Genomic DNA, 127,153 nt, shown 5'->3' on the forward strand with positions numbered 1-127,153 from the left:
TGATGAGCCACAGGTGAGCATTGTTTAATTTCCATGTGTTTGTGGGCTTTCTGGAATTAGTATTGCTCTTGACTTCTAGTTTTAAGCCATGGTGATCTGATAAGATACATTGGGTTATTCCAATTTTTTGTATTTGTTGAGGTTTGTTTTGTTGCCGAGTATGTGATCAATTTTTGAGGAAGTTCCATGAGGTTCTGAGAAGAAGGTATATTCTTTTCTGTTTGGATGGAATATTCTATAGATGTCTGTTAAGTCCATCTGAGTCATAACATCTATTAGTTCCCTTATTTCTCTGTTCATTTTTGTCTGATTGACCTGTCCAGTGGTGAGGAGGGTGTTGAAATATCCTACTATTAGTGTGTGAGGGTTTAATGTATGATTTAAGCTTTAGAAGTGTTGAGTTTCCTCTTGATGGATTTTTCCTGTGACTAATATGAAATGTCCTTCTTTGTCTCTTTTGATTGATTTTAGCTTGAAGCCTAGTTTGTTAGATATTAGGATAACTACTCCCGCTTGTTTCTTAGGTCCATTTGATTGGAATATTTTTTCCCAACCCTTTACTCTGAGATGATGTCTGTTTTTGAGGTTGAGATGTGTTTCTTGTATGCAGAAGAAGAATGGATTCTGGTTTCATATCCAGTCTGATAGCCTGTGCCTTTTTATAGGTGAGTTGAGTCCATTTATATTAAGGAATACTAATGACCAGTGATTGCTATCTCCTGTTAATTTAGTTTTCATTGTTGGTGATGTTAACTTTGCGTTTTCCCCTTCTTTGGGATTTGCTGCTATGAGACCATCAATTGTCTGTGTTTTTGTTGGTGTAGCCAACTTCTTTGGGTTGGAGTTTTCCTTCTAGTATTTTATGTAGGGCTGGGTTTGTGGCTAGGTGTTGGTTAAATCTGGATTTGTCATGGAATATCTTGTTTTGTCCTTCTATGGTGATTGAAAGCTTTTCTGGGTATAGTAGTCTGGACTGGCATCCGTGGTCTCTTAATGTCTGCATAATGTTTGACCATGCCCTTCTGGCTTTCATTGTCTTCAATGAGAAATCTGGTGTAATTCTGATAGGTCTACCTTTATATGTTACTTGGCCTTTTTCCTTTGCAGCTCTTAATATCCTTTCTTTACTTTGTATGTTTAGTGTTTTGATTATTATGTGGCGAGAGGACTTTTTTTTGGACCCAGTCAATTTGGACTTCTGTAAGCTTCTTGTATTTTCATAAGCATATCTTTTTATAGGTTGGAAAAGTTTTCTTCTATGATTTTGTTAAAAATATTTTCTGTGCTTTTGAGATGACCTTCTTCTCCTTCTTCTATACCTATTCTTCTTAGATTTGGCCTTTTCATGGTGTCCCATAGTTCCTGGATATTTTGGGTTAAGCCTTTGTTAGATTTAAGGTTTTCTTTAACTGATGAGTCTATTTCCTCTATTGTATCTTCAGCACTTGAGATTCTCCTTTCCATCTCTTGTATTCTGCTGTTCATGCTTGCATTTGTGGTTCCTGATTGTTTTCTCATGATTTCTGTTTCTATGATTCTCTCAGCTTGTTTTTTCTTGTCTCTATCTCAGTTTTCAAGTCTTGAATAGTTTCTTTCATACATTTGATTGCTTTTTCTTGGTTTTCGTTAAGGGATTTGCTGATATCTTCCAATTTTTTGTTTGTCTTTTCCTCCATTTCTTTGAGGGAATTTCTCATTTCCTCTTTAAGAGTTTTAAACATTCTCCTGAAGTTATTTTTAGGTCATTTTTTTCTGCTTCATCTATATTTGGTTGTTCAGGTCTTGCTGTTGTATGGTCTTCAGGTTTTACTGGTGTTGTGTTGCTCCTTGTGGTGTAGCGTGTGTTCTTACCTTTTCCAGTCATCTTTTCCTCTAATAGGTGTGGTGGGGCTGTCTGAGATTCTGTTAATCAGTCTTCTAGGTGCCAGTGAATCCAAAGCTCAGATGGTTGTTCCTCGTGGTACAGTCAGTGCCACAGTTCTAGTTACCCTGTTATTTACTCTGTGTTCCTGGAGATAATTCAGCACTCCCGGGTTTTGCTCTGTTCCCTTGGAGTTTGCTATGTCAGACCTGTTTTTGCCTTTGTCCTGTTTTTGTAAATCCTGATCTGGATCCACTTCTGCTGAGGTCCCTGGCTTGGAGTTGGTCCTGCAAAGGTCTCTGGCTCTGGTCGATTGCCTTGGAGTTCCCAGGCTCAGGTACACCCAGAACCGCAAAGGACCTGACTCAGGCCTACTCCCTCTGAGGTCCTAGACTCACTCCTAGACTAGCAGAGATCTCTGGTTCCTGCCTATTCCCTTTGATGTACCAGACCAATGTCTAAACCCACAAATGTCCTGGCTCATGCCTACTCCCTCTGAGGTCCCAGACTCACGCTCGGACCTGCAGAGATCTCTGGTTCCCATATACTCCCTTGGAGGTTCCAGATTCATGCCCAGCCTGGCAGAGGTCTGGCTCAAGGCTAGTTCCTCAGAAGTCCTAGGCCACGCCCAGACCCACAGGGGTCCTGGCTTCGGTCTACTCCCTTGAAGGTCCCAGATTCATGTCCGAACCCTCAGCACCCTCAGGGGTCTCTGGCTCTGGCTCACTCCCTGAGCGGTTACTCCCCTGTACCCATTCAGGTGGAGTTCGCTGTGGCAGTCCTGGTCCACCAGTGTCCCAGAACTCCCGTGTTATTTCTACACCAACTCCCTAGAATAATTTATAGACTACAATCAAAATACAGCAATCTCAGGACTGTGGATGTGGCCTGCTTGGCAAAGTGCTTGCCTGGCTTGTCACAGGAGACCTGAGTTTGGTCCACAGCACCACATAAACCTAGGTGTGGTGGTGCATGCCTGTAAGTCCAGTCTTCTGGAGGTAGAGTCAGGAGAATCAGAAGTTCAAGACCATCTTCAATTACACAGAGAGTTCAAGGCTATCCTGAGTCACATGAAACTCTGTCTCAAAGAAGACAGCAACTGTATAAAACTCTCGTGTTTTTATGAGTTCATTCTCATTTACACTTGGTGTTTAGTAATTCTTTTGTGGTGCTGGAAATTAAATCCACAGCCTTTCACGCACTAGACAAGCCCTCTACCACTGAACTACATCCTCAGGCCTTTGTTTCTCAGTTCGTCAGCTTAGTCTTTGCTCCACTCTGAAAAAAATCACCCTCCAAAGATGATAGCAGTGCCCACACACTGAAGAAGGGAGGATATTCAGGTTATATGGCAATTGCGTGGAAGATCCTGGCTCCCCAAGTTGGTGCCAATGTTGTTTTAACTTCATGAAAATATTTGATGAAAATAACTTCAAACTACCTGGGCAAATGAGCCCTGTCCATTTGGAAGCTGTGCCCCCACCAGAACCAGACTCAGTCCAGATAGTGAGTGAGTTCGCTCGTCTGTTCTTTCAGATCAGTCCTGCCTGCTGAGTTGATTCCTTTTCCTTTGCTTTTCCTTCTTTCTTTTGTTTTTCTTCTGCCTCACATTTACTGGCATTGTAAAACATACCTTGGGTAAGTTCATCGGTTAACTTTAAAAATCAGTGAAAATCAAGGCCTAGTCGGGACTTGTGGCGGAGAGAAGGAAGGGTTGGAAGGAAGATAAAGGAAGAGGGTTGGGGAGCAGGGGCCACCATCACTCAGCTACTTTGTTGTCGCTATGATCAAATGTCCTGAGGAAAGGAATTCAAAGAGTGGGCTGAAGAGGTGACTAAATGGTTAAGACCGCAAAGACTGCTCTTCCAGCTAACCTCAGTTTGGTTCCAGCACCCATATTAGGTGGCTCACAACTACAAGGAACTTCAGCTTCGGGGATCCAACACTTCTTCTGGTTTCTGCGGGCACTTAATACACACCTGGTATCCAATATATACACACATAGATAAAATTTAAAGACAGAAAGGGTTTGTTTTAGCTCGCAGTTCAACAGTACAGTTTATCATTTCGAGGGAGGAAAGTCGTGGGGGCAGGATCTTGAGGCTGCTCTTCCCGTCAGATCCACATTCAGGAAGCAGAGGGGCCGAGTGCTCACTTGTCAGCTCTTCTCCTCGACCCTTCAACCTAAGGCCCCAGCCCTCGGTATGGTCTTTCACACAGTTTAGACAGATCTTCCTGCTTTAACGAACCTACTCTGGACAGGCCCTCTCAGAAGTGCTCAGGGGCTGACCTAATCTAGATAATTCCTCAGGGACATGCCGCTGGCCTTGTGTCGTAGGTGACTGCAGAGCCTGTCAAGCTGACAAGTTACATTAAACAGGACATGGAGGGGGAAAACCCCAGCACATGGAGGAAGTTAACAGAGCTCTTGATACAGGGTCAGCAGAGCTAGGGTTTGCTCCTTTTTCTCTTTTCTAAGTAACAGTTCATTTTTATGCAGGGCTGACCGAGATATTCCACACAAGATGGTGTGTGGCTTTTGCTATGTGTATGTCACAGGGTTGCCATTTAAGTTAGGTGAATTGGTTAAAAAGCACTGTTGTGTGATAGCCCAACCCACCCTACACAAAGCCCTTGAAAGCCAAGTATGATTTGCCTGAATGCAGGACATTCTCCAATTCTTTCAACAGCGGTCCTCGCCCAGCTAAGCCCATCTCCTTTTAGCTCTCCTCCACTACTGGGCCCCTGAAAAGACCTCCCCCCATTCCATCCAAATCTCCATTTCCCTACAAAGTCTGGCTTCAAACTTCCAAGTTCAAAGCACAGAGACGGCTTTTGAGGAGAAAGTTCAGAGTTTGGAGCCGCTAAAACCAAATTAATTCCACATTATTTTTGGCGAGTGTGCTCCAAATGTTGGCGCCAGATGGACTTCTGGTACACCAACATGGTAGACCTGGGTGAAAGCCCTGTCAGTCTCTCCCAGAGGAACTAAGGCTGTTAGCCTCAGCGCAAGACCATGGTTTCGCTCTGTCCATTTCTCTTGGCCGCTCTCAGGTATGTGCTCACTCAACAGATAAGTACTAGATGCCAGCTGAGGCAAGTTACTGCCCAGCATGTGGGAAAGACAGCAACAGTGAAACATATCCTGACCCTCTAGAAGCGTTTTGTCTGCTACGAAAGCCGGTCCAGTAGAGAGTGATCAAATGCTGGGAAAATGGAGGAGTAAGGACACCCAGGAAGGAGAGGCATTGGTGATAGGCCTTGGAGGATGAGAAAATGTGAGGCCCGGGTGTCTCAGCATGAAAGTATCAAGAGGAGGCTGCTGAAGAACGCGCACCGGAGGAGTAGGTCGCATCTGGCTAGGGAGGGCCTGGAGTGTCACATTCCAGAGTGAAGCTTTATGGGTATGGGATTTTTGTGCAAAATTGTTTTCCAGGAAGCACTCAGGACTACTAAAAGAGAGGCAGAAATCAGTCGAAAGCTGTCCAGACAGTCTGAAACAGTCTTTGTAATGAGCCAGTGGCACTCTGGGGGCTGCACTTTAGGGCAAATGTTAAAAGGGAAGAGACAGTCTTTCTTGTCATCCGCTCACCTTCTTCCTTTCTCTTGTGCTGACACCTTCTCTTCTTCTCATTCTTATGCTCGCTCTGGCTGACCTAGCCCTCTGTCTTCCTGGGGGCCCTCGGCAAAAGAAGCTGCTGGGCTCTGGGTTTATCCCCAATGCTTAAAAAAAAAATGTTGATGGAACAGGTTTCAATCTGAAGGGAGGATGGTGCACACCTATAACGCCAGTACATGGGAAGGTGAGGCAGGAAGATCAGGAGTTTAAGGCTAGCCTGGGCTACATGAGAGGTTGTCTAGAAACAGAAACCTTGATTTCCGATCTCACTTTCCTTTCTCATACAAACAGATGGACTTCACTCTGGCCATGGACAGCTGCGGACTCCAACCTCGCTTGCAAGCCCCGTAATTATTAAGAGCTTGAACTGGAGCTCAGTGGCAGAATGCTTGCCTAAGCACAAGGCCCAGTGTCTGGCCCTCAGAACTGCTTTGAAAAAAGAGGGAAAGAAAAAGAAATTATTTTTAGAGACGGGAAGTAAAAGAAATGGCGTACTCCACAGGACCCAGAAACCCTACCAACTAAGTCTTATTTATTTTATTTTATTTTAGACAGGGTTTCATGTAATCCAGGCGGCCTCGACCTGTGCTTCAGCCTCTGGAGTGCTAGGATTACAGGCAAGGGTCACCACACCCTGTCTTCTTATTTTTTTTTTAATGAAAACATCTAATGTTATGGAGACAGAACAGAACTCTGAGTCAATTCTGGAAAAGTCTGTACTATCAGCACAGGGAAATGTTTTTTCCCCTCTTCTACTGCAACGGAGAAAGCCAGGCTTTAAAAAACCCATATCCGCGTGTCCATTTTAAACAGAGATAACATCCTTCGGGAGCCTTCCACTTCCTGGTTCCTCTTCTTCCCTTACTTAGTAAGATAAAATTCACCCCCAGGAGTCTGATCCCTACGGAACCAGACTCAGAAAATGACGTCATTCAGACTTGCCAGAGCACTGCACTTTTAAGGGGATTTCAGGATTTCCAGTCACTGCTTCAGCTTGTTAGTTTGAGGTTGTTGTTGTTGTTTGGGATTCATTTGGGGTTTTTTTTGACATTTTTATATAAATGGAGCAACCAGACAACTGTCCAAATGCGCTTCTGCCTCCCTGAACACATTTGGCAGGGTGATGTTGATAGAGACTAGAGTGTTTCTTCTTCCTTCTCTTGTTCCTAATGAGATGAGATTCCAGGAAAGTGATAGAAAAGTCGAGTTCAAAACTAACTAACTGCCTCTGTTCGCATATACACAGGTTTTCTGTCACCAAGTCCCTCATGGTACACTTTGTCAGTTCAACTGACCAGAGAGCAAATCTCAACCCCTGATAGGGCAGGCACACAGGGACACTAAGGTCACCCTACTTCCCATCACCAGGGGCCTCTTTTGTACGAAGGCTAATCAGGCAGTTCTGTAATCTGAGGCAGTTTTCAATTTAAATGGTCCGAAATCCAGAAATAATTAAGACAATGCAAGTGCACACCTGTTCAAGGCAGCGACTGTGTGCGTCTTTGGGGAGGGACAAGAACTCTTGAGATCCAAAGACAGAAGCATCAGTGACTTACTAAGCCCCTCCTTGGCAGAAAGGAAAAATGTCCTAATTCATTCCTTTCTAGGGTGAGATCATGGTGCTGGGAGAAATGTAGATTTAAAAATTCCCCTCAAGTTCGAAAGTTTTCAAGGAACTGTTTATTTAAATCATTCATAACTGAGTTTATAAAGTAAGATAGAAATTGCCAAAGGACGCTATCATTTTAGTTTAATCTGATAGTTGTGTCGTTACTGTTTCTTTTAGCCTTTGCTTGAACTCTGAGGGTTGGGGGCCTTTATCAATAACACAGTAGAATCCTCCGGATGTTTTCTTTCTGTTAAATCTGTAACTGTATCCTGACTTTCTCTCTCTCAAGACTTCTGAATGTTTACAACCTAAGGAAAGTCCTGTTTCTCTAACTCAAGGCCTTTTTAACACACACACAAACACACACACACACACACGAACCCCACATACCATAAAAAGCATTCCTATTTAAAATTAAAAATCTCAACGTCTAGGGCTGGAGAGACGGCTCAGTGGTTAAGAGCATTGCCTGCTCTTCCAAAGGTCCTGAGTTCAATTCCCGGCAACCACATGGTGGCTCACAACCATCTGTAATGAGGTCTGGGGCCCTCTTCTGGCCTGCAGACATACACACAGACAAAATATTGTATACATAATAAATAAATATTTAAAAAAAATCTCAACGTCTAGAAATTTTCTTTGTAATTAAAAAAAAAATTTCAATTCAACTTGATTCCCTAACATCCAAAGTCAATGAATGTTTCTAAAAATTATGGCCCCCAAATTATTTCAAACGCCTTCACGGTTGTATCTCCAGTTAAATGTTTCAAGTCTAAGGCAGATTTATTTTTCTCAGCTGCACCCAAGACCATTAAAATTTGCTGCTGCCTCCTCTCCCCCCTCACCAGCTACAATTATTTATCAAGGTAATTTCTGACTGTTATTTGGAAAAAAATTGAAAGGAAAAAAAATTACATGCTATTTTCCAAAAAAAAAAACTGCTTAAAAGCAACATTTTGGAAGTGAAGGTGTGGGCTGGGGGCACCCTGTGTGCATTTTCCTTCTGGGTCCTAGCTGCCCCATGAGAAGTGTTTGACTCCCCTATCGGAAGCTCGCTAGCATTCTAGTTGGTGAACTGTGCTCCCCTTCTACGCCCAGAAAGACCTTCGGGCCACTCTTTAAGGTGATTTTTATCACACTCAGTCAGGAAGGGCCTAATAGGTGAGAAGCCATTTTCAGAGCAGAGCTTGCTACAGATGTCCTAAGAAAATCCTTGAGACACCATCTTTGAAAAAATATTTGAAGATTGTTCACTGGAGTAAATACTTAAGCCTGCCCTCCCTGGCTTTCTTGGGCCTGTAGCCATATTACTCAGCCTCAAAGAATTCATCAATATTCAACTGGCTCTCTTAATATGCTGATGTAGCAAAAGGAGTTTAATAAAGAAAGCTGTTGCCATTTTTCTTCAGAGGACCTGTCACAAATTCATCTTTCATCTTCCAGCGCTGGAATCTTCTGGTATTTATGTAGGAAAATTAATGTTTATGTGCAGGAATCCAAACAAACGGACCCACCAAGCCGAACCTTAAAAGCCCTAAGAAAGCCTCTTACCCCGAGGACTCGGGGACTGTATGAATGTTCTTGCCGAGGACTTAGACGAGTGTTCAGTCACGTCTGACAAGCCGGCAAACTTTCAGTCCTGTCCACGAGTTATGAAGATATTAATAGAAAAAATTTGTAGGTCCTACTAGTAATGTTAAGTGCCCACCAAAACTATACACGTTATCCGTCGTGTTGGGAAAAAAAATCCTGAAAAGAAAAGCTTGGTCTTGAAAATCTTTTTGACTAATTTTTCTCGGCAGTTTTGCAGACCCTGGAAGACTCTGCTGTCCTGCCCTCTCGCCCCTCCCCCCAAAAAAACCCCCGAAAATAAGCCCAAATCATCAGAATAAGGCCACGCGATTCTAGCAACGCCTTGAAACTTTGCGATCGTCCTCGCAAAACTCAGTTTTCAGATCAGCCCTGAAGAAATATCGCAGTAAAATACAGAAGTACAGAGAGAGTTAAGCAGCGCAAAGAAGCGGCAGCGCTGAGCACGGCGGAATTCGTGATTTTAGTATCCGTCTGCTGTTTTTGCGCCTGCGAGCGTGTTTACCCGTTTTATGATTGCTTTTTGCCCCCCTCTTTTGACACCTGGTGCGTTTTGTTGCAGTTGCTCCAGCTCCCTCCTGACGTTCCAAACTATCCTTCACTCGTTCTACCCTCAGCAACAAAACAGGCTGTACTCTGGGAGCATGGAGGACCCCGCGGCCCGCACCGCAGCTGCCAGGGTGACACTCAACTGCTGGCGTTTCACGAACGTCCGGATGTTCTCGGTAGTCGATGACGCCCCAGAACCCACTAAGTCCCAGACCAGACAAGAGGTGGATGGAGTGGAGGTTTAGTCAAGAGCTGCCAACCAGGAATAGGGCCTCTCCCTCGGAGTCTCCAAGCAAACGCGCTAAGTAGTTCCTGTGTAGCGCCTTGCACCCAGCACTCAACCTGCCCCTGTGGCCCCTTCTGGTCATCTTCTGGTGCCCCCAGATATGTGGCTGATGCAGGCCAGTGATACCCGTTGCCCTTCCTGTTCAAATCCATCTGAGTTTACATCCCGCTCGCTCAAAGATTTGTCCAAACCGGGAAAGGGGTAAAGAAAGAAGCTGAGTTTATGTTTAGCATCCAGGCGCTATTTTATAAGGGATTTCTCCCAGATTTTTTTGTGAGGCAGTCTCTCACATAGCTCAAACTGTCCTCGAACTTGTTATGTAGCCAAGGACGCTCTTAAACTTCTGTTTCTCCTGCTCCACCTCCCTAGTGCTGGGATCTTAGGCGTGCACCACCATGTTTGGTTTCTCCAGATTTGTGTTGTTATGACATTTTGCAAATATACAAGCAAGTCGCGAATATAGTACAATGAAAGGCTATTTCCTTCCCACCCAGAAGCAACATTGTCTGTTAGTTCGTGGCAATGCATTCCCCACTCTCTGACTCTCTCTCTCTCTCCCTCTCTCTCTCTCTCTCTCTCTCTCTCTCTCTCTCTCTCTGTGTGTGTGTGTGTGTGTGTGTGTGTGTGTGTGTCGGCGACATCATTTGAAAATCGTGGCCATCGTTACACTTCATCTCTCTTGCTTTGGCACAGACCTTGTCAGAATGTGGACACCCTGCTATTAACTTCAATACCATTCTCTCACCTCCCTAAACAGCGTTGTCCCTAAGGAAATCGACCATACAGAAGAAAGACTCCTTTTCTTTCCTCAGTCAAGACTCAAAACTTGTCATGAAGACTTCCCTTCTTGGGCTGGACATACATAAAAAATGTTGTTCCCTGCCTCGGTGTTATGCCCACCCACCACCCCCAAAGTGGACCGCCAGGACCTAAGGGAGTCCTCTACCTGAGGGAGAGTTTGGAAAGAGTAGTCAGAGCACAGAAGACCTACAGATCTGGGACACGAATGCACCCTGAGCACCCCCCTGCAGTCTGAGGGTCCCTTATTTCCCCCATCCCATTTCAGAACGCCCCCCCAAGATAAACAATCCCAAGAGGTTTTGATTAGCCACGCTGTGCCCTGCTGGCAGCCCAGAGGACTAGTGAGAGCAGAGTGGCATTTGTGTTCTGGTTCTTTCAGCTGGAGCTGAGCTACCTTGTGTCCTTGGTTTTGCTCTTTTTTCCCCCTTTCCCCTTTCTCCTTTTTTTTTTCTTCCAGAACCCGGGGCTATGAGGCTCTGGACGTGGCCACTGCAGGCTCCCCACGTCCTTCCCCAGCCCTTCCTGGCTGCAGGCCAAGGCTGTGGCGCTGAGCATCAGCACGGCTTCACCCCCCCCTCCTTCCGCCCCCCCCCCCCCCCCCCGGGCCTCGGAATCGCTGGGAGGGGCGCGGAGCAGAGCCTGGCCACACCCCCCGGGCCGGCTTTTTCTAGGGCTGCGGCGAGCCACTGGGCGCTGGCTGCTCCCGCTCGCCTCTTGGGGTGCGCTCAGCTCCAGCCCGACTCCAGCCCTGCTCCGGCTCTGCTCCAGCCCGGCTCCTGCCCTGCTCCAGCCTGGCTCCCGTTCTCCTCCGCCACGCCTCTCTGTGAGCTCCACACCCCGACTCCCGCCTCCCAACTTTCGGTCCCTCTGGCGCTCAGCGTCCCATACCCCCGTGACCTCGCGCACTCCCAAGACCCTGTGCCCGATCTTCTACCCCCCTCAACCCCGCCACAGTCCTCCGCCCTTTCTCTCTCGCTCTCCGGACGTCAGTCGGTCTGTCTGTCCGCCTCCCCACCCTCCTTTTCCTTCCTCTGTCCCGCGTCTCTGGCTTGTTCGCTAGTTCGACTTGGCGGGGCAACTTCGCAGGAAAATCCCAGAAACCACTGCAAAAAGCTTACAATGAAATTTAAGAAGTTCTACGATTTCGGCGCCATTTTCGAGTGGAGTGAGAGGTGACTTGCGATCTAAAAAAAGGAGGGGGAGGGGACTTTTAGGCTGACCTTTCCCGCCCCCCCCCCCAACTATGAGGCTAGTCACTGCAGACTGTAACAGATGCGGGGATAATTCTGAAAAAAAGTTTTGTGTCGCGCTGAGTGGAGGGTGGGGGTGGAAAGTGTGTTTGGGGGGGTCGGTGTGGGGAGAGGACAGAGTGTGCCCCGAGAACTCAGAAAATAGCCTGAGAAGAGTGAACAGGGAAGAGCAGAGAGAGAAAAGTGAGTGAGGGGCGGTGGCCGGCTGTCAGCCTCGCCAGGGTGGGGAGCGACTGGTTTTGACAACTGTAAACGGACTTTAGGCGACTCTCATTTGTAAGCAGTAAAGACTGTCCTGGAAAGAAACGTAAATTTCAGTTTACATTGTCTCTCCTTAACTAAAACTTTTTAAGGTTGTTTAGCTCTTCCAGTATGAAACTCGACGTTGGAAAAGTTTGGCTCGAAGGTGCGGAGGACGTGTACACCGTGCGTTTTGGGTGTGGGGGCGCAAGGCTTAAAACGTTAAAAGACGAGACGTTCTCAACTGTGAAGAGAGGAAGAGGCGTAGTCTTTGGCTCTTAAATCATTTGGCCAAACACGTCGCAGTCCTGAGGGGGGTGGGACCAGGGCAACTCCAAAGTATTGATTCTTTGTCTTTTCTATTCAGCGAATGACCCTCTCTAGAAGTGACCAGACGCCTCTTTGTGTTCTCCTTTCGTAAGTAAAATTCAGCCCAAAGGGAAATACGTGAGCCAGGGGAGTGAGACGACTTTTAAGGGATATAAGTCGTTGTAGTGTTACTGGAAGAAAAGAAATCTGTGAGGTAAAATATAGATGAATTTGGTTCCGGTGTGTTCGTTAACAAAATGATCTAGAAGGGCGCTGATGTTACTTCTAATGAACTTACTTTTTTACAAAAGTAATCAACTAAGGAAATGTTAAATTGGGATTGGCTTTAATCTATTATGTGATGACTCATATTTGTAGGGGTACATAAAATTAAATTGGGAGAAAGTTATGTATCTTTAAAGTATAATTGTACCTTTACTAAACATGTTTTTTTTTCTCTCCCTCTCTCTTTTTAAGGGCGACCATCAACGGTTTTTTTCTCCATTATTCCGCCGTGTCCGTGTAAAAATGATTTGTAATATAGCCAAGACAAGATGGAATTTAGAGACTCCAACTTAAGGAGTAGAGCTATTATTATTAATGGCTTTATTTATCATGACCTTATGGCTTTATTATTAGTGCATTTGTTAGCACTGGATCACAATCTGTTGTGTTAGGCATTTTGTACTTAGTTTAATTACATACTCTGTATATTTAATTAATCAATTAGTTAATAGGACCCAGCATTCATTGTACTAGTTTTGAATAACGGACATAATTTTAAATGAAAATACAGGAAGTTTGGTGAGGTTGAATCTCTGTTTATGTATACAAAATGTATTTTTACTTTCAAAGGCAGTATAGTTTTATTGTTTTAATTATTAGGCCTGTGGCTAAGGACCGAAGGATTTTTTTTGTGTGTGCTTTCTTGAATGTTTTGTTTAAACAAAAGGAAATGAAATGAATGTAACTTACTGCTCATGTGTCCATTTTGAGAGTCAAGAACGGGAGCGTGCACAGTGCCGGCCATTTCAAGACACGAGTTTCTGTGGAGTTGTTCAAGAAGGAACCATTTGACATCAAGTATTTAAAGCTGATTTGTGGTTTGATAAGTGACATTGACAAATGTAAAGTATTTGTGAATAAGTTTGAATAACCTGCAATGTATGAAAACATCTAGGGGTTTCATCTATAGAACATTCTCATGCTTAAAATCAACTAATGAGAAGGTGTTCACTGTAAGAGTGGAGGAAACTATTAGACATGAGTTAAAACCAAAGGAGCTACCCACAGGTTTTTTTTTTAAATCAAAAGTTCCTTGCATCAATTTCCAATAAATGACCCCAAACTGGGGACAATAAATGAGACTTATACAAGGCAGCAGGAACTTTCACCAAGACTTTGGAGCTGGCAAGAGTGATCCAGATGTTACCAAATTGTCTCGATTTATTTAATCTTACTTTTCATCTCCTTTCTGAGGTAAGAGTTACCCCCCACCCCATTATCCACCAATACACTTTTCCAATATTCATGGTGAGGGTGTGTGAAAGCCTTACCCTTCACCTCTCCAGCAGATCCTGAAGCAAACAAAGTTCTAAGAAGTGCTAGCTTATGAAAAGTCCATCAACCTGGAGTGATAGGTCCTCAGCAGCATACATTGTAGTTAATCCTCACCAGGGAGCAGGGCAAGGAGGGGCTCCTTCTTCTCACAGAGACTTTCTTCATTCACAGGTACCCCAGTGCGACCCCCACCCTCGTTGGCTCCGAAGGGATGCAGCAGCAATTCATGTTTTGGAGTATTGCAAAGGTTCAAAACATGAAGCGCTGCACCACCCCTTCGCGGGAAAAGTAGAAGGTGGGGGCCAGCAAAGCAGACCCCGTGTGGGTTCTCCTAAAAACCCCAAAGCAGGTAGGTGGGAGGGCAGGGGCTTGCGGTCCATCCTTTCCCTGGGCAGGGCCTTAGTCTAGTGAGGGCCACCCTGCACTGTTCAAGGGCCTGGGAGGGGGTGACTGCCAAGCAAGCTGGCCATGCGCATGGAGGAGGGACAAGGTATCCTGCTCTAGCCCACCACACTCAGTCGTGCCCTAGCAGCGGGAACAGTACTGCAGTGAGTGTTTGGTGCCCTGGAGTATTGTTTCCGCTGCCCGGGTAAGTCTGGGACTTACACATGGGCACACCCACCCACCAGGTAAGTTTCCATCTGTCGCCTGCAGCATAGGCCCCAATGGGGGCCAGGCCCCAGAACAGCTCCAGACCAGAGCTTTTGTGTTTGTTGTCCGCGAAGCACTTGGCCCTCTGTGATTATGTGACTGGGTGTGACAGAAACTGTTGTTAGCACCTCATTCCCTGCCCAGGTAAAACTGAACCGACTGGAAAGCAAGAACTTCCCGACAACCTAGTAGAATACCACCCCCAGGACAGCAATGAAGAAAGTCTGCCTTCAGTCCTCAACAAACAAAACAGGGAAGGGCTTTCCCTAAAAGGAATAAGAAGGGGTGCAAAGATGGTCAGGAAGGGTGACTTGAAGCAATCCCTATTTCTCTCTGCAGTTTCTACCCATAGAGCTTAGCCCCCTGTAGAAAGGACGTTAGAGGTCAGGAAAGATTAAGGGTCCCACAGCTGTGCTGGAGGGGGGGAGGGGCAGCATCCGTGGATCTCTGGCATCAAAAAAATAAAACCATACCTAGAGGCACATGGCCTTGCTGGTGATGAACCTCAGGTGGCACAGTGAGGAGCAGAGGCCAACAGGAAGCCTCGGAGTGTTTCTAGACCGCTTTTGTCCCCATTTCCCAAAGTCACCACACAAACCTACCCTGACCGCAGGGACTCAAGGACACCCTCGCTCTTAGAAGCTCTGAGAAAATAGCAAGCAGCATCAGAGCTGTATATTCCAAGTCCCTTTGTGACCCCCCAAACTCTGTGCTGTGACTAATGATCATGGCACCTCTGTAGCCCACCCTCATGCCACCTCCACTCCCTTGAGGAGCCCTCTGAGCCCTCAATGAGAAAGGGGGTTCAGAGTCACCTGGGAACTGGAGAAGAGTGTGAATTACCTGAGCACGGCCTTACTTTTCCTGTGAACATCACTTTATATGACCTAGAGCACCGGCATATTGGAAAATGTAGTGGGAATGGAATCTCTCTGCTTTGTCATCTTAAAAAAATATAATAAAAATACGCATACACACACCCTTCTGGTCTCTATGAGCTACCTTGTAGTGGTCTTCCCCAGGGACTGGGTACAGGGCCCCATAAAATTTACAGTTAGAGGAGGCCTTGTGCGCCTGGGAGTCTAGCTCTAGCCACCGAATGCCTTTCTCCCAGACTCCCTTGCGCTTGAGCAATGTGTGGGAGGTGGTTTAGGTTCCTTTGGGCCCCCAAGGACCCCCAGGCTCCCAGGAGCACCAATAGCTCTTGGGACTTCAGCCAATCCCGGTCCCCATAACCCCCTCCATTTGTTGAAGCCACGCCCCCAGCTCCTACCCCACCCCGCCCCGTGGCAGGGCCCCTTTGTCCCAGAATCCCCGGGGCAAATGGCTAACAGGTTCAGACTCCCGCGTTCCGCGTTCCGCCACATTGGGTTGGAGGAGGGGCACTTTGAGACTCCTTACTCTTCCCTCACCAGCTTCCCTTCTCCATTTCTGCTGTCCAACAGGCTTTTCCCTTTCACCACAGGAAGAGCACCGGGGTGCACTGAAGGTGCTCCATCCGAAAGGATCTGGCCCGCGTCATCCGGCTCCTTCCAGCGGGTGCCCGCAGGACTCAGGTGAGATTCAGGCGGATTAGGGGTTTAAAATGGCCGAGAGCAGGGGAGCAAATGATCCGATTTAGGGCCATTGCCTTCCAAAATCTAAGATGTCCTTTGCCCAAGGATGCCAAAACAGCTCATCTGCGTAGCGCGCCTGGCTGCGTGGTGCCCTTTTCTGGTTTGCAATGTTCTTCACACCTTTATTTGCTCAGTTGTGGAGAGCCTAGATTTTCTTCCAAGGGCAAAAATGTGAATAAAGCAATGTTTTAGCCAAACACTTCCATGTCAATTAAGAAGATGGCAATTCGTTCCGGACTATAAATTCTCTTTAACCACTCCCGAAGGTATTCTTTTCAATTGTTTTTTTTCAAGCATTGCTAAATGCGCATCATAATGCGGGAGACTTGTCTAAAGTGATTCAATTTGCAGTCGGCTGATTAATTGATCCTCCATCACCACATTCAAAGAGACACCTCTCCATTGTTTTCTCTCTCTCTCTCTCTCTCTTTTTTTTTTTTTACCCAACACACGTTATTTGTTAGTGAGGAAGCTGTGTGCACGTGGCATTGTATAAAGTTTATTAGGCAGACATGGCTCTTAAAACTATAAAAGGCTGAGCCTGACTCTAACTCTAAACTTCGACATTTCTGTAAGCAGTAGGACATGGCATTCAGGTTATTATGATATACTGGAATGGAACATAATTTTGCAACAATTTTCATAACAGGAATAATTCCAAAGGCATCTTCAGTTAGCAGCACTGGTTTGTTTTTTTTTTTTTTTTCCAACAAGGGAACACTACATCAACAGTCTTGGGGATGTGGACCCAGAAGACTTCTGTTTCAAGAAAGTACAATCATCTTTCAGATGCTGTAATTTATATGCATTTTACTACACTAGCTATTGAAAACTCCCCAACTAGGGGGTTAAAATATAATCAATCACTAGTGTAATAGTATACGTATTTTAAAAATGTTCCTGGAAAGTGTTTTATGATCTGTAAGTCAAAGGATCCGGTCCCACCATTTCATTCTTCCTGCTTTTACTCCCAACCTAGGCTCCCCCCAAATTTGTTCCAGTTGGCATGTAAACTTGTTTTCCCACCAAATGAGTCAGTCATGATGGGAGCGTCAATTGATTTGAATAGATGTGCGTCAGTGTTACTTGGAAAAACTAGATGTCAATAACCAGGGCTACAGCAAAAGGCAGTAGGTGTAACTCTGTAAAGCATTTATGCTTGCACACAGACAAGGACAAAAGTAGAATCCTAAACAGGAAAACATTTGGATATACTCCAGTGCTGGGAGACTAAATAATTGTATGTTGCTTTTGATTTCCATTAACTTGGGCAACTATCCAATTAAACAAAAGCCCAAGAAGGACTTGGCGGTGCACATTATTTTTACCGAGTATTCTAAAACACCATAATCTGTCAGTCCATCGAGGAAGCAAGAACAACAAGGAACTGAGTTTGCTCCTCGAATCTTGGAGAAAACATGATTCTTCAGGAAGTGAATTGACAGGCAGCTTTCCCTTGAGACCATGTAGCATGAAAAATACAAATAGATTCCAAAAGTATAGTTGAGGAAGATCAATGAATGTGTATTGATGGAGACTGAAGGACCTGAGCTGGGGACTATATCAAGCTGACATTCATTTCTAGAGATCTATTTTCCCATTGGCGAGAAGCACATCTCGTGATCCCAGAAGTTTATATGTTCATCTTTATTTAGACTTATTGCATAACTCTTAAACAAAACACAGTATGTATACACCAATCATATCAAATATGTATCTCCCTGGCTCAGTACGGCCTGGCCTGACTATGCCCACCCGTTAGTATCTGTTAACCTAGCTAGGATCCCCTCGCTCCGTCCTAATATTTTACCCATCTGCTTTCCTTCCTGGCTTCACAATTGATCTCCTTAAGTTCAAAAGGCCTTAGAGCCCAGTGGGGACCTTAAGCTTAGGGAGGAGCTTCTACAGACTTCCACTTCCTGTAGTCCCTCAGCCTTAGATCACTCCCCTTAAGCGTCTTCTGAGCAATTGATGGAAACTGAAGAGGGGGCCCTGGTCCCAAGTCAGGGGGCTGGGAATACTGCTTGCTTTGCAGCCTGAATTTCCTGAGGCATTGCCCTGGCTGGGCGTTTGCTGCCCCGCCCCCACCTCCTCTCTGTAGCGAGAAAGCCCTAGCTTTTTGAGCCCTAGAAACAAAATCTTTGCAATCCTCATCTCAGCACTTGCCCTTTTTTCCTTTGCTCACCTACTTTCCCACCTGCTCTCCTAGATGCATTGTTTGCATCAACTTTGAGATAAGACACCCCGGGGATTCTGAAGATTAGGGATATATGGGAGCCTAGGTACCGAGGTCTCAGCATCCAGACTTCCTGCTGTGCCAGGTAAACGGCCCTACCTGATCATCAGAAACCTACACCACAGTGACTACAACAGAAAAAGGAGGGAACTTGTGTGTTCTAGTGGAAGCGGCCTAGTGCCAAGGCGAGTAAGAGCCTAACTGCTAGACACTTCCCAACTGAGGCCCAAGACTGACCTCAGAATTAAGTAATGACTATAAGTTACATCCCCACGCATAAGTCAATGCGCACAGCCTTAAACACTGTGAAGTGAATTCATTTTAAATCTTTGCTCCTGTCTATAGATTCAACCAAATTAAGAGGACAAATAGGAGCTAACCGCAGGGAATCATTTAGCGCCAGCCTCAATAGACCCTTTTTAGCCATTACAAATGCAGATTGTAAAAACTACCTAGAAACTTAGAAAAATGCCTGAGATAACAAGTTTTTAAAAACCAAGGCCACCGAATTCCACAGTTTATAGTGGCTGATAGTAGGAGCAGAAACTGGAGGGCATCGCCAAACAGAAAGACTTGTTTAATGGTAGTACACCCAAAGCTCCGCTTGTTTGTTTTTCCTTCTTTGCAGCTTAGTTGCTGCTTTGTTTTGGGTGTGCTCTTGTTGTTGCTGCTGCATTGTGAAATGTAACTCTCTAAAAGTTTTTAGGGGTCTCGGGAAAGACAGAAATTTGAGGTTCCCCACGCAAGGATCTCAGGCATCTCGGGGATCATCGTGTCACGAGATACACTGTGCCCTTGTGACAGATTGCTAACTGAAAGGTCTGGGAACCACTCGTCTTCCTAGAACAGGCAGGGTGAGTATGACTGGAGCTGAGAGGTTGGGAGGGAAGTGGGCCCCAAGCGAGGAGGGGAGGGCTTGCCACGGAGTGGGGGAGGGGAGGAGTTGGCTCTGCCTAGGAGTTTTAATTTGTGTTTCTATTCAGTCCACTGAAGCCAAGGCAGGGTATATGATTTTATATATAGGCTGGAATATTAAAACAACAAGTGTTTGCTTAAGCAAACAAGAAAAACACCAGCTGCCAGCATTAGAAACACAAGACCAACTGTAATATGTGGAGTCATGGATACCATGGCCACGAAGAAATATGCAAGCCAAAGGAACCAGAAGGTTGCAGAGACTTTGAAAAATGCTCTTTCCATTGTGTCTATTACTATTTATTTGTTTAATTGTCTTTGAGACAAGGTCTCATGTAGCCCAGGTTGGACTCAAGCTTGTATAGCCAAGGTTCACCTTGAACTCCTTGTCCTCTTGATTTCCACTTCCCAAGTGCTAGAATTATAGGTTATTATATATCTTTCTTTTTGAGATGAGGTCTCATTGATTTGCTCTCACAAATGCTTTAACTCACTCTGTAGGCCAGGCAGAATTCGAATCTGTAGTTCATTTGCCTCAGCCTCCTACATCACTGTGATTATAGACCTCCCTTCCCTTCAGTAATTTTGAGAATAAAATTAGGACTCTCCTGGATGACTGACTGACTAATAGTAAAGGGTTGCATAAATAAAAATGTTTTTCTAAGACATCGGGATGGCTTGCCTTAACTGAAATTGATATTTCTGAAAATATTTTTCGTGTCATGAGGATATGCCACAAACCCTGATAAAATGTTTAGTGATAAACATGCAAAATATTTTTCTGTATTTTCATTTTACATGCATAGGATCAATGTGCAGATATAAGGCTAAGAGGAAAGACATCAAAATATTATGGTCATCTCTGAGCTGTGCTTTAACATTGAACAAAGATACTGGGGGCTGGGGTTGTGGTTGAGCAATAGAGGAAGGAGACAGGGCAGCCATGGTGCTGAGCTGTTTTTGCGATGTGTTCCTAATATGTACTATGAGTATATTGGGGACATTTTGCATTCATGGTTCTGCATCAATCGTATGGGCTAAAGAGACAGTTACCTCCAAGATGTGGCACCACCAGTGATGGATACTGAACTGTTTTTGCGATGTGTTCCTAATATGTACTGCAATTATATTGGGAACATTTTGCATAAATAGTTTTGTATCAATTCATAGACACAGGCTGGAAGAAAGAAGCAGCGCATCGTAGGAATAAGATACAGAATTATTTTTGCAGTATATTCCTGAATACATAATATAAGTGTATTGGGAACATGTTGCATACGTAATTTTGTATCACTACATGGGGGAAAGAAACATGACAAACTTTATGAAGAAACACGACAAAACTTTAACAGCACATATATCACAGGTGATGTTTGTTTTTCTCTTTATATTTTTAATGATTTTCCAAAATTTATATAAACAGACTGTTTCTCTTTTATAGATATAATAAAACTTATTTTATATTAGTAGTAGAGTCTACATTGATTTTTTTTCTGGGGGAGGGTAGTTGAAACAGGGTCTCCCTGTGTAGCCCTGGCTGTCCTGGAACTCACTACATAGACCAGGCTGGACTTGAACTCACAGAGATCCGCCTGCCTCTGCCTCCCAGAGTGCTGGGATTAAAGGCCTATGCCACTATGCCTGGCTTTACATTAACTTTTCTTTTGGTCAGCATGAACCCCTGACCTGTGTGGTGGGAAAGGTTTCTATGTGGGCAGCGGTGGGCTTAGAACACAATTTCCAGCCAGTCTACGGGAAAACTGCAGGACCTCCGTATTCTCTGAACTGCATACATGTGTTTTGATTTATTCTGGGCCGAGGTGAAACATAGCCTACTTAAAAAAAAATACAGAGGTTGGAGGATAGCTCCTCACTAAAGAGGGTGGCCCTGCATTCCAGTCCTCAGAGCTCCTGTTCGGTTGCTGTTGAAAGATGGGCTGGGGAGATGAGCCAGTGGTTAAGAACACTTGCTGCCCTTGCTGGGGATTCATACAGTAGCTCACAATCACCTGTAGCTCCAGCTCCAGGGGATCCGAAGCCCTTTAATATCTTCAAGAGTATGTAGTGTGCATGCATACATGTGGACAAAAGACTCAAATAGACATTTGTTAAATATAACTTGTATTTGAGTTCTGGGGAGGTGGGCACAGGTAGATCCTTGGGGGCTCTAGCTGATTTTGTGAGCCCTAAGTCCCAGTGATGGTCCTTGTCTAAAAACACAAGGTGAAGAATGATAGCCAAGGTTGCCCCCTGGCCTCCGTGCACTCACACGCATGTACATATATACTCCCACTTACACAAACATGCACACACTAAATGGAAAAAGAAAACCAATAAGCATGATGACTGGGTGTGGTAGCTCAAGCCTGGAATCCCAGCACTCAGGAGGCTGAGGGTGGCGGTTTGGTGGGAAGTTGGAGCCAAGCCTGGACTATGGGTGAGACCCTCTCTCAAAACACTGTATATACCCAGAGTAACCTAGTGCCTCCTGGCCAGCGTGTTGGCTCTTATGGAGTCAAGCAGTAGAGAGAGTTGAAAGGCACCGTTTTCCTTCAGGAGCAGTTCAGGAAGGTGGCACTTGGATGATTGCCCGTGGCCTCACGACACGCTGGCTAGTTTGGGAAATGCCTGAGCCAGGGAAAACCCCTTCCAGAAAGCCCACTTTCGTGGAAGTGCAGATGCCAGCAGCTGGCTACATTCCTCCGCCTATTGCCCACATCTGTCTGAACGCTGGGATATAGACTCCACGCGACCTTCCCGTTCAGCCTTTCCTCTTCTTTCCTCCTAAGAGAGATGGAGCCATCTGATCACTTAGCAGACCCATCACTGACGAGGTTCCTCTCAGGGGTGTTTTTGGTTTTCTTGGGATTTGGTTGCTGTTTTACATTTTTACTTATGTCTGTGGGTGTGTGTAATGGAGGATGTCTGTGTGCTGTGACCCCCTTGTAGAAATCAGAGGACAGTGTGTGGGAGTCAGGTCTCTCCTCCCACCTTGTGGAGTCCTGGGACTGAACTCGGGTCCTCAGCCTTGCCGGCAAGCTCCCTTACCCTCCCAGAGGTTTTTTTAATGGTCCTCAAATGTGACACTTTAGAAGAGGAGCGGGAGTCCCGCTCTGAGCCATTTATGGGCATTCTGGGAAAACTCTTCCCCAAGAGATAAAGCCCTCTAGCAGAGGCCATATTGTCCATAAAGCAGGGTTGCTGCTGGGGGAGATGCATTCCTTGCAGCGCCTCACGTCCTTCTCTTCTGCTTTACAGCAACCACAGGGGCAGACAGACCCTTACAGTGAGTTTTTCGTAAATATTTTACTCAGTCACATTTAGTTAAGAGCATCTTTACTGGGCCCCTCACACTGTACCTGGAAAGGAAGATAGGAGATAACCAAGAGTTGGGGTGAAGCTGAACCAGAGAGACCTCGGATGCTCAAATCCTCTCCTCCATGTGGCATGAAAGCAGCGGCCAGCAGATCTTGTGAGCTTCTTCCAAGCCAGACTCAATCCCCCTGAGAACTTCCTTACTATCCTGAATAATCAAGGCAACCTCCATCCCCCTAGGCCTTATTCTGATCATTGCTAGGCAAGGATTATAGAAAGGAAGCCAGGGGAGGGAGAGACCTTCCGAAAATGGAAGGACTCGCTTCTAGGCCCAAAGAAGCAGAGAGAACTCCACCAACTGAAGCCCCGGGCTTCCAGCCTTCTCATTTAGCAGGGGACGAAAGAGGAGAGTTCCATTTCTGAATCACAGAATCTCCTAAAATGTGGCAGACAGTATGCCTCCTACTTGGGAGGAAGCCAAGAGGCTCTGGGTGGGGGTGGTGCTGAAGGGGTGGGGGCTTCCCTTTCTAACAAACCAGTCCTCCCTCGTCGCCCAGAAGAGGAAACGCAGTTGCAGAGGGAGGAAATAACTCCCGGCGAGGTCATACAAAGAATTGGTGGCGAGCTTGAGCTTTGGTCTTCAGGCCTCTTTCTACTGTTATACACTGGGCCTAAAGGGCAGAGGGAGTGACTTTAGAAGACACAGGGAAGCACGAGGGACTTGAGGAGCACTTTCAAAGGTGGGTAGGGTTGGAAGGGGCTGAGAGAATAAGGGAGTGGATTCCAAGCAGGGGGAAATGACAGGGGCACAGACAGAGGCAGGAACAGATGGCTTCTGTCACAGGAACAGTCAAGAGCACCTGGAGGAACCTGTCAAGGACAAACCTAGCATCCAAAGACAAGCCGGGCTAGACCCTGAGGGTTGAACCGTGTCTTGAACAGAAACCCAATGCCGTGACTTCCCGGAGTGCAGACTTGATTCAGCGGTGAGAAATTTACAGCAGTTTCTCTGTTCGAAGGAGGGCAATTTTCAAAAACCAAGCTAGGATCTCAAGCATTTCCAACTTTTCTGTTTGTCTTGGGATCCTCCAGACTGTCCGGGGACTCCCAGGCCAACCTCATCCTGAGGGGAGAATTCATGCACCGGACTCCAGACATTTGGTTTCCCATCAGCTACTGCTGCCAAGACTCTAGCCTCTGGGTCTTCTAATGGTTCAGGGGCTCTTTGCTTTGGTGAACTGCCCCACCACCACCACCACAATCACAAGACTCTGGGGGAGCTGTCAATCATTGTAAACCCCCACGCCTCCCCTGGGAGTCTTCTAACACCTTTTCCTATTGATTGGCCTCAAACTAGCTCATGTGATCTTAGCCTAGCCAATCAGAGTACTTGCTAGGGATTTGTGGTGGAGGGGTTGTTGTTAGGGGGTTTTTGAAGCAGGGTTTCACAATGTTACTCTGGGTGATCTGGAACTCTGTAGATCTGGTTGGCCTCTAACTCACTGAGGTCCTCCTGCCTCTGCCTCCCAGTGTGGGGACTGAAAGCCCAAATCCCCATGCCTGTCCTTGGGTTTGTATTTGTTGGTTAAGTACTGAACCAGAGAGTCTCTCTTTGGCAGGTTTTAAGTGTAGAACTGTACGTAGCAGAGCCCTGTTTCACATCCCTGTGGAGTCTTTCCTCAGTTTCCTCTTTTGTAGAGTGAAGATTGGACAAAGTGTTCGATCTCACTCACCACCAATAAGCACCCAGAAAGAGAATGACACAGAGGGCAGGGGGCATGAGAGAAGGTAGCGATGGGGAGGAAGGGGAGAGGAGAGGTAAGGAAAGGAAGAGAAAGGTGGGGGAAAAAAAGAGAGATTAGGTCCCCAGACAGAAGTTGTTCTGTGGTCAACTTCACTTGTCTGTCGTTTGCCACAATGTATATTAGACTTCTTTTTAAAACTACCCTACCGTATTTATTCATCCAACAAATACAGTCACCATGCTTTCCTACACATGAACTAAGCAGGATGGTCTTGTTTAGTTTCTGAGGTCAAGAAAGTTCAGCTGGAGTGTAGACCATTGAGCACTTTCTGAGTGGCAGGACCCGATAGAGAAGGGAACTGAGGGGTGCCTTGCAGACCAGCTTTCCTGCTACTTAGGGGTTTAGATGGAGCAGGGTTGCCTGTAAAACATGGAGGATTTCACACACTGCCAGAAAAACTACTAGAAACAATCTCTGCCTGAAGATGGTTCAGAAATGCCCTGAGAATTGTCCGGATTTGAACCCATCTTGGTTTGCAAGCAGTAATAATCAAAAAGACTGCAGAGTTTTGTTTGGGGGATTTGGAACTTTTTTTTTAAAGAACTATTTTCTTTTAGGACTGTTTTTGCTCACGTGTAAGTGCTTGCTTGGTTCCTGCTGAGGTTAGAAGGCAGCACTGGATCCTGTGGAACTGGAGTTACAGATGGTCTGGAACCACGTGTAGGAGGTGGGAGCAGAACCCTGGTCCTGTGTAAGAGCAACAAGTGCTCTTGACTGTTGAGCCATCTCTCCAATCCCTTGGGGTTCTTTTCTTGTTGTTGTTTGCTTGTGTGTTTGCTTGCTTGGTTTTTTTGGTTTTTCAAGACAGGGTTTCTCTGTGTAGCCCTGGATTCCTGGAACTAGCTCTATAGACCAGGCTGGCCTCAAACTCACAGAGATCTCCCTGTCTCTGCCTCCAGAGTGCTGGGATTAGAGGCTTGAGCCACCACCGACCAGCTTTTTTTTGTTGTTGTTGTTTATTTGGTTGGTTGGTTGGTTTGGTTTTTTTGTTTGGTTTGGTTTTTGTTTTAAATTACACTTTTTATTACATTTTATTTATTTTGTGTGCACCCCTGGTGAGGGAGTGTGAGTACATGAGTTTGCATATGGCACTTGTAGAGGTCAGAGGACAAATTCTGGAGCTCCAGGAGACAGAACTCAGCTCCTCAGACTTGGTAGAAAGTACCTTTTACCCCTGACCTTAAAAGACTGGAGTTGACCCTAAAAATCCAGAGTTTGAGATACTTTGATTTGCTCCATATTTTGTTGTTGTTTTCTGATTTTTTTTGTTTTAATTTTTTGGTTGTTTGTTTGTTTTTCGATACAGGGTTTCTCTGTAATTTTGGAGCCTGTCCTGGAACTAGCTCTTGTAGACCAGGCTGGTCTTAAACTCATGGAGATCCACCTGCCTCTGCCTCCCAAGTGCTGGGATAAAGGCATGCACCACCACCGCCCGGCTTATTTTTATTTTTTTAACTTTGTATATGTGTATGTCTCTGTGTGGGTGTGTGCATATGAATGCAAGAGTCTGGAGAGGCCCGAGGCATCAGAATTCCCAGGAGCTAGACTTTACAGGCAGTCGGGAGCCTGTCTGCTCGGTGCTGGGAACTGATGTCAAGTCCTCTGATGGGGAAGCCTTGTTAACCAATTATCTTTAAGAGGTGGGACCAAGTTAGGGTGTGGCTTTCTGGGATTCTGAGAAAAAACTAGGCGGGGCGGGCCCAAGGCCCAGGTGCACTCCCTCTTTGATTCCCTGCTGCACAGCTGAGCTTGGACTTCTCATTATGGTTTTGTGAATTTTCCCTTTATAATAAATAAAAATATAGTTGTTTATCTTTAAGCTAGCCTGGTTAGTTCCCAAATCGAGTTAGCTTCTACAGTTGGTGCCTGATTCATGGGGCCTCTTGGTTTTGTTTTTGTTTTAAAGACAGGGTCTTGATTTGTAATTCAGCCTGGCTTTGAACTCATTATGTAGCCCAGGCTTCCATCCAACGCAACCTCTGCCTCAGATTCCCCAGTGCTGGAATGACACACATACTGTGCCAAATCTTGGGTTTTATTTTCTGGATTTTTGCTGGCTTTTGCCCCTTTTCTTGGCTTTTGTTCTGAAATGAACTATCACTGAGTAACCTAGTCAGCCTTAAATTTGTGACCCTCCCACCTCAGCACCCTGAATGCTGGGGTTACAGTTTTGTGTTCCCCATTCCTGGCCCTGATTGGTTGAGCTTTTACAATACCTCTTGGGAGGATGGCATAGATGATTCCAGGTCCCTTCGGTAAAAACCAGTTATGAATGAAAATAGGATCCTCCCAGGAAACAGTTTATACCCAGCCTCTTTGCCCTCTCCTGCCGCCTGCTCATTGCATCCTTTAGTCCAGTCTTTCCCAGCCCGCTCCATCTTCTTGCCTTTGGCCTGAGTGGTGCCATGATCAACTGGTCACACTGGACACCTCCACCCTTGCCTGTCTGCACATGAAGTCCATACGCCACTAGCCATAAAACAATAGCTGAAGGAAACTTGTCCAGTCCTTGCCCCCATCCGCTCACTGTCTAGGACCCAGTCAAGTACTGCCTTCCACTGAGCACTGTTTTGTCCATCTGTGCCCACCGGGACCTCCTCTGAATGCTTGCCACTTGCCATGTCCAATCACGTGCTACGAGGATGCAAAAGTTTTCATGTGTGCCCCCTGTCTTCAGTAGAACTATTCACAAGCCTAAGGGCCCGTTGATGGGTGAAGAAACGAAGCAGCCTCACAATGGAATATTATTATGCCTTCAAAATTGCTAAGAGGGCTCCCCAGCTACTGATGGCGCAGTAGGTAAAGTGCTTGCTGCGCAAGCATAAGGAATTGTTAAGATCCCCAAGGCCCAGCCAGGCGATGGTGGTGCACGCCTTTAATCCCAGCACTTGGGAGGCAAAGGCACGTGGATCTCTCTGAGTTCCGAGGCCAGCCTGGTCTACAAGAGCTAGTTCCAGGACAGGCTCCAAAGCTACAAAGAAACCTTGTCTTGAAAAGCAAAACCAAACAAAAAGATCCACTGGGCCCGTGTAAAAAGCAGGGCGCTGCTGTGTATGTCTGCAATTCCAGCACCAGGGAGATGAGACAAAGACAGGAAGAGCCCTGGGCTGGCTGGCCAAGCAATCTAGCTGAATAGCTGAGCTCCAGGTTCAGTGAGAGAACTCGTTCCAAATACTGAGTTGAGAGTGAGCGAGGAAGACATTTTATGTTGGCCTCTGCCCTCACACACATACGCACTCACATAAACACACACACACACACACACACACACACACATTTATCAACCCCTTCCCATACCAGACTGCTATGATTTAAGCCAGAACTCATGATGCATGCATTTGGGGAGTCAAGCAGGAAGACTGAGTTCAAGGCCAATTTAAACTATGCAATGAGTCTCTGTCAAAATAAAAGGAAACACACAAATACATGCACGCGTGTGTGTGCGCGTGTGCTCACACACACACACACAATGGTGCTAGCAAGTTGAGCAATAGAAAGAAGAGAATTAATGACTAATGAGTATAGAATTTAGTTGGGGATTAACCTTCATCAGGCGATGAAAGGAGACAGAGACCCACATTGGAGCACCAGACAGAAATCTCAAGGTCCAAATCAGGAGCAGAAGGAGAGAGAGCACGAGCAAGGAACTCAGGACCACGAGGGGTGCGCCCACACACTGAGACAATGAGGATGTTCTATAGGGAACTCACCAAGGCCAGCTGGCCTGGGTCTGAAAAAGCATGGGATAAAACCGGACTTGCTGAACATAGCGGACAATGAGGACTACTGAGAACTCAAGAACAATGGCAATGGGTTTTTGATCCTACTGTGCGTACTGGCTTTTTGGGAGCCTAGGCAGTTTGGATGCTCACCTTACTAGACCTGGATGGAGGTGGGTGGTCCTTGGACTTCCCACAGGGCAGGGAACCCTGATTGCTCTTTGGGCTGATGAGGGAGGGAGACTTGATTGGGGGAGGGAAATGGGAGGCGGTGGCGGGAAGGAGGCAGAAATCTTTAATAAATAAATAAATAACAAAAAAAAGAATTTAGGTGGGGAGGATAAAACCTGTATAGTGATGTTGTGAGACTGTATAGTGGATGTCGGTAGCACAGCAATCAAAACATGTTAAACTGTATATTTTAAATAGAATCGTGAATATCATGCTATGTGTCTACTGCTATAATTTTTAATTCAAAATCTTCCAGAGATAATGATCATCAAAATTTAGGGACGCAGCTCTGTGGAAGCTCACACCTGTAATCCCAGAATCTGTGAGACTGAGACAGAGGGATTTCCACAAGTTCCAGAAATGCCTGGGCTACATAGTGAGTTCCAGACCTTCTTAGTCTGCATAGCAAGATTCTATCTCAAAGAACAGTTTGGAGGGCTGGTGAAATGGCCCAGCGGGTAGAGGAATTCATGGCCAAGCCTGTTGACCTGAATTTGATTGCCCTGGGACCCACATGATGACAAGAGAAAACTGACCCCTCCAAGTTGTCCTCGCTCTTCTATATTCTTTCCACGGCACATGCACATCTGTACACTCACACACATACACACACACAGCTGTGTATGCGTACACACATCTGTACACACATGCATACACACCTGTGTATATACACACACCACCACCAACAACAACAACAACTATTATTATTATTATTTGTCCAAAAAGTTTTTAGTGTACAGAAATTGCATAGCATGCATGAATCCCTGGATTAGGTACCTTTTATTATCTAAAACTCCAGAACCTTGGACATGACAAGCAAACGCCCTACCACTCAGTCACCTCTCCCCCCAATCCAATCTATCTTTCTTCCTCTCTTTGTTTTTTCTTTCTTTTGGTCAGGCTTTTGCTCCTTAGCCTGGCTGGCCTCAAGTTCACAGTCCTCGTGCTTCAACGTCCTCATTCTGAAATTATAGGCCTATACCACGAAGCCAAGCTGTAAATTGCTTTTCTACCCTCCAACAATGACTAATGAGCAGCATGTTGTTTTTAGTTTCTCCTTCTAGTGTAGCAAAATGTTCCAGGTTCTTCTTGCATGCTTCTTGACCCTGACCTTGAATTAGCCATTTGTCCAAAGAGCCCTGATGCTAGCAGCAGGAAGAATGTTTCAGGGTCACACTCCAGACCTTGCAGATCGTATTTCAAGCTCCAAGCTTGCTTTGCTTTCTGCTTCGAAGTCTCCTCTCTGCTTCCCCTCTTCTGCTGTACTGGTTAAATGCACATTCTGTTTGTTGTGCACTACAAGCACCCGAAGAGTGAGGAACTAATGTGGTTTGGCTGCTGTCTCTGCTCACGGTCTCCACCACCGAGAACGGTGACTGGTTCAGAGCCGGTGTTCAGTGACTGAATCCGCAAGATCTATACATTTAAGCTCACAGCTGTCAAAGACAAATGAGGTTTTCTGTGGAAGTGTGAGGGCAGACTTTGGAGTGTTCTTATCTCCTGGTCCGTCTCCCCAGAATCCCTTTACCTTTTAATAGTGGAGCTGTCTTTTTTGTTTTACTTCATTTTTTTCACTTTTAAACTCCAATAGAAAAGCTCAAACTTCGTAGAAAAGTTACAAAATCGGTACAAGGAATTTTTTTTATCCACTGTTCACTGAGTAAACATATTAGTTATGTCATAACCGCTTCTGGATGAGTGTCCTTACTCTGCAAACCCCAAGTGCAAAATACAATAAAATCTGAACGTCTCTGAGCCCTGCCATGATGTCACAAGTGAGAAATAACATGTCTTATGTCATGTAACATGTCATAGTCAAAATCGAGGCGAACTAAAGATAGTGCTTAAAGTTATCTGGATATCATGTATTTACAGCATGTGTGGAGCTTAGCAGTCACAGAGCCCCAAGTTCTACCCACAGTGCAATTCGGTGTAGTCCTACACTCCAGGAATCCAAATGCTTGTGAAGTGGAGGCAGGAAGTCCCAGAGTTCAAGGCCATCCTCCACTACGTAGCAATTTTGAGGCCAGCCTGGGGTGCTTGACATCCTGTCTTAAAAATGAAAAAGACAGATGGCTGTGGTGGCCTGCATCTTTAATCCCAGCACTTGAGAAGCAGAGGCAGGTGGCTCTCTGTGAATCTGAGGCTAGCCTGGTCTACATAGAGAGTTCCAGGACAGTCAGGGATACATGATAGAGAGACCCTGTCTCAATAGCAACAACAAAACAAAAGACAGACAGACAGAAGGAAAGGAGAAAGGAGGAAGAGAAGGAGAGAGAGTGAAAGAAAAAGGAAGAGAGAGAAAGAAAGAGAGAAAAAGGAAGAAAGAGAGAGGGCCAGGCATTCATGGTGGGTCTTTAGTCCCAGTGTTCAGGAGGCAGACACAGGCAAAGGCTTGCGAGTTTGAAGATAGCCTGGTCGAGAAATCAATTTTCTAGATGGCAGGAGAATTACTGGAAGCGCTCAGACCAGGTAGCCTGGAAGATGTAAATGAGAGACCCTGCCTTAAACAAAGCAGAAGGACTGACACCTGAGTGTGTCCTCTGGCTTCCTTAGGTGTCCATCCAAACACACACCAGCACGTTCACATAGCTAAAACATCGAAAGGAAGCCAGGAGGTGGTGGCGCATGCCTTTAATCCTAGCACTCGGGAGGCAGAGGCAGGTGGATCTCTGTGAGTTCCAGGACAGCCAGAGCTGTTACACAGAGAAACCATGTCTAGAAAAAACAAAACAAAACAGACAAATGAAACACCGAAAAGGATGTGCAGGTATAAAAGTAAGACTCTCTGTTTAAATCCAGCCAGTGAGATACTGTGAGTTAGGAGGCCAACACAGGAAGCTGAGGCAACTTATTTCACGATAAAAGTGAATCCGCAGATTTACCTAGCTTGAGAGTCGTTCATTTGAATAACTAAGATGTATTAAGGCAGGGGGAAGGCACGTGCTAGCAGACTGGGAGGAATCTAGCCCAGGCTTCCACTGTCCTTCGTGTGAGGTGAAAGCCCACACAACATGTTTTCTGTATAGCAGCAAACTGCAGGCTTGGGCTCAATGCCTCTGTACACGGAAGCTTGCTTGGTATTGTAATGTCTGAAGCCCATATGGCTGCCGGTCACATAAACTCATGCGCTAGTGGCTGTCTATGGCCACTGAAACTCGGGGTCCCAACAATGAAAGCAAGCATACATATATGAACATATAGATGTTCAGTCGTGTGTGTGTGTGTGTGTGTGTGTGTGTGTGTGTGTGTTCAGTCTTTGTGCAGAGCAACAATACCAAGATGACAAAGCGTGCTCTTGTATTACAAGTGTGCACGGTGAAATCATCAATCCAGCAATGGAGTGAGTGTTCTTGTGGTCAAGTTCCTGAGTATTCAGAGTTCTTTGGAAGCCGGGTGGTGGCGCACGCCTTTAATCCCAGCACTCAGGAGACAGAGGCAGGCGGATCTCTGTGAGTTCGAGGCCAGCCTGGTCTACAGAGTGAGTTCCAGGACAGGTTCCGAAGCTACAGAGAAACCCTGTCTCCAAAAACCAAAAAAAACAAAAGGGGGGGGGAGTTACTTGATTAATGGGAATCGTTCTTTTCATGACACTCACATAAGGGACACTTCTTCATGTAGACTGTCTGGATTCTTACATCAGCCTTCTCATATCTTAGAACGTTTTTCTCTCTTTTCGCCTTCTTCATTTTCATTTCGCATATGTGGGTGTTCCGCCTACACATTTGTCTGTGAAGCATGCGCACGCAGTTGCCCAAGGCCAGAAGAGCGCTGGGTCCTGTGGAAGAGCAGCCAATGCTCGTAAGCACTGAGCCATCTCTCTCCAGCTCCTAAAGATTTTTATTTATTGTTTTGAGACAATGCTGGCTTCAAATTTGCTATGAACAGCCTTGAATTTCCAAGGCTCCTGCTTCTATTTGCCAAGTTCTGGGGTTCTAGGCAGCATCACCACACTCCACTTATGAGGTGCTGCGTGGGGGTGGAGCCCAGGCCTTCATGTGTGCTAGGCAAGCGGTCCAACTCAGCTGCTGCGTTCCTAGGCTCACCACCACTTAGAATGAAACGCAACGTCTTTTCAGTGTTCAGAGCTCTACTTTCCTTCCTCTTACCCCTCTCGCCCCATCGCCTGCCATTTTCCTCTGTCCCCCATCACACCAGAGCCATACTTGCTTCGGACTCTTTGCTGAAGTGTGGCAGCCAGCACCTCTCTCTTAGGTGTTCTCTGTAATTGCACATAGCCTGCTCCCAAACCTCCCCGACTCTGTCTATACCCCAAATATTGTCTCAGACATCTTCCTGACCATGTTACTCAAAACAGCAGCTGCTACCATTCCATGAACTTCCCGTGTTTCATTTCTTCAAACCTGACAATATATGCTTAACATGAATCTTGACTTCCTTTTTTGCTTGTCCCCCTACTGATCCCCAACCTCAATGCTTGCTTCATGGTGGGCGTGAAGAACGATCTCCTTTTCCTTGCTGGATCCTCAGGCCTAGCTTACTGCCTGTACACAGTAGGGGCTCACTACTTGCAGAAGGAATGGATGACTGAGCTAGATATATAGAAGAGTATGAATCTTTTATTTTAACAGTTGGCCTTGGTGACGGCTTAATCCCAGCGTTCCCTGGTACTCATAGGGTGAAGCCTGGGAAACATAGCCAAAAGATTCTGCCTGGGGATATGGCCTGATTGGCAGAGTGGTTTTACCTATCACAATAAATTTCTGTATACATTCCCGGTGCCATATGAATTGGGCATGGTAGTACATACCTATAATTCCAGTACTTGGGAGATAGAGGCAGGAGATCAAAGACAAGAGTTCAAAGTCACCCACAGCTCCATAGCGATTTTGAGGCCAGCCTTGGCTACAAGAGATCCTGTCTCCAAAAAACATTTTAAGAGGTGATTGTAGTGCCCTCTTAAGGCTTCCTTTCCAATGCTATGGCAAAATACCCTGTCAAAAAGCAATTTAGTAAGCCGATGGTGGTGGCACATACCTTTAATCCCAGCACTCTGAAGGCAGAAGCAGGTGGATCTCTGTGAGTTCGAGGCCAGTCTGGTCTACAGAGCGAGTTCCAGGAAAGACTCCAAAGTTACACAGAGAAACCCTGTCTTGAAAAACAAACAAAAAAAGCAACTTAATGGATAAGGGCACTGTTTTGCCTACAGTCCCTCATAGCAGTGACGTCATACAGCATCAAGAGCTTGAGCAACGTTCTCACATCACATCCTTAGCCAAGAGGAGAGCTAAATGAACACACAGATGACCAGTGCTCAGACAACTTTCTTTACTCTTCTTCTTATGTGGTTTGACTTTCGATGTTCTAGAGGGTCTTGCTCTGTTCTCCTGCTGCTTCAGAACTCCATATATAACCTAGGCAGACCTCCAGCTCATAGCTGTCCCCCTGCCACTGCCTCCTGACTTCTCAGATTAAAGGCATGGGCCACCATTGTTCTTGTCTCATTTTAAGGACTTTTATTATCTTGAATTATGTGTAGGTGTGGGTGTCTTCCTGTGGACATGAGTGTAGGCACCCGCAGATGCCAGAGACATTGAATTCCCTGAAGCTAGGGTTCTGGGTGGTTGCGAACCACCTGATGTGGGTGCTAGGAACTGAACTTGGAGCCTTCAGAAGGGCAGCAAGTGCTCTTAACCTCTCAGTCATCCTTCCAGTCCTGTGGCTTTCTCTACTCTTCCATACATCAGACAACAAATGAGGGGATGGTGTCAGATACTTTCAGACTGGGACTTCCGGTGTGAATCAAGGCAATCAAGACACTCTCCCACAGATGTGCCCACAGGCCAAGCACTCATTGACACTCTCATAGTGGATGATTCTAGATTTCACTAAGTGGATTGGCCATCAGAAGAGGCTGTTTTGTAGGATTTTTTCTCTTTGTTCCTGATCAAAAGTAAGATATATTTACAAAGGGCCACTAAAAAAATGAGAAAAGAATACTGTGTGCTAGAAAGCCCAGATCACGTGGACTAGAGCTTAGGAAGAGAGAGCCAGGAACTACGTGTTTTCTGCAGGGCTACTGGCCCACAGTGGCTGTAGGTAGTACCTGGGTCAAAAGGGCTCTGTCCCCATGGATAACTTGGCCACATCCAAATGACTTACTTTACTATTTATGTTCTTTGCCTATTTTTCTAGGAAAATTCTTTTTGCATATTTTCAATTTTTGTATATTAAAAAAATCTTGTCTATAAAAATATTTCATTTTTCTCTCTATTTATTTTCATCTTCAAATGAGTTTCTTTCTTTTTTTAGTTGTATTTGCACTTGTAGAAATATTCCTCTTAACTGATCCAACATTTTTGTTTTTGGTTTTGGTTTCTTGAGACAGGGTTTTTCTGTAACTTTGGAGCCTGTCCTGAAACTAGCTCTGTAGACCAGGCTGGCCTTGAACTCACAGAGATCTGCCTGCCTCTGCCTCCCAAGATTAAAGGCGCTGGGATTAAAGGAGCGCACACCACCGCCCGGTGACTGCCCCCACATTTAAGACTTATTTATTTTATGTTGGCCTACATGTGTACCACATGTCTGCCAGCTGCCCATGAAGGCAAAAAAACGGGTATCAGATTCTCTAGAACTGGAATTGCAGACAGTTGTGAGCCACCATGTGGGTGATTGGAATTCAAACCAGGTCCTCTACAAGAGCAGTCAGTGCTCTTAACTGCTGAACCATCTCTCCAGCTCTAGTTTTGTGTTTTCTATCATTGAGAAGCAGTTTTTAATGTATACTCAACTCTTTCTGTGCTTTGCATTTGGTTCTGGCCATGGATATCAATCTTAGAAAGGTCAAAAATGTAGCTAAGTTGGTGTAGTGCTGGTCTAGCATACACGAAGTCCTGGGTTCAAGCCCCAGCCCTACATGAAGTAGGTATAGTAAGTAGCACACGTCTCTAATCCCAGCCCTTGGGAGATAGTCAAGAGGACTAGAAAGCCAGGGTCATCTACTAAATACCAATTTTGAGGCCACCCTGTAAGACATAAGACCATATCTCAAAATAACAAGAGAAAGTCTTACACCTAGGCTGGAGAGATGGTTCAGTGCTTTAAGAGCGCTGGCTGCTCTTTCAGAGGACCCAGGTTCAATTCCCAGCACCACATGGCAGCTCACAGCTGCCTGTAATTCCAGTTTCGGGAGATCTGACACCCTCACACACAGGTATATATGCAGGCAAAACATGAATGCATATGAAATAAAAATAAATAAATAATCTTTTGAAGTCTTACCTAATCCAGAGTGATAAAAATTGTTCTCCAGCGTTTTCTCTGGGTACTGGCATGAGTTGATCTTTATCCTTGTGAAACTATCAGCACACCTGTCTGGTGACACCAGACATTTACTATGCACTTATACCAGGTCCTGTGCCCATGGAAAGGTGAGCCCCTGGGAGATAAGTGCTAGTGGGAGTCTTGTTCTCGCGAGTGGGATGCATAGAGACAAGGAAGCTGGTTGCTCCTCTAGGGCTGTACAGCTAAGGAAGCCCAGCTCCTCTGATGTCCCAGTTGCTCCTCTAGGGCTGTACAGCTAAGGAAGCCCAGCTCCCCTGATGTCCCAGCCTACACAGGACTAGTGTCAGGATTCAGCTTGGTGCACATGAAGTCTTTGCAGGACGAGGCAGTCAGTGGGCTACAAAGGGGTTATAAAACTATTACCGATGACCTTAGGAAACATTATTTGTTTTGTGTGTGTCTCCATGTCACACGTAGAGGTAAGGGAATAAATTACCGGAGTCAATTCTCTATTTTCTGTGTGTTCCAGACAGGCAGGCTTAGTGGCAAACTGAACGGTCTTTCCAGCCCCATGAATATGATTTCTTTTTTTTTTCTGTTCTTTGAAGACAGGGTTTCTTTGTGTAGCATCGGTCCTGGAACTAGTGCTATAGACCAGGCTGGCCCCAAACATACAGAGATCCCCCCTGCTTCTGGGATTGAAGGTGTGAGCCACCAGTGTGCGGCTATCAGAATGATTTCTGATGACTATTTTATTTCGAAAACTTGATATTCCTGTTTAAGTAAACTACTAAACCTTTCTTCCAAAAACACTCTAGCCCCAAACTGTGATCCCTCTATATCAAACTAACTGACTTCCTCCTGCTTTCTCTCTGTACCAGGGAAGAACAAGAAACAGACAGGAAAGTGGAAACCCAGAGGGGCGAGGGGGGCTCTCAGGAGCAGGAAGACTGTGGGGAACAGAGCAGGGTGAGTCGGGAGGCAGCGGTGAGACAAAGCCTCACGTCGTACACGTAAACTGCACAGAGCGCAGAAAATGCCGCTGCTTGGACTTTCTCTTTAGTCTGCATTTTTCTAATTCAAAAAGTTCTCTTATTTCTCCAGATCCCCTGTCTGAAGCTGCATAGCTTGTTTTCCTTTGTTTTTTAGAGACCATCTTTCTCTGTGGCCCAAGGTGGACTCAAACTCAACATGTCCAGTTCAAAAATGCGAACTATTTCACATCAGGGAAAATGTTATCTGGTGCAGAAAGCAAACGATAAGGGCTGCTTTCAAGGAGCAGATGGCCATGGCCAGAGGCTGCCGGTTCTGGGGCAGAAGCCACCCTGGAAAGCAGGTGACAGGAACACACCTGTCAGTTTCCAGGGCTCTGACTCAGCAGTTTTTCCTAATGCAAGTTAAACTGTTACCTTTTCACCTAGGATTCAAGTATATGGAAACTATTATATTGAAAACAATATCCGTACATCTATTTACTGTGTAGTGGGCAGTGCACACTTAATAGTGAGCACACGGAAGTTAAAGGACAACTTGCAGCTGCCTGTTTTCTCCTTCCGCCGTGTGGGGCCTGGCGACGGAACCCAGGGCCTTGTGCATGCAAGCACTCTTCCAGCTGAGCTACACAAAGCCTGGCTTCTTTCTGTGGGTTCTGGGAACTGGACTTAAGGAAACAGTTTACTGGTTGAACTGTAACTTCCCCAGTCCTCCCAGAGGGGCTGGATTTCAAGGCCGCAGTCAGCTATGTAAAGAGTTTGAGAAGATCCCAGGCCACACTAGCCTCTCGAATACAGAAAGCCCAAAGTCCCCGCTAAAACTGTTTCCATGAATCCCTTCACCTCAACAAGCCCCAAACTCTCCTTTGTCAATACTGGAGACTCCACCAGTCGTTCTAGTTGTTTCTCCCCCAGAGTTCTCCCCTTCCGCCATCCCTTATCAAATCCTGACAAAGTCCAGTTGTATTTTTGCTCCATTTGTATTTTGCTCATTTTGTAAACGAGCGTTCGTGGGCACTCAATTGCCGGTGACTGCTTCAAAAACAGATATGAGGATTAGAAGGGTGGGTTTGTTAGGAGCAAGATGGGTCTCATTCATTCATTCATTCGTTCATTCAGTGTTTGTAGTGTGTCTACGTGTATGAGTGTGAATGTGCTACACAGTACCCGTGTAGAGGTCCAAGAACAACTTTTCAAAATCAATCATTTCCTTCCACCATGTTAGGGTCGGGGCTAGAACTCGGGTCATTAGGCTTGGCAGCAAGTGCCTCTACCAGCTGCGCCGTCTCATCAGACCCACAGGAAGTCTTTCAGGAAAAGGAAGGGAGGTAGAAATAGAGCACTACGGGGCGAAAAGTGCTAAAATTAATTACATACGTGGAGGAAGCTGTCCCACAATTAAAAAAATCAATTTTAAGACTGGGTGTGTCAGTGCACACCTTTAATCCCAGGACTCAAGAGGCCAAGGAAGGTGGATCTCTAGGTGTCTGAGGCCAGCGTAGCCTACACAGCCAGTTCTAATCTACAAGATCCAGGCTAGCCAGGACTACATGGTGAGACTGTCAAAATAACTAAACACCATGGTATATATTTTAAAACTACAGGCACGAGCTTCCGTTCTGGCAGTTGACACAGAAGTCCATTTTGAGGAAGCTTGCACTCGGATTTCTACCAGCAGCCCTTGTGTGACCATAAAGACAGACGACTACTGATGTTCTTTTTCACTTTTCCCTTCTCCCTCCTTCCCACTTTCCTTTCCCCTTTCTCTCCCTTCTGTTCCCTTGTCTCCTCTTTCTTAGGACTTGGAACTAGCACACACTACTGAGCTACACTCTCAGGCCAGGGACAGCCTCTGAGCAGCAGTGACAACGGAAACCACGTGGGTACTTGGCATCACAGTGGAGCAGTGGATGAAACATCTCTGGACTTTGCCCTCAGGTAGCCGATTAGCTCCTGTTCTGAAAGCAGCTTGGCAGTCTGACTGGTCTGGAGGTTGTTACGTTGACCTGACCCACCTGTCATCCGGAGCGTCCTTTTTATTCCTTTTCGCTCTCCTCTATGTCACCTCCAAAATTAGGGAAATCAACATTTTCTCATACCACCCTGGGATTTATTTTTTTGTAACCTAACATTTTGCTAAGGCAGATCCTATGGCAAAAACTTGCCCTCTGTTTCTCTCCTGTCTTCCTGGCCAGATCTTTCTCCAAGGCTCCTTCTTAATGTAGCTTCTTCCTGATGGCTTAATTCCCCCCAACTCTAGCTGTGTCTTCCTTTGAATAGCATCCTTCTTCTTTGAGACTGGTTCTTACTTTGTAGCTCTGGCTAGTCTGGACCTCACTATATAGACTAAACTAGCCTCAAAATCAAAGATACCTACCTCTGCCTCTAGACTGCTGGGATCAAAGGTGTATGTCACTGTGGATACTTGACCTTAAGTCTCTCAAGGACAGGGAGAGTATGCTCTTTTCAAGCCCCAAGATAACTAGTGCCAAGTTCAAGACACAGGAAGCCCTAAAATTATTATCTACTGAATTTGGTGGCTCTTTTGCTTATGTGGCCTTTAACAAGTGCTTTCTGTGAAGGATTAGCAACTCCACAGTTAAAAGAAATGGAGGCAGGAACCAATTGAAGAGAATATTTATTCCCAAGTACCAACCAAAGACTACCCGAGTAGCCACATAAGCCTTCAATACATATATGAATGCTTGCAGAAAGGTGACTTTCGAAGTGCCAAGGTTTAGAAAGACCCAGAAAATGTGAGGAAAAAAATATGTAATTAGAGGTGTGATCCTGTGGTAAGGTGAATTTAGCCAGTGTGAGGACCTGGGCTCCATCACCAGCAAATGAAAGAAAGAGGAAAGAAGGAAGGGGATGGACAGCCGGGAGGAAGGGAGGAATGTAAAAGAGAAGGAAAGGGAAGGATGGAAGAGAAGGGAAGAAAAAGAAGAAGGGAGGGAGGGAGGGAGAGAGGGAAGGAGGAAGAGAGAAAGAAGGAGAGAAGGAAGTTGGGAGGGAGGGAGAGAGGGAAGGAGGAAAAAGAAAGGAAGGGAGGGAGGGAGGAAGGAAGGAAATCTGGTAGCATGGTGGCCCAAATGCAGTCCCATCTCTCGTCCTGAAGGTGAAACATGTTTCAAGTGCAGGCTGGGTAGCTAGACTAGCCTAACCAGCAAGCTCCAGATTCAGTAAGACACTCGAGTAAATAAAGTGAAGGCTTGGAGAAATCTCCCAATGACAACTTCTGGCCTCCACATGCACACACATGCATATACCTGCAAACATTAAGCACACCACGTACAGATACAAAGTAAACTTTCTAGGTAGAGGAAGCCATGTGTGCTACAACTGAACCTTTGAATGGGGAGGGGAAAAGAAGTCAGGAATGGAAGTTTTGCTGAACGACTACCAAGTTTGAAAGTCACTTTGGCCATGAATTAGAATGAGGAAGCCTGTTACAAACTGCACTCATGTGGTATGAAGCAAAAACTTGAAATTTAATTTGACAGTTTATCAGTAACACTTGCGGTTACAAATAATCATAAAAAACCATTTTAAACGCATTACTCTTTCAAGTGGCTGGGAGTGTCTATAAAATTCACATTTACAAATGGCAAAGAGCACCCATAATACTTCATGCTAGAAGTTATTTTGTCTGAAGCTGCCCACAAGATCGTAAAATAGGCCAGAAGAAAAAATCTGAAGAGTACATTGGCGAGAAGGTCTGCAGGCCTTTAAAACTGCTGCCTAGTGCCCCAGGAAGTCAAGAGGCATGCTTTAAGTTCAGCTGGGGCCTCCAAATGCCATGTAAGATGGTCAAGTCATTCCTGATTATTCCCTGAACCCTGCAATCAGCTTCATGCATTTGCTTCGTTGTTAGTGTATTTCTTTCTACAGAAAAGCTGCCTTAAGTGGCCGTGAATTACTCAGGAAGATTCTGGAATAAAATTGCCTCTGTTTAAGTTCCTTATCTGCTACTTACGAGCTACGTGACCTGGGAAAATCGTGCAACCCTCTCTGGACCCGCATTTCTTTATCTCTAAGGTTGGGACGATACAAAAAAAGCAAACCCGACTTTCTTATCAGAAGATTTTGAAAGTTCTTAGAGCCCTTCTGTTGCCTAACATACACATAATAATGTTAAAAATGTTAGCTATTCTTCATAACCAACAATTAAGGTTTCTTATCCCTCAACCCCCTCAAGTGTTTTCCCTCTGTACATGCTGGTTCCGCATATTTGGGTTCAAACAGACTCAAATGATAAATTTTTGAAAAACAAAATCATTCCCACATTGAACTGTGTTTTGTGTCTCATTCCCTCAGCAATACAGGGTAACAGCTATTTCTCCAGCTTCACACTGTACTATGTATTGCTGGTAATCTAAAGATGATTTAAAGTATACAAGAGGTGTATCACAGCAGACTTACTGAGAAAGTCAATGCAGCCTGCCCCGTCTTGAAGAAACGCCCGCAGATCCTTCCCTGAACTTAGTTTTGGAAGCTGCCTCCCAGGTTCTGGAATGGCATGGGACTTTTGACCTCGCCACCCCAATAAGGGTACATCTGCAGCCATAAAATCATTAGGCTGGGGTCTGGAACTGACCCATGACAGAGCAACCCACTGTGGGAGCAGGGGTGTAGGGAACAGACCCCACGACAGAAAAACCCACTGTGGGAGCAGGGGTGTAGGGAACAGACCCCACGACAGAAAAACCCACTGTGAGACCAGGGGTGTAGGGAGCAGACCCCACAACAGAAAAACCCACTGTGGGAGCAGGGGTGTAGGGAGCAGACCCTACAACAGAAAAACCCACTGTGGGAGCAGGGGTGTAGGGAGCAGACCCCATGACAGAGCAACTCACTGTGAGAGCAGGGGTGTAGGGAGCAGACCCCATGTTGGCTTCCCTGGTCTAAAAAACTATCTATACTGTTTCTTTCTCAGCCAAATCTATGCCAGAGTCCAAGCTGCCCCCTGTTGGTGTTAACTATATAAAAACTGCTTGGCCCCAACAATGCTGAGAACGATGAGGAAAATTACTGAAGTCATTGATGAAAAGGGATATTGAGGTAGTTAAAGAGGGGACAGGGTTCACCAAGGTGACCCTGCTGAGTGGCAGGGAAGAGTGTTAGCGAGAAGGGGCAGGAGTTACGGGGATCCGGAGGCAAGGAGGAGGCAGGCTCAAGGACTGGTAGAACGGTGGCATGGTGGAAGCAAAGGAGTCCTAAGGGTATGATGGGGATGATTTAGAGCCGTGAGTGGGGCTAGTCTATACATGGGTTTGTAGGCCTCGGGGCAGTTGGTTTTCTGAGGTGCTAAGAAGGTGATGTGATCTGATTTATATTTTGAAAAGATCATCTTCCTCTCAAAAGTAAAATAAACAAATTAAATAAAAATTAAAAAATAGTAAAAACAAACAAAACTAGAGCTGGTGAGGTGGCTCAGCGGGCGAAGACGCTTGCCACCACGCCTATCAGCCTGGGTTCCTTTCCAGGCTGGTGGAAGAGTTCCAACTTCCACAGAGCACCCGAGTTGGCCTTCCTCTGTGAAATGTGCTGCACATGAAAATAATGTGTAGAAAGCACTTGCATAGCATCTGACCATAGCAAACAGTAGCTAGCTGCCGTTGCCACTATTTCCCCTGAAGCCCATGTGCTCTTAAAATGCAAACGAAGTCTTCTCATTGCTGGCATTAAAACCCTCAAGGGCCTTCCCATTGTGGAATGCAGAAACTTCATACTTCTTGCCATAGCTTTCAAGGTCATTCATGGCCCAGCTCTGGCCTTCTTTTCTGGCCTTAGTTCCTACCACTCTTCCCCCAAGCAACTCCCCATGGCTTGTCACCATCTCCCTTTCTTCTGCTTTCTTTCCCCTAGATGTTCCCTGTTTTTAGCTCAACCATCACCTTTCCTAATCACCCTAAGGAAGAGGACCTGCCTCTCATGTCCACCACAGGCTGTCTTAGAGCTGAGTAGAGCTCAGTGGTAGAGGACTTGGCTAGGAAAAGGCCAGGTCTAATATTTTTTGTTGTTATTTTGTTTTGTTTTTTTGAAACAGGTTTTTTTCGTGTAGCCCTGGCTGTCCTGGAACTCGCTCTGTAAACCAGGCTGGCTTCAAACTCAGAGATCCACCTGTCTCTGCATCCCAAGGGCTGGGATTAAAGGTGTGCGCCACTATGACCCAACTCTCCCAGCCTCATGTGGCAGTGGGTACATGCCTGTAATATCAGTCTGGCCTACAAGACACCTATTGCAAAAATAAAACAAAATAATACAAATGAAATAAAAAGTCTTGTTTACTGTTTCTCTAACTAGAATGAATTTAGCTTGAGTTCTCCAACACATGGGAGAGAGAAGACTGTAGAACCTCAAATTCAGGGAAGGACACAACTGACTAACCTTACAAGCTAACACAATGGTAGTTCCGATAATATCTATGAATCTTCTGTGTAGGGAATTAAAACAGTGACCTACCAATATACAGAGATGTGATTCTAGCCATCTGTCACGGAGGACTGCAAAAGCTTTTATATAACAAACCACCAACACATTCTTGGTTAGCAATATTCCTGAAACAAGTGATTCGGTGTTTCTGTTAAAACACACTCCTCACTTGGACCCAACCAAGATAACCAAAAACAGTATAAAAGCCTGGCATCTCTGCTTTCACTTTCTGTCTCTTGTATACTTCAGCTGAAAGGGCAGAGTTAAGTCAGCCTTAACCTTTCCTTGCATTACCTAGGAATCATGGGACAGAATCTTGGAGGACAGGTGGAAGCAATTATCCATGAGGGCATACCCCTGCAGTAGAGAGATACTTGTAGGAACAAAGGTAACTCCTGCAAGAGAAGAAAAAATGACAGGGATAAGGGCTTGGGCTCATCTTGCAAAACCAAAACTGAGATAACTATCAACGTGACCATGCCTTTATCAAGACGGCTTAACTACGCCTCTCTTACATTCTTTCCCCAGATTCCTCTGTTGCAACCTAAACCTCATGCTGGTACTCTGGAAGGATTATCTTGGAATCACTGGACACTTTTATTTACCCTTTTCAACATTAAATAAATCTCCTTTTCTGCTTCTCACAAAGACTTGTCTTTTTAATGCATATTGGGGATGGGTGGCTGAGCCTAACTTGTTGGGGTTGCTAGGGCCCAGGCTTCTGTGCCCCCTCAAAAAAACTCCATTATAACTCCTAAAATGGACACATGCTTCCCTATGTCCCTCCACAACTTCAGTGAAATTTTGCTTTCTTCATCAGCATAATTTACAGGACTACGGTGAAAGTGCAGCCCCATAGAATTGGGATAGGACATGTGACCATTTGCTCCTATACTAAACAAACACAGAAAAGTACTGTGATCTTTCAAATTTTACTTTTCCTATATCTTAAACTGTTCCCCTACAAATAGCTGCTGTTCCTCTCAGTAACTCCCCTTTCCTGTCTTACAAACTGTCTATATTTGATCTGTAGAAAGTTGGTTTTTAAAAAATGACATAACGGGGGTGGTGATGTGGGTCAGGAAGTAGACTGTCTAACACGCACAGTGCCCTGGGTTCAACTCGTAGCACTACATAAATAGGGTGTAATTCCAGAACTTGAGCGGTGAAGGCAAGAGGATCAAAAGTGCAAGGTAGCCCTCAGCAATATAGTTCAGTTCAAAGCCAACCTAGGCCACAAGAAACCTCTGACTCAACAAAATTACTAGAATTATATACCCTCAAAATTAGGTTTAGCAAATGCAAAGAGGCATTTCTTTCCCAGATGTTAGCTATGGTTCTGGATGAGTTGGGCAATGAGCTAAAACATTATACCAAAAACTGAAACTACTTCATGATGAAATGCAGCAGGTTCAGGCAGGTCTGCTTTAAATCTGGGCTGTCACAGTTTAACAAAACTTCTTTACATTCATTGCTTTCCAGTAACAATTAATGCTGCTGAAGCATTTGCTATGTGTCCAGTCACTGTTCTGTCTCACCTCCACTTGTAGCTTATTAATCCTTCAAATAAGCCCAGCAAAATAGCTCAGCAGGTTCTTGCTGCCAAGCTTGATGATCTGAGTTCGAGTCCTGACATCCACACAGTGGAAGATAACCTATTCCCAGAAGTTGTCCTCTGGCCTCCATATACCTTCTATGGCATGAGTATAACCCCCTCAAAAATGTACAAAGAGAGAAAATACAGCACCAACCCCCACTATCAGGTTCTAAAGCTAAGTAATTTGAAGCCAAGTCACTATTAAGGACTAGACAATCTAGCCCAGCGTAAGGGCCAGAGATCTTAGCTACCTACTTGCTCAACAACCATGTGAGCTCCTCCTATTCTCTAGGCACTGATAAAGTCACCTAATACACACCAGTGAATGACACAGATGGCAGCTCGGCTGTAATCCACATTCTTGGGAGGCAGAGGCAGAAGTGTGGTGAGTTTGAAGCCAGTATGGGATAAGAGAGCCCTGCCTCGGTACAGACAAAAAGCTAGATCAAACTGTTTTGTGAGCTGAGCATGGTGGCACACCCCCCTTAACCCAAGCACTAGGGAAGCAGAGATAGGTGGATCTCTGGGAGTTCTGGTCTAAAAGTGGTTTGCCTCCTATGGAACTTAATTCTAGCAGGGGATTGGACAAACAGTAGAATATGAACACAAACATAAATTATGGGGCATGTTATTCATTTGCATCACTTCAAACTGCCAATAGGGATGTGTTGTTTTACCTACAAAAAAGGGTCATCTCGCATGACTCAACCAACAGAGGTGATAGTGCAACATAAAGGAGAGTAAGAAGGCTCAGCTGAGGGGGGTGGGTGTGGAGTAGCCAGGTGGTCCTCAAGGGGTGACACCTGAGGGAGGAAAGGGCTCAGCAGTTATTCTTGACAGTGCAACTGCAAATGGCAACACCAGGCCATGAAGAACGAATGAGAAAACAGAAATGAAATGCTTTTAATAAACTAGGAAGCTCTAGGACTGTGGCTTTTTTTTTTTACTTAGTTACATTTGTTTTGTCAGCTTAGTAGGTGCATGCAGCCACACTTGTGATGGTGGAAGGACAACCTGCAGGCGCCCTCTCCTTCTACCATGCAGGTGGTCCTGCAAGCCTTTACCTGCTGATCCATCCCACCAGTTTGATCGCAGCAAGTTCTTACTTGGTATTTAAAGCTCCCTACTTCATATCTCACTACAGCAGAAAAGCAAATAGCACTTGGGGCTTAAAATATTTCTCTTACTCCCAAAAATCAAAACAATGTTTTATTGTTATTGTTCTTTGGTTAATAAAGCTTTATCTACACAAAGAAGGTAACAGGACATGTCTGAAAACAAACTTGTAGGTCAAATTGCAGTCTGAACAACCTCTCAGAAATCCAAGAGCCGTATTCTTTTAACAGAGGAAAGTGTAGTAAATAGTACTGAGTGTCTGTAATTTATAATCTCAAGAAGGTAGGAGCTTCCCTAAATCTACCAAACCATTCTACCAGATAATCATTACTTGCAATATTCAGTGAGGATTACAGTTACATTAGCTACTAAAACTTAAGGAAAAGGTAACCAATGGAAAACTGTATCAAGTTAATTTATAGGGAAATGATATGCACGTAGAGCTCTATAAGAGACAGACCTTAGTTTAAGAACTTTTACATTAAAGAACTCAAAAAGCGGTAATTTTTTAGAATTTATTTATTTATTTGCATTTAAAAGAAACTGTTGACAACGATTCACTAAACTAATCCAAGTGGGAAAATACAGTCAACACTTCTGAAACATATGTTTATTCTACTGAGCAAAACTTCTTAGATGGTTACTGACATGAAACTGAGTGCTTCAGACTGTTCTAAACACATGGTGGTATAGTTAACAATATTCAACCACATCTTTCTTTCCTGAATATATAAAAACTAAAATACCAATTAAAAAACTAATATATCTTTCTCTGTAAATGCTTCTTACACATACAATCTGAGTCCTATTTAATAGTGGTAATTTAAGAGATTTATTTTGTTCACAAGGTAAGTGACAATCTACCAAAGAGAACCAATAGTTGGCCTATAGGTTCATAGTGCAAATAAAAACTTCAAGAATGCAGCAACTGAAATTTCTAAAAATAAAAAAATCCATAAAATTCTTATAAGGTTCATGCAAAAAGTTTTCCTAAGCAGATAGCCGCAGAACTAGAATGCTTGCTAAATTTGACTGGCAACATCAATGGGACTCCTATGTTTTGCAGATTTCGACTTGAACTCTTGTCTTAGGCTTTGTATTTCGCTTTTCCAGTTTCACTAATGACACAAACATGCTATAAAATAAAAGAAATTCATATTAGAAAAATGTATTCTGGAGAGGCAAGAACAGCATTAGAGAATACTACTACATTGTCTGGGTTCCTACCAAACAAGGTAATTTGGAACAGTAACTTGAAGAGAACACATTTTGAAAACAAAGCAGAAATATGTTCCATTAGTGTGATTTTTTTCTTTCTTACTATATAACTTTGAAAAACATATAAAGCTGAGCATTGAAGGCATATCAAAATGGGGCCAGTGTAGCCAGGTGGTGGCACATGCCTTTAATCCCAGCACTGGAGAGGCAGAGGCAGGTGGATCTCTGTGAGTTTGAGGCCAGCCTGATCTATAGAAGGAGTTCCAGGACAGTAAGAGCTATACAGAGAAACCCTGTCTCAAAGAACCCCTCCCCAAAAAATAGGGTTCAGGGTAAGTAATTTTAAAAAGATTAAATAAAACCCGCATTTTAGATAATGCTATCCATGTAGTCTTAACTATTCCTGGACCATGTTCATAAACTCACCTAAGGGGCTCTTGCCTCCAGAGTGGGAAGCAGGTATCTAAAGTAGAGTCAATTACAAGATTTAAATAGAATTGTTATTTCTCACTTATGACCATCTTTATCATGTAACAGTGAGACAGTTATTGTATATTAAAGCTGTTCAGCTATTTCAGCCAGCAAGTAGTGTCACCCTAACCTGGCCACGTTCCTGTTCTAAGGACGTCTGCACTTGACTACATACAGCTTTGTGACTAATGGGAACCAGCAGTCTGGTCAAATTACAAGATGCTGGGAGAAAAAAATTCTTCCCTTTCCTAAATTTTTATGTGGGTTTTTGAAAAATGAGAGTGAGTAAAAAAAAAAGAAGCATTACTTACATTCAAATCCCTGAAGTGCTCATTATAGTCAAGGGCATATCCAACAACAAACTTGTCAGGAATTTCAAATCCAACAACTGTAAAGAATCACAGTTACTAATTAGATACGAAAAAATAGCATTTTCAAATCTAATACTTGAAAATATGCCTTTTTTACACATGTTCTCTAAAGTAATTCTAAGACATTTCACAATTTTTCAGTTATAAGATGGAAAAATGACTGACCAAAGAGCATCTACTTACAGTCTGGCCTATACCCAACACTTCGAGAGGTCCTTTTCACCAGCAAGCTGTTAATTACAAATATTACATGTGAGATATGGAAAGACAACAGAGCATTACAAAAGAAAAGTGTTCTTAAATAGTACCGCCTACATTTAGAATATGGTTAGGAAGACAGAAATGGAGAGTTCACATGAAAGACAAGGACCTGACTGATCTCTACCTGGAAACTGGCAAGATGTTTCTAAGAGCAGAATACTAACACTCACTTGTCCGTTGAAACACAGCTACTGAGGAGGATGAATGGGCGGGGGTGCCAATAAGCAAAGATGAAAAGATAAGGGATCCAGATCCAGAATCCTTGAAATACAACCCCTAAACTTTAAAGGGCATGGGTAAGAAATGCTCTTTCATCAAGACTTTTAATAACTGGCTCACAAACGGGAACTTTAGCCTATGAAACAAATGCGTTTAAAAAACCTTTTATCCCCCCCCAGTGGAGACTGAACCCAGAGACTTGATTATCAAATCAAGACACAGACACTGATGAACTAAGTGACTGCGTGCAGATTTCACCAATTTTATATAAATTCATCTCTTTCTGTGTAGTTCAGGCAATTTTAATCACACGTGAATTTATCTAATCACCACCATAATCAAGATACTTTGAATCATGCAAAGCTACCTCCTATATTCCCTTAACCCCTGGCAACCCCTAATCTGTTCTCATCTGTATGACTCTGCCATTTCAAAGTAGGTTATATAAGTAGAATCATACAGTTTTATTACTTTGCTTCTGGGGGGGGGTGTCTTATTATAATACCCTTGAAAAATAGGGGATTTTAGGTATGTTGAAACAGGAGCAAGTAAGCAAGCAGTTTAAACAGAGCAAAATGCCTGCTTTATGTACTGCTTAGAGTGTACAGCTCCAGTAAGAGTCATCTGGACTGTTGTATATCAACAGTTCCTCTTTACTGCTGATTTGATGGTATAGGTGTACTACAGTTTTATTAAAGTTTTGTTGCTTCTAATTCTGGGCTATCACAAAATGATGTTATGAACATTCATATGTACAAATTTGAGTAGGGTAGTACGAGACAGACATGAAAGCTCAGGCTGTGTGTCTCAAATTCAATGTGATCCTCCTGCCTCCGCTTTCCAAATGCTGGGATCACAGGGGTGAAACACCATGCCTGGCTATCAACATGTATTTTCCCTTCTCAGGGATAAGCACTCAGCACAAACTGTAAGGCCTTCTAGTAGTTACATGTGCAGGTTTTTTCTTTCTTTCTTTTCTTTTTCTTCTTCTTCTTTTTTTTTTTTGGTTTTTCGAAACAGGGTTTCTCTGTAGCTTTGGAGACCATCCTAGAGCCAGCTCTTATAGCCTAGGCTGGCCTTGAACTCACTGAGATCCACCTGCCTCTGCCTCCGAGTGCTGGGATTAAAGGCATGCACCACTACCAGCCAGCACGTGTACAGTTTTTAAAGAAACTTTTCTAGAGTGGCCATACTATCTTATATTCATATCACGTAACAACTTTCTAATTTTTATTTTGGGAAAAAAACAAAGACAACTACATTATCCAAAAAAAATTACCTAAGTATTCTATGAGCACATCTCACCTCCAGCAAAACAAAAATTTCCACCATCTATCAGAAAAGTTCATGAACATAAACTCCTTAATAGGCTTTATTAGAATTATAGAGATTCAAAGACTTTACTCAGATAATTTGATCCTTTAAAAAGACTTTGTAAAAGCCAGTTACTTGGTCCCCAGAGATGGCTCAGTGGATAAGACTATTGTTGCCAAGTCTGCCAACTGTATCCCACCACCACCCAGGACTAACAAGGTAGAGAGAATCAACTCCCCAGGCTGTTCTCTGACCTACAGAAGTACATGTGCCACATGCCCACATCTCTGCCACAATAAGTAAGTGTAATTAAAAAATTTTAAGAAACAATCAATCAATCAGGGGAAAAAAGAAAAAAGACATGAACTTTCTTCTACACAAAAACCACAGATTAGTCCAAGATTTTTTAAATCAAAATGAAATTGTAAAAGTAAAAACAAAGCAAAATGTAACAGCAACAAAATAAATATGTTACTTTTAGCAACAACAAAATCTAACTTAAAATAACAGAAGCATCAACTGAGCAGGTTCCCTGTATTCAAATCATCTCCCTACAGCTTATTAGCTCTGTGTCTGTGGGCAATTCCCAATGCTTCAACATTCTCGTCTGTAAAGTGGATATAACAAGTGCTATAGGATCAAATTATAACTAAGGATAAAAACAGAAAGAACTATAAAAGCAAAAATCAAACATCCAGGTATATAGCAAGGAAGATGTGGTACTGCTTCAGAAAAAGAAGTAGGCATTGTAAAATTTCAATGACACAAAACAGGATGCCTTATCCATCACTCGACTCCAGGAGATCCAGATGTTCAGGGCCCACCCCTTGTGGGTATCACCTTTGGTATCACTGGTTTCCATTTCACAAGGTGACTCTAGATCCTCTCATGCTACTGAGCACAAGTTTGACATAAATAACATACTGCAAACCAACTATTACTTGATTCTACATATGTGTGAGAGTTCTGTATCTAAAAACTGTGTATCAAGTTGGTCTGCAAGCCACAGGCACTCAAGTTTGCCTCCGGTATTCACCTGAAAAGCCGGCCATGGCTGTATGTGTTTGTGACCCCAGAGCTGTGAGGTTAGAGATAGATTCAAAAGCTCACCCACCAAACAGCCTGCATTGCTAAAACTTTGAACTTACAGCTCAGCTAGAGACCCTGTCTCAGGCAACAGAAGAAGATATCCAGTCCTGCTCTGGACTTTGTGTATGTGCACGTGTGTACTCACCTATACACTGCACATAACACACACACACACACACACACACACACAAACACACACATTCTAACTATACTAAAAACATAAATATTTCCCTACATGATTCAGCATAATTATTTATATGACATTAACTAACACTGTAACATGTATTAAAGTATATGTGAAAATATGCATAGATTCTGTGCACACACTCTTGACATTCAAAAATTAAATTACATTTATTTATTTGTATGTGGGTTGGGGTCATGTGTCGTGGTATATACATGGATGTCAGAGGAAAATTTTTAGGAGTCAGTTCTCTCCTTTCACCATGTGGGTCCTACGGTTTAAACTCAGGTTATCAGGCTTGGCAGTAGTTGACTTCACCCACTGAGCCATCTCACCAGTCCTTCTGACATATTTCTCATGAAGGACTTGAATATCTAGGGAGTTTAGTGTCTGCGGTGGTTCTGAAACCAAGGCCTTATATCTACTGTATTAGACAAGGAGTTGACTATAATGAAGGGCTTTATTAAAACACAATAAAATTACAAAGGATGCTATCTAAGTTTTAAGATCTCACATTACTTTTTAACGATAAAATGAGAGCTGAAAGCATTTCTCCTTACAAAGAAGCAACTACTCAGTGCTCCAAATGAAGAAAACATTCTACTTTAAAATGTCATACATACCTTGCGACCTTAACCATTTTGGGGTTGTACTGCTTGACCAAGGAAAGCAAAGTCTGCATTGTTTTACCAGTGTCAATTATATCCTTTCAAAAAGAAGAGACAATTAATGATAAATAAAACCAGCACAATTTTAAAATTAGTCATTATACAAACACAAAATATTAGAGCCCCAATGTTCTGTTATTCCATGGCACAATGGCATCATTTTTTCAGCACATACAAAAAAAACCTAACAATTCACACAAAGAGATAGTCTGGAAGTTGTAACCATCTGGCTCGCAGCAAGTAGTGGGAATGTTAGTCCAAGAACTAGATTGCACAGGTGTAGCAAGGTAAAAAACAATGACTTAAAATAGTTACAAGTAAACACAGCACACATACACAAATATTTCTGTTGTTTTTCACACAGGGTCTAGTCTAGCTATATGGCTCATGTTGGTGGCCTTAAACTCAAGATCCTCCTGCTTTAGACTCCTGATAGCAAGGATGACAGGCATAAATCACCATGCACAATTCTGTAAAAGTATATTGATTTTTTTCTTTGTAATTTCAAGATAGGGACTCTTTCATCCAAAATTCTGATACTGGGAGAAAAGGTGTTTTGTATTATGTTTTAAGGCATCCAAATTACTAAATTTTACTATATAAAATGACTTTATCAGGGGTAAAGCATCTGTTTAAGATCTGCAGAGCCACAGATCTTGAGTACTATTTAAAAAACAGTATCAGAAAACAAATAAAATCCATAAAGCAACGTGAACCACAAGAAATATCAGGATTAGAGACTTGCGAAAATGAATATTCTATGGTAAGGCGGGCAGAATATTGATGGGCACCAAAATTACTGGCCCCTGGAGTACACACTGGAAGAACTTTTCCCTCTTGGAGGTGATCGGGATCCATGAATGTAACAAGATATAGAATAATTTCAGCAGGCTAAAAAGAGAATTCTCCTGCTAATTTCGAAGAAGTGAGCTGTCATGCTAGGAGAAGTCTATGTAGTAGGACATGAAACTGTCCCTCATTTGGACATTCACACAAGGAACTTATGGAGTTATATAATCCTGAGTATATTTTTATTTGTGCGGTGTGTGTGTACACACCTGCTATAGTTCAAAACCAGCTTGGTCTACATAGCTAGTTTCAGGACAGCCAGGGCTACAGAGTGAGACCCTACCTTAAAAAATTAAGAAAATAAGTGAAAGAAGCCAGACACAAAGTGCAATTACTATGTAATTTCATTTATATGTTAAGTCCTCAATAGACAAATCTTAGAAAGTGGAGATGGTAAAGGAAGAAATAAGAAATGAAGGCTAAGGGGACTGATTTTCTCTGTAGGGAAATGAAGATGTTTTTATAGTGCTTAAAAAAATAAGTAAGGGCCATTAAGATGGCTTGGTGGGGAAAGTCATTTGCCATGTAAGTCTAGTGATCTAAATTCAACCCCTAGTTTCCACGTAAAAGGTAGAAGGAGAGAACCTATTATACACAGTTGTCTTCTGACCTCCATGAGCATAATGTGGTACCATGCAAACTTTTTTTTCAAGATAAGGGTATTCTGTGTAGGTTTCTCTACCTTGGAACTTAATTTGTAGTCCGGGCTGGCCTTGAACTCATGGAGATCCACCTGCCTGCCTCTGCCTTCCAAGTGCTGGGATTAAAGACTTGTGCCATTACCACTTGGCAACAAACTTTTGCTGTTGTTTTGTTTTTGTTTTCTTGGTTTTTTGGTTTTGGTTTTTCGAGACAGGGTTTCTCTGTGTAACAGCCCCAGCTGTCCTGGAACTAGCTCTAATAGACCAAGCAGGCCTCGAACTCACAGAAATCCATCTGCCTCTGTCTCCCAAGTGCTGGGAATTAAAGGTATGTACCACCACCACCTGGCAACAAACATTTTTCATTAAAGAAAAGACAAAAGTGGTGGATAAGTACAAGGAAACAATGTTTTCTGACACAGTATAGCAGTTAGTTGTACTTATCACAGTTGAGAAAGCATATACCAAACCTGTGCAGGGTCAGGCCAGACAAAATCACAGTGTGGAGAGAGGAGGTGGGCATCATGTCTCGCCTTCAGTGAAAGAACTATTAGCAACTGATAGCTGCTGTGAGAGGAGAGTCAGTTTTCTTTAAGGACATGGCTCCTGGTGGGTTGACCACTCTCTGGTGAAGGCCACACATCCAAGAGCAGCACTCTTAGATTTTTAAAAAAAGACACAAAAAGTTGGGTAGATAGAAAAGGGAGGACATCTGGGAGGAGTGGGAAGAGGGAGTGAACATAATCAAAATGCATTGCTCTAAATTCTCAAAGAACTAAATAAAAAATAAAAAAATAAAAATAAAAAACTAAAGAAAAAATTTAGAAAAGAATTACTAATTGAACAATGGTAGTATACACCTGTAATTCTATCATCTGAGAAGCATGAGTCCAAAGTCAGCACAGGTTGCACAATGGGTTAAAAGCCAGCTTGGAGGCCAAGTATGGTGGCACACAACTGTAATGGTAGCATTCAGAAGGCAGAGGCAAGTCATCCTGGTCCACACTGTGAGACCCAGTCCAGATGAGGCTACACTAAGACCTAGTGTCATAAAAGAACTGTACAACAAGATCCTGCTGAAGGAAAGAAGGAAGGATAGAAGGAAGGATAGAGGGAAGAGGGGAGCAGAGATGGAATAAGGCAAAGAGAGGGAGTGAAGGGATGAGGATGATGGTAGATGCCTATAATCACAGCACTTGACTTGGGAGGTGCAGGCAGGCAGATAGGAGTTAAGAGTCTAGCCTGGGCTATTTAGCTACCTCTTTTTCAAACAAACAAACAAAAAACAAAACAAAGAACTGAGGGTGAAGCCTAGTGGTAGAACATTTGCTTAGCATGCTCTGGGTTTGATTCCTAGCACCACACGTAAAAACAAAGAAATAAAATTTCCTTTGTTAAAAAACAAAATACATGCTGGAGAGGTGGTTCAGTGGTTAAGTATACTAGCTGTGTAATCATGAGGACTGGAGTTTGGATCTCAGTACTCACATAAAAACCAGGCATCTTGCTCCCAGATGCAACCCAGGTCTGAGAAGGCAAGAGGTGGGAGGATTGCTGGAGTTTGCTGGCTTCTAGCAGATGTAAGAAAATGCGAGCCCCAGATTCAGAGAGAGACCCTGTCTCAAATGAATAGACAGTGCAACAGAAAGGGCACACATCCTCTCTGGTCTCTGTATCTGTGCACAGGCATGCATACTTGCACATACATGCATATATACTCAAGACATTCAAAACACATGCACAAAAATAAGTATTACAAAAAGCAGAAAGAAACAAAGAGATTACAAAAATGAATAAGCAACTAGGGGCAGAAAAATGATAGAAAAATGTTCTGGAAAATGTAGAAAGTATAAAGAAAATGAAAAATAATGGAAACAAGGTTAGTTATGTATTCTGAAACCACATGGGAAAACCTATTAAAATGTTTACTGAAGAATTGAGGATTAGCGTCAAGGTAGAAGGATGATCACCAACAGGTATAGAGTTCAGTAAGGCAGACAGATATGAAATAGGAAGGCCACAAAAAATAAAGGGGTATGTGTGTAGGCTGTTAGACAATGGTAAGTAAAAAAGTATTGAAAGGGATAGGAAGCTGACATGGAAATGTAAGATTTTATGTAGGATAGGCAAAGAAGGTCTTAATAAGAAAGTGACTGCTGAGTAAATCGATGGTTCTTAAAGCTTAGTATGCATCAGAATCAGCTCAAGGTTTGCTCAAGAAAAGCTCGCTGGTTTTCATCAGTATGTTTTTGGCTGATCCTTTTGTTTTTTAGGGATCACACTGAAAAGCAATGGGCTTCAGAAAGTGATGGTTTAAGTCTTCACTCACTACCTGGTAACTTGGTAATCTGTTTGCCCTTCCTGTGCTTGTTTCTACATCATTTACAGTAGTTAACTGGCAAAGTGAGCACTGGATAAACTTTACTGATACTATATACAAAATACTCAAGGACATAATAGCAAACAGAAAATAACACATGAACTATAAATATTTTATAAGAATATTTGATACTCATTATTTAAGATGAAATAAGAATCTTATGTTTCATAAAATAAAATGTAGGATAGTAAATCACATATATACACATACCCTTCTATATAGTTATAGCTACTTTTTAAAAAAAAATCAAAACCAATAGAAAGTGTGTAACTTTTCCATGAGCAGCAAATAACATCACTTATCCTTTTTTGTTTGTGCTTTTGTTGTTATTTTGTTGTTTTTAAAAACAAGGACTTGGGGCTGGAGAGATGGCTCAGTGGTTAAGAGCATTGCCTGCTCTTCCAAAGGTCCTGAGTTCAATTCCCAGCAACCACATGGTGGCTCACAACCATCTGTAATGAGATCTGGTGCCCTCTTCTGGCCTTCGGCATACACACAGATAGACTATTGTATACATAATAAATAAATATTAAAAAAAAAACAAGGACTCTCTGGTTTCAAATTTATTATGTAACCCAGGCTAACCTAAGCAGAATTCAAGAGCCTCCTGAGTATGTGCGATTCCAGGCATGTCATACTGTACATGACTTCTCTGTCATTAGAAAACACAAGTCCCAGCCGGGTGGTGGTGGCGCACGCCTTTAATCCCAGCACTCAGGAGGCAGAGACAGGCGGATCTCTGTGAGTTCGAGGCCAGCCTGGTCTACAAGAGCTAGTTCCAGGACAGGAACCAAAAGCTACGGAGAAACCTGTCTCAAAAAATCCAAAAAAAAAAATACCCCACAAGTTCCCCATTAAAACAAAAACATTTTTATCCCTTGCTTAACTTTATTACGATACATGCTAATTTAGAAAATTTTAAACAGTATATTAAAAGTAAATGCAGAACTTACTTCAACAATCAAGACATTCTAGAAGAAAAAGAGAAATGAAAGTTAGTATATGAAGTAAGATATATTTCCAATTATCAGTGAAATCAGATAACAAACTCTAAGAAATTACCCAAACTCTTGCTTATAATTATTTGATTATACTGAATCCTACTTGAAACAAGTGTGCTATTAGAACTTAGATGTCCTTAATATTAAATCATTCATAAAGAATATTTGACCCATATGTTCATTTTTTATAAAAAAAAAAGCTTTTAATCCCTAACACAAGATCTTTGACAACTTGTGAAATTTCTCTGGATCTCAGTGTCCCACATGTAAACTGAAAAACCTGAACCAGCTGGTCTTTTATGTATCTTGACTCTAATATTCCAAGAACTGTAATCTGTACAAATGCCTCCCAAAATCAGGTATTTAACATAACTGAAAATGCAATTAGCATTTTATTTTCACATCAAGCTAAAACTAGAATGGTTGCACACATATCTGAGGGACTACACTAAGGAAAAATACCAACATAAACCCCTAAACCCATTCCAATGGGCCTGGAACTAATTATGTAGTCAACTCTGGCCTCAAACTGTGTTTCTTACACTATGCTAAGATTTATTTGAATAGCTACATTGTTTTAAATCAGTATATTAATGTATTTTCAGTTTACTTAGAATTTATATAGACCTCATAATAAAAACATAGTTATGTTATTCTTTCCTTTTATTCTGTAGCCCAGGCTGGCCTAGAACTCATTATGTAGCCAACTCTGGCCTCAAACTGGCAGCAACATTCCTGTTTTAGTCTACTGAATGTTAGTCTACTGGGTCCTCACTCACGCCACTTTCTGTGTTTATGCTAGTTGAAAGAACAAGGCAGCATTTCACAAGCCTACAATATTCACTGCACAGATTTATTCAATACTGTTCATCTACAGCTCTCAATGCACTCTGTCAAACAACCATAACATTAGAATTTTAATGTCCTCTATATTATTCTAAGCCAGTGGTTATCAAGGTAGAATATATAATATCTACTGGGTTTCATGAAAATTTGACCTTTTCACCTTGTGGTGGTTTGAATGAGAATGCCCCATGTAGGCTCTTACATTTGAATGTTTCGTCCCTAGCTGCTGGAACTGCTTTGGGAAAGATTAGTCAGTGTGGCCTTGTTGGCGGGTGTATGTCACTGGGAGTGGGCCCTGATGTTTCAAAAGTCCACGCCAGCCCCAGTCTTTAGTATTCTCTGCATCCAATTTGCAGATAAAATACAAGCTCTCAGTTAGTGCTCCAGTGCTATGCTGTCAGCATGTCACCACGTTCCCACCCCATGCCTAGGATGCTCATAGACACACCCTCTGAAACTGTAACCATGCTCCCAATTAAATGTTTTCTTTTATAAGTTGCCTTGGTCATGGTGGGTCTTCAAAGCAATAGAAAAGTAACTACAGACATACTTCATCTTATTTAACCTACAGTGTTAAGTACTTTACAACATAAATTACTACCTAAACTCATACATAATTTACAAATACATATGCTGTGGGTAAATCCTTGAAAAACTGTTTTGTGACTGGGTATGAAAATCAAAGTTTGGAGAATCATAGCTTATGCATTAAAAGTAAATTGTAACCAAGAAAAACTTCTAATATGTCCATGTCTCAAAGCAGTTTATCATAGAAGGCAGGATCTCACAGTCCTGCATGAGTGAGTCTAAGAATAGAATCAAGCAAGGTTAGCCCAGAACTTCTGGAAAGCAATTCACAACTGCAACCTATTCTATAAACAACAAAAAGGTCACTTTAAAGTAAAGCTCAGGATATGCATAGAAAATAAAACAGACATTAAAAATTTGGGGTAATCTAGAGGCACAGAGTACAGAGCAAATGAATTACATTGATTTATTCAAATTGTGGTTCTGTCACCTAATAGTGACTAAACATCAACATCCTTCTATATGGAAAGGGTATGATGACTCTCTTACAGGGCAACTATGAGGATTACATGAAATAATAAACATAAGATGCAAATCTTTAGCAAAACTGAATATATAGTTAACTCATGAATTAGAAATTGCTTCCCTAGTTCCCTACCTTGAACATTTGAAAGATACCAGTCCCATCAATAAGTGGTTCACAGCAGCAGTGATAGCTGCTGCAGTATTATAGAATTATAGACTGGTAAACAGCATGGGCTTCTGGGACAGAGACTGAATTACTGAATTCTAATCTTGTGTCTAATACTAAATACCCGTGGTTGAGTCGTAAGTACATATTTTAATTCTTTACATTTATTTTATGCTTCATTAGGGAAGTTGTAACAGCTCGAATGTGGAGGTCAGAGCTATTTAACCCAGGTCATCAGGCTAAGTGGCAAGTGTCTTCCTGCACCAAGACATCTTGCTGGACCCTAACTATAGATTTTAACATAAGAGAGCTTATACAAATCAACAAAGTCCAGAAAGATCAAAAATTTGTCCAATCAATACAATTCTAGATTATTGCGCCATACAGAAACTGAGAATTGCTACCACTGAGAGTTTATTTTATGTCAAGTTGCTACATGTCTACTTAATAATGAAAACAATGATGCTCAGGAGTCAAACAACTTACCTAAAGTAGTCAACAAAGACAAGCATAAGAGGAATGATTAGAATAAAGGTAGATTTTAGATCTAAAGCAAATATCCTCAACTATAAATTAATGTGAAACTATTTACATGTATCTGTACTTGCACACACATAAATTTCTGTAAAAGAAAAAATTTCAAATAAACCCATAATCTCATCACCAAGATTTAACTCCGCTTAATTTTTATTCCTTGATTTTTTTTATACAATAAACAGAATCTACTGTGACTGTCATAAAAAGTTATTTTAGAAGCAAAGATCTGTTTAAGATCATGGAGCTCTGTAGTGGGGCAGAGCCATTAGGTGAAAAAGACAAGGTCAAACTAAATCACACAGGCCTTGAAGGCTAGGCCCCTTCCAGCACTGAAAACTGATTATAGAAGTGCAGGTTTCGAATGGCTTCTAAATATGGACAAAGCACGATGAAACGGGAGGAGGTCTGCAAGTTGTACACCAAATGGACAGGATAGAAAAAGAACCAACAGATTACAATTTCTCCTCTGAAGTTTCCAAACACCACTGATGGCAGAATTAGTTTGGCATGACCCCAATACAGGACAGAACTATAGAATTTCACAAGTGTTTTATGCTAAAGTTCCTCTACAGATTTTCAATGAAGTAAACAGAGAGTACTAAAATCTAAGAGCTAAAGGAAGAGCTTTGGTGTCTGCATTCAAGCTCTTCTACTTCTTTGTTGTGTGACTCTGAGATTGTGAGACAGTTTTCATCTTGTAATCCCAAGTAACTTTTCAAACTGTAACTCTATTGCTTAATTTCCTGATCTGCAGACTGGGAATAACTTCCCTCACCAGATTACTGTGAAATTTACTAAAGTAATACATTTATACATGGAATGGTGTCTAAAAGTAAACAATAACTAGCAGTTTAGAAAACATATTCAATCCAGTATAGCAATTCATGCTTGCAATCCCAGCCCTTGGGAGGCTGAGGCAGAAGGATCACCACGAGTTCAAGACCAGCATGGCTTACATATGAGATGTCAGGATGGTATGGGCTACAAAGTGAGACTGTCTCAATAAAACAAAAGGCACTTGGTGCCGAGTCTGTCTCATAATGTGAACACAATTCCCTGAACCTACATGCTGAAAGCAGAGAACTGACTCCTATAAGTTGTCCTCTGACCTCCACACATTCATGTACCTCTCACACACACATAGAAATAAACCAATGTTAAAATATTTATTTATCAGAAACTGCTGTAATAGCTCTACTAATATTATATTACTTAATCCTTTAAACTCTGAGATAGCTACCACTAACATTTTAGCTCTACCTGCTTCTGAGGTGCATAGGGTTAAACAACCTCCCCAAGGTCACAGAGTTACGAAATGCCAAGGCAGATTTTTGATCAACACTATCAGATTCCACAACTCACACTTTCAGACACCATACAATACTGATTTTATTTCCTTTAAAGATATAAGTAGGGGCTAGAGGAATAGTTCAGTGGTTAAGAATGTGAAGAGTGCTTGACGCACAATCATAAGGACTGGAGCTAAGATCCCAGCACCCATGTAACAAGCAGGGTATCCTGCAAATGCCTGTAATTACAGCTTTGACAAATCTAACACCTTCTTCTGGTTTCTGTGTGGACGTACAAGCTTGCATACTGGCAGACACTACACACACACACCTTAAAAATAAAACTACATGTGAATATTTTTTAATTAATTAATTAATTATTATGTATACAATATTCTGTCTGTGTGTATGCCTGCCGGCCAGCAGAAAACACCAGACCCCATTACAGATGGTTGTGAGCCACCATGTGGTTACTGGGAATTGAACTCAGGACCTTTGGAAGAGCAGGTAATGCTCTTAACCTCTGAGCCATCTCTCCAGCCCCTGTGAATATTTTTTTAAAGACTGCCTTTTGGTCCAGCAATGGTGGTGCAAGCCTTTAATCCCAGCACTCGGGAGGCAGAGGCAGGCAGATCTCTGTGAGTTTGAGGCCAGCCTGGTCTACAAGAGCTAGTTCCAGGACAGGCTCCAAAGCTACAGAGAAACCCTATCTCAAAAAAAAAAACCCAAAGAAGAAGAAGATTGCCTTTCTCTTTCTCCCTATATGTATTTTCTGAAGGATCTGAAATTAGATTTCCAAAGAAGTATTACAGAAAAAATTAGCAATATGGATTTTTGGGATTAATGTAAGATTCTGCAATCATTTGGCTATACAGTCCAGGGGATATTTCCAAGAGTTAAGCAACACTTGCTTATCTTATACTAATAAAGTACCTTTGAGTGTGTGATTGACAGTACAGTTATTAATTTAATTGATTCTTGGTATAAAAAAAGATTCTTCCCTTCCCCCTTCAAGATACATACCTTTCCAGTTAAAGTTGAGAGATCATCTCCACCAATAACTTTTATGTCACCTGTTGACTGGTCATTCTAAATTAAAAAAAAAAATCTGAATCATTTATAGGCATATTCTTGTGTACATATAAACTTCTCAAATTATCTTATGTAAACTACAAGATTTAAGAAGTTAGCTATCTAGTGGCCACAACATTATGGTATTCTAAATTAAATGAATTATAAGAATTAGGTTTCTAGAAATGAATGACTATGTAAATTGCACATATAGATTAGTAAAAATTAAAAATCCTAATTGACCATTACTGATTTTTGATGTTCTGAAGAGTCCTAAAAATAGAGTACATGCATTTCTGAGTGGGATATTATAGCTACTCATCATCAATCAGGCACTTCTCAGGTCACAAAGGACATTTTATTAGCATGGCAGGTGTCTGCTTCTGGTCCTCTAACATTCTTGTGAGTCACATAAGGAGTTGGTCTGGGTCACATCCAACCTTGAGGGTACCCCCTAAAAGTCCAGCCCATATCCAAGTCATCTTCAGAACTGAGAAACCAGGTATAAACTAGTCTGTTGTAACATACTTCTTAGGTTCTCACTTTCTGCTCTCATAGAAATTAGCAGAAACCCTTATAGGGGGTTCAAAGGAGAGCACTTAACACTCACTATAGCTGGTGAGAATAACTATAATTTGGATGTGCTGGAATCAAGACAAAAAACTGAATGAAAACAGATGAATAAAAGAGCCTGGCCTTGTTCTACTGGGACAGTAATGAGTACTATAAAGCTAGAGCGATTACCTTGTGTCAACCAACACAGTGGTTGACAAAAAGTTAAAGGAACCAAGTAAAATCCAGAAACAGACCCAAAAACATATGACAATTTAGTATATGACAAAGATGGTATTTTGAGTCAGTAATTAAAAGATGAATTATTCAACAAATGTTGTTTAATCAATTACTTATTCATTTGAGAAAAAAATAAAGCATGATCCCTACCTCATGCCATACATAAAATAAATTCCAGATGGATTAAAATCTAAATGTAGCCGGGCGGTGGTGGCGCACGCCTTTAATCCCAGCACTCGGGAGGCAGAGGCAGGCGGATCTCTGTGAGTTCGAGACCAGCCTGGTCTACAGAGCTAGTGCCAGGACAGGCTCCAAAGCCACAGAGAAACCCTGTCTCGAAAAACCAAAAAAAAAAAAAATCTAAATGTAAAAAATAAAACTATAAGTGGAATGGAAGAAAATGTAGGAAGGTATTTTTCCTTGCATTCTTAGAAAGAGCAAAAAACTAGTTATGAACTCCAACTGAAAAGTTCTATAAAGAATCTTCCTTATTCATATTACACTTCAAAATAAGAACCCACCAAATGGGACTGAAGAGATTGCTCATCAGTTAAAAACACTTGCTGATCTTGCAATGGACCTGGGTTCAGTTCCCAGACCCCACATGGCAGCTCACAATTGCCTATTACTCCAGTTTCAGGTGATCTGATCCCCACTTCTAGCCTCAAAAGCATCAGGCATGCACATAGGGCACAAATACATACACTGGCATTCACACATACACATAAAGACAAATGCATCCTTTTTTAAAGTTTACGAAGTACTACTAGAGCCCAGAGGTAGTGGTGTACGCCTTTAATCCCAGCACTTGGAAGGCAGAGGCAAGCAGATCTCTATGAGTTTGAGGACAGCCTGGCCTACAGAGCAAGTTGTAGGGTAACCAGGACTGTTACACAGAGAAACCCTATCTCAAACAAACAAAAACCGGGAACTTCTGGAAAAATGTGATTCTAGTGTTCACCCATCTGTCCACATTTACAGAACTTACGCCCGGTAACACATTGAGGGGAAACAAATACTCAAGTTGCTGGTTGGATAACAGAAACCAATACAACATCTTTTGAAAAGAATATAGTAAATGCTTATTAAAATTGTAAACATGCACACCATTTTGGTATAACAAACCCATTTCCAAGAATCAATGTCACAAAAACATTCACAAGCATACAAAGGAACATGCTCACTATATCTGTTACTCATCAAAAAGAATCAACATGTATTTCAACAGGTAATTAACTAAATTAATGAAGTTAATGTATACACAATAATATTATGGAGCTATTAAAAAGAATCATCACAAAATCTAATATATACTTATATGGACCAATACTAACTAATAATACCAAGAAGCAGACCAATATGCTACCTTTGGGGGAGGGGGAGGGAAATGGGAGGCGGTGGCGGGGAAGAGACAGAAATCTTTAATAAATAAATAAATAACTATTTTTAAAGCTGGGTTTAATCCCAGTACTCAGGAGGCAGAGGCAGGTGGATCGCTGTGAGTTCAAGGCCAGCCTGGTCTACAAGAGCTAGTTCCAGGAAAGGCTCTCCAAAACTACAGAGAAACCCTGTCTTGAAAAACAAAACACAAAAACTATATTTATTCTATATTTAAAAGTATGTTGGGGCAGGTACTGATTATATACACGTGTGTGTAATCACAGCTCTACGGAAGCTGAAGCAGGATTGAGTTTGAAATCACTCTGGGATACCTAACAACAGGCTATCTCAAATTAACATTAAAAAAAGATAGTCAGTGGTGCCACTGCATACCTTTAATCCCAGCACTGGAGAGGCAAGTGGATCTCTGTGAGTTCAAGGCCAGCCTGGTCTAGAGTGAGTTCCAGGAAAACTAAGATTCCACAGAGGAAACTCTACCTCAAAAATGATTGCTCCCTTGGTAGAATGTTTGTCTAGCATGTGTAAAGGGACGTGAGAGAGAGAGAGGAATAAAATTAAAAGTGTACTATTAGTACACGCTGTAAACTAAATGTTTCGCTTTTTAATGTAATTTCGCATATTATTTCTCATATTAGTCTAGCCTGAAACCCAGAATTTCAAACACACAGAACTGATTAATGACAATAAGAAAAATAACTGTACAAAACCTGAAACTAATTTAGAGGGAATTATGCTGAGGTCTACATAGTAATAACAAGCTTTGGTAAATACTGACATCTTCTGTAGAAAAGTGGTATTACAGCTCAACACCAATTCCTTGGAGCTGTGATTATAGGGTCCAAGACACAGAATTCAAAGCACACAGAACACTGACATTCTAAGATTGTTCAATTTCCACGTGTTTCAGCTTATGTTTTCTTGAAACTTCTTTTCAAGGAAAAGAGCCCCCTTTTAAATGGGGCTAATAAAAAGGTTCATTTAATAGTTGTTATATGTGAGTGCCTATACTGTTTATAAATGCTATCCATGAATCAATTACCTGAGTTACAAAAACTATAGCAACCTCCCACTGTTTGGAACTCACTGTACTTAGAACTGGAACTTAGAGCCGCTCAGAGAGGCCTCATCTTTAACTATTATAGTAAATTCTATGGAGACATGACTGGAATGAATAAAAAGACAGTCCTCTCCAGATCTGCTCTATCTCCCTTCCCCTTTCGTACCACTTCATTAAACAGAAGTGCTCAAGGTATCCTTTATTCAGGTGTCACTGTTAGTAATCAAAACTTCCCAAAGGGGGCTGAAGAAGTGGCTGAAATCGGCTTCCAGAAGACCCAGCTTCAATTCCCAGCACCCACATGGCAGCTCTCAGATGTCTGTAACTCCAATTGTAGGAAGTCAGACACTCTCTTCTGGCCTCTGTAGACTTCAGGCACACGTGTGGTGCACAGACATGTATGTAGGCAAAACACTCATACACATAGAAGTGTTTTAATTCCCAAAGAATCTAAGGGGTCTAAATACAGCCTTAACATTTGTTTCTACTTTGTCTATCTCTTAATTGGGATGACAGGAAAGAAGTTTTATTCCTAATTTTCCATCCCTATGATTTTTGAAAATCTTTAAGTAGCAACAAGAGCTTTAGAACATATTTGCTTATATACTTGAGGTCTTGGATTCATCCAACTTTCAAAATTACAAATTTAAAACATACTTGTTTACTAACAACCCTTTCTCCCAAAATCTCATTATTTTTTCAACTATTTTAGTAGAATTGTATAAATTGAAATAAAACTCAAAATAGAAGAAACACATTTGTGTACTTATCAAATGTTTCATTTTCCTGAAGGTTACAGAGCACTGGAAACAGAAAATGTCACCAAACATGTAACACTGTATTTCACTGTTTTAAGATGCACATTCATTTTTAATACCTCTGAAAATGTAATTCATGGCATCATACAACTATAACTGGGGGTATTTTATTTTTCAGAAGCACAAAAAATATAGTGGTTTTAATTAGTGGACTTTTTCATTTAATGAAATAGATATTTGGAACCCCCAGGTTCTTTCTCACCTAGGTAGTTAAATAACATCTGGAATGACACTGATTATGTAAACTATAGTATTATGTATATACATGTATATATAGAGAAAACTCTTTAAAATACTCAAAATAAAAAGTGATGACAGGAGCTGGAGAGATGGTTCAACAGTTAAGAGTATGTACTATTCTTGCAGAGGGGCCAGGTTCAGTTCCCAGCACCCACATGGTGACTCACAAACATCTGAAACTCCACTTCCAGGGCATCTGATGTCTTCTGCTGGCCTCTACAGACATGAAGCACTTACACCGTGCACATACATACATTCAGACAAAACACTCATAAAATAGAAATAAACCTTTTTTAAAAGTAGAATTTGGAATGGCTTAGTTCCTCTATAATTTTCTGCAGTTTTGTTTTAAAAATAAATATCTGGTGGGTGGTCCTTGGACTTCCCACAGGTCAGGGAACCATTATTGCTCTTTGGGCTGATGAGGGAGGGGGACTTAATCAGGGGAGGGGGAGGGAAATGGGAGGCGGTGGCAGGGAGGAGGCAGAAATCTTTAATAAATAAATAAATTTAAAATAAATAAATAAAATTACAGATTAATGGACAGTCAAAAAAAATAAATAAAAATAAATATTTATTTTAGCCAGTCAATGGTAGTGCACACCTTTAATCCCAGCACTCAGAAGGTAGAGGAAGTTGGATCTCTGAGTTCAAGGCCAGCCTTGTCTACATACTGAGTTCCAGGACAGCAAGAGCTTCATAGATTCTTGAAAAAAATAAATAAAAACAGAAAAAAATAAACTACACAATCAAAACTGTGAATGATGGAATTTACATGTAAAGATTACATTTATTTTGTTTTATCACACTGTAAATATTCTAAACCATTTCAGACTCTGACAAAGGTAAAGTGGCCCCAGGTCAGAAGTGGTTTCTGTTGTCTGAGAAAAATTGTTAACCTTACTTAATAATCAGACTTTGCTTCAAATAACTTAGGATTCCTCTCAAAGAAATTTAGTTCCAGAAAAATTATTTGCTACCAGCACATACAGTCAGGAAAACACCAAGTCTTCAGAGCAATTCTTTTTTTAAAAAAAAAAATATGTGTATGGGTGTTTCGGCTGTATGCTTGTTTGTGCACCATGTGAGTGCCTAGTGCCCTTGGACACCAAAAAGGGGCCTCAGATCCCTGGGCCTGGAATTACAGACCACTATGAGCCACCATGGGGGTGCTAGGAATTGAACCTAGGTCCTCTGGAAGAAAAGTGCTTTTGACAATGAGCCACTTCACCAGTTCCATAATTCTCTTAAGACTTACTTATTTTTATTTATTTGTTTGTTTTTGTTTTTCAAGACAGGGCTTCTCTGTAGCTTTTGAGCCTGTCCTGGAACTAGCTCTTGTAGACCAGGCTGGCCTCGAACTCATAGAAATCTGCCTGCCTCTGCCTCCCAAGTGCTGGGATTAAAAGTGTGAGCCACCACCACCCGGCAAGACTTATTTTTTATTTTATCTGGAGGCTAGGACATCAGAACCTCTGGAACTGGAGCTACATAGTTGTGAGACATCTTCTGGTTGCTAGTAACTAAACCCCAGATCTCTCCACAAGTGTTTGTGACTTCTGAGTCACCTCTCCAGTTCTACTCAATAGTTATTCTTAAGAGGTTTTTTTTTTTTTTGAAAAATATCAAAACACAGCCAGAGTGGTGATGTATGCTTGGACTCCCAGAACTTAGGAGGCTAAGACAGGACTGTTGAGCCACAGAGTTTGAGACTAGCCTGAGCAGTATTACAAATCAAACCAAAATCCAAGTCAAAATAAGACAGTAGAAAAATTGTCCAAAATAAGTTCATATCCCTCTTGGGTGACTATATAACAGGCAATATTCACCTCGATGTTGGTCATGAACTACAGTTGTTAGTATTCTGTGTTGTGATGTAAAGTATCAATGAATTAATAACAACAACAATAATCATGGCCTGAAGTGGCAGCACCTGATAGTAATCCCAGCTACTTGAGAAGCTGATGCAAGATGACTGAAATTTAAAGACCAGCCTATATAATGAGTTCAAGGACAGTCTAAGCAAGTTAGTGAGAAAGGATCTCAAACTAAAATTCTAAAAAATGACTGGGAGGAGGCTCAATTGTAGTCCTTATTGAGGTCCTGGGTACCATCCCCAGCATAGAAAAATTAACAAACAAATAATAGTAATTCTACAATAACCAAGTGAGATGATTATGTAGTATAGTTTGCAGAACTTCAAAGAAAATACAGACAAAACTAAAATGGCCATATATTTTTAATTAATTATAGATTAAGTATACTTACAAAATAGCTCTTCAGTCTGATAAAGTCTACAGTCATAGGAATGGATCTATCACTATTTCTATTCAGTGCTTTAATGTAATCCAGCAAGTCAGCAAAGAATTTATAGCCCCCCTTCAGCACACAGAGGGCCACAATGTGATGGCCTCCCATCTCTTTCATGACATCTCGAGCCAGTCTTTCAGTCCTGCAAAAATAAAATAAGGAATTGAAAAGAAGATTCCAAATATTTATATTTTATAAAAAATACCTCTTAAGCATGACACATCCTTTGTTCCCATGAAGGGAATTCTTACTTCATAACACATTTTTTTTAAATAAAGTTGGGAACTTTTTCCATATGCCAAAGGTAAAGTGGGGAAGTGTCACAGGATCCCTCTATGTAGCCCAGACTGGACTGTAACTCATAATCCTTGTCTCTACCTCCCTGTGCTGAGATTATAGATATATACCAACGCACACAGCTCAACCAAAATTAAAGCCAGGTACATTCTAGGCATGATGATACATGCCTATAATTCCAGCACTCTGAAGGCTGAGGCAGAAGGATTGCTATAAGTTAAAGAACATTCTGAACTGCAGAATAAGTACTAGGTTACTTAGGGCTACATAATAAGATCCTGTCTCAAAGGAAAGAAAAGAAAAAACAGGTATACTATTATATCTATCATAAAATTAAAAAATACAAATAAAAACAAGATATAATTTTCAAAGCTTACTAGATTGGTAAGTTTTGGTTAAATTGTATAAAATATTAGAAGATATTGTGAGGAAAAATGAACACATATACCTCTAGAAGTATAAAATGATATAACTTTCTAGAGGTTAATTTGACAGTATTAAAACATTCAATAAACATCTTTTCCTTGACCCAAAATTTCTACTTACCTTATGCTGAGCAAGTGCCAAAATGCGTATATAGGATATTTCCTCTAACATACTCTGCTAAGTGCAAAATAATGAAGATCTTAAGTGTTCACCAACAGTACAGAGTCAAACCAGTTATGATACATCCATGAATAGGATAGAGTATTGCCTTTAAAATAAATGTGGGGGAACTGGGAATGTAGCTTAGCTGGTAGAGTCCATGCCTAGTACACACAGGAGGTCCTAAATTCTGTTCTCAGAACTGTACAAACTGGATGGCATATCAGGAGCTGAAGCAGTAGGATCAGAAGTTCAGGTCACCCTCAGCTACACTAAGTGAGTCTGAAGTCAATCTAAGCTATTTGAGACCCTAGAAATAAAACATTTCATATAACATATAGGGCTGGGCATGGTGGCACACACCTTAATCTCCACACATGGGAGGCTGCCAGGGAGAACAGCTGAGTTGAGTCTGGGCTATACAGAAGTTTAAAGCCACACGGAGCTAAAGAGTGAGACCCTATCTCAAAGAGAAAATAGTTTATACACACACACACATGCTGTGAGATAATGCTCTTGTACACTGTAACGATTTATCATTCGTATTAGTTTAATAAAATGCTGATTGGCCAGTAGCCAGGCAGAAAGTATAGGTGGGGCAATCAGACTAGGAGAATTCTGGGAAGAGAAAAGGTAGAAGTGAGTCATAGCCAGATGCAGAAGTAGTAAGACAGAATGCCTTATTGAGAAAAGGTACCAAGCCATGTGCCTAAACTTAGACAAGAATTATGGGTTAATTTAAGTTGCAAGAACTAGTTAATAATAAGCCTGAGCTAATAGGCCAAACAGTTTATAATTAAGATAAAATAAGCCTCTATGTGTTTCTTTGGGACTGAATGGCTGCAGGACTGGGAAGGACAGAAACTCCCATCTACACATACATGAGATTTTAAAATAATTTTTAAAAGATAAAAGCATTTGATAGCTATAGATGTATCAATATCGAAATGTTCAAAAATTCAGTACTATATCATAGTATGTAACTTGTGTATGTATGTATACACTTTACATACAGTGATACAGTATATGTGCATTAGTAGTATCTAGGTAGGAAATGGGTATAGAAAGCTGACAGAACAGAATTATAATCTCATTTACACAGACTAGAGGCTCTTCCCACCTCTCTTCAATGTTTACTGTACTCACTATGGATACCCACTATTTATGTCTCAAACTGGGTAATTAATTAATAAGACTTCCTGATGTTTTTCTTTTTATGAAAAGAACTTTAAAAATAGAAAATATTGGGGCTGAAGAGATAGTTCAGCAGTTAAGTGCACTTGCTGTTTTTGCAGAGGGCCTCAGTTCCCAGCACCCACACAGTGGCTCACAATAGTCTGTAACTCCAGTTCCAGGAGATCCATCACACTTTTCTAGCCTCCTGAAATGCATATCTTGCATATTAATGCATGAAGGCACTCACATATACAAATAAAATAACAACTATACATAGTGGACAATGAGGACTACTGAGAACTCAAGAACAATGGCAATGGGTTTCTGATCCTACTGCACGCACTGGCTTTGTGGGAGCCTAGGCAGTTTGGATGCTCAACTTACTAGACCTGGATGGAGGTAGGGGTTCCTTGGACTTCCCACAGGACAGGGAACCCTGATTGCTTTTCGGGCTGAGGGGGGGGACTTAATTGGGGGAGGGGAGGGAAATGGGAGGCAGTGGCGGGGAAGAGACAGAAATCTTTAATAAATAAATGGATTAAAAAAAATAAAAAAAATAAAAAAAAACCTTTGTTCATCAATAAGTTGGCCTAGCTTACATTCAAGTATCAACTACTTAACAGTTGCTAAGTTAGAATTATTACAAGAAAAAAAAACCCTTCATTTTAGGCTAGGGAGGTGGCTCAGTGAATAAGAGCACTTGTGCAAGCATCAGGACCTAAATTCAGATCGCCAGTACCCATATAAAAACCAGGTTAAGTAGCACCTGCTTGTAACTTCAGCACTAGGGGACAGAGACAGGCAAACAGGCAAAACCCTGAGTCTTGCTAGCAAGGCATGCTACCCAAATCAGCATGTCCCAGGTTCAGTGAGAGGCCAGGCGGTGGTGGCGCACGCCTTTAATCGCAGCACTTGGGAGGCAGAGGCAGGCGGATCTCTGTGAGTTCGAGACCAGCCTGGTCTACAAGAGCTAGTTCCAGGACAGGCTCCAAAACCACAGAGAAACCCTGTCTCAAAAAAAAAAACCCAGGTTCAGTGAGAGAGACTGATTCAAGAGAAGAAGACAGAGAGCAACAGAGTACGACACCCATTGTCCTTCTCTTGCTTTCACATAAATACATACACTGTACATATACATCACATACATAATATACACACAGAGAGACCTAAAAAAACCCACAAAACTTCAATTAAGATCTTACCAACCTGTCCATAATCAGTCCATGAGGAATAAAGACCTTTTCCAAATCCTTGGCATAATGATTAGGTATACAAAATAAATCTAGGTCATAGCCTGGTTCATCATCACTAATCTGAAAAAGAAAGATAGCTGTTTCAAATCAGAGCATTACAAGATACCTACATTAAATTTAGAAAATATGCCTTAGTTCAGAGAACTGTACATGTGAGACGGTATGAAGGGTAGTTAATCTTATATTTTTGTAATAAACTATAATTCTCTAACAAAACAATGATCTTATTGCTAAAGAGGGTCAAGAATGAGAAGCAAAACATGACAGAATTTTCCTTCAGGTCACAGTAGAAAAAGATAAAAATTTAAAGAGGTATGACAAATGTGGTAAAAATATTTCAAACATAAAGACTAGTATATGCAGTTTCCACTCGATACATTTTGAGCATATTTGAACACTCTTTTGTGGGGGCATATTATGCATGTGCATATGTGTGTGGAGTCCAGAGATTGAAACTGGGTCTAAAACTTCGTTTGTTTTGAGACTGGGTGTCTCATTGAACTTGTTTAATCAAATTGGCTAGTCTAGCTGGTCAAGAAGCCCCAAGGACTCCCCCTGTCTCTGCCTCCCTGTTGCTGAAGTTATTAGAATGTGCTACTAATATCCAGGTGCTGGGGTTCCAAACTCAGGTCCTGAAGATGACATGGCAGGCACTTTATAGACTAAGCCACATCCCCAATACCCTAAAACATTTTTCAATTTAACACAGTATGTTCTAATAAGTTTAAATAAAATTTCATACAGAAAATGAAAACTGGTGTTAACCATCCAAATCCTAAGAGTACTTATCTTACAGTGGGCGAGGGGCATCACCCAAACACCAACTGCACCTTTAAATATCCAAACTCCCATAGTATGTGATGGTTACAATTCACTAATAAGGTAATTATACAGAAGATACTCCAAAATAATTTTGAGTGGTATCATATTGGTTCTACTAGTATGCCCAGAACCCAGGACATAAAACATTTAATAACATTAATGATATGGTACCCTTGGTGGAAAAATTATTATAACAGTTTTATAAATATACATGTACCTATATACACAGAAAAAGTACAGCAGAATCATAAAAGCAGGGTAAATCTGTTGAATACACCTGTTCAGCACACCCAATACTTGGGAGCTGAGATAGAAGTTTCTGAGTTTGAGGCCAGCATGGTAAGTTCCAGGCCAGCTAGGGTCTACAAGGCAAAAAAACCCCTGTATCCTAAAAAGTATCCTAAAGCTGGGCAGTGATGGCGTACGCCTTTAATCGCAGCACTCGGGAGGCAGAGGCAGGTGGATCTCTGTGAGTTCGATGTTAGTCTGGTCTACAAAGAGCTAGTTCCTGCACAGGCACAGGCTCAAAAGCTACAGAAAAACCCTCTCTCAAAACACCAAAGAAATAAAATTAAATTTTTTTAAAAAGTACCCTGAAACTCCAAAATCATAAAAGCAACTATCTTTGACAGGGAGTATTACAGCGAGATGGAGGGTCTCATGGATCCCAAGGCTAACCTCAAACTCACTATGCAACCGACCTACATTTTCTTGAACCTTTTGCTTCTCCCGCCGACTACAAGCATATGCTATCACACCCAGTTTATGTATTAGATGTCAAACCCAGGCCTTCATGCATACCAGGCAAGCACTTTATCAACTAAGCTACATTACCAGTCCTCTTTACAGTGAAACCAACACCAAACAAAAAACCACGTCATACCAAAAACTACAGGAAACCTTTAACAAATCATAAATTAATCTAACAAACAAACTTATTCAGAGAAATAAGCTAGGAGGGAAGAATTACAACACTCATTCTTACATGATATTCAAACCCCATCTAAGAAGCTGGTAGTACCGGGAATGGTGTCATAGGAACTAGAGCATTAATCTGCACATGGTGGCACACACTTCTAAAGCCAGCACTCGGGAGACAACGGCAGGAGGATTATCACAAGTTAGAGGCAAAGGTGGCCTACATAGTGAACTCTTGCCACCCACCCAAAAAATCCTCCAAACCAAGAAGACGAAAAGAAAACCTGGTTGTATAAGCTCTGGCAGTTTTCAAGGAATACAGGTCAAATCATAACTAAAGCTCGTATCAGTTAATTCCTAGTTTCTCTTTCAGTTAACATTTTATTGGGTGGTTTGACAAGTGGTTTGACTTTGAAAGGAGTTAAAAATACATAAATTTACATTCTTTGTAAAATTCAGTTGCTATTGTTTTTGAGACAAAATCACAGTGTATAGGCTTATGCTGGTTTCAAACTCATAACCCTTCTCTCTACTTCCCAAGTGCTGGAACTATAAACACCAAGCTCAGAATTTAATTATATTTTGAAGTTTCTCCCAGAGGAAAAAAATTAAAGCTTGGGTAGTGTCTGTCTCTCTCTGTCTCTGTCTCTCTGTTTTCGGTCCCTAAAAATCTATTTTGAGTTCAATCTTTGGTAGAATTTTATTTATTTTCAGGTCTGCAGCATACTGAAGTAAATTTTGAATTATTCCTAAATATAAATGCATTTTTTTCATAAACGGAAAAATGTTTAAAAAAACATAGCAATTTTTAAAAATTTACCTATTATGAATACAGTGTTCTGCCTGTATGTATGCCTGCACACCAGAAGAGGGCACCAGATCTCATTATAGATGATTATGAGCCATGTGGTTGCTAGAAATTGAACTTAAGACCTCTGGAAGAACTGCCAATGTTCTTAACCTCTGAGCCATCTCTCCTGCTCCGGCAATGTCTAAAAGAATAGAAGAAGCTAATGTATCTCCTTAACATTCACTTAATACTTCACTGGAACACACTTACTAACAAAAATGGAAATTGGACATTTGTATTAAAAAGGATCATTCAAACCAGGTGGTAGTGGTGCACGCCTTTAATTCCAGCACTCCGGAGACAGAGGCAGGTGGATCTCGGTGAGTTTGAGGCCAGTCTGGTCTATAGAGTGAGTTCCAGGACAGGCTCCAAAGCTACAGAGAAACCCTGTTTCAAAGGAAAAAAAAATGGATCATTCAAAGAGCATTTTACAAGAAAGCATTTTTGTAAGTTTAATAAAACATAATTTAGTTCATCTTTTGGGAAAGGATGACAGACTACTCAATTTTATCAGCTAATACAACAAACATTCCTTCCAGGCTCATCAGAACGGATGCATTATATAATCTGAAAAAATGAAGTTGGATCATTTCAAAGTACTTTAGAATCAAGATTAGAATATAATTACTTCTTTGAGGCATAATCACCCCATCCACCCACTCACTCTGTTTCTGGCATAAATTTTAACCATATCACACCCAGGATTCGTCAGACTACTGTTACAGGTTCTACAAGTAACCTAAGAACTTCAAGGTGTGTTTGGTTCAAAGACAAATTCAATGTGAACTTTGCCAAGTTCATCCCAGTTTTTTTTTATGTGTTTAAGACAGGGTCTTGTTATATAACTCCAGCTGTCCTGGAACTAGATATATAGATCAGGCTGCCTCAAACTTGCTATAATCCTCCTGCCTCTGCTTCTTGAGTGCTGAGATTACAGGTGTACACCAACACACTCTACTCCTAGTCATGTATTCTAAGTATCCAAACAGATCAGCAGGAATTAGTCCAAAATAGGAATCTTATTTCTGTCAACATACCAAACTGGTTTCTAATCCAAAAGTTATGATGTCCAATAAAAAGATTTATATGTTAGAGAATTTTTATTTTGTTCTTTGAAAAGTAAAAATTTTGTTTTTGAGGATTTCAGATGGTCTCAGCTCTGTAGTAGTCCAGGCTAGTCTGAAGCTCACAGCATAGCACAAGCTACCTGCAAACCTAAGGCAATCTTCCTCAGCTTCTCAAATGATGGGGTTTACAGGTATGAGCCATCATATCCAGTTTATTAAAACCATATTGATACAATTTTTCCCCAAAAGGCAAAATTAAGTCTACGACCCCTATCATTTGAGATACTTTTGCGTGTTTGTATTCATGTGGGTGTATGCATATGTGAACACAGGTGCACGTATGTGGAGGCCACACCTAGTAATTTCTGTCCATTCTAGAAGTTTGGACATGTTGATTACTAGTTATAAAATTAAATGGTGTATCTATTATCTATTATTCTCACCTCCTCCCTTTCCTGTCTCATCACTACATAGCCTAAGTTGGCTTGGAACTCGTGGCAATCTTCCTGCATTTACCTTCCAAATACTAGGATTACAAGTGTGATCCACTACACCTGATTTATTATTATCCAAGTCTTCATTCACAATAGTTTTCTTTTTTGAGACAGTTGCATGAGCTCAGGCTGGCTTTGAACTCATTATGTAGCTGAGGATGACTGAATGCATCTTCCTGCCTTTGCCTCCCAAGTGCTGTTATTACAAGCCTTCACAACCATACTCAGCACACATAGTTCATTTTAGGACTCAAGAACAATGGGTTTTTTTTTAATACAAAGAGACTTAAACAATCCTTGGTGTTCCAAAGGTCATATTAGCTGGGGTTCATTTCCTTTTCATTTTTTTGGTCATGTATCCATGTAACAAGAAATTTCATGTGTAAACCCCAAGAATTTTCATGTGATTGCCATTTTTATAAATGTGTACATAATAGGGATTTTGTGGTGGCCATGGTAGCATTTACCTATATTCAGCATTCAGAAGACTGAATCACAAGTGTCCCAGGTTTGAGGCCAGCCTTGCCTACACAGTGAGACATTAGCTTAATTTAAATATATTAAAATTCTCCAAAAACATTAAAGCAGATATGTTATCCTCTTGAGAAAATTTATATTATCTCTGGCTATGATTAAACCACTATTATAGTATATTGCTAAGATATTCCTAAATGTGAAAACTTAAACTAGTACTATGCTGGTCTTCCAATTTTTTTTTATCAATCCTACAAATACATATGTTGTTTCTTTTCCTTCCAAGGGTTAAAGCTATAAGAAATTTAAAATAAGGAAGTGGACTGACTATTCAGCTCAGTGATATGGGATTCCCCTCTGTATGCTATGAATATGTTTTATTAACATTGGTTAATAAAGAAGTTGCTCTGGCCTATGGTATGGCAGAATAGAGCTAGGCAGGGAAACTAAACTGAACACAGAGAAAAAGAAGTTAGAATCTGGCAGATGCCATGTAGCTGCTGAAGGAGAAAGATGCCTGAACCTTAGGCCACAGTCTCATGGTGATACACAGACTAATAGAAATGGGTTAATTTAAGATGTAAGAGCTAGGTAGAAATACACCTGAGTCAATGGCCAAACAGTGTTGTAATTAATATAGTTTTTGTGTGATTATTTGGGTCTGGGTGGCCAGGAAATAAAAGCGGTCTCCATTTACAGCCCAAGAATATATTATAACCACTCTAGGCAAATAGGTCTTGTAACTACTATATCTGTAAGGACATGAATTAATATCATAATTTTTCATTTTACTAATGTGCATGGTAAAATAATAGGTATGTTCACTCTGGATAAAAAAAAATGAAGGTAGTTTCACATCAATCTGAAAATCTGAATTCATATTAGCAGATTATTAAAAAGTTAATAATTTGGCAGTCGCAACAGGAAAGTAACAATTGAGTCTCAATATTACTATTATTTGGTAGTAATTAACACTTTTACATGCTCTATAAATGTTAGTGAATCCACATATGAACAAATGCATTTTAGTTCCCCTTTTACTATAGGGGAAAAGAATGCCACGGAACATTGACTAATTAATTATGGAAAAATAACTTAAGTGGAAAATTAAAGCCTTGGCAACAAAGCCAGATCCCATCTCTTCAAAAATAGTATTTAAGGGCTGCTGAGATGGCATGGTGGATAAAAGCACTTGCTGCCAAACTTGATCTGAGTTTGATCCTCAGGATTCATATGATGGAGGTAAAGAATCAACAAGTTGTCCTCTGACCTCCAAACACAGTGGCAAAAGCACAAGTGTGTGTGCTTGCACACACACATACAGACGCAAACACACATGTAAATAAAAAAATTAAAATCTTTAAAAACCACAAGTGTGGTAATGCATGCCCTTTAATCCCAGCACTTTGAAGGCAGAGGAAGCTGACTTTCCATTGCGGCTGAAGCCAGCCTTATCTACACAGTTTCTGGATAGCCAGGGCTAAATAATGACATGCTGCCTCAAAAATTAAAAAAATAATAATAATAAAAATAAGAACTATAAGAGCTAGGCATGGCAGTATATATCTATAACCCCAGCACTCAGAAGAGTAAAGCAGGAGGATTCCAAGTTTAAGAAATTTCTCTGGGTGGGGGCTGGAGAGATGGCTCAGAGGTTAAGAGCACTGACTGTTCTTCCAAAGGTCCTGAGTTCAATTCCCAGCAACCATATGGTGGCTCACAACCATCTGTAATGGGGTCTGGTGCCCTCTTCTGGCCTGCAGACATACATGGAAGGAATGCTGTATACATAATAAATAAATAAATACTAAAAAAAAGAAATTTCTCTGGGTATCACCCCTAGACAAAGAACTACAGGCAACTAGTAACTGCTGGGAAAATTGGCTGCTCCCAGAGAAGAGCCCCCTTATTGGTTGTTTATTGCCAAGCAATCAATCTTGTAACCATTTACACACAAACAAGAATATATATGTATGCATATGAATAAATACATATATGCATATAACAATAAAAAAAGAGGCTATCAACTTGAGAGTGGGAGCATTGGAGGGATCCTAGGGAGGGTAATGAGAGGGGCTGGAGGGAGAAAAAGAGGAAAGTGATATAATTCTATTTCAATTTTTGAAAAGTAGAAATTTGCCAAGTGTAGTGACACATAACACACCTTTAATCCCAGCACTTGGGAGGCAGAGGCAGGCAGATCTCTGAGTTCAAGGCCAACCTGGCCTACAGAGTGAGTTCCAGGACAGCAAGGGCTATGTAGAGAGAGACCCTGTCTCAAAAGACAAAATAAAAGTGAAAACTTTAAAAAACAGATGGAAATTAAGAAACCTGTAAAGTGTCTGAATTATCAACTCTGCACAAAAATAAAGAAAATGAAAATTCAATTAATGACAGTCATTATAATAATAAAACAAATTAGCTGATTTTTCCCCTCTTACATCTAAAAAAGTTCAAAATAAAAAAGTAAAATGAAAACAACAAGAGCTGGGCAAGGCAGTACATACCTATAATCCCAACACTTAAAGAGACTAAGCCAGGAGGATTCCAAGTTTGAGATCAGCCTGGCCTATGTAAAGAAAATCTGTCTCAAACTAAAATAAACCAACTGCCCAATAAAGACACCCTGCCCAAAGCAACAATAATAAAACTGTAGACATCTTTTTTTCTGATATAACTAGTTCTTTTCCTGTTATAATAACTGGGATACAAAATAATTAAAATAGATATATAGGTAAACACAGCATAAAATTTACAGAAAGAAACCTCTAAGAGGAACTGTTCCCATTTTTTGGTGATCATAAATAGTTAATTTTGGTCTTACTTATAAATGAATGTTATTTTAAATACTGTTGATAACAATAAAAAGGTGACAGGCAAAAAAAAAAAAAACCCCACAGCACTTTAACCAATTCTGAGGAAAAAAACAGGCTGGAGAGATGGCTCAGTGTTTAAGTGTAATTGTTGCTCTTGCAGAGGACCTGAATTTGGCTCCCAGCACCCACATGAAGGCTCACAATCGTTCTCTAACTCTAATTCTAGGGGGATCAAATGCCCTCTTCTGACCTCCACAGGCATGCTAATCATGCACATTCATACATACAGGCAAAACAGCCATACACATAAAACAGAAATAAATCCTAACAAATGAAAAAAGTAGTGGGTAGATAAAGGTATAGCTCAGTAGTAAAGCATAAGCTTAATACATGTTAGACCCTGAGTAAGATCACCAAGGAGTTAGATATTTCTCTCTTCCTCTCTCAGTAGCATACCAGGCATGGTGGAATATGTCTATCTCAAATCCCCACATTCAGGAGGCTAAGTAGGAAGACTGGGAGTTGGGAGACCAGCCTATAACTGCATACAAAGTCTCTATCTCAAAAAAAAAAACACTTTGCCGGGCAGTGGTGGCGCACGCCTTTAATCCCAACACTCGGGAGGCAGAGGCAGGCAGATCTCTGGGAGTTCGAGGCCAGCCTGGTCTATAAGAGCTAGTTCCAGGATAGGCTCCAAAGCTACAGAGAAACCCTGTCTCGAAAAAACAACAAAAAAACAAAAAAAAAACCCTTTAAGCCAGTGTGGTGGGTCATGACTGTAATTTTAGAACATGGAAGACTATATAGCAGGAGGATTATGTTAGCTTATTTAGCCAGCCTGGGCAACATAGTGAATTCCAGGCCACTTTTTAAGCTACATAGTGAGCCTTTGTCTCAAAAAACATCAATAAAAAATCATTTAGCAAGGTAAAAGTTCAGTTAGTATAGCATACTTTTATCTGAACCATATTGATATTCAAAGATATGATATATGAAATACACCTGATGTTTCATATATTAGTTTGCAAAAGGCCAGACGCTTTTTCTAGCAGATAGTTTCCAAGCCCATCTAGAGGCCAATTGCATGAAGGGCATCTAGCATATGGCCTAGATGCCCTTCGTCGTCTCCCTGTGTCACCACAGTCATGTTAGTCTACACGACAGGTCACATATTACACAACTTTAGGGTATTGACATTAGATAAAATCTGCAAAAACATTTGTCAATGCCTAAGACAGAGAAAGTATTTAATAATATTTATTCAATCTACTACAACTCCTAACTTAAATTTACTGGTTAAGGATAGAATCTGGGGCCAGAAAAAAGGAAATATGAAAGTAAAAAAGAAGTAGCACTGAATGATTTAAGCAAATTGCTTAACTCCTCCGTGTAATACTTTTAAAGATTACATCAGGTACGGTTGGAGGATGGCTCAGCAGATAAGGGCACTTATTGCTCTTCCAGAGGACCCAGGTTCGATTCCCAGCACCCTTATGGCAATTCACAATCATCTTGTAATGCCAGTTCTCGAGGATCTGATGACCTCTCCTGGACTCCACAAGCACAGGACAAGCACATGCTGTACACGCAGGCAAAACAGACATATACAGAAAAAAATTAGAAATTAAGAAAAATCAAGTCTGTTAAAGGGCTTAGAATAGCAACTAGCACATAGTAAGCACGATTTAAATGTTTGTTGTTATTCCTAACATGCAGACAATTTAGGGGAAGGAAACTTAAAAAAAAAGGAACAGGAATTTACAAACTAAAAATATAGTGAATTTCTTGATGTTCAAACAAAACGAAGAATAGTCACTCCTAACAGTAAAAACTAATTAACTCTACACTGAATAAATACCATATCTCAAAACTTAAAAGCATCTGTAGAACTCCTCAGTAAGTGAATAAAAGTAACAGTAAAAACTAATTAACTCTACACTGAATAAATACCATATCTCAAAACTTAAAAGCATCTGTAGAACTCCTCAGTAAGTGAATAAAAGTAAGGGCCATTTGTTGAGCATCTACTAGATCTTATGGTGGTACTTACTTACATAGGCTCCAGAGACAGAGCTAGGTTTGATGCAGAGCTCCACCTTCTAAAATTTATCCTTGCTTTTGGTGCTGACCTGAACCAGGGCTTAGTACTTAATTGGGGGGGCTCTCTTCCCCCTCTTAATAACTGTATGACTTATGTCTGATAATGGGAACATACCGTTGTTACAGGGTTATTACAAAAATTAATTAGGATTATCAATGTAAACACAATGATGGCTATTATTGCTATTCCCACCTAGGGACTGTGAAACCGTTATTTATTTGCATAAATTGTCTTACAGTCCTTGCAACACCACCAGCAGCCAGCACCAGATGATGGCACATGCTTGCCTGTAAACCACACACTGAGGTAGAAGCAAGAAGATGGCTGTAAGTTCAAGGCCTGGTTTACTTAAGGGCATCAAGGGCTACGCAGCAAGAAAAAGGAAAGCTTGAGCCTAGTTGAAGATTCTGAAAGTCACACACAACATATTCCAAACCAGCAGGATTCCGGGTCATTAAGAACACAGTGTTTTTGCCTTAAGTCACAAGGCCTAACACGATTATGAGACAGCATTTTTTAGGGCTCAAATGGTTATTAATTCACTGAACAAACTACTAATGAAAACTTTCCCACAACCCAGGCATTGTGCTATGTGTTAAAGCTACAGTGGTGATTCCTGCCCTTATAAAGGACCAGCAACCCACCTAGCAGGTTCAATTCCTAGCATGGAAAAAAGAAAAGAAAAATCCAGCAGGGCACAGTGGTGCAGTACTTGGGAGGCAAGAGTCAGAACTGTCACAAGTTCAAGCTCAGCCTGGGGGTTTGTACTACCAATTCCAGACCAGCCAGAGCTCCGTAGTAAGACCCTTCCTGAAAACATCAAAATAAACAATTTGTGTAAGTGGGAGAGACAATCAACAAGTAACCAGGTAACGCTAAATCTACAACATTGACATAAAGAAAGCAGGATGTGGCATTTAACTAGTAGCGGGGGCAATACTCACAATAAAAGCAGGCTAAGGTATTTAATCGGAGGCAGTAGCTTTAAGTTACTTTAGCAAACAAGGCAGTGGAGCGGGGTTGGGGGGGCAGCTTGGTGGGTTAAAAAACCGGAACCAATGAGCGATGAGGTAAGATATCAGAGGCTGACTGTGGAAAAAAGCATCTCCTTGAGCCTAACAACTAAATCCATATATTTTTTCAAATTCCACACCGTATCAAGGGCATCAAGTCAGATGTATCTAAATCCAATATGGGTCGTGGGAAAAATGAGCCGCCTTTTCGCCAGTCTCTGCAGGTGGAAAATGAGCGTGATTTTTCACTACCAGGGCCGCAGCGCGGATCCACTGGAGCAATTGCGCATTCCATAAAAATGAATTATGACATACGCAGAATTAGAGGCAAAGCCCAGGCCCGAACATGCCCTCCCATGCTGTTGTCTTGGATGCCGGAGCACCTTCGAGAGGTGCTCCGAAACGCTCCCCGGCCGCCAAGCCCCAAACTTCCAGGTCTCTCCTGAGAAAGCTCCCCCGCCCTCCCCACGCCGGATCATTCTCGAAGTCGCTGTCCGCCTCGTGCCCTCTGGCCACACATGTCAAGCCCAACGCCATTTCCACCTTCCTGGCCCACACGCAGTCAGCCCTCTCGGGGGGCTCACTGGAGGGGCGGCCCACCCCTGAACCCCGCCATTCCGTGCAGCCCACCGCCTTCTAGGGACCTCCGGGAAGATTCCGGGAACCTGTGCCCGCCCCCGCCCCCGGGCTTCCCCTCGGCCCCAACACCCACAGCCGGCCTGGGCGCCTCAGGGCCCCCGAGCAGCCAGCTTCACGAGGCCGCGTGGGCCTGGCTGGGCCGGCTCTGCTGAAGCGTCCCGGGACTCACCACGACGCTGGGACTGCGGGTCGCCATGACGGAATCGGTCATCTCGCCGGAGCAAAAAGCGGTCTGAAGAGGAAGCCAGCGGAGGAGGCGCTACGGCACGGGAAAGCCGTGAGGTAAGCCCAACTCTCTAGCCCGCCAAGGGAACCGCTTAGGAACGCCGCCGCCGAGGCTCCGCCCCCTTCGGCCCGCCCAGGCCCCGCCCCCAGCGGCGCTGCTAGGCGTTTCTCCCACGCTCCTCCACAAGAGGCTACTGGTGGCTGTTTTGGCCAGGTGGCCGTGGGAATTTTCTTCTGGAAAATTCCGAGGCTGGTCATACCGCAGCCTCCAGCCCGCTTCCAGTAGCCCAGAAGACTTCCAAATAATCAAACCTACCTCAGTCCGCATGTTTCCCTCCTCATGACCCTTAAACTGATGGACCCCTCTTCAGGTTCCATTCACCACGTGGTTCCCCTAGCCAGGCGTCCCCTTCCCAAGACCTACGTGGTGACTGGCTTCCATTTTCCTGATTTAGGACCAGTTCTTTCAAAAACTTCTTACTCAGTTTTAAGAACTGAGACCTACAACCCTACAATTGCCAGATCAGGGTACAAATCCAAGAGGAAAAACTGCTTTGTAACCTTGTAAAATGGACCCCAAACTGCTTTTTGCCTTTACATAAAATGAACATTTTTAAGCTGGGTATGATAACAAAGGGTTATATACCCAGCTACCGAGGAGGATCGCATATCCCATCCACCTGGGCAATTTAGTAAGAACTTGTTTCAAAATAAAATTTGATAAGGTGGAATAGGGATTGAGAAAAAAAAAACTCGCCCTTAAACTCTGGCCTCCATACCTGCCCATGACTGCAAAACGCGCCCGTAAAAGGAAAGCATTGCTGAGAGAGGTTCTTGTTACCAAAGAGAGTATTGACGTTGCTTACGCGGCCAATTTTAGGCAGGTGCGGTGAAGTGCGCTTGGAATTCCAGCACTGTGGAGGCAGAGGTAGGAGAATTGCAATTGTGAATTCCAGCCCCGCCTGGCTTACGAGACCCTGACTAAACAGGAACAAGCTAAGGATTGGGGAAAATAAGAGAGCCTGGGATATAGTGCAGGCGCAGTATGTGGGAGGCTCCGGGTTCAATCTTCTATACCGCAAGAAAGAATGAATGAACACAGAATAAGTGAAATGAGCATATTAACAGTACATAATCAGAATCTTTGTGGGAATTAAAGAATTACACATGCATTTGTGTAGGAATATGTATAATCCACAGTGTATGGGAACTGTGGCTGTTACTAACGTTTATATTTCTCTCTACAGTTCTCTACGGGGAATGTGCCTTCTATTTTGTTTATTGGATTGTCTTGAGACAGGCCATCCTATAGCCAAGGCTAGCCACAAACTTACTGTGTAGCTGAGTATGGCCTAGAACCCCTCTTCCTCTTCTTTCCATCTTCCAAGTACCGGAATTACAGGCAGCTGACTTTCCAGTGTGGAACCAGAAAACAACATCTGCCGCTATTTACCTTCCAAAGCAACCAGCAGTTGCTTCCCCTAACACTACTTCTGACGGCCCCATTTTTACATCTCCAGCGCCCATCACTGTGCTCTCGGTCACAGTCAGTGGCCTCCCTGTTAGTAAAGACATTGGTATGAGAGACGCGATGGCAGAGTTTTGAAACTGGGCAAGTCATTGTACTTCTCAGAACCTAAGTCTGTTTCTTCTAAGAGGATGGCTCAGTGGGTATAGAGCTAGCTGTGCAAGCACAAGGGGCACCAACACCCATGGAAAAGCCTGGCATGGTGTTTGTCTATAAGCCCAGCCCTGGTGGGGACAGAGGCAGGCAGACCTACACGCTCGCTGGCCAGCCAATACAGCTGAAATGGCGAACTTTCGATTCAGTGAAATGTTCTTAAAAATAAGGAGTGGGGGTAACAGGAAGATGCCAGCCATCAGCCTCTGGCCTCGACTCATAAATGTACACATCCACCAGGAGGGCACCCCCCATGCATATACATACATACACACAAATGAACATTTATGATATTTAAAATGTAAATAACATGGGCATGCTGACTTGGGCCTATAGTCCCAGCTACTCGGAGGTGGCTATAGGAACATCAGCCCAGGAGTTTTAGGCCAGCCTCGGCGAGAGTGCATCTCAAAGCTAAATGATAAAGCAGTGAAATTAAAATTAGGAATAATAATTTTGGCTCTGAATGCGGCCCTTTCACTACACTGAATTATTAGTATGAGAGTTGTAAAAATTATTTAATAAAGTACGTGCCACAGGACTTCCCACATATTAGGTGCTCAAGAAACACTAGCTGGTAGAATTTCAGTGTGTGTAGATGTGTGAACTCCATACATACCTCCCGAGTTTCCCTGCCTTCCCTGTCTATCATGCGGAGTTGGGAGGCTATGACAGAAAAGACCCATCAGGACTTGGTCTGAGGAAAATCTATGTCGAAGTACTTCATTCATTCCTAATTACCACCGTGACTTTGGGCAATATTTTTATAGCCGTGTGCCTCAGTTTCTTCATAGTCAAATGAGTCTCTGTCACAGGATGTGGTAAAGAGTAAATAAAACAAACTGAGCATGGCGGCACATGTCTATAATGTCAACATTTAGGAGGTCGAGGCAGGAGGGTCAGCAGTTGTGGGACATCCTGAGCGATATGAAACCCTGCCTTAAAACAAAAGATTAAACAAAACAATATATTCAACAATTCCTAGCAGAGTCCTCGGCTCAACATATGGTCATGCTAATGTCATGTGTTCCATAGTTTTGCCTTAAATATTTCTTCCTACAATTTATCCCTTTGGCCTCTAAGACTTCTTCACGCTTCTGTTGATAAACATGTTGGTAGTTTCCAAGTTGTGGACTATTCCAAACAGGGCTACTATGAACGTTTTGATATATATTTTAGAATAGGAAAATTTTTGAATGCCTATCCATTTGGTACAGACATTGAAGTTCATATTAGTACATTTTTATTCTTTTTTTTAAAGAAATAGTATCTATCTGATAGTTACTTCTGGGAACTTGTAGTTATATTTTAGCACACAGCACACATGGACTCAGTTACCCACCTTTCCATCCCTTCCCTACCATGATATTCACTTCCCCTGCCTCCCTCCTTCCCTTCTTCCCCTTCCTTTTCCCCAACCTCTCTTTCTTTCCTTGTTTTGAAGATGCATGGGATAAAAGATAGGACCTCCTGCATACTAAACACACTCTCTACAGTGAAACAAGGGGCCCCAGCCCTCACATTGTTTCTAAATTATATATATTCAACAACTCAGATCTCTCCAGCCTGATTCAGACTTACTGTTTCTTTCCCTAAATCATGTATAAAAATATTCCTATATATAGAGGGAGGATTGAGACGAGTCCCATGTAGCCTAGGCTATCCTCAAACTTATTATGTAGCTGAAGTTGGACTTGAACTTCTGATACTGTTGCTTCCAATATTTGTTCCACTAAGCATGGCTTGCTTTTTTAATATTTTTCTTTTTGTAAATTGATGTAGAGTATCAATATGTAGGTCAGGACTAGCCTTGAACTGTTGTAAATCCTCCTAGTGTCTACAGAAACCAGAAGAGTATGTTGAATTTCCAGAACTGGAGTTATAGATGGTTGTGAGCTTTCTTGTAGGTGCTGGGAGCAGAACTTGGATTCTCTGCAAAACCAGCAATTGCTGTTAACTTCTGAGCCATCTCATAGTGCCCCCTACTCAGCCCCTTTTGAAACAGAGTCTCACTATATAGCTATGGCTGGCGTGGAACTCACTATGTAGAACAGACTTAAGACATCTGCCTGCCCCTGCCTCCTGAGTGCTAGTATTAAAGACAGCTGATTTTTCTTCTAATTTTTTAACAATGTATTATGAGGTTTTGTTGGTTTTGAGTCTCACTATGTAGTCCCTTTTGGCCTGGAATTTGCAACTTTCCTGCCTCTGTGCAGTGGAAAACACCCCACAGACTGCAAGCTGAAAGACAATGCTTTTTTGGAAAGTGAACCATCTGGTTCACATATAAAGTGCTTTTACTGAAATCAGCCATTATCTTTAAAATTGAAATTTTAAGTGTATTATTTCAAGGTTTTGTTTTCCCATTTAATATGAAATCAATGAAGTGATTATTTCTAATTCTCATATGATCTACTGAAAATAATGTTGTCATTTGGAGTCAATGGATACCAAAATTCCGCTGCCTTGGATCTGGAGCTATGCTCAGTAGTAGAGCACTCGTCCAATCGGCACCAGACTTGGGACTGACGCCAAGCACTGCAAAAAAAAAATTACCACGTCTCTTATGCCTTTGTTTGTACACAATTATGAATTATCTGTGCACCATACACATTTCCAAATATATATGTTCCTGCCCCACAAGTTTCTAGATTTATTTTTCTTTTATTCACTTTCTTTGATTTCTTTCTTTCTCTTCTTTTTTTTTGACAAGACCTCTCTCTTAGTTTAAACCTCTCTCTGTTTTGTAACTCCATATGTAGATTAGACTTGAACTTAGGGTCATCTCCTCCTTTTGCACTCTGAAGTGCTAGGATTATAGAAATGGGTCCCTATGTCAAGCAAGAGCCTCGACTTTTTTGGTGAGTGTGTGTGTGTGTGTGTGTGTGTGTGTGTGTGTTGGGAGGAATATGTGCACATGTGTGGATGTGGAGGTCAGAGGTTGATATTGGTGTCTTTCTCGACCACACTCCACCTTATGTACTGAGGCAGGGTCTCTCACTTGAACCCAGAGCTCTCCTATTTGGCTAGTCTAACTAGCTCGCTCCAGGGCCTTCCAGTCTCTCCCTAATGTGATCTGGAATTACAAATGGCTACTACCAACATTTATCTGGGTGCTGGGGATCTAAATGCTGGTCCTCATGCTGGTGTAGCAAGTGTTTAACACGCTAAGCCATGACCTCCAGTTCTCATGAATCTTAATTTTCTTTTTAACCTTAGCGTTATAGTCCTTCAAATTTCTAGAGCTGGCTGTGAGAGCTCACCTGTAATCCCAACATTTGGGAGGGTGAAGAAAGAGGATAAGAAATTCAAGGCTGGTCTTGGCTATAGCACATTTTAGGACAGCCGGAGCTACAGAAGACCTTATTTCAAAAACAAAAAAAAAGATGGATTTATGTACATATATTTCCATAAGAAATATTATACAAAATACTTATCCTTAACATTGTTTTTTTTTATTGATTATTCTGTCATCGGGTGGTGGTGGTGGTGGTACATGCCTTTAATCCCAGCACTCAGGAGGCAGAGACAGAAGCATCTCTGTGAGTTCGAGGCCAGCCTGCTTTACAGAGTGAGTTCCAGGACAGGCTCCAAAGCTACAGCGAACCCTGTCTCAAAAAACCAAAAATAGTTTACTCTGTATGTGTGTGGTGTGTGTGTGTGTGTGTGTATTTAATATGTGTGTCTGTGAGCATGGAGGCTAGAGGAGGCTCTATCACACTCTACCTTATTCTCTTAAAGCAGGATCTCTCACTGATCCTAGAGCTAGACTGACAGCCATACAGCTTCACAATTCTGTCTCCATTCAGTCCTGTCCAGTCCCATGTTTTAACATCCCCCATCCTCCCCTTTTTCCTGGTCCCAGAAGCCCTAGGGTTGCAGACACTCAGGAGAGCACGTGGATCTGAACTCTGGTCCTCTTGCTTGCTCAGCAAGTGCTCTAACCCATGACGTTGAACTATTTAAAATGACCTTCATCAGAATACATCAATACATCTTACATCAGTACAAACATACAACTTTAGCTACATGAATTAGATGCTAAATTGGCATAAAGAAAGTGGCATAAAGTGGCATAAAAGAAAGTGATGATAAATTTTGTGTGTCAGCTCATACAGCCGTTGGTCCCTAGGTAGTTGGTCAGGCATCATTCTGGGTGTTTATGTGAAGGTGCTTCTGCAGGAGATTAACATTTATTTAGCTCAGTGGATTTTTACTAAAGCAGGTTGCCCTGTGTAATGGTCTGTCCTGTCTCTTTAAGAGACAAGCCACGCCCACTCCCTCCTCCATCTGCTGATGCAGGCAGATCTTTCTTCCTGCTTGCAGCCTGAGTCTCCTCCTTTTTCCATCTCAGAGGCAGCTTAGGTCTCCCCCATCTCTGTCTCTCTCTTTCCCTCTGCCTCTCTGCTTTTCTCCCCTTCACCTTTCCCTCTCCATAACCCACTAAATATATCCAACCTCACTCTGCTTGGCATGCCTATTTGTCTATCTCTTGCCTGCTGTGTCCACTTGGCTCCCTGCCCTGGACCAGCCACCTTCGGAGACCTGCCTGGGACTGGCTGCTCTTCGGACCTGCTGCCCCCTCCCTGTCACCACATGGCCCACTGCCTGCCACTGGGTACCTGCAGCATTTTTGTCGCTGCAGCCGCCAGGGATCTGCAGCATATTTTCCCATCACACCCTGCACTGGGTGGATGGGCCTCCTCAGATGATGACTATTAGAGAAGAAAGATTGCTGTTCCTTGAGTGAGAAGGAATCCTCCCAGCAGGCTGCCTTTGAATCAGAAGGTCAGCTGTCTCCAATGTACTGGATTCCCCCTTCTGGGACTCACCAGGCCTTTAGAGTAACGTCAGCCAAATTTAAAACATGCTCTAGGGCTGGAGAGATGGCTCAGAGGGTAAGAGCATTGCCTGTTCTTCCAAAGGTCCTGAGTTCAATTCCCAGTAACCACATGGTTGCTCACAACCATCTGTAATGGGGTCTGGTGCCCTCTTCTGGTGTGCAGGTATACACACAGACAGAATATTGTATACATAAGAAATAAATAAAATAAATATTAAAAAAAAGTTAAAAAAAAACATGCTCTAATCCTGAACCTCCTCTCTCTCCAAATAAATTAATAGAACTGGTTTTCTAGTTGAAATGTCGAAGACCTAGGCCATGAAGTTCAGTGACAAACTTGTGGTACTCGTTGAAAAGTATTGTGCCACCTTTCATTACGTGCCAAGTAAACTTGCTATGGAAATGGAGCAGGACGAAGAGTTATTTGATCTAAGCAAACGTGATTACCAGGGTGGTGTGTAAGAATCCTCTTGGTGGTAGCCCCTTTGGAAATCATTGTCTTTGGGTATACCCATCTGCAAATAACCACAGGCCCTCAGGCGCGAACAGTTTCAGGTCTTGAGGCGTTTGCTAATATATCCCCTTTCCTCTTAAGATATGTTCTTTCTGGTGTTTATGTGGTCAGCAAAAGGTAGATGATAAATGTTAATGTTTATGAGCTTCTCATTGTTGAAATACGGAGCGGCGGGCTGTGTCCCGCCACCCAGCTAGCTTTACCCCAAATAATTACACGGAAACTGTATTCTTTTAAACACTGCCTGACCCATTAGTTTCAGTTTCTTATTGGCTAGCTTTTACATATTGATCTAACCCATTTCTATTAATCTGTGTAGCCCAAGAGCTGGCTTACCAGGAATGATCTTAACCTGCGTCTGTTTGGAGTGGGAGAATCATGGCGACTCCCTGACTCAGCTTCTTTCTCCCAGCATTCCGTTCTGTTTACTCCGCCTACCTAAGGGTTGGCCTATCAAATGGGTCTAGGCAGTTTCTTTATTAATAAGAAATCACTCCCACATCATTTCCCCTTTTTCTGTTTAAACAAAAAAGAAAGGCTTTAACTTTAACATAGTAAAATTACATATAGCAAAACAGTTATCAAGCAAGAATTACGGTTACTATATTTATATCTATTTTATCTTTTATCATAACTAAGGAAAACTATAACTATCTATTCATTCTTCAACTCCATCAAAGACTCCAGAAGGATATAATACTACCTAAGTAAATAAGAAATAAGAAAACTCTAGAAATGACAGAGACATCTTGCTGCCTGGACAGTCACCCAAAGTTCTTTTGTATGGTTGGGGCATCCATCTTCAGCCTTCAGGCCCATAGTATCCAGCAGACATTTCCATGAAGCAGGAAATTTCAAAGACAGTTCAGTCACTATCTGCTGTGTCCTGCAGAATGTCTCGCAGACTCTTTCATGAGTCATGAACCCCAAAAGACCGTCTCACCTTTAAGCAAGTTCAGCAGTCCTCTCTCTGTGGGTTCTCTGTGTCCATTTTATGCAACAGTCCAGGCAAGAGCAGTTTCTTGCCCAAATGGCTATCAAACTCCATAAGGATCCTCTTCGATGCCCATCTTCCTCTCGAAGTAGATTGGTGCCACCAGGAGCAGATATGTCTCATTGTCATGAAAAGTCCTAAGTTATTAAAACATTAAATGCCATATTCTGCAGTCTTTGAAAGATATGAAGAATGTCTATCTAACTGAAATGTATCTCTATATATCTAGAAAATCTAACTAACATGACTACAAGCTTGACTATTATTGATGATTAACCATTAACCTATATTTCTTAATTATACATTACATTTTTAAATGAACTACACAATCACAATACCTTAATCAAGATCAGAAATACATATACATATAACAAAAATTGACCTTAAAATCCATACCAATGCAAATTATTCATACCTATATCATATCCCCCTTTAAATGTAAAAGAACATTTATAAACAATATTTTGGGAACATGGGCGCAGTTTTTTTCTCTCCAAACTGCTTCCTGCTGAATGGGGGCGTCGTTAATTAGGTCTTTCATGGTATAACCTGTGTGCTAGTTTCATCTCAGTTGGCAGTTGAGCGAAGCAATTTTCTGAAGATGTTCACAACAACCTTTCAGGAGGGCGTGGTTTATCATACCATATCGGGATAGATGCAATCCACAGGGTCTGGTCCTCTGTGAAAACAAAAGAAGACCCTTTCCAAAGCATCATATCCTTAGACCCAAATTCTGAAGTCATACCCTCATGATATCCGTTTTGGTTCCATTTGGCAGCCCATAGAATGAAATGTCTCTCTGTACTTAGCTCCTTCATAGTCAAAAATTTTAAAGAAAACACAATGTACATAATCCAGACTCTCTGTGAATTTTCCATTTTTATGTGGCTTATTTTTCTTTATTTCTTTTAATCTCTTAACTATCTGTATTCTGCCTCTTTAAAGACTTTACCTTTTTTTTTTTAAACCATTAACTTTATTCTCTATTTTTTTTTTCTTCTCTCTCTCAAGCCTATGTACATTCATCCAACAGTGTGGTCTTTTATGTCTGAATCTGTTTTATTGTGAATCTGTAATTTTTTTTTTACTATCCAGGAGCATTTCTTAAAATGTTAAGCAGTTCTTAAAAACTTAAGTTGCACCATGTACAGGTAATACGGTAATAAGGTACAGCCTGTTTCCTGCCCAGTCTAAACCTTAACTGAGCTGTTTTTATGGTAATTACGGTAGTTCCTGCCTGAGACCAGCACAGTTCAGCATGGCAGAGCTGAGCCAAGCCGCTCCTGCCTCAGAGCCATTTGGTGCCCCTGAGCCACACACAGTTCCAGGCACACAGCAGTCCACATTGCCATCAAGCAAGCCATAGAGCTTTACTCCAAATGTTCCATTTAAAAGCTCTGTCTCCCACAGGAGCCAGACAGAGATCGCAATGGCGGCACAGCCCAGAAAGCCGGCATTTTAAAACAGCCAGTTTTTTCCTGCTGCTGAGTCAGGACAATTTCTTTGCGGCACACAACCTACAAACAGCAAAAAGCTGTCTTAAATTCTCTCTCTCCTTTTAAAGCCCTCTCAGGTTTTACGTGGAGTTCATTAGCATGTTGGGTGCCACTCTGTTGAAATACGGAGCGGCGGGCTGTGTCCCGCCACCCAGCTAGCTTTACCCCAAATAATTACACGGAAACTGTATTCTTTTAAACACTGCCTGACCCATTAGTTTCAGTTTCTTATTGGCTAGCTTTTACATATTGATCTAACCCATTTCTATTAATCTGTGTAGCCCAAGAGCTGGCTTACCAGGAATGATCTTAACCTGCGTCTGTTTGGAGTGGGAGAATCATGGCGACTCCCTGACTCAGCTTCTTTCTCCCAGCATTCCGTTCTGTTTACTCCGCCTACCTAAGGGTTGGCCTATCAAATGGGTCTAGGCAGTTTCTTTATTAATAAGAAATCACTCCCACATCATTTCCCCTTTTTCTGTTTAAACAAAAAAGAAAGGCTTTAACTTTAACATAGTAAAATTACATATAGCAAAACAGTTATCAAGCAAGAATTACGGTTACTATATTTATATCTATTTTATCTTTTATCATAACTAAGGAAAACTATAACTATCTATTCATTCTTCAACTCCATCAAAGACTCCAGAAGGATATAATACTACCTAAGTAAATAAGAAATAAGAAAACTCTAGAAATGACAGAGACATCTTGCTGCCTGGACAGTCACCCAAAGTTCTTTTGTATGGTTGGGGCATCCATCTTCAGCCTTCAGGCCCATAGTATCCAGCAGACATTTCCATGAAGCAGGAAATTTCAAAGACAGTTCAGTCACTATCTGCTGTGTCCTGCAGAATGTCTCGCAGACTCTTTCATGAGTCATGAACCCCAAAAGACCGTCTCACCTTTAAGCAAGTTCAGCAGTCCTCTCTCTGTGGGTTCTCTGTGTCCATTTTATGCAACAGTCCAGGCAAGAGCAGTTTCTTGCCCAAATGGCTATCAAACTCCATAAGGATCCTCTTCGATGCCCATCTTCCTCTCGAAGTAGATTGGTGCCACCAGGAGCAGATATGTCTCATTGTCATGAAAAGTCCTAAGTTATTAAAACATTAAATGCCATATTCTGCAGTCTTTGAAAGATATGAAGAATGTCTATCTAACTGAAATGTATCTCTATATATCTAGAAAATCTAACTAACATGACTACAAGCTTGACTATTATTGATGATTAACCATTAACCTATATTTCTTAATTATACATTACATTTTTAAATGAACTACACAATCACAATACCTTAATCAAGATCAGAAATACATATACATATAACAAAAATTGACCTTAAAATCCATACCAATGCAAATTATTCATACCTATATCATATCCCCCTTTAAATGTAAAAGAACATTTATAAACAATATTTTGGGAACATGGGCGCAGTTTTTTTCTCTCCAAACTGCTTCCTGCTGAATGGGGGCGTCGTTAATTAGGTCTTTCATGGTATAACCTGTGTGCTAGTTTCATCTCAGTTGGCAGTTGAGCGAAGCAATTTTCTGAAGATGTTCACAACAACCTTTCAGGAGGGCGTGGTTTATCATACCATATCGGGATAGATGCAATCCACAGGGTCTGGTCCTCTGTGAAAACAAAAGAAGACCCTTTCCAAAGCATCATATCCTTAGACCCAAATTCTGAAGTCATACCCTCATGATATCCGTTTTGGTTCCATTTGGCAGCCCATAGAATGAAATGTCTCTCTGTACTTAGCTCCTTCATAGTCAAAAATTTTAAAGAAAACACAATGTACATAATCCAGACTCTCTGTGAATTTTCCATTTTTATGTGGCTTATTTTTCTTTATTTCTTTTAATCTCTTAACTATCTGTATTCTGCCTCTTTAAAGACTTTACCTTTTTTTTTTTAAACCATTAACTTTATTCTCTATTTTTTTTTTCTTCTCTCTCTCAAGCCTATGTACATTCATCCAACAGTGTGGTCTTTTATGTCTGAATCTGTTTTATTGTGAATCTGTAATTTTTTTTTTACTATCCAGGAGCATTTCTTAAAATGTTAAGCAGTTCTTAAAAACTTAAGTTGCACCATGTACAGGTAATACGGTAATAAGGTACAGCCTGTTTCCTGCCCAGTCTAAACCTTAACTGAGCTGTTTTTATGGTAATTACGGTAGTTCCTGCCTGAGACCAGCACAGTTCAGCATGGCAGAGCTGAGCCAAGCCGCTCCTGCCTCAGAGCCATTTGGTGCCCCTGAGCCACACACAGTTCCAGGCACACAGCAGTCCACATTGCCATCAAGCAAGCCATAGAGCTTTACTCCAAATGTTCCATTTAAAAGCTCTGTCTCCCACAGGAGCCAGACAGAGATCGCAATGGCGGCACAGCCCAGAAAGCCGGCATTTTAAAACAGCCAGTTTTTTCCTGCTGCTGAGTCAGGACAATTTCTTTGCGGCACACAACCTACAAACAGCAAAAAGCTGTCTTAAATTCTCTCTCTCCTTTTAAAGCCCTCTCAGGTTTTACGTGGAGTTCATTAGCATGTTGGGTGCCACTCTGTTGAAATACGGAGCGGCGGGCTGTGTCCCGCCACCCAGCTAGCTTTACCCCAAATAATTACACGGAAACTGTATTCTTTTAAACACTGCCTGACCCATTAGTTTCAGTTTCTTATTGGCTAGCTTTTACATATTGATCTAACCCATTTCTATTAATCTGTGTAGCCCAAGAGCTGGCTTACCAGGAATGATCTTAACCTGCGTCTGTTTGGAGTGGGAGAATCATGGCGACTCCCTGACTCAGCTTCTTTCTCCCAGCATTCCGTTCTGTTTACTCCGCCTACCTAAGGGTTGGCCTATCAAATGGGTCTAGGCAGTTTCTTTATTAATAAGAAATCACTCCCACATCATCTCATCAACTTGAATGAGAAATAAATTTAGTGGTTAACTTTTTATCATTTAGGTGCTTTTGAATTTTTTTTTCCTTTTCAAGACAGGGTTTCTCTGTCTCTGCCTCCCAAGTGCTGGGATTAAAGGTATACTCCATCACCACCTAGGCTTCTAAAAAATTTTTCTTTTTTCTTTCATTTTTCATAGCTTTCCTGTCTTCTTCTTTTTCATATTCTTTTTTCCTTCATTTCTTTTTGTTTATTTATTTGTTATGCCCAGATCCATGAAGTCCCCCAAAAATCAACAAGGAGACTGAGCCCCTCCCGTTTGTAAAAGCAAAAAGCCTTTATTTTATGCAAGTTTGCAAACTTGGTCTCTCCACATGTCCAAGGTATTGGAATAAACGAAGAGCCTCGAGCTCAGTTAGAGTTGGGTTTTTATAGCAGTAAAGGTGAGGGTGAGGGGTTTCTGAGGTTTTAGGTCCCCGGATTGGCTGACATTTGTCTAGGGGTGTCCTTGTGAGTGTGCTGGCAGGTGATCTATGTACAACAGTTGGAACGTTAAGCATTTCCTTTGGATGGTCTGTTCTTGGGTGGTGCTCGGGTAATCTCAGTTTGTGGTTCTTCCTGCAGCCAGGATTGCTTCAGGGTTAACTACTGAGACTCAGGCTTCTATTAAACTTACCATGGCTGAGTCCTACTCTGGCAGGTGATAATGGTTGGAAGTAAAGAACTTCCTTTGGGTGGTCTGTTTCTATTTAGTTTATCATGGCTGTCTCCTATATTTTGAGCCAGAGTTTTTCTGTGTAGCCCTGGCTGTCCCAGAACTCACTCTGTAGATCAGGCTGGCCTTGAACTCACAGAGATCCATCCACCTGTGTCTGCCTCCTGAGTACTGGGATAAAGGGCATGCCCCACCAGCTCACAGCTGCTTTTGAACTTCTGTACTAAAATATTCTACTGCAATTTTGAAAATTACCCACCAGTCAAATAAAGAGTTTGAGATGTGTACCCTATGATGCGTGGCACAACCATTGGACCAAGGGCAGTCAGACCTGTTCTCTTCAGACTACCAGCTACATGTTTTCTGACAAGATTCTTTTCTCTTTGTCTCCTGAATGTATTTTCCAAACATGTACCTATGGGGTATCCTCTGTGGACTGGCCTCAGGACTAATGATGTAGCAGCTACTTGTATTTCTCAGTCCTTGGCATGTGTAAAATTGGCTGGCACAGCAGATATTCAGCAAGGCACATGGTGGCCTGTAACTCTTTTCACCTCCTCCTGGGAATGGAATGAGTTTCAGGTCCCTAACTCCTAAAGTCAGAGTCTGCGTCACACTCCTTGTGTTTTGTGTTATCGGTGAATTCTCTGCATGCTGTCCTTGAGAGAGGAATCTTAGTTAGCTTATATTTGGAAAGGATTAGGGAAAGGGGTAAGGGTTATTTTTGTTTGTCTGTGTTTAACTCTTTGTTGGAATGAGAACTCTTGGTCTCTGTTCTAAACACTGTAGCAGTTAAGGCCAAAGCAGAAGATAGAATTAAGAAGTTACAGTTCACCAGACCCATCCTGACTTCATTTCATGTATGCCCTGGCAATGCTTAAGCACGCATGGGCAGCCAGTTTATGGAGGTTCTCCAGCTGTTCCTGTCCTGGGCAGTCCTAGATCCTTGTCTGGCATCTAGCATCTAGCATCCTGACTTTCTTCACTCCAACATTTATATTAGTAGTTAGAAAACAGAAAATCTGGACTGAGGAGGTGCCTCAGTGACTTTAGGTTCCCAGCACTCACATCAGCGCTGACATAATTCCAGTACCGGGTAAGGAGAGACAGGCAGGCTAATCCCAAGGGCTCACTAGTCAGTCGAGCTGAAACACAAGCTCCAGGTTCTGTGAGAGACTGTGCTTCCAAAAGGACGGTGGATAGGCTAGAGGGGCGCATATGATACCCACTTCTGGCCTTGTGTGGTCCACATCAGAATCCCAGCGCAAGGAAAGTAAATGCAGAAGGATTGGAAAGTCAAAGTCACCCTTAGCTACACAGTAAGGTTGATGCTAACCTGAGCTACGCAAGACCCTCCCAGAAGGAAGGAAAGAAGTAAAGGACAGGAGGAAGGAAGAAAGGGAGGGAGGGAGAGAGGGAGAGAGGGAGGATGGATGGATGGATCTAGGCCAAATTCTAAATTGGACAGAATCTAGGAAAATGTATAAACCAGGATGAGGTCAAATAGGGTGTGTAGTCCCCCTCTGCTGTAAGCTTAGGACCTGAGGTAGCCTTGACGCTTGTCACAGGAAGAATAAGTAGTTAGAGCTTTGGAATTTGAGTTCCACGTGTGGCATCTGGAATGTGGGGAAAGCCTACTCTAGAAAGACTCCTAGGCAGCTCAGGGAGTTTGCTGTGAGATTAGACGTCATCTAGTACTGCCAAAAGCTAGATCCAGAAAGTCTCGCGAGCATGACTGCTTATACATGAGCTCTGCAAGGATGCACCAATGGATATGCAGATATGCCCGAGTGCGTGGGGAAAAGCTCCTGAGGCCTCAGCCCTACACAAACCAATATAGGAAACAGGCAAGCTGGAAGCAGGAGAGGTTGTCTGATGTCTTCCCCCAGGGAGGAGCACACCAATTGTTTGCCCCACAGAGCAGGTGATTATATTCCTATACACAAACACACGTGCACGCGCGCACATACACACACACACACACACACACACACACACATGCAGTCAATAACAATTTGCGAGAAAGAAGCATGATTTTGAAGAAGAGTGGGGAGGAGTATATGGAAGGGTTTGGAGGAAGAAATAAAGACTTTTGAACAATAAAATGTCATGTGTTTCTGGGATGCTAGGGGAATAGTGTGACCAGAGACAGCATGTACATTCCAAGGCCCAACCCACATACCCCACCCTACTTCCCATCCATCTGGATGTTTGTAGATCTTGTATTAGAATTTAGACTAAACTGCTAAGCATACACATTTCCCTGAACCATGTGAACTGTCGTAGTAATAACTGAATCTGAGGAGGGGATCTTGAGAACACGTGCTTAATTGCTGGTTGGTCAGAAGTACAGGCCACAGCCTGGGACTTGGAATTGGCACCTGAAGTGGGAAGGAGTCTGTAGGACAGAGCCCTCAACCTGTACGGAGGCTCCGATGCTATCTATCTCCAATCTGTAGTTACTGACATTATCTCTGCCCTCTGAGACCTGAGAAGTCAGTTGCATTTTCCAGTTACAGAACATCCAGATGTTATCTTTAGCAGGCTCTCTAGGTACGTGGGGATTTTCCCACGCATCTGTCCACCAAAGCATGCTGTGCAATGTGCAGAGTACAGACTATGGGGCTGGAGAGATTTCTCAGTGGTTAAGAACACTGGCTGCTCTTACAGAAAACCCAGGTTTCATTCCCAGCATCTATATGGTGGCTCACAGTCACGTGTAACTTCGGTTCCAGGGGACCCAGTGCCTTCTTCTGCCTTCCAAGAGCACATCACGAACACGTCACACAGACATACATGCAGACAAAACACTCATATACTTTTTTTTTTTTTTGGTTTTTCGAGACAGGGTTTCTCTGTAGCTTTGGTGCCTGTCCCGGAACTAGCTCTTGTAGACCAGGCTGGCCTCGAACTCACAGAGATCCGCCTGCCTCTGCCTCCCAAGTGCTGGGATTAAAGGCGTGCGCCACCCCCGCCCGGCTACTCATATACATTTTTAAACATATATTTTTTAAAGAGTTTAGACTCTAATGAACTTCAGTTGTGTTATCTCATGCTCCTCCCGTCTTTGCAGCTATCCTTATTACTATTACCCAAGCCTTGTTTCCCCACTCCATGACCCATGATGTCAGTACTGAACATGTGCGAGGTCCTGGGTTCTAACCTTATCACTACACTAAAAAGGCATGGTGTTACAATATATGCTTTTTGAGACAAACTCTTGCTATGTAGCCCCGAACTTATTGTGGTGTTTTTTTTTTGTTTTTTTTTTTTTTTTTTTTTTTATTTTCGAGACAGGGTTTCTCTGTGGCTTTGGAGCCTGTTCTGGAACTAGCTCTGTAGACCAGGCTGGTCTCGAACTCACAGAGACCAGGTTGGTCTCAAACTCACAGAGATTCACCTGCCTTTGCCTCCTGAGCGAGGTCATTAAAGGAGTGTGCCGGGAGTAACTTTTTACTTTTAGTGGTGGTGTTTTTGCATGCTAGGTAAGTACTCCATCACCGAGCTATACCCCCAGCCTATTATATATTCTTTTCCTCTCTCCTTTATTTTTTTTTTAATTTTAATGATGTTTCTGTAAAGAAAGCAGAGGTGCCAGATCCCCAGGGGATGGACTTCCAGACAGCTATGCTGCCGGATGGGGCCCTGAGAACTAAAATTGGGGCTTCTTCAAGAGCAGTTTGTGGGCGGTGGTGAGTGGCCAATGCGGACCAGGCAAACGGGTAGAAGAGACAGGAAATTAGAGATCCTGAAGGGTTGGGTGAGGTATATGAATGACTTAAAGCTACAAATAAAGACTGAGAGAGAACGGTGCCAACTGGGAGCAGGGCAAGGATGTCAATTCCTCCTCCTCCCCACCTGGTCCTCCACCTCCCACTTTTAATCAGGCAAACACAGAGCAGCCCAAACTCAGTAGAGATGAGCAGCAGAATCGAGGAGTCTGCTTACAAGACATTTGCAGAGGGACCAAACTGAAGAAGGTGACCAACATTAAAGATCAGAGTGCTCCTGTCATGGAGAAGCCTAAAGGGAGTGGTGGTGGTGGCTATGGCCCTGGAGCTGCTGCTTTGCACCCAAGGGAGGTCTCTTTCAAGGAGGAGTGCCCAAGCTGCGACCTGTGCGAGCCAAGGATGCTTCAGATACTCGAGCTGGTAAGCCAGCCCTACAAGTCCCCAGTTCTCGAGCTGCTGCTCCGAGGCCTCCAGTGTCTACAGCCAGTGGGCGTCCTCAAGATGATACCGAGAGCAGCCGAGCCTCCCTCCCAGAACTTCCCGGATGCAGAGACCCTCTTCACCCGACCCATATCGTCCCACTACCACTAGCGGTACAGACATGAAACACAGCTCATCTGCTCCTCCCCCACCACCTCCAGGGCACCGTGCCAGTGCGCCCCCTACTCCTCTGCCTGTGCACAATAGCAAAGCTCAGGCCTACAACCGGGAGAAACCCTTATCTCCAACACCTGGACAAAGGCGGCACCCAGTCGAGAAGGACATCCTGCTCCACCCACTGTAAAACCACCTCCTTCCTCTGTGAATATCAGAACCGGACCAAGCGGCCAGTCTCCGGCCCCTCCCCCACCGCCTTACCGGCAGCCTCCTGGGGTCCTCAATGGACCCTCAAGCCCCACTGAGTCAGCCCCTGAGCTGCCACAAAGACACAATTCTTTGCATAGGAAGACACCAGGGCCAGTCAGAGGCCTTGCACCTCCTCCACTCACCTCTGCCTCCCCCTTCTTGTTGAGTAACAGGCCACCTCCCCCAGCCTGAGACCCTCCTAGTAGGGGAGCAGCTCCTCCACTTCCACTACCCATGGTCCGAAATGGTGCCAGGGATGCTCCCCCCACCACCTTACCAAATGCATGAGTCAGAACCTCCGAGCAGAGGAAAACCCCCCGCTCCACCCTTAAGGACGCCAGCTGGGCCACCCTCTCATCCACCACCACCCCTGAGGAATGGCCATAGAGACTCCATCACCACTGTCCGTCCCTTCTTGGATGATTTTTGAGTCCAAGTACTCCTTCCACCCAGTGGAGGACTTTCCTGCTTCAGGAGAATATATGCATCTTCAAAGAGTATACCCCAGCAAAACAAACCGAGCTGCCTGTGGAGCCCTACCTCTGCCACCCATTCTCAGGTGAAGCCTGGCTTGGTCCTGCTCCTCAGGAAAAGGATGGACCTCCTCTTCTCAGATGGTCCCTCAGCCCCTAAAACCTGCATGAGAGCTCCCACAATGTTTGTCCAGTGCAACCAACCCTAAGCATCCTCCTGGCCCAGTTCCATCTATGCATCTCATCTCTGGACTTGGTGATGGATTCTTTCTGTTGGCAGTAGGCTCTCAAGCCCTGTATCCAGCCCTCTTCCAGCAAGCCCTGCTAAGCCAAAAGAGGAGAAAGCCTCCTTTTCTCCTGCTTTCTTCCAGGGAAAGGTGCCTTGTTAGGTGAATGGACACACACTGGGCAGGGTAGAGAATGGTACCCCTGTCTGCTGTTATTCACCAAGGGGAAGTGTGCTGTGTGCATTGTATTCCATAGTTGAGGAGGTTGGTGTGGCCAGGACTGTTGAGGAAAAGGTACTTTTCGTGAAGCAGTCAGGGGGGTTTGCAGACGTGACCTACTTTAAAGGTCAGGTTACAGAAAGGACAAAGAAATGGATCTTCTTCATTTTTTAAGAGTGTTTTGGTTTTGTTCTCATCCCTCTTCTCCCCATTCCAAGGGGCAAGTTATACTTATCAGTTGAACTAGACAATAAAAGAAGGGGATGAAGTTTTTAAAAAAAGAACAGGTTGTGCTCTTAACCTCTGAGCTATCTCTCCAGCCCTATATCATATATTCTTAGTGTATGTACTAGCAGACTTTTGGGTTTTAAACTCACAGTATAGAGAAATGTAGTAATAAGGGCGGCGGGGCTGCGTTCCCAGCACCCCGGCCGCCTGCCCGGCTAGCTTATGCTCCGAAATAACTGTATTCATTTAATCACTGCTTGGCCCATTCTCTTCTAGGCTAATTCTCACATATTAATTTAGCCCATTTCTAATCATCTGTGTGTAGCACCCCAATGTGCGCTTACCGGGGAGATTCTAGCCTAGTCCATCCTGGGTCGGAGCTTCATCCCGGGAGCCGGGCATGGCGTCTCTCTCTGAGGCGTCTGCTCCCAAGAGAGCTGTGTAGTCTCTGAGCTCACTTCCTCTTCCTCCCAGCGTTCTGTTCTGTTTACTCCTCCCACCTATCCTCTAACCAATAAAATGGGCCAGGGCAGTTCCTTTATTAGCCAATGACCTTCCTCCATCATTTCCCCTTTTTCGGTTTAAACAAAAAAAAAAGGCTTTAACATAGCAAAATTACATATAACAAAACAGTTATCAAGTAAAAGTTACAATAATCTTTATCATAACTAAGGAAAACTATAACTATAACTAACTATTCTTAACTCCATCAAAGACTCCAGAAAGATATAATATTACCTAAGTAAACAAGAACTAAGAAACTTCAAACTCTAGAAATGACAAAGACATCTCACTGCCTGGACAGTCACCCAAAGTTCTTTTGTACCGTTGGGGCATCCATCTTCAGCCTTCAGGCCCATGGTATCCAGCAGACATTTCCATAAAGCAGGAAAATTCAAAGTCAGTTCAGTCACTATCTGTTGTGTCCTGCAGAATGTCTCGCAGACTCTTTCATGAATCAGGAACCCCGAAAGATCATCTCACCTTCGGCAAGTTCAGTAGTCCTCTCTCTGCGGGTTCTCTGTGTCCAGTTTATGCAATAGTCCAGGCAAGAGCAGTTTCTTTATTAGCCAATGACCTTCCTCCATCAGAGAAATCTGTGAATACAAAGAGAGAAGCATTATTTGTGTTTTCAGTATTAGCCCTCTGGGGTGTAGCTGACAGAGCTTTCTACCCATTCTATAGGTTGTCTCTTCTCTGCTGGTAGTTTCCCATTCAATGCAGAGGATTTTACATTTCATAGAAGCTTATTTATCAGTTACTGGGCAATACTTATCACATGCTATTGAATCCTTTCCAGAAAGTTCTTTCCTATGTCCATATCTTAAAGTGTTCCCTAATGTTTTCCTCAAGTAATTTCAGTGATTTAGGTTTTATATTAAGGTCCTTTATCCATTTTGAATAGATTTTTGTGCAGGGTGATTGTAGCATGAACAATAAAAACCCAGAGACATTTATTGGGGTTCAAGCTGAAGATCAGAAAAGCAAAAGAGCCAAGCCACTAGAGTCCTACCTCTACCAAGGCTGGTTAACTGCTGACTGAGCCCTGAACTCCTATCGTCTTATATTCCCCTTTAGTGCTGGGATTAAAGGCATGACTCCCTAGTGCTGCAATTAAAGGTATGAGTCACTACCACCTGGACTGTTTCTGAATTGAACTTATATAGCCTAGGCCAGGGTGGCCATGAACTCACAGAGATCCATCTGCCTCTGTCTCTGTCTCCCAAATTCTGGGATTAAAGGTCTATGACACCACTGCCTGACCTCTAGCAGCTTAGTTTTACCTTCTGACCTTCACACAGCTTTATTTATTAAAACATAAATAAAATATCACTATATTTCCCCTTTTTGTCTAAAATAAAAAAGAAGGCTATAACTAATAAAATAAAAACTATATACAATATATACAGGCAATAAATATATCAATAATGACTAGTCCATTTGTATTTGACAAATTCAGAGAAAATACTCTTTATCTATCCTATCTTGTGAGACCAAAGTCTTGTACCTATTTTACTTTCTATCATAACTTATATTCTGCATGTGGTAAACAAGGAAACTATAATTATAACTATCTAGTCTTCAATTCCCTAAGACCCAAGAAGGAAATAATATTAACTGAATAAGCAATAAGTACAAGCAAGTGACTTCCAAAAAAAAATGTGAGTAATGACAGAAACAGCTGACTGCCTGGAAAGTCACCCAAAGTTCCTCTGCAACATTGGCGCATCCGTCTTTGGCCTATAGGCCAAGAATATCTGACAGACTTTTCTCTGAAGCAGGGTTTTTGTCTTGTCTGGGCAAGGGTTGGCAGTCACTTTCTTTTGTGTTTTGCTTATCCCATTAGGACAGCATACTGTCAGTTGAGGCAAAAGTATTTTCTTGCCTAGAATATCTGACAGACTTTTTTATGAAGCAGGTCCTGTCTTGTCTGGGCAAGGGTTGGCAGTCACTCTCTTTTGTGTTATGCTAATCCCATTAGGACAGCATACTGTCAGTCGAGGCAAAGGTATTTTCTTGCCTAGTGCTTTACTTTTGCCACAAAGAAAGAAAACTTTATGTGGAGTTCCTTTAATGACCATCATCTTTGAAACAGATTGGTGCTGCCAGGAACAGACATGACTCATTGTCATTAAAAAAAAGAATAAAGAACTGGTATTATTAAAACATCTCAAATGCCATATTCTATAGATCTCTGAAGTATTTGAAGATGACCTGTCTATTTGAAATATATCTCTGATTGACCTTGAAAACATACCTAATGTGACTACAAGTTTGATTATAATAGGTGATTAATTACTAACTTGCATTTCCTTATTATCCTAAACAGTTGATAATAATAACTTTCAAGGATTAGAAATTTGCATTACATTGTTAAATGAGCTATATAGGTACAATACCTTGAACAAGATTAGAAACATATGTACAGTCTGTTTTAAAAAAATCTCAAATTTGTATCAATATACAAAATTTGTATACAATAGAAAAGGTATCAATACACGTGGCTAGACATAGACAAGAATTATGTGTTAATTTAAGTTGTAAGAGCTAGTTAATAATAAGCCTGAGCTAATAGGCCAAAGAGTTTAATATTAATATAAGTCTCTGTGTGTTTCTTTGGGACTGAATGGCTGGGACTGGGTGGGACAGAAACTTCTGTCTACAGATGAGAGATACTAACATAAAGAAAAATGAATAAAAGTTTAAATAAAAGTGAAAGAAGGGCTAACATGAGTCATCACTCATCTGGTAAGTGAATGTGCTCCAAAGCCTGGTAATCTGAGTTTGATCCTCAGGATCCATGCAGTGACGGAGAGAAACAACTCCCACAAATTGTTCTCTCTCTTTGTTTCTCTTTCTCTCTCTCTCTCTCTCTCTCTCTCTCTCTCTCTCTCTCTCTCTGTATGTGTGTGTCTTCTTTCCTTTCCTTTCCTTCCTTCCTTCCTTCCTTTCCTTCCTTCCTTCCTTCCTCCATCCTTCCCTCCCTTCCTCCCTCCCTCCCTCCCTCCTTCCTTCCTTCCTTCCTTCATTTCTTTTTGAGACAGGGTTTCTCTGTGTAGCTCTGGCTGTCCTGGGACTTTATTTTGTAGACCAGGCTAGCCTCAAACTCACAGAGATCTACCTGTCTCTGCCTCCTTAGTGCTGCAATTAAAGGTGAGCACTACCACCACCCAGCCCATAAATTATTTTCTGATCTTAACTCATGTATGGTGGCACATGCACACCCACGCCAAACACACTAAATCTAACAAAGTTTATTTTATTATTATTTTATGTGCATGTGTGTTTTGCTGACATGTATATCTGTGTATCATGTGGATGCACACAGAGGCCAGAAGAAGGCATCAGATTCCCTGAACTGGAGTCATAGACAATTGTGTGCTACCATGTGGGCACTGGAAATTGAGCCCAGGTCCTCTGGAAGAGCAGACTGTGTTTTTAATTGCTGAGCTATCCCTCCAGCTCCCCGCCAAATTTATTAAAATGAGAAATAAGCGTGGCTTACATTAAGTTATTAATTTGTTTGTTTGTTTTCGAGATAGAGTTTCTCTGTAGCTTTGGAGCCTTTCCTGGAACTAGCTCTTGTAGACCAGGCTGGCCTCAAACTCACAGAGATCCGCCTGCCTCTGCCTTCTGAGTGCTGGGATTAAAGGCTTGTGCCACCACCACCCAGCTCTTAGGTTACTTTTATATAGGTGGTGTTTTTGTAATAAACTTTTCTTTTCCTGCCAAGCAGTGCCAAATTCAAATTCACATGTAAATGGTTTATAGGGTGACTATCAAAAAGTATCCTGGCCGCCTGGGATTACAGGTATGTTCCACCACACCTCCCTGGGCTAGAAAGTAGGTCTTCTAGAAGGAATGACAGAACGGTCTCAGACTCACCAGAAGACTGTCGTAGAACGACCTTCTCAGGGTAAGCTGGCGTACAAGAGGATTTCAGGGCCTCAGGACTAGGAATTTCCAAGACTATTTTAGCTCAGAGGCTTTGTGAAGACAGACTGCCATGTAGATAAAAAACAAAATATGAGGGGCTGGAGAGATGGCTCAGCAGTTAAGAGCATTGCCTGCCCTTCCAAAGGTCCTGAGTTCAATTCCCAGCAACCACATGATGGCTCACAACCACCTGTAATGATGTAATCTCTTCTGGCCTGCAGACATACATGCAGACAGAATAGTGTATACATAATAAATAAATATAAAAACAAAATATGAACAAGTAACATGGACTAGAAGAATCTAGTGTAGAGTTTTTTAAGAATCGTAATGGAAATTGTTTTTTAAATATTTATTTAATATTATGTATACAGCATTCTGCCTGCATACCTACACACCAGAAGAGAGCACCAGATCTCTTTGTAGATGGTTGTGAGACACCGTGTGGTTGCTGGGAATTGAACTCAGGACCTCTGGAAGATCAGCTAGTGTTCTTAACCTCTGAGCCATCTTTCCAGCCCATTTGTATGTTTGTTTGTCTGTTTGTTTTGTTTTTTCCAGTAGGGATAGACAAGCTGTTTTGTCTCCAACGCTCAGTTCAATACTATCTGTCAAGGTTACTATTGATCATATTTTGTTTTCATGCTGTTGGGGAGTAAGTCCTGAATCTTGTATGTGCCATGAAAGCCTTCTACCCATGAGCTACACCCACAGCCTCTCAATACCATTGTGATGACCACATTCTCTCAAAAATTCATTACCAATGGGCAACTCATCTAAACTGAAATCTCAAAAGCAAAGCATTACTTCTTCCCTGGTTGGTGAGTTATTCCAGCTATCTGATTTGTGGGTGGGATGTTCTTAAAGAAAGCATTTCCTTGCTTCATTTCACTTTTGTGTCAGGATCTTGTCATGCATCTCAGGATAGCTTAAAACTCAAAATCCTTTTATCTTTGCTTCCTCAATGCCAGGATTATCGCCAACATTACACCCATGCACATTTGAAACATCATTTTCTGTTTGCTTTTCACTTGTAAAAAGGAATTTTTAACAGACACCTATTGTGTGTCTGTGTGTATATGTGTACACATGTGTGTGGTACGTGTGTCTTATGACTTGCCTATGAAAGGCAGAGGACAATTTGCAGAAATTGATTCTTTCCTTCCACGTGGGTCCCGGAGCTCAAGTTGTCAGGCTTGGCAGCAGGCAGCTTTCCTCTCTGAGCTGTGTTGCTGGCCCCAAATGTAACTTTTTGGAAAATGGCCTCAGTGCAGTCCAGGCTGCTTTGGAACTGAGCAGCTCGCTAAGGCTGGCCTCGACCTTGTGGGGACACTTCTGCCTTAGGCTTCTCAAGTGCTGGCATTACAAGTGCAACCCACTGCTGTAACTTGCTTTCTGTTGCTTTGCTAAAATACTCTGACCAAACGCAACACAACACCTGGAGGAAGGGTTTCTTCGGCTTTCACTCGCAGGCCACAACTGATCATGAAGGGAAGTCAGAGCAGGAACTCAAGGCAGGGACCTGCTCACTGGCTTGATTGCTTTTCGTTTTTTGTTTGTTTTGTTTTGTTTTTAGAACACTACAACTAACCGTCTTTTTTGAAACTTTGTTTTTTACTTTTTAAATGTGCAGGAGTGTTTTGCCTGCATGTATGTCTGTATACCACACGTCCATGGATGTCAGAAGAGGGTAACTGGAGTTACAGATGGTTACGAGCTGCCATGTGCTGGGATTAGAACCCAGGTCCTCTAGAAATACAGCCCATACTCTTGACTACTGAGCCATTTCTCCGTCCCTAATGCTAGCTTTCTTTGATTTTTGGTTTTTGAGACAGGTTTTAACTATGTAGCTCTGGATATCCTGGAACTCACTATGTAGACCAGGCTGGCTTCAAACTCAGAGATCTGTCTGCCCCTCCCTTTGAATGCTGGATTTAAAGGCATGTGCCGTCATGTCCAGCCAAGGCTAGCTTTCTTATATAGCCCAGGCCCGCCTGCCCAGGGATGGGGCTGCTCACTGTAGGCTGGTCTCTCCCACACGACAAGCATAGACATGGTCACAGACCAAACAGACTGGGGCGATTCTTCAGTCACAGGTTCCCTGCTCTCAAGTGACCCTAGGTGGTGTCAAGTTGTCATTAAAAGTGAAACAGGATATCCAACATGCCCGCCTAAATTATGTGTGTGTGGTTTGTTTGTTTGTTGTTTTTGTTTTTATTTTCTAAGACAGGGCTTCTCTGAGTAGCCCTGACTGTCCTGAAACTTGCTCTGTAAACCAGGCTGGCTTTGAACTCACAGAGATCCACCTGCCTCTGCCTTGAGTGCTGGGATTAAAGGCGTGCACCACCACTGCCCAATTTAAGTTGTGTTTTGAAACAAGGACTGGCACTGTAGCCCAAGCTGGCCTGTAACTCAAAATGAAGCCCAAGCCTATCTAGAAGTCATAGCAATCTTGCTGCCTCCACCTCCCAAATACTGGGGTCATAGGCATGAACCAATTTTCCTGGCAAAACTCATGAAACATCTGGCTAGATATCTGGGATGGAATCCACGGCCCGGGAAATGCCAGGGAAGCACTCTACCACTGAGCTATAGTCCCAGCAACCACTGGCAGCTTAAAGAGAACATCTGGGAGAGAAAGCAGAACAGAATCCCGACAGAGTTCTATTAACAAACTTTAGCCTTGTCCCGAGTCACAGGAGGGGAAAACAGCATTAGCCACTACTGCGAAGCAGGAACCAGGGTGTGAGCCACCAAGTCCAACTCAGATGTGGTTTCTCAGTTAAATATTCTGATGGCCATCTCAGGATTCCTCCTGTTTCTGGAATTTGCTGTCCTGAGGTTTCATCCTCTTTGGACTCCCTGAAGGAGAGTTGCAGTTTTGGCTGCTATGCTCAAGTTTTTGAACAATTTAAAAAGGACAAAAAATTGTAAAAGTTGTTCCTAAACACTGAATATGTGCTTTCTAAGGACAATATTCTCTTTCAAATATTTTTTATTCCCTGCCCCATGTGTGACGTTGTGTGTGTAAGAGAGCACACAGCTTTAATCTCAGCACTCGGGAGACAGAGGCAGGCAGATCTCTGTGAGTTTGAGGCCAGCCTGGTCTGCAGAATGAGTTCCAGGACAGCCGTGACTGTTACACAGAGAAACCCTGTCTCAAAAACAACAGCTGGTACAGGGCAATTCTGTCAATTATGTTTTAAATAAACACTGATTGGCCAGTAGCCAGGCAGGAAGTATAGGCAGGAAAACAAGACAGGAAGTAGAGGTGGGGCAATGAGAACAGGAGTATTCTGGGAAAAAGGAAGTTCTTTCCCCAATCCTGCCCAGACCACTGAAGAAGCAGGATGTGCCCCGCTGAAAAAGGTTCCAAGCCATGTGGCTAACGTAGATAAGAATAATGGGCTATATAAGTTACAAGAGTTAATAAGAAGCCTGAGCTAATGGGCCAATCAGTTTATAACTTATGTAGACCTTTGTGTGATTTTCTTTGGAGCTTGATTATAGGAACTGGGCAGGACAGAAACCCCAACAAGCAGGCCCTCATGTTACAAACAACAAAAAGGATGAGTGAGACAGAGAGAGCCAGAACACAAGGTAGCGTGAGAGCTCATGAGAAAGGAGAGAGAAAGAGGGAGAGGTAGGGAGGAGGACAGAAGGGAGGGAGGGAGGGAAAGAGAGAGAGAGAGAGAAAGAAACACAATACATTTATGAGGTCACAATGTATGAGGTCAGAGGACAGCTACTTGGAGTCAGCTTTCTCCTTCCAGCATGTGGGAGCGTGTGGGTTTTAAGAATCAAACTCAGCTAGACAGCCTTGGGAGCAAGCCCCTTTACCTTCCGGTCAATCTGCCAGCCCCAGTATTTTTAATTTTTACAGTGCTAGAGATGGAACCCAGGGACTTTCCATGCATGCTAGGCAAGAGTTCTACTACTGAGCTACAGCCCCAGACCAAGGATATTCTCTTACATGACTACAGAACAAGGACTGCAATCAAAAAATTACCATTGATACAATATTATATAACATTCAGTCCATAACTACATTCAGCCTATACTTCCTTTAAATGCCCTAACAGTGAAAAGGTTATTTTTTAAATTGAGGTATAATTCAGGATTGAGTATTCATTTTAGTTATCCTGCTCTTTTAGTCACCTTCTATTTGAAATGCATCCTTAGTCTTTCTTTGGTTTTCAAGACTTTTCTGAGGTGTTCAGGCCAATGAGTATATAGAATATCTTCCAATTTGGGGTCTCTGCATGTTGTTTGTGATTTGAGAAGCTCTGCTTGAAACCATGGAATAGCATCAATGAAAGCTGAGAAGTCCTCAAATGTCTCATGATACAAACCGTGATGCAACCACAGACTTGACTAGTAGGCAGCCAGGAAAAATGACAAGAAGATATTTTCCAACCTAGGAAAATATCTGTGGTTTCTAAATAAAAAATCTTAATAGGTTTAAGGGAGCTTTGTATAAAAGTTGTTGCCTTAGCTGGCCTGTAACTCACTATGTAGACCAGGCTGGCCTCCAGCTCCCAGAGATCCAGGAAGCTGAGAGCAAAGGAAGGATAACCCTGCCCAGATTAACTGGTAACATTCAAATTTAGTCCCAGGCTTTTTGGACATAACCCCCCCCCACTTGAAACCTTACTGTTATTGTTTTTTTACCTGGTTATTGTCTGGGCCCTTTCTTTATGGGATGGTGGAAGAAGAGGAGGTGGTGTATGGTTGCTAAGGGGTGCATACCACAGGTGGTTCTGTTCCCATGATGCATCTGATTTTAATCATATACACACCCAAATATGCATAAGTACAGGCTGGTAAAAAAGAAGTTTTCCCTAAAAGGTCACTTTAGGACAGTTTACCTAACTGTGTGTGTTCCTCAAAAATAGTTCACATCAGCCCTCTGCCTGTCAATCTCACATAACCCTGGGAACATGCTTGAGTAGAAACTGACCACAAAATGGGTATTTTAGAAGATAAGGGAAGAGAAACTTATTCCACTGTTTGGAGTATGGTGTAGCTGCAGCTTGATAAAGGTGGGCATCTTAGGGTGCCAGGCTAATTGTTAAAGGAGGGGTGCATGTATGAACCAAACCAAGTGGCACTCCAGATTGATAAGCTATCCCTGTAACTTGCCTACCTCACACGGACTTCAGCTTTGGGTTTTGTTTGCTTTTGAGTCAAGGTTTCATACAGTAGACCAGAATGGGCTGGAACGCATTATCTATCTCAGACTGGCCTCAAACTCATGACAGTCCTTTCTTGGCTTCCTAAGAGTTGGCATTATGGGTAGGAGGCACCTCACCTGGCATGTGTGCTTCAAGTTTTGAGATACCTTTACCATGTAGCATTTTTCATAAGCAAATCAGTTTTTTTAAAAAAGAAAGAAAGAAAGAAAAAAGAAAGAAAGAAGCACTCCATTTCTATTGGCACTCCATGCTTCAGCTTCCGTTACTCTCATTTCTCTCCTGCCCCTTTATCTTCTCGGTGCATATAGTTTACACAGCCTTATATCTGGGCAGGGCTGCCTTCCCTTTGCTAATGAACTACCAGCTTTGGGGTAGATTCCTATTACATCTTTGCCAGCAAGGAAGAATGTGTGGAGTCTCTGGCTTTTTTTATCTTGATCCTACTGTCATTAACACAGACGTCTTTTTGGGGGTCATTTGCAAAAGCAGATTAGCTAAGGACCAACAAACAGCATTTGAACTATTGGGAATATAATTTAGAGGTAATAAATAAGTTAATTAGAAAGGAACACTGGTTTTGCAACAGGCACTGCAAACTTTGCTGGAGTGGGTAAGTGTATAAAAAATAAAGCTAAATAAAAATGGGATGTGTGAGTGAACTTTCGAGAAAACTCCACAAGCAGAGACGGAGGAAATGGTACAACTGGACATGTGGTATACAGGAACAAAGAAAAATGGGGGGGAGTGGAAGTGAGCCTGGCACCATCACAAAGCAATCACCTTCACATCAAGTTGACAGAGAAAGGCCAAGAACTTCTTCCAAAAAAAGACTAACATCTAATGAACATGGACAGAGTAGAAGGGAGGAAATTCTGAAAATGGTTAAAAAATAAAAGTGGGATTGACAGGAGGTGTAAGCAGGAAGAACAGAGAGGATACTGCCGGTGACATGACCCAGTCAGTCAAGGTGTTTGCCACCAAACTGATGAACTGAATTCTATTCCCAGGACCCTGTGTTTGAAGAAGAACAGAAGTGACTCCTGCAAGTTGTTCTTTGATGTGGTTATTTGGGGGCTGAGCAGCTAGAAACAAACAAGCAGGCTCCTACAATAAATTGGCACTCCAACCTGTGCTAGCTAAATCCACATAAAACCTGAGAGGGCTTGGAAAGGAATTCTAGACATTAAAAACAAAGCTCAGCTGCATGTTTTGTTTTGTTTTGTTTTGTTTTGTTTGGATGGACTTTGCTTTCTGGCAGCATGCTTCAGCTCCTTTAAGAAAAATCTTTCTGATTCAGCAGTAGCTAAAGCAAAACAAACAAAAAAAAGTGTGTTTTCTAAATGGCGGTTTTCTGGTCCATGCTGCCAGCATGAACTCTGACTTTTTCAGAAGACCAAACATTTAAATGGAGTTTGTGAAAAGACTGCTATAAACTTGCTTAATGGCAACATAGGCCTGCTGTGTGCCTGAAAACGGGACTATGAACATGGCGCACCCCGAACAAACCTCTGTCATGTTAGATTGGGTGGAGCCAAAAGGCAAAACAGCATCAGTGGTAGCGAGGCCACTTAGCATTTTAAGAAGTGTTCCTGGACAGAAAAGGATTTCAGATACATAGTAAAATAGATTCAGATAAAAAAACTCCTCTAACAGAGACCCACATTGGAGACTGAAGTCTCAAGGTCCAAATCAGGAGCAGAAGGAGAGAGAGTACGAGCAAGGAACTCAGGACCGCGAGGGGTGCACCCACACACTGAGACAATGGGGATGTTCTATCGGGAACCCACTAAGGCCAGCTAGCCTGGGTCTGAAAAAGCCTGGGATAAAACCGGACTTGCTGAACATAGCAGACAATGAGGACTACTGAGAACTCAAGAACAATGGCAATGGGTTTTTGATCCTACTGCACGTACTGGCTTTGTGTGAGCCTAGGCAGTTTGGATGCTCACCTTACTAGACCTGGAGGGAGGTGGGTGGTCCTTGGACTTCCCACACGTCAGGGAACCGTGATTGCTCTTAGAGCTGATGAGGGAGGGGGACTTGATCGGGGGAGGGGGAGGGAAATGGGAGGCGGTGGCGGGGAGGAGGCAGAAATCTTTAATAAATAAATACATTAATTTAAAAAAAAGAAAAAAAAACACCTCTAAATGGGTCAGTGTTGGATAAATGTACATAGGCTTGGGAAAGAAAAGAAAAATATAGACAGTTATAAAAGGAAGTGGTTTTTAAAAAGGTAAAGTCTTTAAAGAGACAGACAGCCATAAATAAAAGGAGTAAAGAAAAATAAGCCACGTAAAGATGGAATAAACACAGAGAGCCTGGGTTATGTATATTATTGTGTTTTCTTTGAATATTTTGACTGTAAAGGAGCAAAGTACAAAGAGACATTTCATTGTATAGGCTGCTAAGCTAATCCGGCATATATGTTTTAAAGTTATCTTGACTTCAGAATTTGGGTCTAAGGATTTTTTGCTTGTAGTCATGTTAGCTAGGTTTTCTAGATATATATAGATATAGATAGATAGATATATTTCAGTTAGATAGGTATTCTTCAAATTTTTCAGAGACCTTCAGAATATGGCATTTAAAATGTTTAAATTATTAACTTAAGACTTTTCATGACAATGAGACATGTCTGATCCTGGTAGCACCAATTGCTTCAAGAGGAAGATGGGCATTGAAGAGGCTCCTTATGGAGTTTGCTAGCCATTTGGGTAAGAAACTGCTCTTGCCTAGACTGCTTGATGTTATGCTGTTGCTGTATGAACTGGACATGCAGGACCCACAGAGAAATTACTGATGAACTTGCCTAAAGGTGAGACCATCCTTTGGGGTTCCTGCTTCATGTAAGAGACTGCCAGACATTCTGCAGGGCACAGAAGAAAGTAATTGACAAACTGCCAGTATAGGCAGAACTGTCTTTGAAATTTTTCTGCTTTATGGAGAAGTCTACCAGATACTATGGGCCTGCAGGCTGAAGATGAATGATCCAACATTACAGAAGAACTTTGGGTGACTGTCCAGGCAGAAGATGTCTCTGTCAATTCTAGAATTTTGGAAGTTGCTTACAATGCACTTCCTGTTTACTTATGTAATATTATATTTGATGGAATTGAAGATTGGATAGTTATAATTATGGTTTTCCTTAGTTATGATAAAAGATAAAGTAGATAGAACTATTGTAACCTTAATTCTTGCTTGATACCTGTTTTGTTATATGTAATCTTGCTATGTTAAAGTTAAATCTCCCTTTTTATTTAGACAGAAAAGGGTAGGTGATGTGGGAGGCGATGTATGCTGTGAATATGTTTTATTGCCATTGGTTAATAAAGAAGCTGCTATTGGCTAATGGTTTAACAGAGTAAAGTCACGTTGAAAGAGATATAGAGAGAGTAGGCAGAGTCAAGGCGAAGCCATGTAGCCCCATCAGAGACATAAGCCAGATGGAACCTTGCTGGTAAGCCACAGCCACGTGGCAATACACAGATTAATAAAAATGGGTTAAATTAAGATGTAAGACCTAGCCAATAAAAAGCTAGAGCTAATGGGCCAAGCAGTGATTTAATTAATACAGTTTCTGTGTGGTTATTTTGGGGTTGAGCAGCAGAGAACAATCAAGTAGCCTCCTATAACACTTTGACCTCTGAACACATGCCATGGCACATGCAAGCCCACATATTAACACACATGTAATAAATAAATAGATTGGATGGATGGATATAAAAAAGAAGAGAGGATGGATCTAAAAGACAGAGGGACAGAGTCTGAGAAACTTAGGAGCAGATGGAGTTGGAGATGGAAACAATCAGCTAGCAGACAGCAAGAGCTCAGGTCAGGAGCATTTAGTTTGGAACTCATGCTTGAGTAGATATCACCTTGGCTAGAAATATCCATTAGAGGAGCTGAGGATATCTGTGTGGAGCACACAGGTGATGCTGAGAATATAGCATGGCAGAGACTGGAACCTCAGTGCTATAGTCTGAGCTAGTGTCTCCCAGAGGCACATGTAAAAACTAGGTATGGTCAGAAGCATGGTAGAAGACTTTCTAGAACTTGCTGGTTGAAGCTCGTTCACCAGATAGTACCATTAGGAGGCTGTGGAACCTTTAAGGAGTGGGCTAGAGGTTATTGGAGTGTGCCAGTGTATGACAGGAGCAGTTTTATGTGCTCTTGTCATGGAAGGCCTCATTAGAGACCCAAAGGAATGCACCACTCATCTTGCCCCGGAAGTTCCAAATCTGACAGCACAAATAACTCCTTTTTCATGGTGTGTGTTTGGGGAAGGGGCACATGCATGCATAGATGTTCATGTGTGTGCATGTGCATGGGAAGGCCAGAGGTCAGTGTTGGGGGTCTCCCCCTGTCATTCTCCAGCTGGTTTCTTGAAACAGGGTGCCTCACTGGACCTGGAGCTTACTGATTCAACTAGCAAGCCCTAGAGATTCTCCTGTCTTGCTTTTCCAGAGCTGAGATTGCAAGCACATGACAACCATACATAGCTTTCTATGTGGGTGCCGGGAAAAAAAAACTCAGGACCTCCTGCTTTCACGAGCAGCACTTTACCAACTGAGCCATCTTTCCTGCCCCTCCTTTTTCTTTCACGTGCACGCGCGCACGCGCGTGTGTGTGTGTGTGTGTGTGTGTGTGTTACATGGTATGTTTGTGTATACTCACTCATGCATATGTGCATTGAGCCTAGAGATGAATCCATGTCCAGCATCTTTACTTAATGCTCTCCACCTTATTTGAGACGGAGTTGCTGACTCAGTCTGTAGCTCCATGCCCCAGCATTGGGATTAGATGCATGCACATCTATATCTAGCTACCTTTGACATGTGTGCTGGGGAATCCAAACTTGAATCGCCATTCTTACGCATCAGGCACTTTACCCACTGATCTCCCCAGACTTCCTCCTCCACCTCCCTTGTTTCTTTAGATAAAGGGTTATATAGCGCAGGTTGGCCTCCAACTCACTATGTAGCCGAGGATGACCTTTAAGGCCTGATCATCTTCCCTCTGCCTTCCAACACTGGCAAACGCTAAGCTTACACAGGTGTGCACTATCATGCCAAGCTAAGTAGTGTCTTATAGTGGCAGAAGACTAAACGACACAATCATGGGACATTAGGGTAGGGGAAGTAAAAAGGTCAGAAAAGGAGTGGAGCTGTCTTAAAGGAATGAAAATCAAAGTGAGAGTTTCCAGGAAAAACTCAAATAAATGGATAACAAAGTGACTATTTCAGGTTTTGTGTTGATCTTTCTAGGAGGTGATCTATGAGCTCCTGACTACATTTCCAATTTCTGGATTGGAATTGTTATTGAAGTGTTCCAAAGTTCACAGCAGAGGCAGTCTGTAGACTCACCCTCCTATCTGCCTGTTCCTCAGGGAGAAAGGAAATATGTCGGGCCTTCTTCCTAAGCAACACGCTTTTCAAATAAGATTTATCTTTATGTGTGCATATGTCTGCTTGTCTGCATGTGTGCCAGGTGTGTGCAGGTGCCCACAATGGGCAGAAGAGGGAGACAGCTCCCCTGGAACCCAAGTTATAGGTGGTTCTGAGCTGCCTGATGTGGGTTTTGGAACTGAATCCAGGTCTTCTCTAAGAGCACCAAGTACTTTTTAACCTGAGTCATCTCTCAGCCCCCAGCATTGTGCTTTGTATACAAAACTGCTTTAGTCCCAGGACAGCCAGGGATAAAGTGAGAAACCCTGTCTCAAAAAAAAAAAAACTAATAAGCCTAAATAAAATAAATAAATAAATCCTGCCACTACTATTTTGTGGCAACTTGCCATCTCCATCACAGTCATGGAACTGTAGCAGAGGATAATCTTGAACTTCTGACCCTCCTGCATGCACCTCCTCCATGCTGGGATTATAGGTAGGCAGCGCAGCACCATGCCTGGTTTATGAAGTCCTGGGAATGAAACCTGAGAGTTCATGCATATGCAAGCACCCTACCAATTGAGCTCTGTCATTAGCTTTAAACACAAACTGTCTTGTTCGACATTTTATCCTCATACCCCCAATATTCTGGTTAGCTCGTTGTTGGGGAATATTATGTTCAAGTGTGTGACTTTTGTTTACGCTGCATTTGTTTAACTCTGTGAAGCTGTGTTACTGTGCCTGTCTATAAATGCCGGATGGGCCTCATAAAGAGATGAACAGCCAATAGTGAGGCAGGAGCAAGGATAGGTGGGGCTAGCAGGAAGAGAGAAAAAATAGAAGGAGACCCGAGAATTAAGAGAGCAATGAGCAGGGGCCAGCCACTCAGCCACCTAGTCAGCCATGGAGTAAGAAGGAAAGTAAGATATACAGAAGTAAGAAAGATAAAAGTCCAGAGGGAATAGGTAGTCAGTATAATTTAAGATAAGAAAAGCTGGCTGGAAAGAAGCTGGTTATTTATAATTAAGACTAAGTCTCTGTGTGTGATTTATTTGGGAGCTGGGTGGTAGGCCCCTCACAAAACCAAAAAGAGGAAAATGCCACACAATAGCTCTCCTAAGTTATTAGGGTACATATGATAGGTTGAAATGCTTAAGAACAATTCTTTTAAGACATGCCTACAAAGAATGTTGTATTTAAAAATAACATTAAGCCTGACACAGGGATACACACCTTTAATCCCAGTACTTGGGAGGCAGAAGCAAGCAGATCTCTATGAGTTTGAGGCCTGTCTGGTCTACAGAGCATATTCCAGGACAGCCAGGACTGTAATAGTGAGACTCTGTCTCAAAAAAAAAAAGGCCACTTTGGAGGCCTGGGGAGATGACTCAGTGGATAAATCACGTGCGTGCAAGCACAAGAACCAGAGTTTAAATTCCAGGAACCTACGTAAAGTCTGGAATACAAGCCTGTATTTCCAGTGTTTCAACAATGAGCTATGAAGTAGAGATAAGAGGTGGTCTGGAAACCCACAGGCCAGCTATCCTGGGGTATCCAGCAGCAAAGAAGGCACAAGGCAAAGACTAACACCCAAGGTTGTTCTCTGACCTCCATATATGTTGTCTTGGAAAGTGTGTGTGCACGTGCATGTGTGTGCGTGCCCATACATACACTTCCAATTCTCTCTCTCTATCACACATACTCCAACTCTCTGATTAGTATTTTTCTAAACCATGTATCTTCCTGTGTGTGTGCTCTGTAACCAAAACCACATGAAACCAGGTTCCAATGGACCACTGCTTCTAGGTGCTAATAAATCAACATTAACTAGAGAACATAAGCTTATTGGGGTTTAAGGATCAGGAACATTTGAGAATAAGTCTTTGTATTCAATTGTCTGGCTTACCTCTGGAAGGTAAATGGTTGCTGGCCCCACAACTACTGAAGTTCTAGGTTACAAAAAGTGCTCTCAAGAAGTCATTTGATTTTGTTGCCTCCCTTATTTAACAAACTGGCAAAGATCAACTAAGCAGAAGCATGATCAAAGGCTGGCTTACTAGTAAAACAACAAACCTATTTATTTATTTATGTTTTTTTGAGACAGGGTTTTGCTGTAGCTTTGGAGCCTGTCCTGGAACTCACTTTGTAGACCAGGCTGGCCTCAAACTCAGAGATCCACCTGTCTCTGCCTCCCAAGTGCTGGGATTAAAGGCGTGCGCCACCACTGCCTGGCACCAAACCTTATTTTTATAATGTTTAAACATTTGAAAAAAATTTCATGTTTCACTAATGTTATAGTACCAATTAGCATAAAATGCAATGAGGAATTAGAAAAAAAAAGCCGTGTTGATTCACCCTTGACTGTATTCATTTAGACACTTCCATGCTGGCTAGCCAGCATAATGGGTCCCTGTTTGTCTGGGTTTTCTTTTAACTAATAATTTCTTTTCAGCCATGTAAACATTGCTAAATTGAAATTGCTTGCTCCTGCTACATAAAAAATCATTTTTAGCAAACAAAACAAAAGCTCATTTCCTGGCTAGTCTTAGACTGTATTTATGCAAAGCCAAAACAAGCAGCTGAAGTTAGAAGTTCAGATGATGCTTTTCTTTTTTCACAAAGCTGACCAGCTGTTAGACGCAGTCATAACTGTGGGGATAAGAGCCACCACACAACAGGAAGAAAGGCTATGGGAGTTCTTCAATAAACGAGTATGGCCTTGTCAAGCCATGGAACTAAAGCAAATATGACCCTGAGTGGAGAAGCAGACCTAACTGGAAACACTAGACTCTTCAGAAATCCAGTGAAAGGGAAACGACTCACCAGCAGTTAGTAAGCAGAAAATCAATGTGTGTTGGGGTTAGGGGGGAGTGGGGACAAGGTCCCACAGTAGCCTAGGCTGCCCTTGAACAAGCTCTATAGCTGACCTTGAACTCCTGATTCTCCTTGCTTCCACCTCCCAAATGCTGAAATTTCTGGGGTGAGTCATCATTCCCAGCCAGGATAAAACCTTTGAATTCTTTTGTAAATGAAACAGTGCCAGGTTTCCCAAGGACAATTCATATTCATGTATTACTGAGATACTGTCTCTTTGGCCTTCACAGTAAAATCTAAAACCCATGTAATGTATTTTTGAAAAAAGAACTATACCATGCTTTTCCCCCAATTTTAGCACCCCCCCTTTTTTTTTGAGACAGTGTCTCATATTATAGTCATGGCTGGCTAGAACTCACTAGGTAGCCAGGGCTAGCCTCAAACTGATGACAATCCTCCTGTCTCACCTTATAGGTTTGAGCCATTATGGCTGCCTGTATCCTTCTAAAGTGGAGAAGCAGGTAAACTTAACCTTTTAAATGGCATGGAATTTTTGGATAGCAATTCTTATCACACCACGAGACATACATAGCTCCACATCTGGAAACTCAGCTTAAGACATTACTTGCCTAAAAATGTAAAGGTGCATGTAAGACTAGGTAGAAAAAATCTAGTTCATCCACACCTTCAAATAGGGCCACTAAGAAGAACATGAGAAACTACATGTGCTGACATTGTATGTGCTGAAGTGCAGAAGGCAAGGTACAGAATTGAGTAGCATTTCAACATTAATAAGTGTGATCCTATTCATGTTCAAAGAAAACTGGGGCTGGGGAGATGGCTCAGCTGACAAAACACTTGCTGTGTGCACATGTGTGAGGCAGAGTTAAGATTCCCCAAACCCACACAAAATGGCAGGCATGGTGCACAGCTGTAATCCTAACATGAGGAGGCAGCCAGGCAGATCCCTGAGCTCTGTGGCCAGCCAAAGCAGCCGAGTCAATCTGTTGATTTCATTGGTTAAGCAATAAAGAAACTGATTGGCCCTGATAGGTTAGAACATAGGTGGGAGGAGTAAACAGAACAGAATGCTGGGAGGAAGAGGAAGTAAGCTCAGAAACGCCATGCTCCCCTCTCCCGGGTAGACGTGATAGCTCTGCTCTCTGAGGCACACACAATGAAGCTCCGACACAGGATGGACATAGGCTAGAATCTTCCCGGTAAGTGCACCTAACAGTGCTACACACATGATTAGAAATGGGCTAAATTAATATGTGAGAATTAGCCTAGAAGAGGCTAGATAGAGATGGGCCAAGCAGTGATTAAATGAATACAGTTTGTGTGTTGTTATTTCGGAGCATAAGCTAGCCAGGCAGCCGGGGTGCTGGGGACGCAGCCCTGTGCTCCTATTACAACAGAGTCAGTGGACTCCAAGTTCAGTGGAACACCCCATCTCCAAAAAGTAAGGTAAATGACAATTGAAGAGTACACTTCATGTTGATCTCTGGCCTTCCCATGCACCTAAAGGTCTTTAGACACACATGGGGGGGGGGGTGGTTAGGGGTGCTTTGAAAGAAAATGGCCCCTAAAGGGAGTGGCACTGTTAAGAGGCGTGGCCTTGGTGGAGGAAGTGTGTCACTGTCAGGGTGAACGTTGAGGTCTCCTATGCTCAAGCTATGCCCAGTGTCACAGTTCATTTCCTGTTGCCTGTGGATCAAGACTGTCAGCTTCTTCTCCAGCACCAGGTCTGCCTGCATGTCGCCATGTTCTGCCATGATAATGAACTAAACCTCTGAAACTGCAAGCTACCCAATTAAATGTTTTTCTTTATAAGAGTTGCCAGTCAATAAAAACCCTAAGATAGACAGAGAGAGTGAGTGGGGGTATATCTTGTATCTGTATAAAAGCATGTACAAGGTATGCAATAATTTTGGAGACTCAGTTGAGCAGAAACGGGAGATTTCAAATTCGGCTTCAGATACCTTTCTGTATTTTAAATGTGTATAATGACAACACATTAAATTTGGTTATGTTGTTATTTGTGTGTGTGAGAGAGAGAGAGAGAGAGAGAGAAGGAGAGAGAGGGAGAGGTGTCTCAGGTAGGGGGCTGGAGAGATGGCTCAGTGGTTAAGAGCATTGTCTGCTCTTCCAAAGGTCCTGAGTTCAATTCCCAGCAACCACATGGTGGCTCACAGCCATCTGTAATGGGTCTGGTGCCCTCTTCTGGCCTGCAGGCATACACATAGACAGAATATTGTATACATAATAAATAAATATATAAATATTTAAAAAAAAGAGAGGTCTCAGGTAGCCCAAATTGTCCTCCTGGGTAAGGCAAGTGCTAGGGACTATACTCACGTGATATCATTCCCAGCTTTAGTTTTGTAAAATGCTTAAATAAAAGGCAGACAACATAAAATTCCTTTTGAAAAGTGTGTTCATTCACTCACCGCTAAGGTTCAGAGATGACTTCAGAAGAGGGCTGGAAAGGTTCTAAGAGCCAGAGGATCGGGGAGTGTGCTATGTGAGTGTGTCTTCTAGTAATGTCAGAAGCTACACTCGAAGTCTCACCAGTAGGAACATCAGCTAAACAAGGACAATGCCAATAACCTGCTAACATGGAAGGGGGAAAGCCCAGTAGGCCTCAACGCTACCCAGAGAACCATAGGCAACTCAGGAGTGCTGAGAGCAGGAGAAACAGTCTTCCTCAGGGAAGAGTGCCAACTGGTTACCCAGTGCTCAGCCCTGAAATATCCATATGGCTAACATACAGAAGGAGACACACATATGCATTTAACAATTAATGAAAAAAGACGCCATGAATTTGAAAGGGAACAAAGAGGATTATAAGGGAGGAAAGGAAAGGGGAAAATGATAAAATTATTATAATCTGAAAAAGAAATTAATTGAAAAATATAAAGTGTGTTATTCATAACTTCAGCATATTTGTAAGGTCATACAATCACCAATTATTATCTTATTTAAGACACTCGTCACTGCCAAAAGATAACCACCTATATTAATAGTCCCTCTACTGCCCCATCTCTGTAGCCACCGGCAACCAATAATAATCTACCTTTTACCTTTGACTTTCTGAGAACTTCATATAAATTGAATCATACCATTTGTGAATGTGACCTATTGTGTCTGGCTTCTTTTTGTTGTTGAGACAGGGTTTCTCTGTGTAGCTCTGGCTGTGCTGAAACTCTGTACACTAGACTGGCTTCGAACTCAAGAGATCCACCTGCCTCTGCCTCCTGAGTGCTGGGATTAAAGGTGTGTGCCATCACTGCCCGGCTGGTATCTGGCTTCTTTAAGCATGTTTTCATGGTTCATCACCACTAAGCATATATCAAGAATTTGCTCCATTTTAAGGCTATAGATTACTTTTTCTGTTTTTAATTATGTGGGTACGTGCATGCACGCGCTTGTGGGCGCCTGCAGAGGCCATAAGAAACCATTGGATTCCCTGGAGCTGGATTTACAGAAGATTGTGAGCCATAGGGTATGGATTCTCAGAACTGATCCCAGTCCCTCTGCAAGCCATCTCTCCAGACCCTAGATTACTTTTAAAAAATTGTGTGTGTGTGTGTGTGTGTGTGTGTGTGTGTGTGTGTGTGTACACGCATGGCTGCAAGTGTCTGAGGAGTCCAGAAGAGGGGTGGAATTTCTTGGAGCTGGACTTTACAGGTGGTTGTTAGCTGCCCAACATGGGTGCTGAGAACTGAACTTGGGTCCTCTGTAAGGGCAGCAAGCATTATCTCCTGAGCCATTTCTCCAGTCTCTACAGATAACTGTTACAAAAGATTTATTTCTATCTGGTGGTTGTGACATACGCCTTTAATCCCAGCACCCAGGGATCTCTGTGAGTTCCAGGTCAGCCTGGTCTACAGAGTGAGTTCCAGGACAGCCAGGACTGTTACACAGAGAAATCCTGTCTCAAAAATCAAACCAAAAGATGTTGTTGGTGGTTAGTTTTTTTGTTTTGTTTTGTTCTTTTTAAAAAAAAAAACCTCTTTGTTCTTTTGAGGGGGCTGCCACACAGTTCCCAAATACACAGAGGCTTATTCTTACTTATGAATGCCCAGCCTTACCTTGGCTCATTTATCGCCAGTTTTTCTTAAATTATCCCCTCTACCTTTTGCCTCTGGGCTTTTACCTTTTTCTATTCCTGTATATTTTTTCTTTCCTTCTTATTCTGTTCGGCTGGCTGTGTTGCTGGCCCTTGTCGTCCTCTCTTCCCTTTGTTGCTCTTCCTATCTCCTCTTCCCAGATTTCTCCTATTTTCTCTGCCAGCCCCATCTTTGCTTTCTCCTGCCTAGCTATTGGCCAATCAGCTCTTTAGTAGGCCAATCGGGTGCTTTAGATAGGCAAGGCAAAGTAGCACAGCTTCACAAATGCAACATAAAAGAATGCAACACATATTTACATCATTAAACAAATGTTCCACAGCATAAACAAATGTAACACATCTTCAACTAATGTTCCATAAGATTTACTTCTATTTTTGATTATATGCATATGTGTGCATCTATATGTGGGTATGTGTGTATGAGTACAGGTGCCCAAGAAGGCCAGAAGAGGGTGCTGGGTCCCCTAGAACTAGGATTTGAGGTGGTTGAGCTGTTCAATGTATAAATTCAACTGCTGAGCCATCTCTCCAGTCCTTAGATTACTCTTATAAATAATTTCAAAATCCTAAGTGGTTCTGATTTCTAAAATATGTGGAAGCACTTCACCCTTCTGGAGAAATCACTCTACAGGAAAACAAAAGAACATCTTGAAACTCAGCATCCATGTTACATTATTTCTGCCTCGATATTCCTAACTCTTAATACCTAGTAACAGGTCTTGTTTCCAAGATTACCCACCACATCACAGTCCTCTCTCTCTCTCTCTCTCTCTCTCTCTCTCTTCTCTCTCTCAAGACAGGTTCTAACAGGCTCCTTAAACAGTCCTACTGTTCTCACATCGCTTTATTCAAGTATTATCAGTCATACAATACACCTAGCTAGCGCCTTGTCCATCTGGCTTTCATTTTCCCTATCTCCCCGCTAGCATCATAACACAGTCACAGAAGAAGGCAAAGGCATAATTTGGAAGTTTGTGATGTGTTCTCTTTTCTGAGCCAAATTCTTAAGTAGCCCAGGCAAGTATTGAACTTGCTAGGTAGATGAGGGTGGTCTTACACTCCTGATCCCCCAAGTGCTGGAATTACAGATGTGCACCACTGTTTATTTTTGAGACTGGGTCTCACCAGGTAGTTCAAGTTGGCCCTAAAATGTGTGATCATCCTGCCCCCACCCCCAGTGCTGGGATTATGTTTATGAGCCACTTTGCCCTCTGCCTCTCTCCCTCTCTATAGGAGGCTACATCTCACTATGTAGCTTTGTAGACCAGGCTGGCCTTGAATTCACAGTCCACAAGGCCCTCCTGTCTCTGCCTCCCAACTGCTACTGCTGGGATTAAAGGTGTGTGACACCATGCATGGCTCTCTGCTGTCTTCACAAAATGTCAGGCCTGACTGGCTTCACCACGCTGACCTAATGGGCAACACACCTCCCATAGTAACATTTTCAAATGTAACTTTTCCCAAGCGATAGTTACTTGACAGTTTCCATCTTCTAAATAAAGTCAACCATATATTTGTGCTGTCTATTGTTAATGTCCACTTGAATCCTCATCCAAACAAGGCAGTTAGGTGATACAGAAACTAGCACTTGCCTTCACAACTAGACACTTAATATACAAATAGGAGGTTTTATTTTGGCATCTTTAATAAAGGGTAGACCTGGTCCCCAGCACATGACAAAATTGTTTTCTGGTCTTCTTAAGGAGTGGAACATCTCTTTTTTTTTTCTCCCACGTGTGTATGTGCGTGCACACAAACGCGTGCGTGCACACACACATACCCACACATCCTTTTTAAAAAAGATGGGCCTGGTAGACCTGGTAGGTATACTAGGCATGACTGTGCACACCTGTAATACTAGCACTTGGGAAGTGGAGGCAGAAGAATGAGGAGATCACAGGTCAACCTGTGCTATATGATACCTTCTCTCTAAATAAATGGCCTGGTTATTGAATTTTCCTAGGAAATAGTACTAGGGCTTCAATATGACCTTTAGTAATTGCTAGGAACTGCAGATGGAAACAATAAGCAAGTTGTCAACAGTTGTATTAGCAAAAAAAACCCATATAGCTCTTCATTTCCATATTTTATTAGTCATTTAGATGAGACTTAATCATGGATTTTAAATACATAGAGACAAACTTGTGCCAGGAACCAGTAGGTAGCATTTGTAGAAAAGCACATCATTGTACGTTTCAGCTATCCCTCCATAAGAATGCAGGGTTAGAAACTACATATGGGAGACATACAGTCCATGAATTGAAGTTTTGATTCCTGACCTGGGTAGGATCAAGCTCAACACACGAGCAAAGTTCCAGTAGTAAGCAGGTGGAATAGCTGAATGACCATTACTTGTCAGCTAATCTGTACTGGGTGTTTTGATGTGTTCATTTGCAGAGTTTACAAACTGACTTGGTGGCAGCGGACTTGTACTGGGGATCTGAACCATGTATTAGAAGGACCAAGACAGAATGCGACTCTATTGTCTTTAAAAGGTTGCTGTTCCTCTGCATGATGCCATCTTTATATTGTCAAACTCCAAACTGTTCACATTCGTTTTCAACCAGACTCTTCTAGTCCAACTGCTTTTGAGGTATGCATCACACCAGGGGACTGAACTCAGGGCCGAGAGTATGCTGGCCGATCCCGACCACTGAACTCCCTCTCTAGCCCTCCTCCTATATTGGTTTATCTTCAAACGATTAAACATACTACATTTTTGTATTTCACTTGGAGTAAAGAGAGAGTGAACAAACAAAGAAAGCACTACTGTTATTACCAAACAACCATGGATACACGCTCTTACAAAAAAACACACAGATCTGAAATTCAGAACTTATTTATTGAACGGATATGCAAGAATACCAATAAAAGGAAACTAATACTACGAACTACAATTTTGAAAATAAAGCCAATATAACAGGAACAAAATATACATAACATGTGAGGAATGTTTGATTTTTGACCCATGAAGCATTCCTTATCTTTACAATTAACTTAAATGTCTGTTAAAACAAAACTGTGCCTTGGTCTAACTTCAGTGCTTTTTCAAAAAGCAACAACATTCTACAACACTTTTGCTTTGAGATATTTGAGATTCACACATTTGTTCAAGTACATAGATTCGATTCAATAGCAGATGTATATAGATCACGTTCTGTTAGTATCTTGAGTAGTATATACTGAACAAGTACCACCTCAAGTTTGAAACTGCTGATCCTTGAAATGAAATTTACTTCAGGTGTGGGTTTTTAAACAATGAGATGAAAGTAAAACACCCCCTCCCCCCAGGAACTTATTAAAGTATAGAAACTCAAGTCTACCCTTCTACTCTAAAGAACATTTCCTACTAACGTTTCTGGTAAGGCAATAAACGCACCAGAATAATCTTCAATATACGCTTGCAAAGATTACACGTTTTAATATTAATAATGACAAAAAAGAATAAAACAAAGAAAAAAACAGGAAAAAAAAGACGCATCAAAATTTCAGGCTAAAATACGCATAAGACAGCCATGGCAGTATTTTTGGAAATGATGTAAATGCCATATATTTACCAAATAATGTCATGCTTATTAAAACTACAGTTAAGGACTTAAGAGATGTACAGTAAATACACTGCTGAGGTCCATTTATCTAAATATTAATACCACAATGTAATTACTAGCCAGGTGATGAAGATGCTACTTGGGAACACAAGTACTGTACAATTTTTACATTGTAAGGCACTTTTACTCAGCATAGAATGAAAACAGAAACAAAGACTCAAAATATTGGAAGTTTACACCCAAACAT

General features: G+C 42.4%; 1 protein-coding gene, 1 long non-coding RNA gene and 1 pseudogene across 2 annotated transcripts; 2 read left to right on the forward strand and 1 right to left on the reverse strand.

The window, feature by feature from the left end:
* Nucleotides 1-11,917: 11,917 nt before the first annotated feature.
* On the forward strand, nucleotides 11,918-12,850 carry LOC121437450. Its single transcript, XR_005972968.1, has 3 exons — nucleotides 11,918-11,971; nucleotides 12,173-12,222; nucleotides 12,592-12,850. It is a non-coding gene; the product is annotated as an uncharacterized LOC121437450 (long non-coding RNA).
* A 33,287-nt stretch (nucleotides 12,851-46,137) lies between these two features.
* On the reverse strand, nucleotides 46,138-82,514 carry LOC121437529 (hypoxanthine-guanine phosphoribosyltransferase). Its single transcript, XM_041637395.1, has 9 exons — nucleotides 82,468-82,514; nucleotides 71,058-71,164; nucleotides 67,752-67,935; nucleotides 61,128-61,193; nucleotides 56,166-56,183; nucleotides 51,298-51,380; nucleotides 47,791-47,837; nucleotides 47,548-47,624; nucleotides 46,138-46,682 (listed from the first exon to the last, which is right to left on the reverse strand). The coding sequence occupies exons 1-9, from the start codon at nucleotides 82,507-82,509 to the stop codon at nucleotides 46,635-46,637; spliced, it is 672 nt and encodes a 223-aa protein (XP_041493329.1). The 5' UTR covers nucleotides 82,510-82,514; the 3' UTR covers nucleotides 46,138-46,634.
* A 794-nt stretch (nucleotides 82,515-83,308) lies between these two features.
* Nucleotides 83,309-100,812, forward strand: LOC121437506 (annotated as a pseudogene).
* Nucleotides 100,813-127,153: the final 26,341 nt, after the last annotated feature.

Source organism: Microtus oregoni, unplaced genomic scaffold (genome assembly GCF_018167655.1).
Source record: "Microtus oregoni isolate MIOR12 unplaced genomic scaffold, Mior012 000052F_ref0000163, whole genome shotgun sequence".
Lineage (NCBI taxonomy): Eukaryota > Metazoa > Chordata > Mammalia > Rodentia > Cricetidae > Microtus > Microtus oregoni.

Bases quoted from the DNA above. Each gene is read 5' to 3' on its own strand.
- LOC121437529 (XM_041637395.1), bottom strand. From the start codon at position 82,509: ATGACCGATTCCGTCATGGCGACCCGCAGTCCCAGCGTCGTG. The intron at 61,194-67,751 runs GTAAGTATACTT...TTTTTAATTTAG, and splicing joins TCAGACTGAAGAGCTATTTT to AATGACCAGTCAACAGGTGA. The intron at 47,625-47,790 runs GTAAGTAGATGC...GATTCTTTACAG, and splicing joins TGTTGGGTATAGGCCAGACT to TTGTTGGATTTGAAATTCCT.